Genomic DNA, 144,179 nt, shown 5'->3' with positions numbered 1-144,179 from the left:
GACCTCACCTTAAAGAATCCAGCTAGCAGCTCCTCCCACTTTTGAACCAAACCAGCCCTGGTCAGCCATGGAACATAGTCAGCATTCTGCCCAGTTGGGTTTCCAGTCAGTGGCCTGGTATGGCTATGGAGCCTAGTCTATTGGCTCATGGCATAATACAGCCTATAGTCCTACCCAACTGTAGAATCAATACCATAGAAAATAAAGTTCAGTCAGTGACACCACAGGGAGCCAGGGAGTACAACTTGTGGCCCCACTCAACCAAAGATGATTTTGGAGTTCAAATAGTGGCCCAACAAATCACAGAACCTAAGTAGAAACCCCAACCAGTTTTAGAGCATAGCCTGAAGCCATACCGAATTGGAGAACACAGACTGAAATTCTGTCTGAATGCAGAGTCCAATAAGGGCACCACTAGACCAGAGAGCACAGTCTGTAACCTCACTCAAATATTATGGAACCCAGTCAGTGGCCCCAACTGACCTCAGAGCCCAGAGAGAGATCCCACCCAAACAGGGAGCCCAGCTATCAGACCAGCCAATAGACCCACTCAGTTGCAACACTTAGGACATTAATATACATGGGCAGAGATACATATTAACCTACCTGCAGATGTTAGCAGCTGGCATTCTAGAACCCCAGGATAGGCTAATTGATAAAGGTTTTTCCAGCCAAAGCAAACATGTAAAGCTCAAGGATATCACTTCGTCAAATGTATAGATACCAGCACAAGAATACAAAAATCCTGAAGAATCAGAAACACATGATACCACCAAAGAAACTAATTAATGCTCCAATATCAGAGCCTGTAGAAATAAAGATCTATGAAATGACTGACAATGAAATATTATAGCAATGAAGTGAATTTTAAAAATAATGGATGTAAAATTCTCAAATCTTGAGAGAGAAATGGGCATCTAGATTCATGAATTCCAAATATCTCTGAATATATTGAAACCAAAGAGACATATTACAATTATATTTATAATTATATTATATTTATAATTATATTATATTATATTATAATTATTATAATTATAATTATAATTAAATTCTTAAGTATCAAAAAATAGAGTTTTGAAAGCATCACTTATCAAATACAAGGGAATCTCCAAAGTAGTATAAAAGGATCAGATGTCATTCAGATAAGGACAGTGAGATGATGTATTCAAAGTATTGAAGAAAAAAAAATCCTGCTAACAAAGAATATCACATCCAGCAAAGCTACCCTTCAGAAATGAAAGAGAAAGACTTCCCCCAAAAAAGAATAGCTGAAATAATTTTCATCACTACTAGGTCAGCATTACAGGAAATACTAAATGGAGTTCTTCAATCTGAATGGAAAAGATGTTAGTAACCAACTTAAAAGCATACAAATATATGAAACTCACTAATAATATACTTGAGTCCAGAATTTCTGAATATTGTAATGGTTATGTGCAAATCACTTTCAGCTCAAGTATAAAAATTAAAAGTAATTTAAAATAACTAAAACTGCAATAATTTGAATAGATACACAGTGTTAAAAAGATGTAAACCTGGCGGGGTGGTGCACACTTGTAATCCCAGTGGCTCAGATGCTGAGGCAGGAGGATCTTGAGTTCAAAGTCTCCCTCAGCAAAAGCAAGGCACTAAGCAACTCAGTGAGACCCTGTCTCTAAATAAAATACAAAACAGGGCTGGGGATGTGGCTCAGTGGTTGAGTGCCCCTGAGTTCAATTCCTGGTACCGCCTCCCTCCAAAAAAGATGTAAATTGTAACAATAGTAACCTAAAATGGGAGTGGGAGCAGGAAAAGTAGTGTTTGTATATGTAAAATTAAGTTTTTATCAACTTAAAATATGATATCTATAAAATATTTTATGTAAACCTCATGGTAAACACAAAAGAAAAACAAGTAATAGATACACAAAATATTAAGAGAAAGGAATCAAGAAATACCACCACAAAAGTCATCAAATCACAAAGGAATACAGCAAAAGAGGAAGAAGTAACAAAATAACTACAAAACAATACAAAATTAACAATATGGAAATAGTACATATTTAACTATCAGTAATTATTTAAAAGTAAATGGATTGAATATTCTAATAAACAACATGTTATTATAATGAATAAAATAACAAATACAAACTCTATGTTGCTCACTTTAGCTTTAAGGGCATCCATGAACTGAAAGAGAAGGATGAAAAAAGATATTACAGGCAAATGGTAACAAAAAGACAATGGGGTGGTTATGCTTAGAGAAAATAGACTTTAACTCAAAAACTGTTACAAGAGAGCAAGAAGGTAATTGCATAATGATAAAGGGCTAGATTCATCAAGAATATATAAAAATTGTAAATATTTATGCATACAACATCTGAGTATCTAATATATAAAGCAAATATGAACAGATCTGATGGAAAAAAGAAACAGAAATACAGCAATAATGAGAGTTTGATACCCCATTTTCAACAATGGATAGATCATTCAGAAAATCAGAAAGGAAATATCAGATTTAAACAATACCATAGAAGAAATGGACCTAACTTAATATACAAAATATTCTATCCAATAGTAGCAGAGTACACATTCTTTTCAAATGTACACAAGGTATTCTCCATCATAGCTAATCTGTTAGGCCACAAAACAAGTCTTGACAAATTTAAGAAGTTTAAAATCATATCAGGTATCTTTTCCAGCCACAATAATATGAAGTTAGACTTTATATGACAGGAGAAAAATGGAAAATTTAAAAATAGGTAGAAATTTTTATTTTTGGCAGTGCGGGAGATTGAACCCAGGGCCGTATGCATGCAAGGTAAACACTCTACCAACTGAGCTTTATATAGAAATTAAACAACACAACCATGAACGACCAATGGGTCAAAGAAAAAATCATACTAATACCAGAAATATGTTAAGCAAATGAAAATGGAAACACAACATACCAAAATCTGTGGGATGTAGCAAAAGCATCTGCAAGAGAAAAAAACTTATTGCAGTAAGTGCCTACGTTTAAAAAAATGAAAGGTGTCAAATAAACAACCTATATTTTCACTTCATGGAAATAGAAAAAAAATAACAACAAAAAAAAAAAACACCTAAATCTGCTAGAAAGAAGATAACATAGAACAGATAACATAGAATCCGTTAGAAAGAGATAACATAGAACAGAATGGAAATAAATAAAATAGAGTCTAGAAAATGAATAGGAACGATTAATGAAATAGAGAATTGGATTTTAGAAAAGAAAAAAAAAGACAGAATTTAATGAGCCTAATCAAGAAAGAAAAAAGAATAGTCATAGAAGTAAACTCATAAATGAAAGAAGAAATATTACAGCTATAGCCATAGAAATACAAAAAAATCATTTGAGACTACAATGAACTGTTATACACCAACAATTTGGTTAATCTAGAAGTAATAGATATAGTCTTAGGAACATGCAACTTACCAAGACAGAATAATGAAGAAATAGACTTTAGCAAAAAAAATAATGAGTAAGGGGATTGAAACAGTGATCATAAATCTCCCAACATGGAGAATCTCAGGTCCAGATCCATTTACTGGTGAATTCAAACAAATATTTCAGAACCAATTACATCAATCATTATTAAACTCTTCCAAACAACTGAAGAGTTGGAACACTTTCAAACTCATTTTATGAGGCTAGCATTGCCCTGATACCAAAGCCACACAAGAACACTAGAAGAAAAGGAAATTATATCTTTAATGGACATAGATGCAAAAATCTTCAACAAAATACTAGCAATCCAAATTCAGCAGCACATTAAAATGACTATGTACTATAATGAAGTGGCATTTATCCCTTTGACATATGATTTGACAAGCAAAAATTACTAAAATGATATACCATATTAATAGAATGAAGGATATAAATTATATGAACTTACATTAGATGCAGAAAAAACATTCATTGAAGTTTATGTTGCTTTCATGATGAACAATATGCTCCTCCAATTATGGGTAGAAGGAATATACCACAACACAATGAAGACAAGTTTACATCTAGCATTATACCCAATGGTGAAAATCTTAAATCTTTTTCTCTAAGATCAGAAACAAGACAAGAGTGCCTTCTGTTTACACTTGTCTTAACATAGTATTGGAAATCCTAGCTAGAACAATTTTTGGTAAGTTAAAAAAATTAAATAATGGTATCTAATTTAGAAAGGAAGAAATTAAATTGTGTCTGCATATAACATGATCTTACATATAGAAAAACCCTAAATATACCACCAAAAGAACAGTTAAAACTAATCAACAAATTCCATAAAATTGCAGAATACAAAATAAACATACAAACATCAGTTGCATTTCTATACGCTAACAATAACCTACCTGATTGCCATATGTAATAACATCAAAGACAACAAAATACTTGGGAGTAAATTAACCAATAAGGTGAAAGATCTGTACACTGAGAACTAAAATAGTGATGAAGGAAATGGAAGAAAACACAAATAAGAAGAAAACTAATGTGTTTAAGAGTTGTATTTCAGTCAACTTTTTGGCTGCTATGATCAAGACTTGAAAAGAGCAATTAGAAGAGGAAAAGTTTATTTTGGGATTACAATTTTAGAGGTCTCAGTTCAGAGGTGGCCAGCTTCATTGCTTTGGGCCCAAGATGAGGCAGAACATTATGGCAGAAGAGTGTGATGGAGGAAAGTAACTTAGGACATTGCACTGGGAAGCATAAAGAGAGCTCTACTCATCAGGGACAAAATATATACACCAAAGACTTGCCTAAAGGGACCCACTTCCTACAGCCATACTTTACCTGACTATAGTTACCATCTAGTTAATCCTAGCCAGGGGATTAAGGCACTGATTAGGTTTGTGCTCTCATAACCCAATCATTCACCTCTAAGCTTTCTTGCATTGCATTCACACATGAGCTTTTTAGGGACACCTCATATCTAAAATATAGTAGATTGGATGAATTAATATTATTAAAATGTTTAAACTACCTATTCAAGTAGTATGAACTCTGCATTGATCTGCAGATTCAACGCAATACCCATCAAAATACCAATGGCATTTTTCACAAAAATAGAGAAATTAGATTTCAAATTAAAATGGCAGATTAGAAGAAGGCTGTTTCCAGTTGCTCTGTAGCTAAGAATTCAAGGAGGAGTACTGCTTCTCTATGAGGTGGGTGAAAGAGGGAATTCACTGAAACTCAGTATCTGACAGAGTCTCATCGAGACTCAGAAATTCAGAAGCATTTAATAAAAATCAAGAAAGAGTGCATTGGAGTCAAGCCAGTTGTGGTAGAGGCAGCAGCACTAATTCATCAAAGAGGGAAAAGGATAACACAGACAGAGGATGATGGATAATTTGGCACAGAAATGCCTGTACATCAGAAAAGCAGCCTGAATTTAGCTGATCCAGAGGCTGCACAGTAAACTGGTGTCTGAAAAGTGCTGTTTTTCAACTGGCAAGTGGAGAACTGAGGAAAGAGCCATCTGGAGGAGGCCACACTGCAGCTTACTGCTGTGGGATCTAGAAGATCACAGCAAACATTGCCATACTGCCTGGCAAGCCTCAAGCATGTGGCTTAGGGTGTATCTAGCAGAACATGAGTGAAACAGGTACAGGGGAATACGATTCCAAAATATGGAGAGTACAAGTCACTTTCCCTTTGAGTCTGGTGGCTCTTTTGACCAAACCAAGAGGGTTGAGAAACTGGACAGGCAAGCAGGAATGCACTCAGGAACTAAGCCTGAGAAGGAAGTATTCCTCAGCAGAATAATATGTGAGACCTGTGGAGGGTTGGTTTCTCTGCCCCATGAATAGAATTCTTGGGAGCCTCTTAAGACCCATACTCTTAGCAGAGACTGGCATCTGCCTGGCCTTAGGAGTGTGCTGATCTAATTGCTCAAGAGCAGATAAAACCCATCAGAGTCCCTAAGGCCTGATAGATCTAAGCCACAGCTGCTGGAACTTCCCTCTTAGAACTTGGTAGCAGCCTCAGTCTGAGAGCACATCAATCTGGTCTGTCCAGACAAAAGTTCAATCGATAGTACTGCAGAGTCAATCCTGCCTTATACTGGTGAGAAGGGAAGCTGAGAGCTATTTCAACAAGCTTCTCTCTTAGGTCATTTGGATTGGACACTCAGCGAGCAATACAAAAAAAGGAAGGGGTTAACAAGCCCCAGCTCTTGCTCTTTTTCTCTCCCAAGAAGAAACAGAAAGGACAGTCAGACAGAGGCAGCAATCATCCATCCTCATCAATGTTTTGACCACCTCAGTGGAGACAATTCCTTCATTAAGAATCTTATTTATTTGTTGTTCTTGCTATGCTGATTGTATTGTGGATGTATACACATATCTTTTTCTCATTTTTAGAAATTTTATAATGATAGTTATTTTTATCTGTCTTGTCTTTTGAGGGTTAAGATTATCTGTTTTGTTTATTTTCTTTTGTTTTTGTTTGCTTTTTCTCTTTCTGTTATTTCTTCTCCCACTAATAGTGAAATTCTTTTGTTCTCTATTATGTTCTGTTTTTCTCCTCCTTCTTTATAGCCAACACTTGCTACGACTTTTTAAAAATTTTCTCTGTTCACATTTTGAACATTATAAACTTTCTTTTGCTTTCCTATATCATTTACTTTTCTTTTAATGGAATGTATTTTTCCAGTTTCTATTGGTGCATCATAGTTGTAGATATTGGTGAGATTTTTTAAAAAATATTTTTAGTTGTTGATTAACCTTTATCTTTTATTTATTCATTTATATGCAGTGCTGAGAATTGAACCCAGTGCCTCACACATGCTAGGCAAGCGTTCTACCAGTGAGCCATAACCCCAGCCCTGATAGATTTTTTTGTAACATATTTTTACATGCACAACAAGATAACAATATATTTGGGTCAATATTATTCCCTAGCATTTCCCCCACTCCCTCCCTACCTTCTAACCCTTGGCACCTTTCCTCTACTGATCTCCCTTTGACATTTAGGAGATCCATCCCCACCTTTGTTTCCCTTTTTCTTCTCTAGCTTCCACATATGAGAGAAAAACAAACCACACTTAACCTTCTGAGTTTGACTTCTTTTGCTTAATATGATGGTCTCCAGTTCCATCCATTTTCCTGAAAATGCCATAATTTCATTTTTCTTTATGGCTGAATGAAACTCCATTGTGTATATGTATGTATGTATGTATGTATGTGTGTGTGTGTGTATATATATATTATCCATTCATCCATTGATGAAAATCTAGTCTGGTTCCATAGTTTGGCTATTGTGAATTGTGCTGCTATAAACATGGGTATGTATGTATCACTGTAGAAAAATGACTTTAATTCTTCAGAATAACTACCAAGGAGTGGTATAGCTGAGTCATATGTGGTTCCATATCTAGTCTTTTGAGGAGCCTCCATAATGATTTTCATAGCAGTTGTACTAATTCACAATCCCACCAACACTGTTAAGTTTTCCTTTTCCCCACATCCTCTCCAGCATTTATTATTATTTGTATTCTGGATGATTGTCATTCTGACTGGTGTAGTTTTGATTTGCATTTCCCTAAATGCTAATGATATTGAGCATTTTTTTCATGTTTACTTTTGGCTATAGTGGGGAAAAACTGAAAGCAATTCCTTCAAAATCTAGAACAAGATAAGGATGTCCACTCTTACCACTCCTATTCAATATGGTACTAGAAATTCTAGCTAGAGAATTTAAGCAAGAGAAAGAAATAAAGGGTATAAAGTAGGAAAGGAAGAAGTCAAATTATCACTGTTTGCAGGTGATATGATCCTATATTTAGAAGATACAAAAAGGTTCACCAGAAGACTGCTAGGGTTAATAAATTCAGAAAAATATCAGGCTACAAAATCAATATGCAAAAATCAATAGGTTTCATATATACCAATAATAAATTTGCTTAAAAAGAAATCAGAAAAACAATCACATGCTCAATAGTTTCAGGATATAAAATAAAATATCTAGGAAAATATATAACCAAGTAGGTGAAAGAGCTCTACAAGGAAAACTTTAGAACACTGAAGAAAATATAAGATGGAAAGACCTCTCATGTTCATTAATATGCAGAAATAAGATTGTGCCAAGAAGCTGAGGCAGGAGGATCATGAGTTCAACGCCAGTTTCAACAAAACCGAGGCACTAAGCAACTCATTGAAACCCTGTCTCTAAATAAAATACAAAATAGGGCTGGAGATGTGGCTCAGTGGTTGAGTGCCCCTGAGTTCAATCCCTGGTACCCCCCAACAAAAAAAGAAATAATATTGTTAGAATAGCTATACTAACAAAAGCAAACTACAAACGCAATTCCCTTCAAAACAACAATGACATTCTTCACAGAACTAGAAAAACTAGTTCTAAAATTTATTTGGAAGAATAAATGACCCAGAATAGCCAAAGAAATTCTGAGCCAAAAAAAAAAAAAAAGGCAATGCTGGAGGCATCACAATACTTGAATTTAAAATTTTGCTGTAGAGTTATAGTAACAAAAACTGTATGATACTGGCATAAAAACAAATGCATAGACCAATGGCACACAGTAGAAGACACAGAGAAAAAAACACAGGTATAATCATCTGATTCTTGACAAAGAAGGAATTAGACCATAAATTATGATTCCTAAAAGAAAACATAAGATCAATGCCAACATATAGGCACTAGCAAGAACTTTCTCAATAGGACACCTAAAGATCAAGAAATAATGCCAAGAGTTAATAAATAGAATGGCATCAATTTAAAAAGTTTCTGCACAGCAAAAGAAACAATTAAGAATTTAAAGAGAGAACATACATAATGGGAGAAAATCTTTGCTATCTACTCTTCTGAAAGAGGATTAATATCCAGAATACATAAGAACTCAAAAAATTAACACCAATAAAACCCCAAGTAACCCAACAAATAAATGGGCAAATGCATGAAAGGCATTCTCAAGAGAAGTACAAATATCCAACAAATATATGAAAAAAAATGTTTAAAATGTTTAGCAATTAGGAAATGCAAATCAAAACTGCACTGAGATTTTTATCTTACTCCAGTTAGAATGGCAGTCATCGAGAATACAAATAATAGGCTGGGGTTGTAGCTCAGTGGTAGAGCATTTGCCTAGCACATGTGAGGTACTGAGTTTGATTCTCAGCACTGCATGTAAATAAATAAATTAATTAAAGGTATTGGGTCCATCTACATTTAAAATTTTTCTAAAAGAATACAAATAATAACAAATGCTGGAGAGGATGTGGGTTAAAAGGAATATTTTTACACTGTTGGTGGGATTTTAAATTGGTACAGCCACAATGGAAATCAGTATGGAGGCTCTTTCAAAGACTAAGAATGGAACCACCATATGACCCAACTATACTACTCCTCAGTAGTTATCCTAAAGAATTAAAGTTAGTATACTATCATGCTATAGTAATACATGAATACCCATGTTTATAACACACAATTTACAATATCCAAACTTTGGAACCAGACTTGATGCCTGTCAATAGATGAATGGATAAAGAAAATGTGATATATATATACTGAATTTTATTCAGCCATGAAGAAGGATGAAATTATGTCATTTGCAGGAAAATGGATGAACTTGAGAACATTATGTTAAATAAAATAAGCCAAACCTAGAAAGTCAAGATTTATGTGTTTTTTCTCATATGTGGATGCTAGAGAGGAAAATAAAGGTTTGGGGAAAGTCTTATGAAAATCAAGGGAAATTAGTAGAAGAAAGGGACCAGGGAAAGAAAGGAGGGGAGGGAGGAGAAATACAGTAATAACATTAACCAAATTATACTGTTATATTGTGTCAATATGTGAATATGTATTAATGAATCCCACCACTACATACAATTGTAATGCATCAATAAAAATATGAGAAAAATAGAAAAAGCAATTCTAAAATTTACAGAACCACCAAAGATCACAAATAGTCAAAGTAATTTTGATATAGAAAAACAAAGCTTGAGGCCTCACTTCCCAATTTCATACTATTACAAATTTATAGTAATCAAAACAGTATGGTAGGGCTGGGGATGTGGCTCAAGCGGTAGCGCACTTGCCTGGCATGCGTGCGGCCCAGGTTCGATCCTCAGCATCACATACAAACAATGATGTTGTGTCGGCCGAAATAAATACATAAATAAATAAATATTTAACAACAAAAAAAATATGGTAAATGGTATTTAAAAAAAAAAGGTAGACCAATGGAACAGAACAAAGATCTCAGATACAAATACATGCATATTTGAACTATTAATCTTCTATAGAGACATCATGAATACACAATAGAGAAGGGACAATCTCTTCAATAAATTGTTGGAAAAACTGAATATCCACACGCAAAACAAGGAATTTTTTTTTCTATCTATACCAGCCACAAAAATTTACTGTAAATGGATTTTATATTTAAATGTAAGATCTAAAAATGTAAAACTGAAACCATAGATGGAAATGCAGAAGAAAGCTCCCTTGACCTTGGTTTTAGCAGTGACTTTTTTTATATGACACCAAAAGCACAGGCAACAAAAGTAAATTAGACAAATGGAACTATATCAAGATAAAAACTGCACAGCAAAGGAAATGATCACAAAATAAAAAGACAACCTACTGAATAGGAGAATATATTTCCAAGCCTTATATCTGATAAGAGGTTAATATTCAAAATATTTCTGGGACTCATGTTTTAGTCAGCTTTTTGTTGCTATGACCAAAATATCTGACAAAAACAACTTAAAAGTGGAAGGCTTTATTTTGAGTCATGGTTTCAGAAGTTTCTGACCATGGTAGGTTGGCTCCATAGGAGAACCATCATGGTGGCAGGGCATGATGGAGGAGAGCTGTTCAGCTTATGACAAGTGGGAAGGAGAGAGGAGTGGGGGAAGAGGAGCTGGAAACAAGATATTGTCCTTGAGTATACTCTCAAGGACCCAGTCCTTCAATAAGGTTCCAACTTCTACAGTTAACAATAAGGCCTTAATTTTTTTAATCTGCTACTGAGGACAAATCCCCCATGATATAATCACTTTCCAAAAGCCCCACCTCTGAACACTGCCACACTGTGGAGCAAACCTTGAACACATGATCCTTTGGGGGACATTCCAGATCCAAACCATAGCAACATACAAGTCAACACCAACAAAGTAAACAATCTGATTTTAATGTTGTGCAAAGGAACTGAAAAAAAAAAATTTTACCAAAAGGACATGTAAATGGTCAAAAAGTACACAAAAATGAGTGCAAAATCATGAAACATCAGCGAAATATAAATGAAAACCACAATGAGATCTCATCTAATACCTGTTAGGATGGCTTTTCTTTTAAAAGCCAAAAGATGGGCTGGGGATGTGGCTCAAGTGGTAATGCGCTCGCCTGGCATGCGCAGGGTTCAATCCTCAACACCACTTACAAATAAAATAAAGATGTTGTGTCCACCGAAAATTGAAAAATAAATATTAAAAAATTATCTCTCTCTCTCTTCTCTATCTTTAAAAAAAAGCCAAAAGATGACAAATGTTGGTGAGGATACGGAAAAAAAGAGAATCCTTGTGATGTGTTAGTGGGAATGTAAATTAGTACTGCCATTATGGATAAAAGTATGGAGAATACTGGAAAAATTTTAAATAGAACTACCATATGATTCAGCAATTCCAGTCTGTGTATACATCTAAAGGACATGAAATCAGTAACTTAAAGAGATGTCTGCATTCCCATGTACATTGCAGCACTTTTTGCAATATCCAAGACATGGAGATAGCTATTCATGAATGCATGCATAAAGATGTTATGTGTATATACAATTGAATGTTATTCAGCTACAAAAAGTAGGAACTCCTGCCATTGGTGACAGCATGAGAGAACCAAGAGCAAAATAAGTTGAGCAAAATAAGTGAATCAGAAAAAGATAAGTACAATATGATCTCACTTTTATGTGGAATCTAAAAACATGGAACTCATAGAAGTAGAATAGAAGAGTGGTTGTCAGGGGTTGAGGAATGAGGGAAGTTGGAAGTTGTTGGTCAAAGGGTACAAACTTTCTGTTAACGATGGATCAGTTCTAGGGATCTAATGTAGAGCTTAGTGACTACAGTTAGTAATACTGTATTATATACTGAAAATTTGCTAAAATACTAGAACTTAAGTGTTCTAGTGAAACTAAAAGTTAATTCTGTGATGTTATTCACATGTTAATTAAGTTGATAAGACAATGATGTCACACTTATATATATGTGTGTATATAAATACATATTAGTATAAACCTTAAATATATATGTAGTATAATTTGTCAGCTGCATCTCAATAAAATTGGAAAAATAAATAAGATACAATAATTGCTAATTGTATTAAAGGTGATAATGATTTTATATATGGTAAAATTTGTTAATGATTACTTATTATGCAATTTCTATTTATGAAATTAATGGAACAAATAAAATTATTATCCTTTTGAAAAAGCATAATCTGACATTCAAACTATGCTTTTTTCTATTACTTTGACAACCTGTTAAAATTCAGATTTATTTCTTATACTTTCACTGCTGCAATTTATATACTGCTTTGGCAGAATATATTGTGAACAGGAAATTCCAGAAAAATGTTACTTTCTGTATTAGAAAGAAGGAGAAAAATCTATTTTGAAAGGGCCTAAAATAACACTAGAGATAAAAGTTTGAAGCAAATAAAAAAGACCTAAGAAGAGCTGATGTTCTAAGCTTGAGTCCAAAGGCCAGGAAAAAAAAAAAAAACACCAATGTTCCATCTCACAATTAGATGGGCAGAATTCTCTTTCACTCCTGGAAGAGCATCTCAGTCATTTGTGCTGTTATAACAAAATAGCTCAAACTGGAAAATTTATAATGGACAAAAAATTTACTTTTTACAATTCTGGAGATTGGGAAGTTCGAGATAAGGATGTAAGCAGGTTCAGTGTTTGATGAGGGCTGCTTTTTTACTTCCAAGATCACACCTTGTTGCTGCATCCTCCAGAGGAAGTGAAGGCATGTCCTCACGTGGCAGAAAGGACAGAAATGTCTACCTTGTCCCCAGGCCCTTTTATAAGGCACTAACGCATTCATGAGGGTGGAGCTCTTGTGGACTAATCATATCCTAAGGACTAAGTACCCTGCCTCTTTTTAAAAACGTTTTTATTAGTGCATTCTAGTTATATATAACAGTGAGGTTTATTTTGATATAACTTTTTATGCATAGAATATAACCTGCTCCATTTCATTTCCCAGTAATTCCTCTTTCCCTCCCCTCCTTCCTCTTCCTTTTCCCCTTTCTCTATTCTAGTGGTCTTCCTTCTACTTATTTATTTATTTATTTTCAGTTGGTCCTTTCTGGATATACATAAAGGTGGAATATATATATATATATTATAATTCAGTCAATTTTACTAATAGTGTTGCATTGAGGATTAAGATGCAGCATGAATTTTGGAAGGGACACAAACTTTCAAACCACAGAAGGGCAGTCTTTTTGTTCTTGCTTTCAACTGTTTGGATGAGGGCTACCCACATTAGAAAGGACAATCCTCTTTACTCAGTATGCCAATTCAAGTGTTAATCTCCTTCCAAAACACCCTTGCAGACATTCTCTCAAATAATGTTTGACCAAATATCTTGACACTCACTGTTGCAGTCAAGTTGACACATAAAACATCACAGTATGTGTGGTATTATCTTATTTTTGTTAAAAGAAATATATATATTCACAAGAAGGAAATACTAACATATTAACAGTAGTTACTTCTGAGGGAGAGGACCTAAAGTTTGGAATGTGAATTGAGGATTTCATTCACTCTATACTCTTTTTCAGTTTAGTTTTTAGTATATATTTAAAATCCTATCTTGAATTCTTTATTTCTTTTATAATTAAAAATTGGGTAATAATAAAATATAAGGTATTTTAATCACCTTTCCATTACTATAACAAACATCTGAGATAATCAATTTATGCAGATAAAAAGCTTATTTTGACTCACAGTTTTAGAGATTTCAGTTCATGATCAATTTGTCATGTTGCTTTGATCAAGGCAGGAGCATGGGTTGGAGCACAACTGCAAAATTCATAGCTGAGAAGCAAAAGAGAGACCAAAAATACAAACTATGGCAGAAGATAATAGAAGTCCTTGAAGTTCAGATCAACTGAAGTTGTTGTAAGGAACAGGGGTGCAAGAGAAAAATTCCAAATCTGCTTGCTATTGACAGGTTGTAAAGATAGTGCACTCTCCCCCTTGCCCTTCCTTATTTCCAGTTTGTAAATCTTTCTTTCTTTTGTGCACCCATTACCCTTCCCACCTTATGTTTCACCTCTAAGTGCAAAAACAACTTTACCCATGACTTTTTCCTTGCAACCACTTTGGGTTCCAACGTTTTGTTTACCCTCCCTCTCTTAGCCTAGTGATCCCAAATGGGATCACTGAAATAAGCTGAAACTGTCATAATGGAATAGGCTTCCATATGGATCAACCAGTATATGCTACTAACTGGAAAGTACTTCATTTACTTTATTCAACAAGCATGTATAACATGTACTGAGTGTACAGTATGTGTGCCTCATTACACTAGAGAATAGATGGTTGTACCTGGGGAGAAGTGATAATTTGGGCTTAGGAAAAGCTTAATAGAGGTGGTATGAAAGGTGTGGCATGATATTCCAGGCAGAAGGAACAACCTCTGCCAAGATTCCTTCTTTGCACAGTTCTGAGCTGTAATTTTTCCACTATTGATTTATTTATTGGGGTTACAAATAATTGTACACACCTCTTTAGCTGCTAGCATCCATCCTTGAAGCTGTGGTTCCATTGTGAGTGTCACCTTTGAACCTTGGAGACCATTATATATGTCACAAGATAAAATCGATAGTTACTCTAACCCATGTAATAAAGGGAACTGTTCTATTCAGATAGGTAAGGTATTCCCCATGTGGGCCCTCTGTGTGACACTGAAATCCTTTTGTTATATATGTGTGTATATCGAAGCAGGGGGGTTCCTGTGAGCTCCCAGGGTACCCTTGAAGGCCATATTTCTGTCCATGATTTTTTTGTGCATCCTTAAGAATAGATATTGTTATGACCTAAAAATAGTTGTTCCTCATTTCCTCATCAGGCATTTTCTCTGTTGGAGGTCTGCAGCCAAGCAAAAATAAAACTATTTCCCAAGCTAGAGTTTAGGGGACTCTGTGAGTAAAAGACATGAGCCTAAAGAAATGTGGGCCTCACATAAATATTTCAGAGTTATTCACCCTGGCCATGTGCTCTGTGGGTCATAAGGAAGATACTTGAATCCCCAACTACTTTACCACTGAATTATGCTGTATGATCCATACATTTGTATTAAGCATGAGTGTCTCACTGTCTTAGGGTGTTGGGGGATATGCTCTTAGAAACATACATCTAAAATGAGAAGGGAGTAAGTGGGAGTGCTGGAAGCTTGGGAGACAGCCAGAAAATTTAAGTTAGGACTGATGAGGTCAAAATTCCAACTCTGGGAAGGACTGGCTCAGAGCTTTCTTCCTTGCTTGCTTGCTTTCTGTACTTTCTGAAGGCTTGGTCTAGGGATCATCTGTTAGACTCAGGAAGGCATAGATCCACAAGTGCCCTTATCCTTTCAGAATAAAACTGGATACTTGTGGAGCAGGAAGCAGCTTGGCACATAGAAAGAAGTGATTCGGGACTCTACTGAGGGAAGAAGATAAGCTCGGGTAAGCCATGGGCTTGTGCTGGCCTGAATTTAAAGTGTCTTTGGACTTTTAGCACTTTGAAAAGGAGGAGCTCCTACAAGGAGACTGAGGGAAGGGAGTCGAGATCATATGGTGTTAATTAGAAAAGAAGGAATGAGAAGAATGCTAAGCTTTAGCTTAAGCTCTCCTTGTAGGTTGATGACAAGCCACAAGTAAAGTTTAAGATGGGTATTTTGAACTCATCCTTCTGCCCCTCTGGAGCAGCTCCAGCTGTATGGTAAAGAAGCAGATGTGGCAAAAGAACAGGATGTTTCAGGCTTTGAGTTTCAAAGGGCCAAATGGAAGTGGAGATCTGGTCCTTTGGTCTCCCAATCACTGAAGATTGAAGGGTTTGTGACTCTCTGGGGCTATATTTCTCACCCAAAGTAGGGGCCCTGTTTGTTCAGGTGTGACTACAGGATGAAAAAAAAAAGAGCAGTCAGGTTGAGTAGGCCCCGTTAGAAGAGAATATGGCATTTCTCAGGTACAATAACAGAGATAAGTCACCACTTTGGTGTCACTAAGAATCCCTGGATATTTCACTGAAACTGTAACTCAAGGCTCCCAAATGGGACAATCTAAGTCTACAAACAGGGAGAAGGTGTCTTTCTTGCGTTGAAGGTTTCTAGACACCTAGATCTCCTCTGGATGGAAGGAAGAAGAGAGACGCTTGACTGGATATGCCTTCGCCTGGGGAGAATATAAGGAATTTTAATGATTTCCTGTGTAAAGTCTTGAGGGGCCTTGGGTAGCCAGTATAAACAGGAGGCATTTCAGTTGATTGGATTTATGTTCCTGAAATCAGGAAACAGGCCAACATGGGCCTCTGTTTAGCTCCGTTCCATGGGATTAGAAGTTGGAATGCAAGGAGATGCCGCCTCAGATTTCATCCTGTAATCAGTGGCCACTCTTTTTGGCTGTTGTCTCGGCTACTTAAATATGTGTGTGTGTGTGTGTGTGTGTGTGTGTGTGTGTGTGTGTGTGTGTGTGTGTGTAAAAGCTCCTCCATTCTCAGAGAGGTTGAGGGCTGAAAGAGGGTTTGGCTTCCATAGTGAGAATGAGTCACAAAAGAACTTCCTTCAATCCCAGGATAATATTTCTGTTAGATACAAGGATTGTATTACATGGTCTTAAACATCCATTTCAGAAGACCCCTTGTGTAAGAAGCACAAAAGGCATCCAGGAGTTTCCATTTTCCATTTGATGACCAAGCCTGTGGAGTCTAGATCATTCCATCTCATATTCAGGGTTACTATATCTTATGCAAAGGACTTGATGACTCTGGAATCTAGCTTGGACCTTAACACCAGCTACCTATGTAAGCTAAAATTCACCAAATCAGAGTGGCCTCCATTGATTGAATGCTTACTTATGATGGTCTATGCTCAGTGCCTTACATAGAGGATCACATTTCAACCTCATTCAACCATGGGAGATAGGAGCTACTATCATCCTCACTTGAGGATACTGTTCCTCAAACTAAAGTTTAGTAATTGACTCATGGTAAATGCTAATCAGTGGTAAAGTCCAAATTGGAATCCAGAACTGTCTCCAAAGCCCAAGGTCCTAAGAATTACACTGGACTGCCTCTATCATAAATCTGTACTCTTTGAATCCTGAGTACTTTTAAAATAGAAAAAACACCTTGAATAATATCTAGTCTGTTTTCTTTACCAGGAAATTTCAAGGATAAAGTGAGAGGATAGCTATTCCATTCCATGAACATTTATGGAATGTTATGGGTGAGGCATTATTCTAGAGTCTGGGTATTCAAAACTAAATAAGATGAGGTTCCTTCCTTCCAGGAGATTACTATCTGGATAATCTGCCTTGAAATCTTAGCATCTGTGAAACTGTCTTGGAAAACATAAAGCACTATACAAGTGCCTGTTTCCTATGATACCATTTTATTGCATGTACAGAGAAGAAGACTAACAGCCATAGGTATAAAACAAGCTTGGGGGAAAATCCCACATGGCTTTCAGCTGCTCCCTACAAAACTTGGCAACCAGCTGTTGCCAATCCCCAGTGAGAATGAAAGGAGAGGAAAGGCAATAATATGAAGTGTGACTATAATGTAATGTGACTGCTGCTTTTTCGCAATCATATTAGGACGTGCACATCCGAAGGAGTGGTGTCCCCTTCAGACTAGCACCTTGGGAGGCTAAATCCCTGTACATTTATTGCAATGATGTTGCCATTGCTCAAAACTTTTTTTGGAACTCCTCTTTAGTAATTGAATTCAGGGCCTATGGCATATTTTTTGAATATCCTCAGTGGTGATAAATCTTTGTCCTTTGAGGGTGGATTTGATTTTAGCAAACAGCCAAAAGTCAGTCAGAGCCAAGTCTAGAGAACAAGGTGAGTGATCAAGCACAGTAATAGAGTTTTTAATTTAAAAAAAAAAACTTCCACTCTTTTCCATTTCTTTCCCCACCCTAATTCACTCTACTTACCTCTCTCTCCCTTCTTTTTTCCAAGTATGACTGTAAGTCATTAAGACTACTTTTTTGTGTGTGTAGTTCATAACCCAGTGCAAACACAGATTAAATGATTACTGTCCAAAGTCATAAGACTAGGTAAGAGGTAAACTAGAATTAAACATTATGTTTTCTCTAAATCACAGCCTGGGAAACTTCATGAACAGAAACTTCATTATGACAAAGGTACCTAACTAACAAAAATAGAAGAGTAAACTACTATGGGTTCTTTATCAATAAAGGTCTTTCTATGTTCTTCACAGAGGACATAAGTATGGTGCTACTTAATGTTAGCAGGAATGCCCTATGACTTGGTACTTCTCTCCAGACAAATCCAACTGGGGATAGGCCAACATATCTGAAAACTGACTTTCCAAATAGGTTATAAGTAGGAGATAAGAACTCTCTACTTTTCTACTCACTCTGGAAACAAAACAATAATGAGATTGTAAGAATCAGGACTGTTCCTGAGCAAAATTGTAAAGGAAGGGAGATGTGTGTCTTTGTCAACCACCGTTAGAGATCTACCCTTCCACTCTCAACCTTCTCCCTACTTCTCCATTCACAAGCAAGAAGAGTGTCTTGTTTTGTGCATTCACATTAATTAGTTGTACAGACTTTCTGCATTTTAGAAGAGTTTAAGGCAAGGCAAAGGTATGCTAAATTACCTAAGAGGGGCAACATCCAGCACTTTTTTATATGAAGTTATCCCTAGGATGTCATAGATTGCTTTTCCTTAAATGCTGGCTTCTGTTTTAAGAACTGGAGTTGGGACCACAGAATTTTAGAACTTTCATAGAGCTCATATAGAAGGGACCACTCCCTCATTTTAAAACTGAGGTTTAGGGTAGGTGTGAAGGACAAGCAGGGTAGAGGGGAGAAGTCTGCTCCCAGATTACCCAGGGAATTAGTGGCCTTTCTGTGGTTAGAGCCCACATCCCTGACTTCCCACCACACTGGTTTCTTTTCCCTGGGCCAGCAGTTGTTTGCAGAAATGCCTATCCTCAACATTTTTTAAGTAGATTTCCATGCTAGTTTTCTTTTGCTACTGATAACAAGAAGCTCTTGTGTTTCTCAGGAGAAGAGGAAGTGAGAGAAATGTCAGAATCCTATACCATGTCCAGAGGCCCAGAATTTTCTCCCCTTTGAGGACAAATAATCCCCTTGGGAAGTCAGGAGTATTGCTTTTGAGCCCAGGTGGTCAGCATCTCTTCCATAGCAACTCAAGTTTGTATTTGTTATTGAATCCTCAAGATAAACTATTGGAGAAAGTATTCCACCAATTATTTTCCATGGGGCCCAGAGCACATGGTCTTGATTAGAATGAGCAAGAGCAAAGCAGATTTCCCCCTGTGAAGGTCTGAAAGCAACTTGAAATCCAGCCAATATTGTTCCAGCAGTCAATGCCTGGCTTCCAGCTGCTGCTTGGTTAAAATTCAAAGCTCAAGGAGATGACACCCAGAGTGGTAGGTAGAGGTATGTGAGGCCAATCTGGGAAAGAGAACCACAGGAGGTTGCATTTAAAAGAAAGCTAGGTTATGGCTGCATCCAGCTTCCCCCTGTCCCAACTCCAAACCTCAACACATCCAGGCAGAGGTGATTGCCATCCAATACCATTATGGGATTCCATGGTGAGACTCACTGGATCCTAGACCAACTCCTACCTCCTGTAGAAAGTCTTTCCAGATGACTTTAGCTCACCAGGATATGTCCATGGTCTCTCAGCATTTTCAACAAGAATATACTTGTTCACAATTGAGTATATCTCTTCACTATTATATCCAATTTCTCAGTCTCTTGTGGCTGTGTTAGTTTCTTCCTTCTCAGACATATTGTGAAATTCTTTAGATCTGAACATATGTCTTTCTTTGTGTATACCATAATGCCTCACTCAGTTAAGGACTTACAGGTGACTCACCACAGAGAAGAGTTTGGACTGGGAATGGAATCACAAATGGTGTCCTGTCACCTTTGCTGGCTTTCTCCATTCAGGTTGTTTATCTGACCTATACAGATATGCTGCATGGGAACAACTGCAAAGTGGCCAACCCCCAAAGAAACCATTAGAGATAAAGCAGGTTGAAGATAGATGAATGCTTTAGTCGGGTGTGGCAAGAAGGTCAGGCAAGGAAAAAGTAAGGGGAGGAACATAAGCTCTCTGTTCATTTTTTATCTAGTGATTGCCTTGCCTGGAGGAATATCTGTGGGAGAGAGGGCAGGTAAAAAAAAATCCAATTTCTTTCAACTTGGTTCAGGCTAATTCCAGAGCCCTATAGTTTTTACTTGGTTGTATCTAGAAGGCCAAGGTTTGCTGCTGTGACTGTTTATGTGATTGTGTGTATGGAAAGAAAGATTAGACGAGCCAAGAACCTTATAGATGTATGCTACTAGACAGACTAAATAAAGCCTCTATCACCCAATAAGATGGCATAAGAATAGACTGACTGTCACATACAAAGTGGAAACACATGACCTATGGATCAAATAGTAATCATTTTGGGAGGGGAGGGGAGGGAGGATAGTAGAGGATAGGAAAGGTAGCAGAATAAAACAGTTACTAATATGGCATTATATAAAAATGCGGATGTGTAACCGATGTGATTCTGCAATCTGTATTTGGGGTAAAAATGGGAGTTCATATCCCACTTGAATCTAATGTATGAAATATGATATGTCAAGAGCTTTGTAATGTTTTGAACAACCAATTAAGAAAAGAAAAAAAAATAGTAATCATTTTTTTCTCTCTCTCTAAGATGCAGAATATTCCAAGAAGCCTAAAGCTGATGTTGCATACAAGCTGGAGAAAGAAGCTGTTTTCTGGCTTATTTTTTGAATATTTGTTTGTTTGCTTTCTGACATGAACCTTTAAAGTATGCGGGGAATTAAGATGTGCTCTGATTCCTGAGAATTTCTGCAGAACTTTTGCTCAGAAACAGCTAGAGCAAAGATGGTTCTGGACATTTTCTAGACAAGTGTCACACACCTCTGTGGAATTACCTTGCTAAATTTTATTTTCCTGGCCTGTCTAGGCCAGCAACTTGTATTATGTCATTCCCTTGGGCTGGTCTCTGAGCTGTCCAAACTGCATTCGGGTTCTCTATAAAGCATTATTAGAGATCTTGGCAGCCTGAACCTGTCTTTTCCTCCTTTGTATACCCCATAATGCCTCACACAAGACTGCCCACTCATCACAACCTACATCTACTGCAAACCAAAATGTAATGGGCTTGTAACAGCAGAGTGAATAAAAGTCAGACAAAAGGGAGCACTTAGAAACAATATAATTATGGGAGTTTCTTAAGAAACTGTTTAAATGAGGGTGCTGTAGCATCTCTCTAGGGTTGTTTAAACTGTTTCTCAAAGTCCCTTCTTGCCCTGAGATGTTGTCATCTCAAAGTCCTCCCTCTCAGAGGGAAAACAACTCTAATTCGGGAAACATGAGCCCCGCCTGTCCTTGCCCTCTCCTCTTTCGCTTAAGCTCTTGTGCTACCTACTTATTTCAGATGTGTGTTTCAGTCCTGAGGGCTTTACAGAAATCTGCTACTGCTCATTGAAGGCAGAAGGCAATATTAGGAATAATGCCAAGTTTGGGTTGGGCTGGTAGGCACCCTGGTTGTCAGAAATCCCTTGAGTTTGAGCCTATTTTGGTGGCCAGGTTGAGATGGGCTGAGTGCAGGAGTGCCAAGACTCCTCTGGGATGAGTCTCTTTAGGTATGTTTTTTTAATTGGAAATAAACAGTCTCTTCTCTCTCTCTCTCTCTCTCTCTCTCTCTCTCTCTCTCTCTCTCTCTCTCTCTCTCTCCCCCTCCCCCATCAGACTAAGTGTTACAGAGAAGCTCAATGTCAAAAACTATAACCTTCTTGATGGCAAAAGGTCAATGGAGCAAAATTCAATGTTTTCTAAATAAAAAAAAATTTTAAATGACAGTTCTAATTATAGAATCTTATAGTCCTAAAATAAATGGAACTTATTTTTTTCTCAGTCCATTAAAGATATATCAGTGCCAGGTGTGGTGGTGCATCCCATAATCCCAGCATCTCAGGAGACTGAGACAGGAGGATTGCAAATTCAAAGCCAGCCTCAGCAACTTTTCAAGGCCTTAAGCAAATCAGCAAGACCATCTTTAAATAAAATGTGAAAAAGGGCTGGGGATGTGGCTCAGTGGTTAAGCACCTCTGGGTTTGAACCCCAATACCTCCCCCTCAAAAAGGAGTATCTGCTATATTCTTATATCATTTTGGTGACACAGGCAGCAGTATAGTTCCTTATATTGTCCTCAATGTTTTTCCTGTTGTATGGAATATAATGGGCACTTGGTTGCTAGTGTGTGGCATTTCACCCAAAACCCTAAAAAGTTATCAAAGTCCTAAAAAGCTTCTGTCAGAGGGAGTCTATAGCTGGCTCTGAAGTTGAGCCGATAGCAGTTTTTTCTAATAGGTAACACAGTAGGATTTAAGAATGTACAGTGTGGAGATTCCATAAAGTAAATTACCTAAGCACTTTTGTAAATCCACTTAAACTGTGTTATTTCAGGTCTGCTATACTTTCTTAGAATTGTCCTCAAGTCCTTTTGGATATGTTTAGAAATCAGGATAAAACATACCAGGGCTTTGAGGGACTCCTGGTTCTTATGTTCCTGGCATAATACCAGTGCTCTGAATTTATTAGGCACACACATTATGGCTATCTAAATAGATGCAAATATGATTGAAATATGGCTTACTGTCATGGCCCAGGAACACTCAGAGGTGAAGTTTGCTCCTTTTTATTACTCCTTCTTTCCTTCTTCCCTTCTTCCTTCGTCTCCCTGTTTCTTTCCTTCCTTCTTTAATCCTTTGTATTTCTTTTCAACACCTCTTTTAGGATTAGAACTAAAGGCAGTTATTGGAGATTTGTGCTGCATTCAGCATGGTTGGGTAGAAACAAGTGTGCTAACTTGGCTGCAAAGACTTCTGCATGGCATGGAGCTGACTGGCCTTGAGGCCTAGCCAGGCCTGACTTGTCAGGTCAGGGAAACCCTGTGGTTCTTGCACTCTGCCCTCCATTGCTCTGGCTCAGCTCAAGGCAGAGCACAGTGGCTGGCCCTGTGTACTTTGGCAAGGCAACACTGTTATAATAGGCCAGAATGAGGTTTTACTCAAGCCACTGTACAGTCCCCTGGGAGACTGTAGATGGCCCAATCTAGCTGAGAATTCACTTCCTCTTAAGACTTCATCAAGAAGTTGTAAAGTGCTCAGTGACTTCCTTAGAAATTGGAAGGAGTACAGCTGCTGTCAGGCCTGGAATACTCACCATGGGAGGCTTTCCAAAAAGGGAAGAGTTCCTAGGTTAATGAAAGGCAGTTAGCTCAGCAGCTTAGGGAAGAAGCTACGCTGGGTGGAAGCAGTTAGCCAGGATGGGAAGAGGCCTTCCCTGTTTCTATTGACAACAGCATAAGAGAAAGTGACCTTAAACTGCAGCACATGTGCTTTAGGGAAATGTTAGGGGACAGTCTGGGTTGCCAGCAGACATTGTTCCAGTCTTTGAGGAAGACATAGATGGTAGCTCCAAAGTGGATCTTTGGAAGGTTGGGGGCTAGATGTCCAATCCCTTGTATGGAAGAAAGAGACCACTCTCTAAAGTTGAATTTGGTACCACTGATCAAAAGGGAATCTGGATGGGCCAGGTCGTGGTGTCCAGCTAGAAGAGACTTCTATTTATCTCTTCTGAGAGTAGAAAACAGGAAAACTCCTTTCCACTAAGAAAGAATTGAGAAAAAACACACTTGTGATCCACAAAATTTCTTCTATCTAAAAGGATTTCTGCATATCAGCATCTGCTCAACCAGGGGACATTTAATACATGAGCTTGATATAACAAATTGGAACAATTCTCTCAGCATTGTTTTGCCCTTCTAGATGGTGGAGCCACTTCAGTGAGACTAAAGGTGAAGTTTCTTCTCACCTGAAATGGGAAGTATAGATTTCCAGGCATCTGCAGGTTGTTCCAATTTCAGAGGTAAATTAATTAATAGGTAGAAAGTTCCATCCCCCAAAACATAGTAGCATATGAAATTAATCTGTACTTCTTTCTCTAATGGAAAAAATGAGAACTTAATGATTCCCTTTCAGTGCTGTTAGGATTGGAAATACCATATGCCAGGAATGGATTAAAAAAAGAGAAATAATGGAGAAAGTCTTCACTTTGTCCCTTGAAGATTCATGGTCCCCGGGGTAGTCCTAGAAGCCTTCAGGATGGCTTCCCCAGGACATAATGAGCCCTAGAGCATATTACCTTCCCAAAAAGAGAGTGAGTGCTTCATTATACCCATAGAGAGCTCCACAAACCTATTTTTAAGGGATTGCAATAGTTATACTTACTGAAGGTCATTTGCTAATTAATTTATATGTAGTTATGTGTTTTGTATGCATTCTATGTGTAAATTTATACATATTTTACTTTATACTTATTTCATCTGCATAAAGCCCTCCCAACTTTATAAATGAGGAAACTGAAACTTGGAGAAGTTAAGAAAATTGCTCATGATGGTGCAGCTAATAAGTGGCAGAGCTAGGGCAAGAAGTCAGGTCTATGTGGCCTATGATGTCTCTGGGAGTATAGAATGAGAGGAAAGGAATATTTGAAAGAGAGGAACCTTTTACTTCAATTATTTTTTCCTTCCTCTGTTCCAGCCTTTCCTCTTTTGAACTCTCCTTTCTTTACACTCCTCTTGCCTTGATAACTCAGCTCCAGCAATATCTCATGGAAGACTGTAATTCAGTTTCAAAGCAGCCTGTATACCATGGAAACATCCACTCAGAGAGGGTTTCTGGACCAAAGGCAATCTTGTCTATAATAAATAGACAAACTGGTCTATTAGAACAATAGAAAATAGCTAGAGAGCCATGGACAATTAGTGAACTGACCTTGGGTTTTCAGCTAAAAGAACCCAGCATGAGGCACTCTTTTAGTGATTATAACACACTGATATAGGGAAATACAGTCCTAAGCTTATCTTGAGGGATTTAAGATGGAGTATATGAAGAGGAAAAATGTGGTGAGGAAGACTGGGTTGATAATCCAAAAGGGATCAAATAAGAAACATGCTAGTGAACAAGAAATGGGCTTCCCAGGAAAACTCCATAAGGGTTCAAATGAAACAGCAGCCAAGAATAAACAAAGGCCAACTTGAGAAAGGGGTTTGGTGATGTGGAAGTATGTCAGAGTTACATAACCCTGCAGATAAGTCTAGTCTAACTCCTTCATTTACTAATGAGGAAACTAAGTCTCATAGAGGGGAGGGAAATTGCCAGAAACCACACAGCTGACTAGTGTCTGAATAAAGACTGGAACCTGGGTATTTGGACTCTAGTAGAAGACCCCTTTTTGCTCTGTCAATATATAATGTGGGAAACCAATTTAGGGAAATTGGTCTTAAGTGTGCACGTTTGAAGGGGTGGGGAAAGGACCATACTGTGGGATGTCTTCTGATGCTACCTTGCTCTATCCAGAAGTTGAACCAGACTGTTACTGGGAAACTCTCTGTGCATTCATAGTACAGTTCTGATTTTAGATACCCTCATGCCTCAGAAGTATAATGGAAAGAACTATACTTTCACCTGACCTTTTTATTCTGGAATCTTCTGATACTATGTCTGATTTTTGGCTATTCTTGTGGAAAACTGACTAGTGTCACTTCAGACCAGCTTATAGGTGCCCCCATAAGGCTAAGATAGCCAGCTATCATGCAAATCAGAACTTTCAAAGCCCAGTATGTATTACTCTAGTTTAAGACCACATTTACACTGGTCTTATGTTGAAAAAGGTTAAGTAGGGCAATGTAGTAAATTTTTATATAAATTAAATTTACTCTAAACCTATTCTGTTATTTCTACCTTTTTGGAGTTAAAATATCACTTTTAAATTACATGATGGAAGCTTTCACTTGCAAAGGTTTTTTGTTTGTTTCACAAAATAAAAGCCTGCTATCTTATGCCAGTTCCAAATTAAGTGATTATTTTTACTCTTTGGAAAAACTGTAAACTCCAAGGAATATTGGAGTAGGCTTCCCATCCTGTTTCCAACAATATATCTGTCCCCTCTCTGGGCCTTATTATCTCTATTTTCTCAGCTTTGCTTCCTGCCCTGAAAACTAAATCTTCAGAAGCAAAGAACACAACCAGTGCCAGATTAATAGTGATGCTAATATTAATCACTGCTCTACCAAATACTTAATGGGGTGCCTAGAGGAAGGCACACACACCATGCATGTTTGTTAATGAAACTGTGGGTAGCCACAGTATTATTATTAATAAATTAATTGCCTCTTGATGTGAACTTCACATACCCCTCCTGCTCATCTGCTTAGCTACTGGAAAGATTAAAAGAAAGAATTTCTTCCATTGAGGATATCCCAAGGGAGTTTTAAAGTGATAAAATAGAAGTTAGAAAGTTTCTCAAGAGTATCAGAATATCATGCCTTATAATATATATGTGTATATATATATATATGCACATATACATACATATATACACAATTTCAATAATTTTCATTAATGCATTTCTACATACCAGTATGGGTCTCAAGGAGCCATGCCACCCAAACATCTCTTGACTTTACCAATTGTTGTGTGGTTTGTGGTATCTAGAATTATCAGGATTCAAAGTTGACTTCCTTGGAATTTTTAATGATTTGGTTAAATTGCCTGAACTTATAGTACATAGGAAGTTGTCTGTTACTTTGCATACCAAACCACATAAAGCATTAACCCTGGGGTGGAGATTTAGGGATCAGAGGAATCTTTCCTAGGTTTGTTTATACATATATTATTGAAGAACTGACAATATGTATGTCTTTTTTTAAAAGAGAGAGAGAGAGAGAGAGAGAGAGAGAGAGAGAGAGAATTTTAATATTTATTGTTTAGTTCTCGGCGGACACAACATCTTTGTTGGTATGTGGTGCTGAGGATCGAACCCGGGCCACACGCATGCCAGGCGAGCGCGCTACTGCTTGAGCCACATCCCCAGCCCAAGTATGTCTTTTGTAATTCAATCTTTATGTAGATTTGGTGCCATTTTAAATTTGTAGAAGAAGGAGGATAAGCTAAGGCCATAAGACACCTGAGAGGGAGTGGTGTCAAGAGTATTTAGATTCCTCAGCCAGAGATTGATGTGGTCATACTGATGCAAAGAAACGGTGGCTCCTTACAGGTTGGGCAGGGGCTAGGATCTGCAATTGACTCCCAGAATCACTAATGGATTTGTTACACCCTCTCTACCTCATCCCCAACACTCCCAGAAGCAAAAGATCAAAGTAGTGGATGGCCAAGGCAGAGTTGGAATGGAGTGTGTTGTAAGCAGGTACCTATATAAGGAAACTTATTTCCTGTTCCTTTTTACCCTCTCAGAACCTACTCTTAAGTTATCTTACTTAGATCTATACGCCTTAGGAGTCAGAGAACTCTATATGTACCTTTTTCTCTCCACTTTATTCACAGGTAGTTTTAACTTCTACCCCCCACCACCTTTAAAGTTCAGGATCCCTCTTGTGGCATGGAGTAAACTATCTTCCAGAGAAATACATTTGAAATTTTGGAAGAAAGCAGAATTATTTTCATATTTCATCACAGTAAACATGGCATTCTGCAGTCCCTACAGGCATGTCCAGGTGGTGAATGAAAATGAATAAGAATCTGCATTCAGACTATAGCACCTTTTATATAAATTTAATTCAGTGATTTTATCAACAGTTTGTTGTATAGCTATATTGGCTTTGGGCTTTAGGCAGGTAAACACTTGCCAGGACACCAAGATATCTTGTAACGTGTGATGATTTGTTCAGTATATGTCCTTAGGAAGCCAGATAAGAGTAGAACAGGATGCTGTGAAAGAGGTCAGCTTCTTGCTTCCAAGACTTTAATGGTCCTTGACCATTTAACAGGCTGACAATTAGCCAAATCCTGAATGACTAAGCATGGTTCATGAAATAGGAAAACTTAATGGGTCTGGGTCTCTGTCTCAAATGTGCAACTCAATCCCGGGACTAGTGCAAGTTTGGGCAAAGCAAATCAATAAAGATTCTGGCTTTTTTATTTTAAGCACATTATGCCAAGAGGTGAGATTGGCTAGGCCCATTAACTAATATTTTATTTGGTTTTGGTCTCTAGGGACTTATCTTAGTTTAGGAATATAAGAAGACAACATGAGGTTTACATAAGATTAAACCAATGGCGATGAATTCTATCAGAACACCTAACCTCAGTAGTCTGATAGAAAACACGAAAAAATCTAGTAACCTCTCTTCCAAAGACTTCTACTTATATTATTTCTTTTGAAGCTCACACATCTCCATGAGACAAGTAAAGAAGAAACAAATAGTCTCATTTGACCAGTAAAGAAACTGAACCCCAGAGAGGTAATATTATTTGTCCCACAAGAAGTTAATAACAGAACTTGCAGTCAAACAGAGGTCTCCTGACTCCCAGACCTATGTTCCTTGTCCTGTGCCATATTATCTTATATTATGCTTTCCTTTTTCTGAAATATTTATTGAGTACCTTCCCCATGGCAGAGATTATTCTAAGAACTGAGGGCAGTAAATAATAAAGTTTTTGCTCTCAGAGAACTTATATCCTTGTGTGGGGGTGGAGGAGAGACAGTCAATAAACAAATAAACATAACAGATAATTTGTCAAATGATGTTGGGTACTATAAAGAAAAAAAGTCCTTGGGTGCTGTTTTTTGATAAAGTAATTTATAGGAAGCATTCTCTAGTAAAGCAACATTTGAGTTGACACTTTAAATAAGGCAGTGAGCAAATAATGTGGAAGCAAAATATCTTAGGCAAAGAGAATGGCATATGTAAAGATGCACAGAGTACACATGGTGTGTTTAAGGATCAGAAAAGCAGCTGGTGCACATTTTATACAGCATGCACATCCATTCTATTGGATTTGGAAGCAGATATCACTCTTCCAATTTAGTACACTTGTTCTCATGCTTTCTCAAACATGGGTAGGTTTATGGCTAATAAGACCCAAGTATCTTCAGACAGTGTGACTGAGTTGCTCAGTCAAGATAGAGGTTAGATCTTTAAACACAGAGCAGGACTCTAACTTTGGAACCTCGGTAGCATAATTAATTAAAAAATGAATTTGACTGGACTACATGTATATCAATTCAATTCAGGTTCTCTACTAAGATTATTTTTTTAAAGAGAGAGAGAGAGAGAATTTCAATATTTATTTTTCAGTTTTCGGTGGACACAACATCTTTGTTTGTATGTGGTGCTGAGGATCGAACCTGGGCCGCATGCATGCCAGGCGAGCATGCTACTGCTTGAGCCACATCCCCAGCCCCTAAGATTATTTTGAAGTTATGTGTTAGTTTGGATTCAGTCACTTTAGAAAATACACAACATGAATTTCAGTTTGAATTACTTCACTGTATGTTAAGGAAAAAAAACAACAACAACAAACATTGGTTCAGGTCACAGTTTAGTGAGAATATTTGGCTTCATTTGGGCTGGGGTTTTGCAAATGAGTGTGGCTAGTTTTAGTGTTTGTTTCCTGATTCAGTTCCATTCAAATTTCAATATTCAATATCCATCAGAGGCACCCTCTGTAAGCAGAGGTAGAACTTCTTGAAGCACTGATGGTATCAGTGATGTGTAACTTTTTTTTTTACCTGATTCAGTAGATACTTTTTCCTGTTTCAAATGTTTTGAAACAAAACTTCTTTAAGAGGTTGAGACTTCAGTTAACAGCAATATGTTTTAATGTCTTATTTTTGCTTATTTTATTTTAAAATTTGAAGGAACTTAATTCTACCTACTGGGTCAGACAAAATACAGAGAACACAGACTCTGACTATGCTTCCCCCCTCAACCCTTCTGTGTCCCCCAGCTGCTACCTCATCTATCAAGTATCTATTGAACCAAGCCTCAATGCTAGGAAACTGTTCCCTCAAGTGGAAAATAAATTTTCAGAATTCAGAATTCCAAATAGACCAGTGCCTTACAAAGTCTGCAGTGAAAATGTTACTTGGTCTCCTTGGATAATTTTATATTGTGTGAGTATAGTTGAATGAGCATAGGTTTTGGAATAAAGATAGGTCTGGTCTAGATTCTAGTTGCCACTTACCACTTTTGTGGCCTTGAAAAATTTGCTTAACTAATATGATCCTCAGTTTCTTCATATATCATTTAGGGTTCATAATAGCACCTGCCTCTTATAATTGTTCTAAGGATCAGAAGAGATTCTTTGTATATAGTTTCTGCCACATATTGGGTATATAGTGATAACTTTAATGATAATGATGATATTTGCTGCTAAAGAGCAAAATCATGATTTTGGCAATTTCATGATTTGAAACTGACATGTTGTTAACTGACTCTTCAGAAAGCTAATGATGCCTGGAATTAATAGCCACAGCTGATGTTTACTCCAAGAATGACAAGCTTCAAAAGAAAAAAAAATAGATTTGGAAATTCCACAGCTACTTGATTTCTTATAGATCAATAATCCTGATCATTTTGGCACCCCTACTACAAACAAAAATTCACTTTGGAGATGTTTATCCTGGTTTGCCTGCTTTTGTGGATCTTATTAATAGGGTATTTACCAGATCTATTTGCCATATGTGTCAACCTTGCCTTGATTCCTTCACTCTGACATGAGATTGAAAGAGAGGCAGAAAATAAACTCCAAGTGTTGCTCATCTTGTATTACCTTTTTGAACTGTAATATTTTATTTTTATTTTTGATTTGTTCTAATTTGTTATACATGACAGCAGAACACATTTCAATTCATCACACACAAATGGAGCACAACATCTCAATTCTCTGGTTGTACATGAAGTAGAGTCATACCATTTGTACAATGGTATATACATGTAATTAGGGTAATGATGTCTGTTTCATTCCACCATCTTTCCTACCCCCATGCCCCCTCCCCTCCACTCTCTCACATTTGCGCAATCCGAAGTTCTTACATTTATCCCATGCCCCCCCCCATTATGAATCAGCTTCCACTTATCAGACAAAACATTTGGCCTTTGGTTTTTTGGGATTGGCTTACTTTGTTTAGCATGGCATTCTCTAACTCGATCCATTTACCTGCAAATGCCATAATTTTATTCTTGTTTAATGCTGAGTAACATTCCATTGTGTATATATAACACAGTTTCTTTATCCATTCATCTATTGAAGGGCATTTAGATTGGTTCCATTGACACTGTGAAAAATTCCATGCACATGCCAGGGATTACCAGGCTATATGAATACTCTACTGGTCTTACAGGATGCAGATTAAACAAGGATTAATCCAGTGCATAACACCTTGGACAGAATCTAGAAGACAGCCTATTACAAAATGTTTTACTGGAATTTGTCATAGGTATTGGTATAGTAGACTTTTGGTTAATTATCTGTTTCCATGGTTAACATTCAACATATTAAATTGTCCTTTTTGAAGCTAAGCTTAACTATATGTTACTGACCAGAGAGAGGGACAGAACAGGTCAGAACATTAACTCCTACTGAAGTTAATATTTCTATTTCCTACAACTGGCTTTGAATACATTAATTCTCTCTTCCCAAGATAGAGGACACCTCTCCAATGAGTGACACAATTGATTGAATTAGCACTCACAAAACACAAGGTGGAATTTTAAAATTTGTTAACCTAATATCATGAAGCATAATTTCAAGAAGATAATCTGAAAAGATGTTTTTTAGCAGATCTGGCAGTTCTTTGAAAAGTGTACACTTATGCTGGTTATAACTTTTCTGTCAGAAGATTTGGGTTAAAAGACTTGGGGGTCAATATGTGATCATGAATTGATCCATAGATTGACTATTTCAAGCATCTGTCCCATAGTAGAGGAGAAAGCTGAATAAATATATTATTCACATAAGCATGATTTACTTCCCTGTAAGGTCTAAAGACTAAGTCCATTTAGGAAAGTATAAGTCAGGAAATTCTTATGAGTGTAGACTAAATAATCAAAAGTTGAGGTCTTTCCTTTCTACTGATATGATATAACTAACCAACTGAGCTCTTCCAAAAAAAAAGTTTGTGTAACTTTTTCAATTGGTGCCAAAGAGGAAGAGAGAAAATGTAAGATCATAAAGCAGGCTAGAAATGATAGTGCCACAAGAATGCCTAATTAATCACTAATGATTCATCAATTTCATAATGGAAAGGGATCCGAACATATTGAATGGAATTGCAGAAGTTATTTAAGAACACTTGGTGCATTTTCAATGTGGATACTCTGCTCACAGTCAGTATTTGAATTTAACAGCAACCAGCATTTGAAACAGGGAGAAATGAAGTTCTAATCCCAGTTCTGCCACTAACCGGCTGTGCAAACTGTGAGAGGGTACTTTCTTTTCAGGAATTAGTTTCCCCGTGTGTGAAATAAGAAGTTGAACTAAATAATTATTTAGATCCCTCCCAGATTTTAAATTCTATGAATCCATTTATTTTGACCATAAAAAAGGGACAACAAAATACAAAAACTGAATAGATGGGGGCCTGTCAGTGGGACATTTGGGTAAATACCTAGGGATATATACCATTGTCCAACCACTAAGCTTCACGTGCTTTTTCAATTTACATGTCAGAGCCTTTGCTAATTGCTTAAAACATTGTGCCAACACTATGAATCATTTGCTGTGTTTATGCCAACTGTTATTCTTCGTATCTGGAATCAGATAGAATCAGAGAGTATGCTCCATCTGGTTTCAGCACCCTTAGTACCTGACAACCTCCCAAACACTTCACTTACATGAAGCAGTAACATTAAAATGACCACTAAATGATTTACTTTATTAGCCTGTGAGGAATCTTGAAGACACCTAAATTTAAAGCTATGATAGATACTTATTTACCTTTTCTGTGATGTATAGAAGCTGGCATTTCTTTAGTTCTACAGCTCATGTTATAAGTCCAAAATTGAGGGAATGAATATTATATTCCCACATATTTCAAGTGCTTTCAATTCAATTTTCTGTGTCTTTGCCATGATTCTTTTCAATAGGGAAGAATGGTATGATCAGTTACTGAAATGTTTACATTTGGCTTTGGAATTTGGGGTTGGATTTTTAGTTGATAATGTGTTCCTAATGCTTGAACACTTTACACCATAAACCAAATTTTGAGGTTGCACTGCAGAGGTCAAACTTAGGAAGCATTGGGAAGTTTAGGTAGTCACTCATTACTTCCTCTGCATGGTAACATGGCATCACTCAGAATAATATATAGGACCAGTCCAAGAGAAGTCCTAGATCTTCTATCAGGCTTGTTAACTTTTCTGACCACACTTACTAACAGGTTTTTTTATAATTAATTGTTTCCATAGGTCTTTACTTCCAATTATTATGGAAACATATTCTATAAATTGAATTAAAAAGAAGAGAAATTGAGTTAATAGCAAAAACAGTGAAATTGAGTGATTTAGGTAATCCATCTCTCTATAATGAAGAATTCACTAAACTTCTTTATCATAGTGTGATGATATGAAATTTACTGTGTATACATTAACAGTCTTCTTCTTTCTCCCAATGCATCAAAGATGCATTATTTTCTCAGATTGTCACCATCCTAATCTCTCCCTCCTATCTTTGGTAAAATTGATCTTTGACCTTTTGCAATGCAGAATGAAAAAGAGAGAGTTAGTAACCATGAGAGGCAGGGGAAAGAACAGGCTACAATCTAAGCCAATATACATAATACAGTGCTAAAAGAGAGGAGAATATTGAGAAAAGTGAATTATTTAGCCTGAAGATTTAGAAAAAGTTGAGGTGTGGGAATGAATTAAACAGAGAAGCACTGGAAGTCTGTGGACTATGATGCAAAAAAAAAAAAAAAAAAGCAGGAGGGGAAATCAGACTTTAATGAGTTGTTCCAAATCTCCTTCATGTCTTTTGATTAGTATAAGAACTTGAATTATTTTGAAATTACTTTTGATTGCTAGACCATGTCTTTGATCAAGACACTACTCTGACACTGGTCAAGGAGAGTCTTTACTCCATAAGAGTTTCATTAATTTCATAAAATCATCTTTCTGTGAGGTTGTATGTTGTGCCCCTGTAGATATTCAATGACATTTCATAGCAGATCTGACAAATTGGCCTTTCCCAGTAGCTAACCACCAAAGCCCTCCCTGAGGCATGTGTCCTGGTGAGATGCAGTCTGGTAAGCAATAGTACTATCCCTCATCCCTGACATTTGGTTAGAAATTGTAACTTTCCCAGTGCTTTGACATCAATTCTTTGCTTTTTCCATCTTTATGGCATTCTGATGAGGTAGGGAGGACCAAGATATATATTTCCATCATCCTATGCCAGCAAGTAATTGGAAGAGGTCACAGATCCTCAGTTCCTAATCTCAACCTTCCTTGAGACAACCCTCATAGAATTCAACAATGAATTGTCTATGACCCAGAGGATTACTTGATATAGAAGATACTTTGAGAGCAGATACAGGTCATGTTAACTGACCCTTCTTCTAGGTTCTCTGTGTCTGGTCCCAATATAATACTAGATCAACAGAAAGCAACTTAACTTACCTGAACAATAATACCTTAGCTTTCCAGGGGAAAAGGAGTTATATGCTCAAGATTTGACATTTCACAGCCTTTAGTGCCTTTTTGAAGATGAAGAAAATATATTTCCATTTGGAGATTACATCTGTAACTTTTGTAAAAACTACATAGTCTATTATCAAAAAGTGTTATCTATTATATAAGGATTTACATGATAAATTCTACCTGGAATCCAGAGAAAAGAAATCTGTCTAGACAGATGAACACACAATCACTTTTTTCTTTGTTTACTCAACAGAGAACCATACAACCCAAGTTTTTGTTTGTTTTCTTCCCTTTTTGCTTTAACTGCCAAGAAACTCAGAGTCAAATTTAGTGGTCAAATACGGTGACTTATCATGGGACTGTTTGAGACTTCTAGTTCTACTTCTTATAACATGTTTTCCTCTGTTTTGTTTGAACTGACCTGTTTTCATATGTTCTTAACATTTGAAAACCACTTAAGTGTGTTTTAAGAAGGTGTGTAAGGGAATCATAGAAGCAAAGACTATGAGTAGGAAGGAATCTTAAAAGGTCTCTTATGCCAATCCCACATGCAATATTTAAAATATCTACTATCTCCACATCATATGATCATTTAGCCTTTGTTTGAATACCCCTAATAACAGAGAATGCTCTCTCTGAGGTTCTAACATTTATTTTTTGTATAGTTCTGACTACTAACTAGCTTGTGTTAACCCTGTGTTCCCAGATTCTATCATTTGACCCAGATTCTATTTTCTGAATCCACATAAAACAAAGTGAAGCCTTGTTCCCATGGTATCCTATCCTATATATCAAGAAAGCTCGCATCCTCCCCTTTGTCTCTTGGTGTCCACTTCTCTTGGTATTACAATTCCTTAAATTGACCCCCCTTAATGCCACAAGTGAAAATCATAGTTAACAATAATTATTTTCAATGCATAAAAGGTGAACATTTTGCTATCAAAGATTAGTTATGTCAAGAAAAAAATGTTAACCAATTATGACATAATAAAAATGTGACCTTCTCCGGCTCTTGGAAATTTTATGAGGGGAGTATCAAAACACTACCACTGCACACGGTAGTTTTTTTCTTGACATAACTAATCTTTGATAGCAAAATGTTCTCCTTTTATCAAATCAGAGACTCTGCGTCTGATAGAAGAAAAAGTTGGTTCCGATCTACATATTGTGGGGTCGGGCTCCAAATTCCTCAATAGGACACCCATAGCACAAGAGTTAATAACAAGAATCAACAAATGGGACTTACTCAAACTAAAAAGTTTTTTTCTCAGCAAGAGAAACAATAAGAGAGGTAAATAGGGAGCCTACATCCTGGGAACAAATTTTTACTCCTCACACTTCAGATAGAGCCCTATTATCCAGAGTATACAAAGAACTCAAAAAATTAAACAATAAGATAACAAATAACCCAATCAACAAATGGGCCAAGGACCTGAACAGACACTTCTCAGAGGAGGACATACAGTCAATCAATAAGTACATGAAAAAATGCTCACCATCTCTAGCAGTCAGAGAAATGCAAATCAAAACCACCCTAAGACACCATCTCACTCCAGTAAGATTGGCAGCCATTAAGAAGTCAAACAACAACAAGTGCTGGCGAGGATGTGGGGAAAAGGGTACTTTTGTACATTGCTGGTGGGACTGCAAACTGGTGCAGCCAATTTGGAAAGCAGTATGGAGATTCCTGGGAAAGCTGGGAATGGAACCACCATTTGACCCAGCTATTGCCCTTCTTGGACTATTCCCTGAAGACCTTAAAAGAGCGTACTACAGGGATACTGTCACATCGATGTTCATAGCAGCACAATTCACAATAGCTAGACTGTGGAACCAACCCAGATGCCCTTCAATAGATGAATGGATAAAAAAAAATGTGGCATTTATACACCATGGAGTATTACGCAGCACTAAAAAATGACAAAATCATGAAATTTGCAGGGAAATGGATGGCACTAGAGCAGATTATGCTTAGTGAAGCTAGCCAATCCCTAAAAAACAAATACTAAATGTCTTCTTTGATATAATGAGAGCAACTAAGAACAGAGCAGGGAGGAGGAGCAGGAGGAAAAGATTAACATTAAACAGAGACTTGAGGTGGGAGGGAAAGGGAGAAAAAAGGGAAATTGCATGGAAATGGAGGGAGACCCTCATTGTTATACAAAATTACATATAAGAGCTTGTGAGGGGAATAGGAAAATAAACAAGGAGAGAAATGAGTTACAGTAGATGGGGTAGAGAGAGAAGATGGGAGGGGAGGGGAAGGGGGATAGAAGAGGATAGGAAAGGTAGCAGAATAAAACAGTTACTAATATGACATTATGTAAAAATGTGGATGTGTAACCGACATGATTCTGCAATCTGTATTTGGGGTAAAATTGGGAGTTCATAACTCACTTGAATCTAATGTATGAAATATGATATGTCAAGAGCTTTGTAATGTTTTGAACAACCAATAAAAAAAGAAAAAAAACACTACCTCTTTTCAGATAAAGAGGAAGGTATTTAATCTTCAATAAACACAACAAAAAATACTTTGTTTTCAAATATTATGATGGTGGTAAGAGAGGGGGTGATGACAGACACACAAATGAAAACAGGAAAAACTTTAAGTGAAATAGGAAAAGAGAAAATGTACAGAGAAAACATACATACACAGAGAGACAGAGAAATATTCATTTAATAATTTAATAATTATTTATTGAGTTCCTCTTAATATATCAGGCACTGTGTGGAATACAAAGATGAATCAAATATGTTTCTTGTCCTAAAGAAGATAGTAACATTTATATTTTCTCTAGATCAAAGTATAATAGGGACAACAAGACAAGTGTACAAACAACTAGAAAAACAAGTTAATATTATTATAAAGTACAGGTAAAATTATTATATGAATTCAGAAAAAAAGGATATATAATTAGAAGGACCAATGAAGGCTTTATGAAGGAAATGATACTTGACTAGACTTTGAAGAATAGGTAGAATTTGGACATGTGGTGATGGGAGGAAGAAAAAAAATGGGGGAAGAAGTAACAGCATGAATAAAGGCATGAAATTAGAAGAAAAGGCAGGGGAAGAGCAAGCAATAGGAATGGACTAGAGAATAAAATATAAGGAGAGTAGGAAAACCTAGATGTGAACCTAACTATGGAAATTATAAAAAAATAGAGGAACATTGAAGTTTTGGAAGTAGGAATATTACAATATCCAAAATGTAATCCCAGAGAAATTCACTAAAATATAGACAAAGACATATATGGAAAAAGTAAAAAGTACTTCTCTGGAGGAAGATGACCATCTCAACATGTTTTTGAATAGTACCACTAAAACCCATTAAAATAGTGTTGCACTTTCATATTAGAGGCATAAATCGGGATATTTCATGTTATTGTTTGTGCTCTGGGGTCATAAGTCAAATATGTCTAATGAGGCATTACAAAATTTATTCTAACTCTAGATTGATCCTGGACCAAGCCCCAAATATCAAGCTGGTCTTGACTTTGAACCACATCAAAGACTACAAATGAGCTTAAGATACTGACATTTATTTTTTAAAAAATAAATAAATTAAATAAAATAAAATAAAACCTAGATCCATCAGCCCATTCTCTAAATGGCATTTTTATTGCCAATGCTACTTGGTGCAATTGTTTTTCCTTTGATCTTTTATCCTGGGAAGCCATGATCATGAGCAGTTCATCTAAGAATACTTCCCACGATGGGTTCAAACAGCTCTGAAACACCTGGAGTCAGTTGGTAGTGAGGCAAAGTCCTTCTATGGCTAGTCTATACCCATTGGTTACGCAACTATATTAAAAACTCAGGAGACTTCATGGCTCTAGAGGAGAAAGTTTGATGTCAACAAGTAATAACCAGATTCAGGTTTTTTTTTTTCTTGCTGTGAAGTTTTTAGACTTGGTTCTCCTTTAGCTTCACTCACTACATACTGAAGACCTCATTTGGATGATGGACACATTCAAAATATCCCTGATGTTGTCTGAAATCAGCCATTGCCTCTGGTATTTCTTAGACTTCATTTATATAGGACTGAGGCCATGTTCTATAAACTACAAATGAATCCACAGGGCCAGACATAATTAGAGGTTTATTTTCCATCCATTTGAGCTAAATCAATGTAAGCACTTGCGTGACTATGGATATGATCATATCTGCATGGCAGAGGTGATTTAATGACAAGGAACTTGGAATCTTTTTTTTATGTCTTGGGTTAACAAGAACCTGTGATGTCAACACCATCACCTAGTTTAAAACACCCCCAAACAAGAGTATTTCTGTCAATCTTGTGCTCATGCATATAGCTAAGGATTTTACCCCCGGATCTCTAAGAATTTGTGTTCCTAAAGGTAAGGAATTGTCCTTGATAGCTCCTGTATCTTTTTTGACTTGGTAAAAATGGTTGTTCATCTAGCTAGATGGTGACATTAGGAATACCCCATATTATACTCAATACTATAGTTTGTAAAATGAAGGAGTTGATAGTATTTAAAGGTCCTCAATTCTATGATTATATATGCATGTTAATTTGCTTAAAATTAGTCATCTTTGAAAATTCTTCAGTAACATTTGGAGCCACTCTAATTCTCAGCCAAAATGAGTATATAGGTTAAGACACCTCTGCTCTTAGTCTTTAAAAGATAACCATTATTGGTTGGCCTACAGCTAATCCAAATTGGAAAATAGGTAAGGTGGCAAGTATTTCATAAACCACACTAGGAAAAAAAACCCTAATAACATAAAAAGAACAGACATGTTTCTGTGATCTACCTATCAATCATCTTAACCTGAGAAGAAAGCATGAACCAGAAATAGAGTGGGAGAGAATTCTATTGCAGAACTCATTAAGTAAATGGGCTATACTATCAACCAGCCAGATGGGAAATATCCTTGATTAGGTCATCCAGCTTTGGCTGATGAGGAGATTAAAGTAAAATGGTCAAACCATTGTGGCCTCTCTGCTAATTAATGCTTACTCGATTCAACTGAGTGTTTAAGTTACATTCAATTGTTTGATGTCACATAGATGTGACCACCCAGTGAATGAAGTATTACTATTTGGCTCTTTGCCACTTTCCACCCCTGCACTCTGATTCCATATGTATTTAGGAAAAGAACGTGATGAGATGAATAGTTTTGTAATAAAGTTATTTATACTAAAGTCTAAAACAAGGTAGGCAGAAAGGGAGTTCTTAGAACAATACTTCTTGATAGAGTAGCTTTATGTAGTAAACCAAGTTGTTGCAATGAAGTAGATAGCCATCTGCTATCTCCTTCTGCTTTTCTATGCCAAATGAAATAAAGAACAAGTGGATCAGTGAAAGCTGACCACAATCTAAACATATTCAACCTCTACCACCAAAAATATGAGCAACATTGCCAACAACAAAATAAAAGCAGACTGGATTAATTTAAGAATCAGTTGACTTAAAATATTCCTTGGCTGGGTAGATGATATAATAACAGATAATAATCGATGAAGTGAACACAAATAGAAAGGAAAAGAATAGAATAGAGAATATAAAGGGACTTTGAGCAATTCTAACATACTTTGTGCCTTTCTGTGTTTTCTAAATTTTATACAGTGAACATATATTGCTGTTGAGATCTGTAAGAAAAAGACAAATAATCCCTCATGGGCTTGCCACTTTGTTATGTTTGCAAAGTACGATAAAACCTCAAGCAAAATCTGACTTCTAGTTCATTAGCATTTGGCATTCTTTTCCAATAACCCATTTTAAGAAGAGGCAAATCATAAGAGAAAAAGCAGATACAAGGAATATGATGGAACTAACTCAAATCTCTGTTTGGAAACTTTAAGTTGTTTTCTAAATATTTTATCTTATACAAAGAATATAAGCCATTTAAGAAAACAACCATGAAGAAATTGGTTTGGTCCTTTTAACCACCAACTTTAGCCACCGTGTTGGGCACAACAGACTGAAAAAGAAAAATAAACAGTTGTATTCAAGAATCAAGCTATAAGGCTGGGGTTGTGGCTTAGTGGTAGAGTGCTTGCCTAGTACATGTGAGGCACTGGGTTCAATCCTCAGCACCACATAAAAATAAATAAATAGGGCCTGGGGATATAGCTCAATTGGTAAAGTTCTTGCTTCACATGCACAAGGTCCTGAGTTCAATCCCCATGAACCACCAGAGAGAGAGAGAGAGAGAATAAATAAAATAAAACTATTATGTATTATGTCTATCTACAAATAAAAAATATTTTTAAAAAAAATAACTATATACCACTAAGGAAATCCAAAGAGAATAGAGGGTGTTTTTATTCTCAAATACTTAAATAGAAAGGTTAACTGAAGAAAACTTCTTTTTTTTTTCAATGCAGAAGGCATTAATGAAAAAGAAAAACTCCAATAATGGATGGAGTGGTTTAACATAGGGGCTCAAGACAAAATTAAGCAAAAGAAGATGTGATCATGAAAGGATTAGTTGGTTAAACAAGAGAAATATCAAGGAGGGAAATAGCAAATAGGTTTAGATAGAGCTAGAAATAACTCTCGTTGCTTCTTATTGCTCAATAAAAGATTTTGACTGAGCAGTGTTTATTTTTTTGGAGGCCCAAACCTGGGGCTATAGTTCCTATGGTTAAAGAACTGGACTGTGTGAGAATCGTTATCTATGCAGCCCTGTAGCTACACCACCTAACCCCCTCCATTATCCCCAATGACCCTTCCATGTTCATAATAGTGGGTAGTGCTATATCCCCTTGGAGAAGTGAAGGCTGTATTTCTTTAAAATTTTGCACAAGGTCATGCCTCTCTCTAGAAGTTAAGTCTTAACAGGTCAGCTTTTGAATGAGACCTTGACACAAGCAGAGGATATTTTATCTCTCCTTCATCTCTATCAGATTTACCAAAAGAAATTAGAAACTTGGCTCAAGAAAGTTGAAAGGCAACATCAGCCTTTCTGCATCCTCTTGAACAGCTTTGGCATAGTAAATAAACCACCTGAGGTTGAGGGAAGTTAAGGGATAGTAGTACAAGGGTACTTTGAATAAGGGTAGAAGGAAAATTGCTGGTTAAAGCTTTTGACTTCAAGCTCAGATTCAGGTTGAGTTGATAATGGAAAAATTAAATATTAGTGAGAAAGGTATCAAATTATACCTTAGGCTTTTCTTTCTTTAAAAAGGATTGTTCTAAAAGAATTAACTGCTTTACTGGCTGATATGTTTGGGTTCAGCTGTTTTAATAAAGAGATTATTTTTATAATAAAAGGGAGAAAGAGCTTGCTTAACTATTTTAAACATGCCTGTGACTTAAACCTTATTGCTTTGGTCCATGTGACTATGGCAAGCCACTGCCAATAACCCCTTGAACGTGGAATCTGAAAAACTAAAAGCATAACGTAAAAACAAATGTTGAAAAGGATTTATTTTAGGGGTAAGGATAGGGGGTTGAAAGGCAGGGCAGGAAATAGAAGGAAGGAAAGGACAAGATTTAAAGGGAGTTGCTCAGTTGGTTCTATGACTTTTGCATCTTTAGCACTGAAAGTATCTCCTACATTCAATCCATTATGTTCAGATTTTGACCCTGAAATGCAGTGAGATATTCACCTATCAAAAACAATTCAATTTTGTTGCCTAGATTCTCTTTATTTAGATGGGAAAAGAGACTATGACAGTTTCGGAGGATTTTGAAGAATAAGCAGTAAGAAAACAAAGAAACGTATTCTTAGCCCTCAGTTATCCAAACAACACAATTAACTAGACTCTTTTCCTCCTCCCTATTCCCTATGCATTCCACCCAACTGAGGTCACAGTGGACAGGGATTCAGATGCATGTTTGCTGGAAGATTTTTTTCCTGGCACTAATCTCATAGTATCTGAGTTATAAATTATGCTCATTAAATACTTTCTAGAGATTCAAGCTAAATGTAAAAGAAAACAAAGTGCCTCCTACTTTTTTCTGTGAACACAGAGACCTTCTTATCTTAGCCCAAGTTAAGCCTGCTATTTTGGAATGACTGAACTTGGAGGTGGTTCTCTACCCTTCCTTAGGGTTCACATCCATTGCAGTTTACATTCAAATGGATTTCTTATTGATAGCTGGGTAATGAGCAAAGCTTATGAGCTATGTTACTTCCCAGGAGCCCCCTCACACTGGAATTAGGCTTGAACATCCCTGGAGATCGGTCATCCTTAAAAGTATAGTCATTCACTAATTTCTTGCCCAAGCAGAACAATTCATTGAACTGGAGTGAGCTTCGCCATAGCCTTGCCAAGAGGAAATTCAAATATTGGAGCCCTTTACTTCTAGGTGGAAGAAAGAGAAAACAGTGAGCATACCTTCTCCATGCCTTCCTTAGGATTTCAATATGAATGATTCCAAGCCCCTCACCATGACTCTACTGTAAGAACAGCTTGCAAATTGCCAAACCTTCCTGGATCTTTGAGCAAATAAACATTATTACATTTGTCAGGTTTGCATAATTAGGTGCTGCTATTTACAAGGGTTTCTACAAATTGAACAAAAAAGGAGGCATGTTAATATACAGGTGGTCCTCAACTTACTAATGAGGTGTGTCCTAAAGATTTATAAGTAAATGATTTGGAACTTGGAATGCTTTCTTCCATAGAAACTGCTATATATGTGGTGGTCGGGTTTCTAGCTAGTCCACAAAGGCTGATTTAACCCACATGGAACAGTTATATTAGAATTCTGGTGAGAGTCCTTGGTCCTGAGAACAAAATGACAAGTGTGCTTTCTTCTTGTTTTTTTACGTCTGAGGGAAATTCAAAGAAAATGTTTAAAAGAAGTGGAATCTAACTGACATATTCACCACTGTACTTATTTTTACTCTTCTCCCATATCCCAGGGATCCGTTGCTATTGGGTTCACCCAAGCACATACCACTCTAACCTTCTGCTCTTTAGAACCACCAACTTCCTCATTTCTTCCTGTCTTAATCCAAATGAAGCTTCCAAGTTCTCCTGAACAGCTAGTTTAGCTCACCATCATCAAGATATTGGTGATTAATCACTTTTTACACTCCAAAAGACATATCTATGATTAAAAGAGGTGGCTTGTCAGTCTTAAATTGACTTCAGTTGGTAAAATTTAGGGACAGTAAGAAAATAAAGTGAAAAGCAGGTTTGGAAAATGGTGACTATTTGGAGACATGATGTGTGAGCTACTGGGCCAATAGCAGAGCGCTGCCTAATCAGTTCACCAAAGCTGTGACTCCTTTCCAAGCAGATTTTCTTCCTCCATGTCTGACCCCACAGGGCTGCCCAAAGATTTTAGTTTTTTCCTCCAAAGGCTCCCATGATGGTGTCAGCAGCTCAGAGCCATTCACAGGTTTTGTGGGGCTTTGTAAGTTGAGTCTATCCCAATAATAGTTGGCTTATAAATTCACAGAAAGTTGGAAGCATTCTGGAATAGCTGATATTTCTGGATAACATTAACATAGGACATATAATGAGAGGTGTCTGAGAGCTCATGGATTTAGGCCAATCCCTCTGAAATTTGTCAAGGATGCTCTTTTGGGGAATTTTTGTGATTTGCACAGGCCACCAAGGCCATTGTGACCAATTAACATGCTGATTAAAGCACAAGTACTAATGAGGCCAAAATCAGAGGTTGAATCCCCTCTTGGGCCAGCAGCTTCAATGTTTCATATAAACACAGTCCACAGAAGCTGGCTCTCTGTCAAGGTGGTCCAGATGAATGAGTTTGTAAATGGCCTAAGCTACATCCATCTGCATGCCAGGAAAGTACTACCAGCCATAGAGCCAATGATGGTGACTCAGTTACAGCATCTCCTGTAGTAAACTCCAATGTATTCTTCTTTTAAAAAAATATAGTTATAGATAGACAGCATGCCTTTATTTGTTTAGTTTTCTTATGCAGTGCTAAGAATTGAACTCATGCTAGGCAAGCACTCTGCCACTGAACTACAGCCCCGACCCTCCAATACATTCTTAGGAATGGATGTGTTCATATACAGTATCTTCAATGCCTACACCATCCTGACAAAAGGAAAATCCTCTAAGAGCTTCCAAACTCTTCCATCACACACACACACACACACACACACACACACACACACACACTGTGTGGGTCTGTGACTGAAGGTGTCTCTGTGTTTTTCAACCCACAGGTAATAATGTTTCTAGAAGTTAGATGGTTGTGTGTCTCAGCTATTTATCTGCTTATGTTGGTCAACAGGAAAGAACAAAGCAAGATCCCAGGTGGCAGGGTGGCACAGAGCGGTGCCAGAAGCCTTTCTTCCTTTCTGTATACCTGTGATTGTTGCAGAAATGAAGATGTACAATGAAGTCACAGAGAGTTGACTAAGTCCACAGAGGCTAGTGAGAGAATAGGAAATGTGTGAATGCCTTTGGTAGTTGCTGCTAGTATTGTGATTATTCTGGACCATGATAGAGAACAAAGGAGTAGGAGGTGTGAAGATGTCTTGACATTTACCTTAGAATCCTATGATATGTGGATCAAGGATAAGTAGAGGAAGAAATGGACTTTAGGGTCAAAGTTTCCATGGAAGAGAGAATAAGCTACAAAGATAAATAATAGAGTAAATACTGAAAGGAATATCAGAGATGAATCCGCTGAAAGAGAAATTAGAAAAACTACCCCATTCACAATAGCCTGGAAAAAAAACTGGGAATAAGTCTAACAAAAGAGGTGAAATACCTCTACAATGAAAACTACAGAACACTAAAGAAAGAAATTGAAGAAAACCTCAGAAGATGAAAAGATCTCTCATGTTCCTAGATAGGCAGAATTAATATTGTCAAAATGGCCATACTACTAAAAGTGTTATACAGATTTAATGCAATTCCTATTAAAATCCCAATGACATTCTTCATAGGAATAGAAAAAGCAATCATGAAGTTTATTTGGAAAAATAATAGCCCCAGAATAGCTAAAACAATCCTCAGCAAGAAAAGTGAAGCAAGAGACATCACAATACCAGATCTTAAACTATACTACAGAGCTATAGTAACAAAAGTGGCAGGGTATTGGCACCAAAATAAACTTGCAGACCAATGGTACAGAAGAGGACACAAAGACAAACTCACATAAATACAGTTATCTCATACTAGACAAGGGTGCCAAAAACATTTACTGGAGAAAAGATAGCCTATTTAACAAATGGTGCTGGCAAAACTGGAAATCTATATGTACCAAATTGAAATTAAACCCTTATCTCTCAGCCTGCACAAAAAAACAACTCAAAGTGGATCAGAAGAGAAACACTGTGCCTCATAGAAGAAAAAATAGTCCCAAATCTTCACCACATTGGCCTAGGATCTGACTTCCCTAACAAGACTCCTAAAGTGCAAGAAGTAAAATTAAGAATCAATAAATGGGATGGATTCAAATTAAAAAGCTTCTTCTCAGCACAGGAAACAATTAATAATGAGAAGCAAGACCCTTTAGATTGGGAGAGAATCTTTACCACATGCACCTCCAATAAAGCATTGATCTCTAAGATATATAAAGTACTTTTAAAACACCAAAACAAACAAAACAAACAAACAAACACAAACAAATAATCCAATCAATAAATGGGCTAAGCAACTCAACAGACACTTCACAGAAGAAGAAATACAATTGATCAACAAATATATGAAAAAGTGTTCAACATCTCTAGCAATTAGAAAAATGCAAATCAAAACTACTCTAAGATTTCATCTCCTATTAGAATGGCAATCATCAAGAATATAGGCAGTAAATAAATTTTGGCGAGGATGTGGTGAAAAAGGTACACTCTTATGTTGTTGGTGAAACTGCAAATTGGTGCAACTATGGAAAGCAGTATGGAGATTCCACAGAAAATTGGGAATGGAACCACCATTAGACCAAGCTATCTCACTCCTTGGTTTATACACAAAGGACTTAAAATCAGCATACTACAGTGATGCAGCTACATCAATGTTTATAGTAGCTCAATTCACAATAGCTAGACTATGGAACCAACCTAGGCATCCCTCTATAGATGAATTGATAAAGAAAATGTTATATATATACACACACGTACACACACACACACACTCAATGGAATATTACTCAGCTTTAAAGAAGATTATGGCATTTGCCAGTAAATGGTTGGAGTTGGAAAATATCATGATAAGGGAAATCAGCCAATCCCACAAAACCAAAGGCTGAATATTTTCTCTAATATGCGGATGCTAATTCACAATAAGGTGGGGGGCACTAGGGAAGAATAGCATTACCTCAGATTAGGTAGAGGGAAGTGATGGGAGGGGAGGGGAGGGGATGTGGGGATAGGAAAGATAGTAGAATGAAACAGACATTATTACCGTATGTATATGTGACTTCATATTCTGCAACATATACACTCAGAAAAATGGGAAATTATATCCCATCTATGTATGATATATCAAAGTACATAAATGCATCCTACTGTCATGTATAACTAATTAAAACAAATTTGAAAAGTTTTAAAAATATGAGGAGGTGATACTACTTGATAATTAGATGATTATTGTTGTCTCAGAATCATCTCATCCTAGTATGGGAAGAGGGATGGGGAAAATCACCCTGAATCCAAGTCAGGCTGTCAAAGAATTGCCAGTCTTTATTTTGGTTGGCAGTACCAACCTTGGAAGGGATCAGACAGTGCCTCCAGAGGAAATGACATAAGCATCCCCTAAGATGGTCTTGCCAATAGATTGCAGGAAAAGGAGGTAGTCTCAGTACCATCGAGTTGCCTAGATAGATAGTAAGTCTCTGAAGACCTGACGTGGCTCACCATGTGGCCCAGATGCTCAGCAATGGGAAAAGCAGGTGCTCCTGCCTGAAAACTGGATAACAAGGCCAGTCTTGTTAGCATTCAAATGTGTTATCAGTGCAGAAGGCAAGGGTTTCTCTCTGACCAGGGCAGCCAACTTCCCTCAGGTGTAGCACACTCTGTAACAGGCCTCCCCAGAACAAGGGTTTTGCCCAACTCAGTGGAGCTTGGAAGTTCACCAGCTCCATCACATTCTGCCAAACAGAGTGAAGGTTGAGACTGGCACATGTGCCAAAGGGAGCCCCAGCTTTGAAAATTTGACAAGTTCCTGTGCTCTGTTTTCCTGCTGGCCATTACCTTATGGCTTGTTTCTCACCAACTGATTTCTGCTTTTCTTCTTTGGAAGGCTGCAATCTCTGATGGTTTCAGGCCATGGCCCACTTGCCTGCAGGGTGAAGAGAGTGTGGCAGACTAGGGAATAGGAATAGGAAAACTCTGATTAAGTGTGAACTCCACTTACCCATCTCTGCACACTGGTGGGGGCATAAGAAGAGGCTTCATGAAGCCTTTCTTTCCAACCAACCAGAAGGTCTCCTCTGTGCATTTGCCCTTATTATAGACAAAATGGGGGGGCATTATATTCAATTTTCCTAAAAAGCCCTTCTGATCAGTAGGGTACAGACATTCATGTTAGCTCAGAAAATGCCTGTGATTTTCCCTTGTCACCATTCCCTGGAGTCTTCTTTTCTACATATTTTTCTTACCTATTGCTCAGGAAAGCTATTGTCTACTCTATGTAAAGTATATGCCTTCAGAGTCTACTTTTCTCTGCATCCAGCCATCTGATGGTTTTCACAAAACATACAAAAGTAACAGAAATGGAAAATAGGCTATGCAAAAAACTTGTTTGGTTGCCTTGAGAAGTCTTTTCTTCCAACTTATGGGATTCTTATGGGTATGACAAGATCACAGGGAGGCTTTCATTAGATACTTATAAGGAATCATAGGTCTGAGGACAGAAAAGGAGAAAAAACCCAAGCTAATTCCCCCAGGCCTGCATGATGACATCAGAATAATCAAATTTTCTCTCTCTATTCTGCCCTCTCCTCTTTCTAGTACACTTTCCTCTTAATGTGCTTTTCTCTCCTCCTTTCAGTTCTCTTTTGATCGTACTCTCACTTCCTCTAGTCCATAAGAAAAAAAAATGTGTTTACTAAGACTGAGAAAAGTAATGGTATGTGTTTCCAAACCATTAATCTGAAATATGGTCTCACTCTCAGCAGCTCTCATTTGGAACAGTTCTAAATTGTTTAACTTAGCAATTTCAATTAGATTTGCCCCCTGCACACATCAAATCCACTGTTCCCTATTTTACATCACATGTATTCTTCCCTTAATAATAAAGATGATAGTCATAATAATAAGTGGCACATTTCACTGGAGAATCTCAAAGCATTTTGCAAATATTTGGTTCAAGATTTGGAACAAACCCTCTATTAGAAAACTAGAAAAGAATGTCACTGTAGCCCAATTCCCCTTAACTGGTAACCAACTCACCCTAAAACTCAGATAATAGGGTAAATATATTCAGGACTACTCTGTTTTTAGAAGAAGTGAAAAATCTTGAAAATATACTCCATCACTCATACTTGCATTTATTTTGCCCTTCCTGTACTAGTGCCGGGATTATAGAGATGACCCAGTCCTTAAGCAGCAAACAATTGCATTTAAAAAATAACTATTGGGCCATCTTTTGGATTCTAAATCCATTAAGTCCAACTCTAAAGCTCTTTCTTTACCTCACAGTACCTAGTAAAGTGTCTTGTACAGACAGTAGCTCAATAAATAATCAGAGTGTTCCATTAACTGGAAACCTCAACCCCTGAACACTTTGAATACTTAAGAATCATTGGACTTCATTTTGGTAAAACATACTATTAAAACTCAAATTCGAGTATCCTACCCCCATTCATATTTGACTGTTTGTCTTGAGATCCAGAGGCCACTAGAAAAACATGCCAATTTTCAAGCGAATTTTGTAGATTCCAGGATTATACAGAGACTTGGATGGGTCCTGGGACACACTAAGATGCCAAAACTGGTAGTTGCAAAAGATGGGAGTGTTATGGGCTCAGGCAAGCTTCCAAATCAAAGTATTCAGGGGAGCTCTGGGGGTACTCTGAGGTTTTGGAACTCAACCAGGAGAATTCTTAGAATCCTACCTCTCTGTTTACCCACTCCACTTCCATAATTCTTCAGAAGACAGGGAAGAAGGGAAACAAGTGTGGCAACAACTGAAGCCTAAAGCAAACTCTTTGACCCAATATCAGTCCCTGGGCAGTCCCAGAGACCTCCCAAATAATAACAGTTTGTTTTGGCACAACGATTTTAAAAGATTTTGGCTCCTCCTGTCCTATTTAATCCTCAGAAAAATTCTGGAAGGTAGTTTTATTATTAAATTCATTTTACAAATGGAGGCACTGAGGTTCATGGAGATTAAAAGACTTGTCAATCCACAGGCATAGCTGGAACTTGAATCCAAGCCTACTAGTCTTCAAATTTTAAATGTTCTTCCATCCACACCACATAGCTTCCCCAACACACTGGGGTCAAGGGGCAGGTCTAGATGCCAAAAAACAACTGTTGGGAATTTTAAAGGTCATGAGATTAATGGGTTTCCTGATAATCACAGGTCAGAAGAGGCCTCTATGTAGACAAACAGAAGCACAGAGAGGATAAAGTTACTTGTCCAATGTCACACACTGAGTCATTGATAGGGCAAGAATTAGAGACCAGACCTTATGACCTTCATGAATCTGTCAATACAACCTCTTTATTTCTTAGCTCAATTGCTGGTGTGTGTTTGTGTGTGTGTGTGTGTGTGTGTGTGTGCGCGCGCACGAGTGTGCACGGATGTGCAAGCATGAGGGGGTTGAATAAGGGTGGGGTGGAAGAGAGAGGGAAAAGAAGAAAAATCACAAAATAGTACCAATACTTACAGAACAGAAATGCAAATACTTTTTGTTTTCTAAAGTACTGATGATTGAACTGAAGGGTGTTCTACCACTAACGTACATCCTCAGCCCTTTTTGAGACATGGTCTTGTTAAATTGCCTAGGCTGGCCTCAAACTTGTGATCCTCCTGTGTCAGCTATCGTTAAAAGGCTTCACTGTGGTGACGTAAATGGTACCGATACAGAAATGGTCTCCTGTCCTCTGCCTTCTTTTCTTTGGGTCTTCTCTTCCTTCCTCTCATTTCCTCTAGTGTCTATTCTCCTCTTTCAGTATCTTCCTCTCAATCTCTCTTCCCTCTGAGGCCCCTGCTGCCCCAATAACCAATGCCTAATGTGGCAATGAAGAAATGATTCTCCCTCCAACTTGCTGTAGAATGTTCCCAAATTCCCTGGGATGAGGGAAACAGTGAAGCTGCAAAGGATCTTTCTGAAGTAGATCCTGCTTTTGTACTCAAAACTCCCCCAAATGCAAGTACTTATAACTAGAATTTGTGGAGTAATAAAAATCACGGGGGTGGGGTCACATCTTTCCTTTTTCAGCTTCGAAAGTGGCGTTTCTTCAGTTTTTAAATGAAATTTCTGTGTCAAGAAATATAGAGGAAAGTACTTCAGGAAACCAAGCTATCTTTGTCCTCCTCTGCTAAGAAATGACAGGATGTATAGAGGGATCACTAAAGACTCAGGCAATTTGATTTACTGCCCAAGTAATATCCCTACCCCCATAACCTCACTGTGTGAGTTCTCTGCAGAGATTGTGGGGTGGGGGAGGTTCTGTTCCTTTGTGATTTATTCCACCTGCTGGAATATATTAAGAAACTATTAGAAAAGACAAACTAAGACTAGACATAAAAAGGAAGTGATCAACCAGAATCAGGTCTTCCAATATTTAACTTCTGAAATCTAGTTATGTGTAAATTACCACCATTAGCGGAAACAAATCGCATATCACCCAGTTCCTTGCATTTGCTTTTCCCAAGAATAATCACTAAGAAAATCATCTATATGTCATGTGATTTCATGGAAGCAAATCAGACTTTCTGAATTTAGGCCTGATTCTGCTATCAATTGACTGTGTGACCCTGCTCAAATTGCTTCTCCTCTCTGGGTCTTGATTCTTCATCTGAAAATGAGAGAGTTAGATTATCATATCACTGTGGTCTCTTACAACCAGGTCACCAGGGACCATCCAGAAATAGATTAGAAGAATTCAGTGGAAAAGGAAAAAGGAAAGTTATTCCAATCCTGAATCCCAGGTCAAGTGTAGCTCCCAAAGAGACAAAAGATGCTCCAAAATGTTGGTCTTTCATAGGAACTGATTTTGTTCCTCCTGGCCCTTGGAGAAAGACATAAACCCTCTCTGTAAATAGCCAATGGTGTAAATGAAAAGTCAGAAAGTGCTGACACTGAGTAGGTGAACAGAGTACTCAAACTCTCCAATAGTATTGCTTATTGAACAATGTCCAACACTTCCAAAGAGTAAACAAAATGGGAGTTAGAAAATGAAAATAACAATACAGTTTGTTCAGAAAGCTGAATTCTGAACAGTTTGGAAGAGAAGAAAGTTGCAAATTAGAGTCTGAAAAAAGCAAAGTAGTCTCAATGACCCCTCCCCCAACCATTTAAGCCATATTTTTTTACCTATTTCATATAATTTTTATTTATTTATTTATTTATTTATTCATTCATTCATTAATTCATTGTTTTTTTTAGTTATACATGACAGTAGAATCTATTTTCACATAATTATAAAAGCATGGAATATATCTTGTTCTAATTCAGTCCCTACTACCTCTTCCTCACCACCCCCTACTCTTTTCCCTCTACTGATCTTTCTGCCATTTACCATAATTTTTCTGTAGATGTACACAATGGTGAGATTCACTGTGATATATTCATGTAGGTACATAGGAAAGTTAAGTCAGATTCATTTCACTTTCTTTTCCCCAACTTCCCTCCCTTCCCTTCATTCCTCTTTGTCTAACCCACTCAACTTCTATCTGCTCCCCATTGTATGTTAGCATCTGTATATCAGTGAAAACATTCAACCTTTGTTTTGAGGCAACTGTTTAACTGTATACGTTTTTACATATTTTTAGTTGTAGATGGATACAATATCTTTGTTATATTTATTTATTTATGTATGTGGTGCTGAGGATCAAACTTGATGCCTCACCCATGTGAGGTGAGCGCTCAACCACTGAGCTACAACCCCAGCCCTGTTTAGCCATATTTTACAGAGGAAAAAAACTGAGGCAGATGGAGCTGGAGATTCTGGCCAAATTATAGCTCTGAGTCTCAGACTCTCAGGTAAGCCCTTTCAGCAGACCATGACCTCTCTAGAAGCAGGTGTATCCAAGTGGTTTGGTTCCCAAAACAAAAGAACATTATACCTTGAGCTCTGTTCTTCCCTGAAACTCAACTTCATAGCCCTCACTCAGAGGTTGAAGAATTGAAACAATACTGAGACTGACATGAATATGGTAAGCCAGAAAAGAAAGAGAGGCATGACTTTGGCTGCTTTCTCATTGATAAAATCACTGATAAATTCTTGATTTAATAAATGACCCCACTTCAAAGTGTACTAGATCCTAAGCAAAGTCCTGAGAGAGAGCTTTTGTTAAGGTTGCACAGGAGGAGGAGGTGGAATGATGGCCTTCTCCCCAGGCCCAAATAAGGCGTTAGCTGTAGCACCTATCAACCTCCTAGACACCATTTCAGATGAAAGGCCATGCAATAGAAAGGTGTTAATTTAACTTGAAGATGGAAAGACCAGCAACCACCACTGTGCTCTCAACTGAAACGTGACCTCCTCTGAGGGAATTTTGTCTTCAGTAGGTTCTCTCATATGCTGCTCCTAGAGCTGAACTTCCAAACTTTATATACTAATGTAATACTACTTAAGAGACAAAAAACTGTACAAAGAGACAAAAACTCATGCATATTTACAATTATATCTCAATTTTGCTGTACTTAAACATCAATGAGATATATCCCCAGACCTCTGTCAACAAAAATTTTATGGATACTGGACATTAATGTCTGCTCTTTAGGTGGGTGTCTCTAGCTGTGTACCCACAAGAATGTATTATTTTCCAATAAACATGGGATAAGAACTTTACCTGGGGAACTACCACTTTAAAATAAATTTAGAACCTAAGTGCATAAGTCTAATTCTTTAACGAACAATAATGAACTATAACTATTTCCTTATTTTTTTTCTGTTTTCTGGTGCTGGGTATTGAACTCAGATGCTCTTAATCCCTGAGCCACATCCCCAGCCCTATTTTTTATTTTATTTAGAGACAAGTGTTCACTGAGTTGCTTAGCACCTCACTATTGCTGAGGCTGGTTTTGAACTGGTGATCTTCCTGTCTCAGCCTCTCGAGCCGCTGGGATTACAGGTGTGTGCCATCATGCCTGTCTGAATAATCTCCTTCTTAACTGGGGTAAGATCCTTAGTCTTCCTGAAAACTGTCACATTATTGAGGTTGGGTCTTAAATAATCCAAAACTTGCTCTCACACATGCTTCAGAACCATTCTTTCAGAAGCTGATTACAATCTGAATGGGAAGGCATGACTGAAAGAACTGCAAGAAATTTTTACCATGTATGTTCATGATGATTTTCCTTCTCTTAACAGCCTAGTACTGTTGTTTACATGTTCCTCATTGACTAATGATGACCCAATGCCTCTGCTCAAAAGAGGTTGTCCTATTTCTGAAAACCACATGCCTGGCCAGTCTATCTCAGACCAAACTGTGCCATCACGCTAATATTCCATCTTCAGGGAGCTTTTAGCAGGGTGATCCTGCTGGTGGGGAAAAAGGGATGGCCAATTCTAACTACCAGTCAGTGATGTGGTAAGGAGAGTCATTCCAGGGCTAGGTGACTAGTCACTTCCACCCCAGAATCTCAGTGGATGCAACTGGATAAAAATGAAATATTGGTAAAATTGATTTTCTGTTAATCGACCTGTTACATGTCTTGGTTTCATATTCAATGTGAGGCTTGAGGTTACCTCTTTACAGATGTTCAGTCACTTGTGGAGCTTAATGCCGTATTCAGCTCACAGTCATTAGCTTTCAGAAAAGCACACTAAACAGCTCCTGTAGTGCAGAGATCACATGTGTACGTTTCTTTGTATCCCTCACAATACCTTCTTTGCATAGTCAGTACTTAATAAACACCTGCTGTGAGTGATTCGCTTCATTTTCTTCTTGCCTGTTCACTGGACAAGGTGCTGCTTAAATCTCAAAATTCAATTTCTGCTTTCAACTCTTTATTGGCAATGTGAAATGTGTGGAGTTTTCTGTAGTGCAGACCAGAATATGACTTCAGCCTTCTACAAGCTTACATCAGTCCAGCATACTGTGCCAAATCTGCATTGCGGTTCCATGATCAATTTCATTTCATCTTGGGTTGCACTGCAAGAGCAAAGTCATACGCAAAGTCATATTCACACAGTGGTTCCTGGATGACTACTTCCATGGCCTCTGCCATATCTGTAGAGTTTGAAGACTTTCCCAGATGTCAGAAAATTTATTCTGACAACAGCTTCTAAGTTCCGTGCTGCCTCCTTAATCATGGCTACACAGGATAGATTGACTAAGACTGGACCCATTGTGTAAGCCTGTTTCTGAACATGAGTGATGGGGAGTGGGGTCAGACAGGGCACCACCCACTGTGATATAGGCCACCATATCATCAGGGACTAGTTTGAGTATACTGCCAAAGTTGGGGAAGAGCTTATCTTGCCTAGTAGCTGCCAGAGCCAGGGCTCCTATGGGCTTAAATGGTTTCTTTCTTTTTAACATAAAATCCATGAAAACTGTATATAAAATTTAATGTTGTTCTCTATGCTTTTCCTATAACAGCATGAAAAATTACTTTGCTCAACCATGATATAGGTAAAAGGTACATTGTGTTTCTGACATTATCTCAGTAGTGGCAGTAAATAAACAAGAAAGGGTAGAGCCAGTATCTTGTCAGCAACAGACAAGTGAGATCATGGTTTACATAGTTTTATTCTCAAAGAAGGGAAGAAGACATGGAATCTTTGATATTATGCTTGTTTTGAAGAAGCTAAAGATTTTTACACAATATAGTTGGAATTAATTATTTCAGAATTCCAAGCTCCTTAGATTAAGGGATTATTGTTAGCTAAATTCTAGGGGTTATTTGATGAAGCCAGAACTCCTGGGGTCCTAACCAGTTCAAAAAGAGGACTAGAGCAGTGAATAGCAGCCAGCTGGGAGGCAGCTGGTTCCAGTGCGTCTTCACAAACTAGCTGAAAAACTGAAAATGTCACTCTCTTACCTAGTTCTTTTCTCAACATGACTCCCCCACACCCACTAGGCTGGCCAATTCTTTCCTTTACCCAAAAGACTTTTTTAAGTTGTTTTGATCAAATTGACTGGCTGTTTCAGTGCCACTTAGCTACAGCTTTATTTCTAGAACAAGAAAGGTACATGTTCAGGCCAACATCACCCCCTACTGGTTTGCTATTAGAGACCAGGAAAATGTGTGATAAATCTTCATCTTCTCAAATTATCTTTTATTTTTCTTTAAAACATTACAAAATCAAGTGCCCTGTTCTTCTTATCCTCTCCTGAAAAAGAATAATTTCCCAAAAGTAGATGCTACTATTCCACCCATCCATCCATAGATACTCACATAACCCTGTTGATTCCATCTGAGAAGCTGTGTTCATGGTGTCTCCAAACAAGCAGTATCTGGGAAGAGTGAGACCCGTCACTCCATCAACAACCGGCCTTAAAGAGTAGCAGGAGGGATTACAGTCAAAAGAATGCACTTGATGCTAATGGAAGGGTGAGGAATGTAGTTTTGTGAAAGAACGAAAGTTGCTATCAAATAGCTCTGGGAAACTGAAGAAAGACTTATAATTGAATAAAAAAACCTCTTTGCTCTACGAGAGAGCAAGTTTATAATGATGCATACATGACTACCTTTCTGATTTATACCTGTAACAGTTGCACCCAAGATGCTTATATCTGTCAACAGGACAAATATGCTTCAACACCAAACCAGAAAAGACTGCACAGGGACTCAAGATCCAAACGTGTTTATTGCAAAAAAAAAAAAGTGACTCTTTCTTGTGCCTTAGGGTTAGAAGTATCTCATAGATCTACCTGTGCCTAAAACTCTACTAGGAGAAATATTGTTAACAGAGTTGGAAAATTTGAAAACAAGTAGAACTGACTTTCAATTATCGGTGTTAGGGTATAGAAGAGCACTATGTATAGATAATCCAAGGATATTTTCTATTTGCTCTTTGAAAGATTTTTCTTCTCACATTTTAATATGGCTATAGTAGCTATTCAGGGTAACTGAAAGAACTTAGCAGCTATACTGAAAAGTCAGTTCATTAGTATCTAGAAATTTCCCAACCTTTACCTTTCTGGTCTCTGCTATTTCTATTTAAATTTTTCAGCATTATATTTTTGATGTTTCCTGAGTTAGAAAATAATTATGTGTTTTGCTTCAAAAGTTTCTTTTCTCTGAGAATAAAAATAAGAAATATTTTTTAAATTCCCATTTTAATTCACTTCTTACTCAATCAGAAACATCCACTGTGCATTGAGCTAGGCATCAAAGGGGAGTACAAAAATGTAATACATAGTCTCAGTTCTCTAGGAGTATTAAATCTAACTGAAGGAATGAAACTATCAAACAGGAAGCAATTAAGCAACAACACAAGACATGTATGGTTGAAGCAAGATAAATAGTACAGATAGAAGGCTATAACAATTTAGAAAATGTGGGGAGGTGCTTATTAGGACCTGACTCAATCAAGAAGGAGTCAATGGAGAAGGTAAGATTTGATTTGGGTCTTGATGGTGGGTAGAATTTTGAATAGGCAAAAAGGGACATAAATCAAAGGCTTGAGGTTGGGATTGAGCATGTATGTAATTTGGGGAAGCAGTCTACCAGTTCATGCAGCTGGGGAGAAATTGGAGATAAGATTGTATTAAGGTTGTACAAGATGGAGGACCTTCAATCACTAGAGAATTTTGAACAAGAATTTATATAATAAAAATTATTTTTCCTTTTTTATCTCTCAAATCAGTGTATAGAATGCATTGTAAAAGGAAAACCTATTAAATGGCTATTGTAGTAATCCAAGAAGGTGGTACTGGAAAGGTGATGATGGGAAGTAGATGGTCAAAAGGGGTGAGAAAAGAAAGACATTATGAAAGAACAATCAGCAGACTTGTTGGCTGTCCAATTGATGATCAACAGAAAATTGGCAAGGGCTTATGGGTTAATGTTGGCTTGAGGAAAAGATGATTTGGAGTTAAATTTGGAATTAAGTATGTTAAATTTGAAATAATGGCAAATTATCCAAACAGAGGTATACTGAAGTGGGGGGTAGAGATAGGAAACTGGAATACAAATGAGAGATGAGAGGTAGTCTTTGAAAGAAAAATCCTGAATGCCTCCTATATACTAAGCACTCATGACACACACATGAATAAGATACAGTTCTTACCTCCAAAAACTTAAAGTCTAAAAAAAAAAAGACAAAAAACAGATTATGCTGATTAATATGAGAAGGATGGATGGAAAGAGGCAAACTTGGAAGAAAAACGATGTTATTGCAGTAATCCAGACAAAATATGCTGGTGGCCTATATTTGGAAACTGAGAGTCAAGGAGAGGAAAGATAGACCCAATAAATTTTTAAAAGGTAAAATGTTCAAAATTTAGCAATTGGTTAAATGTCAAAGGTCAGAGTAAGGGAGGAGTTATTATGATATTAAAAATCAACTGGAGTAATTGAGTCAATAGTGGTAACACCAACTGAAATAGAGAATACAGAAAAAGGAAGAAGTTTGTAGAGAAAGGGAATATTTCTGTATTAGACATGTTGAGTCAAATTTCCACCTGAATATTCCATGTGGAATATTCAGGTGGAAACCTCAGCAGAAAGCTTGATATACAAAGGCTGAAACTCAAGGGAGAAGATTGTCCTGAAGATGTGTAATTAAATGCCATCTGCCTACAAGTGGTAGTTAAAACATAGACAAGAATGAAATAACCCAGAGTAGTATGGAGAGGGAAAAATAGCGGATCAGGACAGAATCCTGGGGAACATTATTATTTAAGAGACAGTTAGAGACAAGAGGAATTATCAGACAGTGGTAGAAAATGAAAGCCAGGTTGGAATGGTAGAATATGAAAGCCTGGCTCCCTGGTTGGACCAGGTTGAGAAATAAATTAGGTGAGAACATGCAATAAAGCTTCTGCAGAAAATGGTTAAAAAAGAAAAGAAAAGAAAAGGAAAAGAAAAGAAAAGAAAAGAAAAGCTAAGAAAACCAGTATACCAAGTGGAAAAGCAACTGTTGGACAGTGGGGAGCAAATCATGATAGCCAATTGAAAGAAGTTTTAGGGTGGATTGTCATGAATGCCAAATGCTACAGACAGGTAAGAGCAGACAAAGATTGGGGAAAATGGTGAGGGCTGAAGCCAGATTGCAAAAGGGTTAAGGGGGAGTGGATAGCCTCTTCACTATGGCATTGTGTCATTCATTCTTTCAAGAAGTTTGATACAAAAGAGATGAAAAGGATGAGGGAAGAAAAGGAGCCTAGAAGAGCAGATCAAAGAGAAAGAGGTGAGGAATGCGGAGGCTACCAGGAGGGGCTAGTAGGTGAGATATCTGTGACATCAAGTGAGATGTCTCTCAATATACCGGAATGTGTGAAGTGAAACAGGAAGGATACAGTAAAGGGGGAGAACTTGAAAATGTCCAAGCAAGAAGGAATGAGTGTGGGGGAAAATACTTCAGGAGTTGAGATATCTGTCAATTAAACAAATTATCCTAAATACAGTATACTTGGTGATCTTGTAGCACAGTCAAACAAGAAACCATTGGTTCTAACTCAGAAAGGCAGACTTAAATAGTTTAATAGCTAAAAGAGGGCTGCTGTTCACTGTGGTGCAGGAGCTGGGAAGAAGGTACACTTGGGTACGCATAAAGGAATTTTGCAGCCCTGGACACCTCAATAATTCAGCCACCAGGAATGAGGGAAGAACTACCTTTTTACCTTCCTTTTCTAGTCTTTCTTAAGGTACATGGGGAATGTTTCATCTTACTTAAACTGGTTATTGTTACCTGAGTGCAGGCCCATTGAATTTGAACTGGTACTTCTGGCACAGGCTGCATCTTGAAGGTGCCCATGTAGCTCAGGATATGCAGGGACATATTTTCAATCTCAGCTGCATGCCTGCTGCCATTCCTTTTTGGGAAGCCTGACTGAGACCACCATCTAAACACTTCCAATGGTCTCTACCTGGGAATCAGGGAAAGTAGAATTAGCAATTAACCTCTTTGTGTTTCTTTTTTTGTTTTGTTTTGTTTTCACTGTGTCAGGGATAGGATGGCGGTCACATGATCTTCTTCTATAGTGAGAAAGTCAGAGGAAGGCTATCAGCAGTTTATGGGTCTGATTGTACATTAGAATCCCTTAAGGATTTTTCTTTAAAAACTACAGATGTCTGGGCACCCCACCCAGAGATTCTGAAATAAGTGTAGTTATTTCACAGGCTCCTGAATGACCTTAAAGAAATATCAGGCTGCAAGGAATTTGGAGAGAAGGGAAAGGGGATATTTCTAGGACTTTCTGTAGGATGTCCCAGGGGGAGCACCCAAGGAGAAGCTGCCTAAGATACTCCCCCAGCAGGCATATCTATAGATAACTTTGGGTAAATGAACTAGAGCAGGCTAGGGAAAGGGAGGACAAGGAAGAATCTATTCCCTCTGGTTTCTGTATTACTTCTAAAATATGATGAAATTAGTTTTTCATACTAATTGAGAATAAGAACTGGTCCTTTTCCCACCAGTCACCTCCTTCTTTCCTACTGCTACCTCCATGAGGGGCAGCAATACTGGCCCACAACTGATCCATATGGGCCAGTTAAGGATGAACATTTACAAATAAAAGCAAATTTGTGCTCCTCATCTTCTCCATAGAAGTGTGCTCATTCTTTTGGACAACCAGTAAATTGAAGCTTTTCAGGTAATTCAAAAGGTGAGTAAGCTGAAAGGCCAGTTGGGCTGGGCTACTATGGGACTGGATCTAGTTACAATCTGTTTTCCTAGAGGACTACACTTACAGGATGCAATAGTTAAGAGCATGAAACTCTCATACTGCCTTGACTAGAATCCCAGATTCACCACTTACAAACCTGAGGCAAGTCACTTAATCTGTGAGCTTCAGTATCCTCATCTGTAAAATAGGAATAATGATAACACTGGCCTCATAGTGTTTTCTAAGGACTAAATAGTATGTCAAAACACTTAATGTAAGCTATCACCATCATCATCATCATCACCAAAAGTCATGTCTCGAAACCAGCCTATGATTAGGCTGCAGAGAAAGTTTAGTAATCAGCAATGGGCTCTCATCATGACTTTCTATATAGCCAATAACAATGATCCTTTTCACATCTAGGGCTTTGTCTCTCAGCATGCTTCCATCCAGGGTCTCCATAACCTGGTATGGTTTGAGGAAAGGATTCCTGTCCCCAAATAGGCATGATTGCCTGCACAGAGTTGCATAAATGCTATATGGGATTGGAAACTCAGCGGTTGGCCATTACCAGAGCCTGATAGTTGACCCTTTAGCTTTGATAAGTCAGTTACCAGGAAGCCCCAAGGATATTTATGAGGGGTCTAGAAGAGCAGGGAGCCTGGGCACTGCTGGGCCTTGGCATGTCGATTTGTATGAGGAATTACAGATTGCATCAGCTAGCATAAGGACACTGAAAGGGAAGGGAAGGTATAGAAAAGGGTCTGATTCAGATGGAGGTGGTGGCAGGAGAACTGAAAGTGAAAACAAATCACCAATGCCATAATTCTGATGTAGCCTTCTCACTTCCCTTTCAGATTATCAAGTGCCAGGGGAGGTGATTCCAATTTTACAGGTAAGGAAAATGAAAATACAAACGGGTTTGGTGATTCACTGCTGGTTCAATTTTTATTTCCTTTGCACAGTGTTGTTTTTAATAAACAGGACTGAAAAATTAGATTCCATTTTTGGATTCATATAGCCCTGCTCTGTCCTGGGAGCAGCCCACTAATTCCCTACTGCAGCCAAGTCCAAAAATAATTAATGGTCTCATCTCAAAGACCCCCAACAATTGTCTGAACAGAATCAGCTGGATTGATTAAACTAGTGGCTGTGTTACTGCCCACGCTGAATCATCTTTGATTTTAGTTTCAACTGAATTAGCTTTCAGTGATTTGTTTTTCTCTTCAGGCTGCTTGAGTTCAACAAGTTAAGACAGGTAGTCTGATTCCATGGATTTTTTTTCCACCGTGGTTTCCATGTGTGCTTCTTGATTAGCTTGCAGCTCCTGTTGATTGACAGGTATGATGTCTATTTCTGAGCCCTATTTAGGTGGTTTGGCCTAGCCCTGAGGCTTTCTACCTGACCTGAAAGGGCCCTGTCTAATCTGAGATAAACACACTGCCCTGTGATTTGAGAGCTGGAACATTTCAGACTACTGTGAAGGATCCAATGAATGGAGCTACTCATTCTCCAGCTCTACCTTGGTTCCTGGGACAGGGGAGCTGTCTAAATTCTGGGAAGCCTGGGGCATCTCTCTCCATCAATAAGACAAGTATCCATGTTGCAGACAACATAGAAATATCCCTGCACAGCTATGATACCTTTAGTCATTTTTTGCCTAGAACAAAACAACATATAAAAACAAGGGTAAGGAAACTGCACCAAAATGAATGAATGTTCTGCAACCTTTGACAGAGAAAGTGGAAACTTATAGGCTAGGGGAGTAGGAGAAGATAGAATCAGAGGCTTACAACCTTACAATTAGTCACTTCCCCAGACTTCAGACCAATAGGTAGGCTTTGGGTTACTCTGTAGCAATCCCAAAGTCTTGGGTCTAATAGCTCCCTGGTGTAATGCCAAGTTCCTTCCTGTTTAAAAACAGTACCTAAAGGAAGAGACCAGATTTTCATAGCATGTATTAGAAGTGCACAAATGTTACCAGGATGAACTGTTGCAGCCATTACTACGGGCAAAACAACAGTATTTCTGTGTCCTCTTCAGTGCCCAGAATAACATTGACTGCACTATGGGAACTCAGCCACTGAAGCGCAGTAGCTCTCAGCCTTAACCTCTTCTTAGTCCCAGTTCTAGAAAACAGATAAAAAGGAATCTGTCCAGCAATGTCTCTTTTTATTCTTTTTTTTTTTTAGTTGTAGATGGACACAAAACCTTTACTTTTTTATTTATTAATTTATTTTTATGTGGTGCTGAGCCTCACGTGTGCTAGGCAGATGGTGCTACCACTTGAGCTACAGCCCCAGCCCTGTCTGGCAATCTCTTTCTGGATTGATAGTTGTTATTTTGTGAAGTGGGAAATGACATGTATTATGTTTGACCTCCATTTCCAAAGGAAAACCAATAGAAGTGGTGTACCACTTAACTTTTTATTCTTAAAGAACAACATCCTGTGAAAAATGCATCCTTCAAATCTGAATACACACAGATGAGTTTCATATAAAAATCTTGTTCTCTATGTTAATTAATGTACCTATAGACATCATGACTGCCAATGACCATGTTGAAAAGTGTATACAGGTTGTTCAGAAGATCCACCATGTCAATGGGCTCACTCATGGCTGAGATGGTGGTGAAGCCCACAATGTCACTGAAGTACAAGTGACCAACTCAAAGGCATCAGGTTTGCCTGTGAAGGATTTTTTGAGGGATTCAGAGACTGATCTGAAAAGCAGACATAGCTATTCCTAAGAAGACATCAGCCTTCTTCTATACCATACACACCTGCTCAAACATGATTTCTCCAAAACTCACTGCCAAGTAAATGATAAGAAAGGAACTGTCACCTGAGTAAAAACACTAATTCCTTCACTTATTCTACAAATACATATCAAGTGCTTCTGATGTGCCAGGCACTGTGCAGGTGCTAGAGTATAGCACTGAACAGACAGACCTGCTCCAACTTGCCTTCATGGAATTTTTTTTCAGTTCTCAATACTGCTGCTTCAACTCCCCCATCCCAGGGAATGTTCCCAGGTGGTTGCCTTTCCATGAGACTAATTTCCCCAATTATCTCTAGAAGATCACGTTACAACATGATAAGATGCTTGGGAAATTTGGGAAATTGTAACAAAAAATGTTTTCAACTAAGGAAGAGAAAAACCCTGGAAAAAACAACCCTGCTACCTTCCTGTAGGAGCTCAAGGGAGCTTTCTTCTTTTAATTGGTCAACATCCTGGCAAAGTCACGAAGTGACATATAGAAAAACTGAGGCACCAAAAACTTAAATGACCAGTATGATCCACAGGTAGTGGAAAATTAGGATGTGTGCTCTGCTCCCTTGGTTTCCAATTCTACTTTGATTTAAAGGTGTGACTCAAACCCACTGGGAGTAGAGGGGGTGCAGGATAGGGGAGGGAGCAGTTAGTTGATGGGTAATTTCTTCTTCTTTTTTTAATAGAACACACTGTTATAAGGATTCACACTCCTCAGGTGTTCACACATACAGTGGTAGCATCTGTGTTAGAAGCTTTTCCGTTTTCTGGTTTTCAATTTCCAGGTCTCCAGTACATTCTTGGAATCTTCCAAGTTGCTAGAATATTGCTCCAATATCCAAAGGATTGAATCGATGATATTGGTTTTCTTCCCTCCATTGAAAATATTAAACTCAAAGTAAAAAAAGAAAGAGGAGTCAAGGAATGCTTATTCCCTAAACTCAGAGATGACGGAGCAGGCCCCCTTATCACAAATCCTTTCCTCTAAAATACCAGGGCAGGAGAGATGAGCCCTGATATAAATAGGAAAAGTCACTACCCACCTTCATTGTCACCCTTGCACATTCACAGGACTCTTTTCCCCCCAAGTCGTTTTCTCTACCCTTCTGGGTCTTTCAAGTCTAAATGAATGTGCTCTAGCCAGGCTCCTTCAGTTCTGAGATGCTATCACTAGAACAGTAGTCACTTTAAAGGCAACAGAATTTGGTCTTTGGCCCAGGCCAGTTGTGGATAAAGTAGGGGAAAGGAGGCAGAAGTGACCATTTACCCTTATAGATCATCCGCCTACTAAATTATACTTATCCTCAAATGCTTCTGTGTTGCCAGTGAATAGTGGAAGTTTCCCTGACCACTTAAAGAGTGTTTGAGTTCTACATGGTCATATCTACCCCTATTTCTTACCATGGGGTACAAGAACAATGGTGTCCCCTAATATCTGCCCTTCAGTTCTGTCAGAGTCATGTAGAAATTCAACTGCTCTTGCCTATCCTAGGCCCTGTGGCTACATGCCATAGATGTTCAATATACTGTCCTGGGTCTTTGTCCATCTCAAGAAACTTGGCCTAGCATTAAGATCAAGAGGGGTAGCTCCCTTGCTGTTATATTTAGCATGTACATAGCTCTGTTCACAACAATTAAAAAAAAAAAACTGGTGGCAGTTTTGCTGAGCAAACTTCTAGGTCTCTGTTCCAATGAGTGTTGTTATAGATCTGGACTAAATGTGCTCCATGGCACACCCAATGCCTCAAGGTGAACACTAGGGATTTTCTTCCCTTCTATTTGTCCACCAAGGTCCTGGGGGTAACCTCAGCAGCCGCTTCAGATCCTTTGGGTTCTCCCTATTGCCTAACTTAGAGAAATGCTTCTCTTCTTAGAATTTTATTAACTGCAGAAAGTTGGGAGGCTAGTCTTATAGTCAGATAGACTAAATTTCCACTGAAGCATTTTAGTGAGGGTAGCTCCAGCAATGTCTTGTTTGAAAGTTGCATGATGCATACTCCTATCTATCACCAGCTTTTCTGTTGCCTTCTGAAATAACATCTCTAGCATCAACACAGGGCAAATGCTTTATCTCCTGCCTCATGGTAAGTTTTTAGAAATTTGACCTTAATGGTCCTTTGTTTTTTCCATACTATTGAACACCTGTTTGAGTGTCCTCAAGAAAGCCAGCCAGACTAATGGAGGCATTGTTAGCTGGGGACACGGATGACTTCATAAGCAGGGCCCCTCAGGCTTTCAATCCAACTCTTTCTCTTTTCCGCCTCAGATACCTGCCACTCATAAAGCATCTCAGTGCTGTACTCTAGCCAGGCTCAAAAACCTCTCTGTCAGAGCTGACAAGGCACTCTGGAGAGCACCCTCACTTTTGGTATCTTGTAATTTCAACAAAATTCTACACCGCATGCATCAACAGAAGATCCACACCCTAGATTCCTTAGTAGGGCTCATTCTGTTCGTTCCCCATCTTCCCTTCTGATTTTCAGTTTTAGAGAAAGAATTAACCTCTTTAGAAATTCAGTATCCAAAGGAAAGGGGTTATCACTTTTCATGTACCTATTGCCTTAAGTAGTTCTCTGGGAGACTAAGGAATCTCCTAATTTTGCATTCTCCATCTGCACATTCTCCCCTCTTGAACACCCTATCAAATTTTGCATATTCTTCCTGATCCTCCAAAACCAATTTGCCATGATATAAATGATATACTATCAGAGTTCCCTGAGATCTCCAAAGCAAACTCAGCTCTATGAAGAGCCCCATGCATTCTATCATATCAACTTCTGACAGTCTCAATGTCAATCTTTGCAAATGCCTGCTAGTTCAATTCCATTGTAGAAAGATTGGTTAGGCCAGATTGTGGATGACCTGAAAAAATATTCAGATACAGAAGTACACCAAAATCAGTCCATGGGCTCTTGGAGGATACAGTGGTGATGCCCTAGCACCAAGGACCTCAAAGTAGCCACTCTCAGGTTGCCAAGAGAAGTATCCTTTTCCCTTGCAAGTTTATTCCACAATGTGCTAAACACCCAATTGTTGCACTTGAGTAGGGTGGCTTTAAGACGGCTTGTGGGCAGTGGTGAGATTTAGAGAATCTTTTCTTGGTTAAATAGTTCATCAAAAGTTGGTCATTGTTCTACTACCTCAGCCCAGCACTGCTTCATGAAAGGCAAACATTCTGGAGGGGCATGCTCAGAAACTACTGGTCTGTACACAGAAGGAGGCTTGTTAAGCCTGTCTATGATTTCTGTCCAGATACAGGAAGAGAGAGGTTTACACATCATGGAAAAATTACCCAACAATCAACAGAGATAACTGAGCTTTAGGCAAGAAAGGGGTTTATCAGGAAAAAACACAGGATCATTTTCTTTGTTTTCTCCTTAGGGGACTTGAATATCAATTGTATCTGAGCAGAAGTCTGTATCAGACCTTTGGAAAGGGGTAAGAAATTAATCAATTGAATTATTGGTATCATTTAGACACAACTTTATCCTACTTCTACTAGGTTTTCTATGCAGCTTACCTGATGTCAATTCCAATGCTTTGATAACCTGGTTTCCTTCATTCACACCCAAATCATCTAAAGCTTACCCACAAGAGACCCAGATAATTCTCCCTGCAAGCTCAGGTCTACCACAAGTCTGGGCTTTGGGATCTGACTGGCCTCTAGGCAAAGGGAACTAAGAATAGCAGTAAACAGCTGAGGGCTTTATCAAGCCCCTCCTGGTTGATGATCAATGAAGGCCACTTCCAACAGAATATTTACTATATATCAGACTATGGGTTGAAGACTTTGCATGCATTATTCTTTGGCTTCTCACTACAAACAGATGTGGCAATTTCCCCAAAGTCACATGACTAGTAAGTGACAGATTCAAATATGAACATAGGCAATCTCAATCTACCACACTGTTCTGCGTCCAGACACTTAGGGCCTCAATTGGGTCCCTATTCAAACCCAAAAGCCATTGGTGACCAAAGGTCTGGATCACCCAGACTGACCTTTATACAAAAGGAAAAAGCTCACTCCCTGGAAGCAGGAGAAAATCCTTAGCTCTTAATGTCCCCATCAAGCCACACTGGGCTTCGTTGACTTCAGTTTACAGCCTAGACACTTCCAAACCATTCCTAAAACATGAATCTGGCAATATCACTGTCTCATTATCTGCAAAATAAAAATCCAGGCTCTTTAACATGGCCCCTGACTACATCTTTGGGCTCATTTCTCATCCTCAGTCCCCTCCCCACCCACAAACTCTTAACCTTTGCTTCATGAACCAAACCTTGCTTGGCCCACCAGTGTGCCCTTCCCACTCCTACATAGGCTATAACAAAATCAAACCCTGATAAGTGCCCCTTGTCTCCATGAAAAAAGTTCAACTCTTACCTCTAATTTCTCATCTCCTTATGACATCACACCTTCTCTTTCTCCTAGAGTAGCCCGTGTTGCATCTTGTGGTCAATGCAATAGAGTCATGGGAACAAACCCCTTGGAATGCTTATTCCCCATCTACTCTCTGTTAGAGGGAGTCCTAGTCCCTGTCTCAGAACACGATCCAGTTGAATGGGTCACCTATCTCCTTAGGCCCAGTGTGATTCATGCCCTCGAGGATCTCATAGTCCAATTGAGTTAAACAAAGACAAAGAAAACAAAGATGTAGCAGAGAGATGTACAGGTAAACACAGAGGGGGTTCCGGATCCACAGTGAAGAAGTCAAGGAAGCCTTCCCAGAGGAGTTGGCACAAGTTGGAGAAAGCAAGATGGGGGCAGGGGGAGATGAAGGAATTCCAAGTACTGTAAACAGCATGTATAAAGGCACAGAGGTAGGAGAGACCATGAGATTTTCAGGGCACTGCCAGGCATGTGGTTTAGTTGGAATGGGGGAAATAACAGAAGATAAGCCTAGAGAAGTAGAAAATGGATGGTATTAGAGGCTTCTGTATGTTGCATGAGGAACCAAGGTTTCATTTAATAAGTTATGAGTAACATTTGGGGTACTTTAAGTACACGACTGATGTGAGACCCTGAGAGTAGCAAAAGATAGCTAAGTGACTTTTTTTCCTTTTTAAAATCTTTTATTTTAAGAATAAATTTAGACTTTTTAAAAAGTTGCAAAAATAATACAGTTGCCTGCATACCCTTCACTTAGTTTACCCAAATGTTAGTAACTTATATAACCATAGTACAAAGGAAATTAGCATGTGTCCAACACCTTATAGGGTCCTTATTTGAATTTCATCAGTGTTCCCTAATGTCCTTTTTTTAAAATTTCAAAATTCCAGACCTCATGCTGTATGTAATTGCTCTTTCTTGGTTTTCTCCACTTTGTGACCTTTCCTCATTTTTTTTCCCTATCTTAGACACTTTTGATGAGTTCTGGACAGTTATTTTGTAAAATGTATCTCAATTGGAGTTTGTCTGAAATTATCTCATGATTAAATTGAGGTTATGAAATTTTTTTTGGCAAGAAAAATTCTCCCTCAGAGGTAATGTTTGTGCCCTTCGTAGAGCATCATGCCCGGTCTACGTGTTATTGATGTGTCTTATTTCTGGTGATAGCAACTGAGAACACCTGGGTAAGGTGGTGTCTGCAGGATCCTGCATTTGTAAACTTACTATTTTTCCATTTGTAATGAGTATTTATCTTGTGGGTTCATGCTTTGAGAATATACAGATATCCTGTTTCTCTTCAAATTTTCACCCACTGATTTTACTATCCACTGATGGATTTTGCCTCATAGCCATGTGTTTTAAATGGGTGATGAGAATGAAAACCTGTGTTATGTCACAGTGAAAGATCAACATCCAGAGGCATCATGAGTAGTGCTGAAACCTTGGCAAGAAGTGATTCAAAGGAGTAGAGGGGACTGGAAAAGAGGACAAACGTATTGACATAGGTCCTGTAGGCCCTTGGCTTATGTCACAATTTGAAAAAAGAGTAGTTGCCTGGATGCCCCCATGGTTAGTGCAGATGCTTAAAGCCTTTTGGCTCTAAGTCCCACCTGCATACAACATGGGTTGCTTGCAGACTAACAGTCTGTCAGCACAAACGCTCTTCTGGCAAATCACAACAGCCTGGGTTGGCTTGATGATCGGGACACAGTGGGCCTATGGTACCTTTTTGTCACCTCCCACTTACCTTCAGCAGGCAGTTCCATCATGCAGAATGCGGTTCCCCTAATCATCACTTCTTGCATGATAATGACAAAGCTACAGACATCTCCTGTAAATCTGCTGCCACTCAGAGCTCTCAACAGTTCAGGGGCAGTCCACAGCAACTCTGCAAAGAAAGAATTGTGCAATGAATGTACGGAGGACTAACTGACACCTACAAGGCTCTCAAGGGCTGAGGGTGCTGTTTTATTGACTGCTCTATATTTTTATTATACAGACTGGCATGCAACCCCCCCAGTCTGAATCTATTAATCTAAGGAATTATGCACAGAGAAAACATACTACTCTCTCCACCCCAGGACTATGCAGAGAGACAGCAGAGGTGTGGGGAAGGGCAAGAAGCTTGCAGTAGACATTATCTGGTGCTTGCTTTCTTGCTCTCTTGAGCCTGCAAGTAGCAGTTGGCAGGTTTCCAGGGAAAGGCAAGTGCACTGCCAGACTGGTTGCCATGGATTTGCTGTTTGCTAAGATCTATATGTGTCTGGTAATTTGATTGTGCCAGGGCTCAGGGATTCACAAGTTGCTTTCTCCAGATCTTCTCTAAAAGGATTAGAGGATGCCCAGGCCTCCTCTGTTTCTTGCAGAGCAAAAAAGTACAACAGTTACTTTAACTCAGTTCTACAAATATTTATTGAGGGTCTAATATGTACCAGGCATTATGAGAAGTGAAGGGGCAGTACTAAAGATGAATCAGACCTTGTATTTGCCCTCGAGGTATTGAAAAACCAGTGGGCAAGACAGCCATGGGTGCCCCTAAATGTAATATGAGAGAGATAGTGATGACAACCACTATATCATACATGGTAATGATTCTATTAAAAGCAAAATTTGAATACCCACTGTATGCTCTGATGTATTTCAGGCCCCATGGGGGACAAAATATTATCTAAGGTTTCAGTGTCTATGACAATCAGAATGTCAGAAATTTTTATAGGGGGCAACGTAGGCAATATATACAGAAATATATTTTGATAATATAAACAGTAGTCAAATATTGTGAGGCTAAGTTTTGAGTTGAACCCTATAGAATTTTCACGTCTGTGGGTTGAAAATGGCTGAATATCAGCAATTTCATCAGGTTCAAACTAATAAAAAATCGAGCAGACCAAATTAATCCAGGAAGGCTTCCTGGAAAAGTTAAGTCTTCTGTGCACTCATTAAGAAGGTCAAGGATGCAGCTTTCTGGAGCTGAGAGGGTAAGGGCTTTGCAGGGAGAAAGAACAGTATGTGCAAAAGAACAAGAGGCAGAAAGGAGCAAATTGTGGGTGGTAGGAGGGTGGTAAGCAGATTAGTTTGGCTGAAGAGAAGGGCTCTGTTAAGGAATAATGAGAAAGGAGAAATGGGGTTGATGAAGTGGGGGAGGGAGGGTGGCTTGAAGAATGGGGGCAGAAGGTGAGAGGCCCTGAGAGCCAAATGAAGGCATTTGGAATGAATACAAAAGGCAGTAGGGGTGCTGGAGCTGGAGAGGGATTTGATGAAAGCCTTGTTGGGAAGATTAATCTGGCAACCTGCACAAGTTGGATTGAAGGAGAGGCTGGAGTCAGGGAGACTAGCTAGGAAGTTATTGCAGTAGCTGAGGTGAAAGGGGCCTGAATGGGGGGTGGGGCAGCATTAGTAGGATGAGGAACCAAATATATTAGAAGGCTACAATGGCGAAGGAAGTGACAGGACTGGGGATGGGCTCACTGTGCTTTGTGAAGGGGAGGGAATTGAAGTAAACAGGTTGACATTCAGTTAGGGAGGCAGGAGAAGAATGGCTGCAAAGGGTGGGGGTGTCAGAGGGAAAGTGATGGCTAACTTTTCATCTTGTTAAATTTGTGATATAAGAAGGGAGCCCAGGGGGCAAGTTGCTATGAAGCAAGAAGGAGGATGAAAGGTCAGAGATGACTGTGGTTTGATAGTGAAATCCAGGAAAGAGAAATGCACCCTGGAAATTCTTATTTTCAGCCAACCCTCATCAAAATGATGGAACAAGAAATTCTAGCCTCATTCCTAATCATGTACCCATATTCTCTCTTTGCTCTCCAGGTGTCCCCAGCCTTTGTCCTTGTACCAGGCCCTATGGAAAGTCTCTGATTCACTCACCATGTTGGTTTTGTCCTGATGTCTCCCTGTCTCAGAGGACAGATATTTACAAGTGAAACCAAAAGATTGAATGATATGTTAGCCAAAGAAATACATTTCTGACTGTGGGATTTCAAGCATGATGGTTTTGGAAGGGAGGGCAGGGGTGGACATTTGAGAGCATGGAAAATGGTATATGGCTGCTTCTTCCTGGCATCCACTCTCTCTGCACATTTAAAAGCACAAGAAGGGAAAAGAGGGCAAAACTCTTTGGTAAAAAGCTAGGTGATTAAATACAATCATTACCAAACAGTATTTTCAGAGAGCACTGACATGTATGTTGTTAATGGCTAAAATGAGGCTTTATCTGCACTATACTTACATAGTCGAGAGTGGGTAATAATGAATACACTTACAACCCAACCCCATTTCCTCATCCCCACTCCAGAAACAAGTAAGAGCCACTAGCCACCATTAAACTTGAACCCTTAGGAAAACTAGAAAAATCACTTTGGATTTTTTTGTTTGTTTGTTTGGTTTTTGCACTAGCTGGAACCGGTACTATCTCTGAGTCTTGCTATGGTGATTAAATCACTCTGGAGAACCAGTGTGGTACAGTACAAAATAACACAGAACTGGGAGTAAGGAGACTTGGGTTCAAAACCTTAGCTTGGCCACTAATTATCTTACATTGCTGAACCTCAATTCTCCCATCTGCAAAATGGAAGTTGAGCCAGATGACCTGACATGTATGTTGTTCCAATTGAAGATTCTATTAGCCTTGTCACCTAAGGCAGGGAAGCAGTTCCTTTAGTTCATTTTATTTCGTTAATCCATAAATATTTATTCTGCCAGGTGCCATAAGTCACTCAGGAGGAGTCCCTCAGGAGGAAAACTTGTTTCTTGTTATCACATAGCTTATAGTTTGGGTGGGGGATGAGACGGCTAATTAAATGAGTAATACTAACAAACTATGGTATTACAACAAACTTCAGGATTCTAAAGATCACAAAGAAGACCAACTTAGCTGAGCAGAGGGAGTCATGGAAAACTTCTCAATGCAGTGGTATTTCAGCCCTATAGAAGTAGAATTTATTCAGACCCAGCTGGGTATATGACAGAGTGGGAAGGGAAGAATAGGCAGAGGGTATATCATGTGTAAAGAACTAGAAGTAAGGGAGAGCCTGGTATAAATAAACATCTGGAAGGAGTTCAGCGTGGCTGGAGCAAAGAGATGAAACAGGAGTAGCTAAGCAAGGCCCAGGCCAGGCAGGACCCATAAGGCATTTATGAACTTTATCCTAAGAGCAATGAGAAGCCATTCAATGGAGGTCAGCATAGCTGTAACATGATCAGATTTGCAGTTTATCAAGCTCCCTCTGACTGCAGTGTGAAGAACAGACTGCAATTTGGAGAGTGAAGTGAAATGAAAAGAGTGAGAGACAGTACACACACACACACACACACACACACACACACACACACACACACGAGAGAGAGAGAGAGAGAGAGAGAGAGAGAGAGAGAGAGAGAGAGAGAGAGAGAGAGAGCGCGCAGGTATTCTTTACTTATTCTAAGACTGAATGTCCTTAAGCATGGAAGTTGCCAGGCTTGGATTAAATGGAACTCTAGGAAGCTAAGGATTGTGTTTTACCTTTATACATGACAAAATTTGACAGAAAGTTAAGTACTTGCTATCAACTACGTCAGAAACAGGAACATGTCCACAGAAAGAAACAGAGAGTGGCAAGATCACATGCCTTTCACTGTGATTATCAGGAGCATCAATCCTTCCAAAGCATGAATGGGCAGAAGAAAGAAAATTTAAGTTTTCATTTGACTGGATATAGGGGCTAGGATTCAGAAAGCCTGAATGGAAGTCCTAGAATGCTGCTAAGTAGCTGCATGATATGGGCAAATCACAAGCCTCCACTATCTCATCTAAAAAATTGAGATAGTTGAAATAGGAGTAGCTAAGCAAGGCCTAGACCAGGCAGGACCCATAACTTCCTGAACTTGTAAAGATGATTCCACCGAGAACTGGACTGTCCATCTCTATTTGTGCATGTGTTTCCCTTTGTGTCTTTTATTCTTTTTTCCTTTGTGCAGTACAGTCAGCAGTTTTAAAATTTATAATGCCATCTATTTATTTATTTTAATTGATGCATTATACCTAAAGTACAATTTGAATACATTATGGTATATTCATACATTCACCCAGTATAATTCTGTTAACTTTATTGCCCAGGTTTTTCCCTTTCCCTCTCTTCCTCCCTCTGCCTTGGTTCCTAAGAACAATATAGTACAGTAAGGGGATGGATCAGGGAGAAAGGGAGGGAATGGGGTAATACTGGGGATTCAAATAAAGAAAACTGTGTTGTATGCATTTACAAATATGTCAAAATGAACCCCATTATTATGTAAAACTATAATGCACTAATAAAATAAAACAAATTTATAATGCCAAAGAACATCTTATATGGTTTTATATTGTAATTTTGGAAATCCTCCTCTGTCTTCTTGAGTTTTCTGTTTCTATGCATTTCTGTGTCGTTCCCTCTCTTCTTCACCCTCACAATATAAGTTAAAACTTTTAATGTTCAAGTTTCCTATATGTATTTAACTGTTTTCATTTTCTCTTTTTCCTTTTCTTTCTCTCTCCCTCTTTTCTATCAGTTTGTTCCCTCCTCCCCTTCTCACCCCCACATCTTAGATTTCTCCTATTTCATTGATCTGTTGTGACCCCTACAGGCATTTCTTAGTGCTACCACTGGTGCAATGGACAGAAGACAAAACACAAAATGGACTACAGGCATACTTACTTAGTAGGCCATAATTCTATCTGAAGCCATCTCACATAACCCATGAAACATTTATTTGCTGGCGCCCCTCCTTGTTTCTTCCTCTGACAGACACAATACTGGTGTATTCTAGTGACATCCCATTCTAGAATGTACTCTGTAGGGGTCCAGCTTCCAAATTACCCTCCATTCAATCTGACAAGTATTTATTGAGCACCTACTGTGTGCTTAGCATTCAGCAAGATTCTCCAGGGACTGCTGGGGTCTCTGAACAATACAGCCTAATCCTGCCACAGCAGGAACTGAACATTATTGCACTGGCTTTGTTTGGAAGGCTAGGCCGGGCTGAGGTTACAGCATGCAGACTTCATTCAAGTCCTTTGGTTTGGAAATGAGGCTGGATTTTCAACAAAAGTGGGGAGTTGAAATGAGCCTGAGGCTTTAATTCAGTGCATATTTTCATTTGAGCTTTGTGGTTACTTTGTGTGCATCAGAAGGGTACAAATTCATTGCTTATCTTCTGCAGAAGGTTCCTCTTCAGAGAGTCTCAGCATTTCTAAGATGTCATTAAAGCCGTAATCTGTCACTTTTAACACAAACTGCCCATCTACCACACAGTTCTAAGACTTTAGCCTCCCATGAACAAACTCACTGTGGTGTAAGTACTTCATGCCCTGCAAATGATACAACAGAATTTATTTAGCAACTTATTTAACTATTTTGTGCTTTTAGAGCCACTTTCTGATATTGTTAATGGCATGAGCTATTATGATCCAGAATTCAGCTTGTTCTCTTAAATGCAGGCAAAACAAACCCTGACAAGGTGTTTAGGACCCTTCTAGCTCTAAAATGATAGGCTTTGATGAAGAATTATATTACGTGTATATGGAGAATTATGTGTTACTTGGAGATTTATTGACATTTCAGAAACAGGATGGAAACATAATTGCCAAGAATTTGGTGATTGTGATTTTCTCCAACAGGTCTAATGTAAGTCTCATCCATTATTGGCAACAGTGAAAACTGGTACAGCTTTTTGGGTGGACAATTTAGCAATAGCTATAAAATTTTAAACATACAAACCCTGTACTCCACAGTTTCTACTTCTCCTCCAGAGAAATTGTTGCATATATGCACAAAGGGACAGAGAGAAGAATGTTCATTCCACATTTGTTTTTATAATATTATATAATTAGAAATACACTAAATATCAATAAGGGATGGGCTACATTTATGTTACAATATTCTGCATTGCTTAAAACTGGCTGGGGTTGTGGCTCAGTGGTAGAGCTCTTTCCTAGTATGTGTGAGGCACTGGTTTCGATCCTCAGCACCACATATAAATAAGTAAAATAAAGGTCCATCAATGACTAAAAGAATATTTTAAAATAATTAAAATGAATAAGATAGATCTGTATGTGCTGACAGAACTCTACACCAAAGTGTAAGTGAAAAATAGTAATTTGCAGAAGTAAGTGGTAGCATACATATTTAAAAAAAACAAACAAAAATATCATCTGCAATGTAGGTAAATATATATAAAATGAATTACAAGTCCATTCACAAAATTGTTAGCAATAGCTAAATTTGGTGGGGGATATGAAGAAAAATGGTTGGGTAAATGTCAGTATTTTGTCATATATACTTATGCCATTTGATTTTGTGTTAATTTAATGTCACTTTGCAGTTAAAAATAGACAATAAAAAAGAAAATGAAAGCTTTGAATATCACTGATCTCTGTTCTTGCCTGGCAGCCTTTACATGACATTCAAATGGGATCTTTCAGGACTCTATCATATGGGTTTAACCATTCTGCATATAAATATATCCATATTCTACTTCATTCATTTCAGAACCATTTATGCTGAGAGTACTTTTAAGTATCTGGCTCTGTTTTTCAGCCTAACATCCCTTTGTATTTGAATGCTTCACATCTTTTGCTCTAAAAAAGTTTGCACTTTTCAGTACTTCCAAGTAGAGTCTACAATCAAAAGATATCCCTCAGGTTTCCTAAAGCTTGGGTTTCATTCATCACTGGCCTGAGAACACGGTCATTTAAAGGCCTCTCCCTTAAGCTACTTGGTTTTGCTTATAGAGTGAGTAAAAAGAATACTAGAATAGGTATTAGGAGATTTGGATTCTATTATCAGTTCTGCCATTTCATAGTTAACTGATACATATTTATTTAGTACCTACTATGTGTCTCAGACACTACATAGTAAAGCGTAGCTCATTTAGTTTTTCTTAGCCTCTATAAAAGAAGAATAATCACCCTATCTTAAAGAGAATGGAAGTGAGGTAATGTCTTCCCTTTCCATGCCCCCTTGAAAAGGTTTAGGCCATGATACAGAAATCAAGACTGTGATCAATATGCAGAAAGTTTGACAAGTAATTGATTATCCAGATCAACCCCACAAAATGCACATACACCCAATTTGCCTATCATTTCATTTAGTTAATGGATTCCAAAGAAGCCCATCTATGGTAAGCAAAGACTGAGTCACCGTTTGGAAGGTAAAAGCTAGAAGGTGATGCTAAGTAGCACCAAAGATTCTGGGAATGAGCACTTTCCCACATCCACAGAGAAAAGAGAAGTGGTATACATATAAAGTATATATATATATAAATATATATATATTATATATATATTATATATAATTTATATATATATAAATATATATATATATATTATATATATATTATATATAATTTATATATATATATAAACTTCCTATATGTCATCAAATATTCTTCTGCCATATATATAAAAAATGGTATACATATAAATTATATATACATATATAAATATATATATTTATATATGTATATATAATTTATATATATGTATGGTTTATATATAATTTATATGTATGTCATATATAAATTATATATATAATTTATATGTATACCATTTCTTTATATATATGGCAGAAGAGTACTTGATGACAAATAGGAAATAAAAAAAAATAGTTGGTCCTCAAATTAAGGAGTGGGGCAGGTAAATATTGGCTGTATCAGTACCTTGTAACAAATATAAACAAGAGGACTGTGAAAAGACAGGAAGGAAGGTAAAAGAGTGGAATGATCACAGTGATCTGAGGAAAATAAAACAGCTCAAAATTTTTAAGTTTTAATCTATAAGAGAAATCCAAGATTTCATCAGTCTTTTAATTAACCTTGATGAGATCCAGTAGGAGTTTCACAATCTCATTTGTCAGTATGTCTTCTAAGCTCCTTTGGGGACAGAATTCACTAATAATGGCAAACATTCCCAAATCATGGAAGAAGCCCAATAAAGGGTTAATGTTCTCATGATGAAGAAACAGGAGGGAAAGAGAAGAGTCACAGCTGTCTTGTCTCATTTGGGGAACAGAATTATGGGCACATAACATTTTCTTCCTCATCCTGGTTGGTGGCTGTGGTAAGCAGAATTTTCACCCCATGAACTCTAACCCCTAGCCCTATTATGTGATTGTGTTATGCCATCTGGGCATAAAGTAGATTAACAGAGTGAAACTAACCGAATCACAATGAGCCCTTAAAAGGAGAAGAAGGGCTGGGGTTGTGGCTCAGTCGTATAGCACCTGCCTTGTACATGTTAGGCCCTGGGTTCAAACCTCAGCACCACATAAAAATAAATAAATAAAGATATTGTGTCCATCTGCAACTTAAAAAAAGAAAGATATTTTAAAAAGGAAAAGAGAAAGACCAAAGGAGCCAGAGGGATTCAACCTATTGGCACTCAGCCTGCCAATATTGACTTTAAGATGGAGAAAGGAGGCTATGAGCAAAGCAATTTGTACAGCCTCTACAAGATGGGAACAGGACTCAGCTGATGGTCAGTGAGAAAATGGGGACCTCAGTTCCAAAACTCTATTGAACTAAATTCTGCTGACAAGCTAACAAGCCTGGAGATGGGTTTTCCCTTCAAGCATCTAGATAAGAACCCAGTGTAATTGACCCCTCAACTTCAAACTTGTAAGATGCTGAGCAAAATACCCAGCTGAGTCTGGCTACACTTCTGATCTACACAACTATGAGATAATAAATTGATGTTTTAAGCCACTAAGTTTGTGTTAACTTGTTACAGCAGCAATAGAAAAATGAATGCAATAGAGGGAAATTTCAGGCAGGAATTTCATTCAGCATACTTACTGGTAAATGCTGGAGCTGGGCCTCTCATCATGATTCCTCTGGGACTCTCTGAAATGGAGCTCGTGGATCCGAGAAAACTAAAGAGAGGTAGTGCAGTAAAAAGTATAATAAGTTGTCTTTCTATGAATACTTATCTACTCAGCACCTATTAAAATAATTTCCCTACATAAACATAAGTTTAGACCTTACAAAATTGTATCAGAAAAAAATCCCTCTAGAATTCTGTCTACATTTTCCCTTCATATTCATTTTCCCCCACTAATATAAGAAACATTTAGTGTGTGCTCACCATGTTGAAGACACAGAATGACATGCCAGACAAACAGAAATAAACAAAATGCAATCACTATCCTGAAAAAGCTGGCATTCAATGAGAGGTGACAGACAAATTATCTGACAATTGTATTTTACCATGAAATGTGTTCTGAAAGAAGAGGACATGGGATGCTGAGAGAGTTTAGATGTTCAATATCTAATTCAGCCTTGTGGGTCAGAGAAAGCTTCCCAGAGGAGGTAGAATCTTGACTAGACTGAAGGACAAGAAAAAAATTGACCATGTGAGAGTCACTTGATGAAGGGGTTAAGAGTGACAGCATGTTGTGTTGAAGAAACTGCAACAGGCCTAGCATGCCCACAAGAATGTGCAGAGGAGAGACCATGAAATAACTAGCTTCAGAAATGGATCTGAGCCACATCCCTTGGGACTTTGAGAACCATGCTATAAATTTTTTTATATATTTATATATTGAAATTATATTATAGGAACTCAGTGAGTGATTGTCATCTATTATTATTTCTATTAAAAGGCATATGAGAAAGAGAAAAATAAACTCCATAATCATATTCAGATTTCTACTTGGATTCGTGGGTAGTTGGTGGTGCTGTACATTAATACAAGGGATTCCAGGATAGTGTAGTAGTGGATGTTTGGTGCACTACCCATATCCCTTTTACTGTGCACTCCCTATGAGTTTTGGTTGATAACTCAGTTATCCCACTCTCAGAAAAAAAAAAAAAAAAACTGAGGGCCGAAACCAAAGGTAAGTCACTTTACCTTGGAGGTTAAGCCCATCCATAGATCTCAGGCAATGATTGGTTGTGGATAGTCCAAATGTCTAGTTATCTGGTTTCAAGGTGGGACTCATGATATAACGTGTGCTCCAGCATTTTCCCATGAGATCATACTGTCTGTAGTCTCCAGCTGAGATCAAATACTTACTTAGCTTTTACCTCTGCCATATCCTGCTTTCCTCACTCTTTTCCTATGAGAGTATTCTCTCAATAAGTAATCTGAACAAGAGTTTCCATCTTAAGCTCAGCTTTTAGGTAATCCAACCTAAGACAGATAGAAAAGCAAATTTCATGACGTGGAAGGCTATAGATTCAGTTTGGGACATTGAAAATGAGGTATCTGTCATAGCCTGTGAAATTGCTGATAATAAATAAACATAGACAAATTTAAAAAAAGAAAATGAGGTACCTGTAAAATATCAAGATGGATCTATTTGAGACAGTTGTATATTCAGGGTTTGGAATTCAAGAAAGAGGTCTGATCTGGATAAACAGACTTAGGAATTGTGAGAATATAAATGATATGTTAAATCAATGGGAATGAATGAAGTTATGCAAGGAAAGCATTTAGGAAAAAATAGAAAAGAAAAATGTATCAATATTTAAATGATAGAAAATTGAAAAGCAGCCTACATAAAAACCAAGAAGGGAGGCCAAAAGAAGTGGAGAAAAGTTTATTTACAGCAACAACCTTAACACTACAGGACAACTTTCAGTAAAGTGAGATAAATGCCAGAAAGAATTTCAGAAAAGTGTGACGAATACCAGAGAGGTCAGGTAATGTGAAGAAATGTATTTAGTGAATTGAATCATTGGGAAATTATTAATTGCTGAAACTCACTATGCAAATATGTTTACACACACACACTTCATACATGTATTGGCTCTCTGTATCCATGGGTTCTGCATCTGCATATTCAGTCAAGCACAGATCAAAAATGTTATAAAAATCTTTTTCTTGCAATTATAACCTAAATAATAAAGTGTAACTACTATTCACATAGTATTTTTTAATATTTTATTTTTTAGTTATAGGTGAACACAAAATCTTCATCTTATTTTTATGTGGTGCTGAGGATCAAACCCAGTGCCTCACGTATGCTAGGTGAGCGCTCTATCTCTGAGCCACAAGCCCAGACCACATAGTATTTACATTGTATTAGGTATTATAAATAGTTTAGAGATAATATAATATATGTGGGAGGATATGCATAGGTTGTATGAAAGATATCCCACTTTATATAAGGAATTTGAACATCCATGGGTTTTGTTACCTGAGGGGGTGTCCTGGAATCACTCCCCCATAGACACTGAGAGACAACTGTGTGTGTGTGTATGTGTGTGTGTGTATATGTGTGTATACCATCATGCAAGTGTGCATGTACACACACACACAGACTTAGAATAGTAGTAGTGTGAGTAAACAGAAAAAAAGCAGATATATTTTAGAGTTCTAAATCACATTACCTATTGTTGTGGGGAGTAAAGGAAAGAATTAAATCAAATATTATTCTATTTTGAGCATTGAGAGGATAGTGGGTCATTTATTGAGATAGTGTGCACCTGGGGACTTAAAACATGGGCTTGTTTTTTCCAACAAGATGACCCAAGTCAAGGTTAAATTACCCCTGGTGGAAATGGCAGCTAAAGATCAACAAAACTCCCTACTAAACACAAAAGTCTGACACCTATGACAATTCTCTTAGTCTACTATAACCTAAATTAATTAGGCAGACATGAAAACTCAGCCTACAGGTTGAAAATTGGTCACCTTCTTCTGACTTCATTCTCATTTGAACAAAGCAGCCAAAACTACTGGGTTCTGGACCTCCATCAGAAGCAAGAGTACAAAGTGGTTATGTCAGAGACTGCTAGCTACTCAGAACACATCTGCTTCTCTTTCTTGTTGGGCAAAGACAATCCACATTTACCAGCCTCTCTTGGAGCTAAGGATAGCCATATGACTGAATTCTAAGCAATGGAATCTAAGAGGAGGTAATATGTGACATTTCTAGGCTAAGGCTTTTAAGCAGCAAATACATTCCCTTCCACTTCTATGGCTAAATGCAGATTTTGACGAGGCCCTAAGATGGTCATAGACTCAGTTCCTGAATCACCATATTGGAGGAGAGTCTCCTGCCAACCAAGAATACCATTGTGTTATTATTTGAGTGAGAATTAAGCTTCTATTGTGTTTAAGACATTAAGGAGGTGGGAGTATAACTCAGTGGTAGAGCATGTGCTTAGCATTCACAAAAAGCCTTGGGTTAGATACGCTGCACCACACACACACACAAAATATTTGGGGAGTATGTTACAGCATCTATCATTACACCATCAGCCCAAATTTGGAAAATTGCAGGCCTAGGACCTTGCAAGATCTTTACAATCATCTTTCCTCAGCTATATCCATTAGAGAAAATCCTTCATAGGAAATAGGTAGATACTTCTATGCAAATATATCCCTACTAAGACTCTGGACAACCCTAGGATGCAGAAGATATTTGGAACACTTATTTGAGCAAGATAACCATTTATTGGGTAGACATGTAATTTACCACTTCCATAATACATACCATCAATGTGGCCACCATCAATGTTCAAAAAATAAAATCCTGTCTCCCAGGATTTTTGTTAGCCTCAAAATTGACATAAAACCTTTAAGCATACAAGCGTTGACACCTGCTCCTGATTCAAACATGGGCCTAGATTATCTTTAAGATTCCTTCGCCCCATTAAAAATGTTCCTGGAAGTCGGGCATGGTGGCATACATCTGTAATCCCAGTAGCTTAAGAGGCTGAGGCAGGAGGACCACAAGTTTGAGGCCAACCTCAGAAATTTAGCAAGGCTATAAGCAACTTAGCAAGACCCTGTCTCAAAATGAAAACATGTAAAGTACGGGGATGTAGTTCAGTGGTAAAGTGACTGTTTTAGTCAGCTTTTTTCACTGCTGTGACTAAAGGACCTAGACTGAACAAGTGTAGATAAGGAAAAGTTTATTTGGAGGCTTACAGTTTCAGAGGTTTCAATCCATAGACAGCCCTACTCCATTCCTCAGGGCTCAAAGTGAGGCTGAACATCATAGCAAGAGAAGGTGAGAAAGGAAAGCAGCTCACATGATGATCAGGAAGCAGAGAGAGAAAAAAGAGAATCTCCGCTTGCCAAATACAAATGTATACCCAAAGCCAGGCCCCCAATGTCCCACCTCCTCCAGCCACACCCCACCTGCCCACCACTCAATTAGTCCCATCAAGGGATTAATTTACTGATTGGGCTGATTCTCACAATCCAATCACTTCTCTTCTGAGCCTTCTTGCATTGTCTCACACATGAACTTTTGGGGGACACCTCACATCCAAACCATAACAACACTCTTGGGTTAAATCCCCAGTACATCATGGCAAATGGCAAATGGACATCATAACACCAGAAATGATTTCTGTTTGCCATTTTCCACAGCGGCTACAATGTCATCCTAGAGGTAGGTTTAGATAGTCTTAAAAAAATATTCTCAACTTCAGCACCCACCACAATTACATCAGCCATTGACACCTATTTTTGGCAGCAATATTTACTATCTCCATGAACTAATGGTTGTGTCTAGCACCTTAAATTATCTTGTTTTGTGGTAGAAAACTATTGATCAAGACTTCTTATCCCTGTATCTATTCCATTGCCTACAACCCAGGAATCAGTGATCATTTAGAATATAATAACTAGGCACAAGTGGAAGACTTCTGCTGCTGAATTTTCCATGAACAATACTTTATTAATTTATTAAGCATTTATTGACTATGTACTAGATGTCAGGCTGGATTTCTATTATGGCAGATTTTGTGAGTTTGGGGACTAGACTCCTTCTCTAAGATGGACTGAGGTCTCCTGTAGTTTCCCAATATTTAGAAGACAAGGCTTTACTGGAGGAATGGTTGAGCTCTTTCTTAAGGTATCTACCAAATTTTGAAGTGCCACCATGTGTTGAGAATAGAAACAAAAGAATGAAGACCAAAGCCTCTGAAGTGCAGTCCAAATATTCCAATATTTTGATTGAAACTTACATACTGTTAGAGGGATACCCCTGAGAGAGTCGAAGTAGAGGTGGAATGAAACTAACTAAAGCTGAAATGTAACTTCAATATTGCTCAATCTCTGATTAGATTAATGTGATTATCCTTTATCCTGCACACCTAACAGATGGAAAGAGAAAATTCTCACTGATAGAATATGTTAATTTGACCCTCTACAGTTTTGTAGTATAAAATATCTACCATATAATAAAAATTAAAAATCAAAGGCTGGAGTTGTGGCTCACTGGTAGAGCTCTCACCTGGCATGTGCGAGGCCCTAGGTTTGATCCTCAGCACCACATAAAAATAAATAAATAAATAAATAAATAAATAAAATAAAGATATTGTGTCCAACTACAACTAAAAAGAAAATATTTTAAAAACTAGATATTTGAAAAGGCAGAGACAGAGGAGGCAATGGAGCAATGTCTTTAAGTTACTAATAAACAAAAAAACAGTAACATGTAGACTTTATACAACCACAAGCCTGAGATCCCAATTAGAATAAGACATGTTCCATGTTTCTATAAATATTTCACAATGTACTCTACAGTCATGTGTATCTAGAAAGAATAAATAAAAGATGAAAGCAAAAAATATTGGAAGACCATGAGAAGTAGAGGTAAAGCTATACTTGAAACTAAAATGGGTAAAATGTGAGTTTTCCTTCAAAGACAAAAAATAATTCTTCAATCAGCATAACAGAATTCAGACTAATAATGCTCAATAACAAACCAAAAACCTTTAGGTGTACAAAGAAACAAAAAAAATGTGACCCAGAGTCAAGGGTAAAAAAATGACCAGTAGATATCAACTCTATGGAGACACAAATGTTGCAATTAGAAAAAAAAAAGACTTTCACACTGATATTATAAATACATTTGAGAACTTAATAGACAATTAAGTTTTCATATATGAAAAACAAATATACAGGTATGGAATATCAGCACAGAAATATATACCAATACATTAATGTATATCTACTTAAAATCAGAGCTTCAAATTACAGGAAGAAAAATTCACAGAATTAGATAATAGGGAAATTTTAACAGTAATTGATAAAAAAAGTATTAATAAAAAGCAGTAAGGATATAGAAGATTTGAATTACACTATCAACTGTCATGATCTAATTGATGTTAATAGAACTCTACAACCAACAATATTCACTAATTCACAGTGCATGTGGAATGTTGACTAAGATAGATAACATATTTAACTGTAAAAATTTATAAATTTTAAAGGATTGAATTTTCAGATGATATACTCTATTTGACTCATACTCACAAGAGCTAAATAAGGAATGCATTAAATGTGATATCTACAAGAGCACCAAATACCTGGTAATTAAGCAATATGTTTTTACAATAATACATGGATCAAAAATGAAATAAAAATGGGAATCATAATTATTTCAAACTAAAGACAATAAAATACAACATTAGAATTGATGTTACACATCTACAACAGAGCTTAAAGAGAAATATGTAGGTTAAAAATAAAGAGTGATTAAAATAATATTCTCTGTTTCTAAAAACACAAAAGGATGAAGAAATTAAACCAAATATATGTAGAAAGAAGGAAATAATGACAATAAGAGCAGGAGTCATTCAAATAGAAAACAGGCAAAAAATAAATAAAGTGAAAACCTTTTACTTAAAAAAATAATACGTTTGATAAATCTCTAATACGACTGTTACGAAAAAATATATATATATAAATTATCAATATCATGAATGAAAGTGACGGCACTACTACAGACCTCACAAATATTAGTGAAAAAAGGAATTTTAAATAATTTTAAATATTAATGCTAATAAAAACAACTTATAAATTTATTGAACAACACAGTTTATTAAACCTGGAAAAATAGAAAATAATAATCCTAATAGCCTTATACTTGTCAAAGAAATTGAATTTGTTTTTTAAAACATCCCCACAAACAAAATACTAGGGCCAGATTATTTTACTGATAAAATTTATTGTTATGATTTAGATATGAGGAACCCCCAAAAACTCATGTGTAAGACAACAAAGGAAAATTCACAGGCAATATGATTGGATAATGAGATCTTTAACCTAATAACTGCATTAATCCACTGATATGGATTAACTGGGTGATAACTGCAGGCGGGTATGGGGAGGTTGGAGGAATTGGGTCACTAGGGGCATGACTTTGGGGTTTATATTTTGTCCCTGGTGATCAGAGCTCCCTCTCTGCTTCCTTGTTGTCATGTCCTGAGCTGCTTTCCTCCACCGTACCCTTCCACCATGATGTTCTGCCTCACTTCTGGCACAGAGCTATAGAGTTGAGGGGGTATATGGATGAAGACCTCTGGAACTCTGAGCCAAAATAAACTTATCCTCCTCTAATTGTTGTTGTCAGTTCTTTTGGTCCCAGTGGTTAAAATGTTGACTAAAATGCTTATGAAAATTTTAATAATACAAATTTTCTACCAATTCTTTCAGAAAATAAAGACACCCAAACTGTTTTATAAAGCCAAAAATAACCCTGATACGTAAAACTGATGAACATTAAAAGAAAATTATAGATCATTCTCTTCATAAACATAGATGCAAAAATCCTTAAAAATGTTAGCAAATATTATCTAGCAATATATAAAAATTATAATAAAAAGAATATCATGAACAGGTGAATTTTATCCCAGAGATTTTAAGTAAGGTTTTTTAGTGTTTCTTTTTTAAAAAGGCAATGTACTATATTAACAGAAAAAAGGCATAAAAACATGAAATCATTGCAACAAGTAGCAAAAAAATGTCTTGAAAAAATACAAAATTTATTTAACATAAAAACGAATTCATAGAAAATTAGGAATATAAGGAAAATGATATGTATGAAAAATCTTCAGGTAACATTAGATCTCAGAGTAAAATTCTGGATCATTTTCTTCTTCAGCCTAAACATGGCAAAGATGTCACCATTTCTATCAACACTATGTAACATGCATCAAAACATTCATAAAAAAATTTGAAGAAAACTGAAGTAAATGTAAATATATACCACATTAATAGACTGGAATATTCAATATTGCTCCAATGTTTATTTTACTTAGATTTATTTGTTAATTAATTGAAATCCTCATCAAAAATCCAGAAGTCTTTATTGGAGTCATGGGTAAGCTGATTCTAAAATTTATTGATAAATTTTATCAAAGACTTTTTTTAGATAGATAGAAAGAGAGAGAGAGAGAGAGAGAGAGAGAGAGAGAGAGAGAGAGAATTTTAATATTTATTTTTTAGTTTTCGGCAGACACAACATCTTTGTTTGTATGTGGTGCTGAGGATCGAACCCGGGCCCGCACGCATGCCAGGTGAGCGTGCCACCGCTTGAGCCACATCCCCAGCCCCAAAGATTTTTTTAAGTCTTTGATAATGGGGCTGGGGTTATGGCTCAGAAATGGGGAAAAAGAAGAAACAATATTTGTGCAATGAATTCATAGTTTCATTAAGTATGGCAGGCATCTCAACCATTCAGGCCTGGCCTGGGACTGGGATTTGAAGGGATGCCCAGAAGCATTTGCTGTAAAAAGAAAGCCAGAAACCTCTTACATACCTGTTGTTTTTCCTAAGGGATGGTCCTGTTTCAATTTTACATTTCCCCATTTCTGTTTCCACCCTCTTAGTTACCACACCCCATACCAGGCTTCTGTAAATTAGCAATTTCTTTTCTCTATGGAAATGTTTATTTTCGTGGAATTGAAGTAATCATGTCTGTGTTCATTAAAACATTATTGTTAATAGAGAAAAACCTGGAAATAACATAAATCTTACAATAAGGGCTAATTTAAATAGATGGTAGCAGATCTAATAGTCTGAAATACTGTGTAGAAAATGAAATGCTGTTATAGAAAAATCGTACATGGTGTGGGAAAAATTCATAAGTGAGAAAGATAAGCAACGCAACAAGTCTCTGTGTATATGTGTGTGTGTGAGTGTGTGTGTGCAAGTGCACACACATGCATGTGGGAGACATGCATGCACACTATTGGAGAGTTTTTTCTTGGTGCTCTTCCAGATTTCTGCATTGGATGCAATGTGTGTAAAGGAAGAGCCGTGAGAGGCACCTTGTGAAGAACCTGAGAGCACAGACCAGAGGCCTGCAGCAAGGTTTCCTTCAGGTAATGAAATAATGAAATTGGTTTTTGTTTGTTTGTTTGTTTTGGTACTGAACCCAAGGGCACTTTAGCACTGAGCTACATCTTTAGCCCTTATTATTATTTTTTTTAAAATTTTGAGACAAGGGTCTTGCTAAGTTGCTGGGACTGGTCTCAAACTTGCAATCCTCCTGCCTCAGCCTCCCCCAAAGTGCTGGGATTACAGATGTGTGGCACCACCCCCAGCCAGACAGTGAATTTGGAAAAAGGCACAGAGTATTAAAAATGAACTCCAGGGGCTGGAGTTGTGGCTCAGTGGTAGAGTGCTTGCCTAGCATATGTGAGGCACTGAGTTTGATTCTCATACCACATATAAATAAATAAATAAAATAAAGGTCCATCAAAAACTAAAAACTAAAAAAAAAAAAATCTTTGATAAAATTTTTAAAAAGACTTTCAATATCCAAAACAAAACTGAAAAAGAACAAGTTGGAGGGGTTTATACCACTTGACTTTAGGACTTACTCTCTAGATCTATGGTAATCATGAAGATGTGGTATTGGCATTAGGGTATACTGATGAGTGAATGAACCAGAGGAGGAATTCAAAAATACCTGCACACATATATAGTCATTAAATTTTTCACCAAGTTGCAAAGTTAATTCAACAGAGAAAAGAAAACTATTTGTTAAACAATTGTTACTAGAACACTGAATGTCTATGGAAAAAATGAATCTTCATCACTGTCTCAGTCTATACATAAAAACTAATTCAAAATGGATTATAAAACTAAATCCAGATTCTTGGAATAGGCAAGAATTTGGGGAGAAGAGTCTACTAAAAAGAAAGAAAGACAGTGTAAGACAAAGGAGTGAGAGAGAAATGAAGAAAGAAGAAGGGAAGAAAATAATTGATGAATTCGGCAACCTGTCTTTATTGAACCTAAAAATTTTACTGATAAAAATACATCATTAAGAAAATTTATAGAAACAAAACAGAATGTTGGTTACCAAAGTCTGGGAAGAAGGGGAAAAGGTGATTTTTTTTTGCTTAGTGGATATAGCATTTCAGATGTGCAAGACAAAAAGATTTAGAGCTCTATTTCATAATAATATTAATACATTTAACACTACTGAACTGTACAATTATAATGGTTAAGTTTATGTTTTCTTATTACATTAAAAATATTTATTTTGGCATTATTCCTAATGCTGGAAAACTTAAAACAAATGTTCATCAAAAGGAAATGGTAAATAAATTGCAAAATATTCATAAAATAAAGTGACAGTAGACAATTTTAAAATGTATTTCTGATACATGAAAAATCATGGATTAATTTTAAAATGCACCTCTGTTGAGAGAAATAAATGAGGCACAAAAATACTGACTCATTCTATCTATATGAAATCCAAGAACGGAAAAAAATATAAAAAATATATATATATATATAGTCGGGAATTACGGCACACTCCTACAGAAGGATCATGAATTCAAAGCCAGCCTCAGCAAAACCAAGGTGCTAAGCAACTCAGTGAGATCCTGCCTTTAGATAAAATACAAAATAGGGATGGGGGTTTGGCTCAGTGTTCAAGTCCCCCTGAGTCCAATCCCCTGTACCAAACAAACAAAAATATATTAATTTATGGTGATGTAAATGAGAACTATGGTTGCCTCTGGAATGGGAGAATCACTGAAAAGTGGGGGAAGGAAAGTTTTAGGGTAATGGACATAATATATATTATGCAGATCTATGCAATTATCAAAATTCACTGAATGGAATGCCTAAGATGTGTAAATTTTATTTCATGTAATTATATCAATAAAGACATTTTATTACCCTATATGCATATATGATTACATGACCAGTGTGACCTACCAAAATAAGAAAGAGAAGTTATACTCATTTATGTATAATGTGTCAAAATGATATTCTACTGTCATGTATAACTAATTAGAACAAATTAAAAAAAGACAATGTGACATCATTCTATGTGAAATAAACTAGTCACAAAATCACAAACAGGTCCCTTACCCATTCATTGATTGGGTTATTTATTTATTTATTTATTTATTTATTTATTTATTTATTTATGGTGCTTGGCTTTTTGAGTTCTTTATATACTCTAGAGATTAGTGCTCTATCTGATGTATGAGGGGTAAAAATTTGCTCCCAGGATGTAGGCTCTCTGTTCACCTCACAGATTGTTTCTTTTGCTGAGAAGAAACTTTTTAGTTTGATTCTTGGTTTTAATTCCTGTGCTATAGGAGTCTTATTAAGGAAGTTGGGGCCTTATCCAACATGATGAAGATTAGGGCCTACTTTTTCTTTTATTAGATCCAGAGTCTCTGGTATAAGTGAGGTGACTCTAAATGGGATAGGGAGGAAGAGCATGAGAAGAAGACTGCCACTAAATAGGGAAGAGAGGTGGGAGGGAATGGGAGAGAGAAGGGGAATTGCATGGAAGATGGAAGGAGACCCTCATCGTTATACAAAATGCATGTATGATTATGTGAGGGAAAAAAATGTGTCACATTAGATTGGGTAGAGAGAGGTGATGGGAGGGAAGGGGAGGGGAAGGGGGCATAGGAAGGGCAGCAGAATAAAATAGACACTAGTATTGCTGTATGTATAAAAGTGGCTGTATAACCAGTGTGATTCTGCAACCTGTACACTTGGAAAAATGTGAAATTATACCCCATTTGATTCAAATGTATGATGTGTCAAGATCATAGTATTATCATGAGCAACTAATAAAAAAAGTTAAAATAAATGAAAAAATGTTAAAAAAAAAAATAAAGACAGGCTGAGAGTACAGTTCAATTGTAGAGTGATTGCCTAGCATGAAGTCCTAGGTTCAATACCCAGTATTGAAAAAAAGAAAAAGACCAACAATATCAAATATTGCCAATAATTTAAAGCACAGGAAGCTCTCCTAACTTACATTCAGGAAAGTAAAAGAGGGAAAATTTTGATGGTGTTTTAAAGTTAAATGTATACTATCCCTTAGCCTAGAATTTCTACTTCTAGTAACTTACCCAAAAGAAATTTAAATATGTGTTCATTAAACAATTTGTATAAAAATATCCACATCACCTTTATTTCAAATAGCCAAACTTGGAATCAGCCCAAATTCCCATCAGCAGGAAAGTGAATAATTAAATTGTGCTATATTCATTCAGTGGAATACAACTCAATGAAAAGGAACAACATATACATGCAATTATATGGATGGATACCATAGTCTTTATGTTGTAGGATTCCACTTACATGAGATTTTAGAACAAGCAAAATTTATTTAAGGTAAACAAACAGAAAAACAGAAATTGCCTGTGGTTGGGGGAGGCACAAATTTACTAAGGTACTTTTATGGAAAGAAGAAATTGTTTTATATCAGGAGTCAGCCATGTTTGTCTGTAAAGGTACAAACAGTTAATATTTTAGGCATTGCGGGTCATATGTGGTTTCTGTTACAAAATGTTTCTTTTTTTAATAATGTAAAATATACCATGGGCCACAGTTCTGTAATCTCTATTCTTTATCAAGAGAGAAATCTAGATTATATTGTTGTGCTTCTTTACCATAATGTTAGAGAAATTATATGGGCATTTCAACAAAGTAATAATAATAACCAATGAATTAGGAATGAGTAGAGGTATAAATGAAATAATAATGATAGAATGTTGATAATTGTTCAAGGTTGGTTGTGGGCACATAGATATTGTTGTATTATTCTCTTTATTTTCTGCATATTTTTAATTTTAAATAATAAAAAGCTTTAAAAGCATGATTGAAAGAGCCCTTAATGGGAATTTTGTAGTTACAGGTGACTATATAAATAAAGAAGTTTAATGTCAAAGCTTCCAATTAAAAAAAAAACAGAAAAAGAGCAACAAATTAAACACAAAAAAGTAGAAAGGAGGAAATAATAAGAATACAACACAATCAAACAGGAATCGGGGATACAACAAAGAAAAATCACCAAAGTCAAAAGCTGAATTTTAGAAAAGATTAATAAAATTGACTATCCACTAAAAAAATTGACCAAGAAACAAAAGAGAAAACATAAATTGTCAGTATTAGGAATGAAAGGCTGAATAATGCTGAAGACCCTAAAGATACTTATTTTCTAAAACTTTATGTCAGTAAATTTGACAACTTATATGAAATGGAAATATTCCTTTAAAGTCATAAGATGAAAGAGAAATTTTGAATAGTCAATTTTTAATAGTAAATGCATTCAATCTGTAACATAAAGTCTCTACACAAAGAAGACAACAATTGGAATCTATTGAAGAGAGTTAAGTAAAGGAATGACATGATCAAATTCCATTTTGAAAAGAGCACTCTGCAATGTGCAGAAGGGGTTTGAGAGTGATAAAAGTGAATGTGGAGAGAATAATTAAAAAACAATTTCCAGTGGTTGCCAGGGGTTGTGGGGAGAGAGGTATGAATAGACAGAGCACAGAGGATTTTTAAGGCAGTAAAACTAGTTTATATGATGCTATAATGGTGAATACATATCATTATATCTTTCAAAATCCACAGAACATACATCACCAAAAGTGAATCTTGTTGTAAACTATGGACTTTGAGTGATAATGATATTATGATGAATTGATTGTAACAAACATACCACTCTGTTGATAATGGGGGAAACTGAATATGTGGGGACAGGAGATATGTATGGACTCTCTGTATTTTCTACTTAATTTTGCTGTGAAATTTTTTTTATTGTTGGTCGTTCAAAACATTACATAGTTCTTAATATATCATATTTCACAGTTTGATTCAAGTGGGTTATGAACTCCCGACTTTACCCCGTATACAGATTGCTGTATCACATCAGTTACACTTCCATTGATTTACATATTGCCGTTCTAGTGTCTGATGTATTCTGCTGTCAGTTCTATTCTCTACTATCCCCCCTCCCCTCCCTTCCCCTCCCCTTTTCTCTCTCTACCCCTTCTACTGTAAATCATTTCTTCCATTTGTATTATTCTTCTCTTACCCCTCATTTCCTCTTATATGTAATTTTGTATAACCCTGAGGATCACCTTCCATTTCCATGCGAACTTAAAACTAAAGAATAAAGTCTATTAAAAGAAAATGTAATGGTTGTGGTAGCTGGAAGAAGATAGTTGCTTAGACTCAGGACAATAGTAAAAAAAAAAAAGTAGAGAAAAGAGAAGAACATTGGAGGTTTAAGAAGAAAGAAATAGCTTTGGAGTATGGGTTACAGAAAGTGAATTATTCAGTGAAGTATAATGTACTTATCAGACAGTATTAAGGGCCATTTTAATTAAGAAGTATGACATTGGCAACAAAGTAGACATGCAGACCAATGGAATAGAATGAAAGACACAAAGACAAGCCCACGTATTTACAACCCTTTGATACCTGACAAAAGTGCCAAAAGTATATGTTGGAGCAAATATATATTTGGAGAAAATGGTGCTGGGAAAACTGTATCCATATGTAGACAAATGAAATTAGATATCTATCCCTCACCCTGCACAAAAGTCAAATCAAAATGTGTATTAGATGAGAAACCTTTCAACTGCTAGAAGAAAACATAAGATCAGCACTCCATCGTATAGGTGCAGGCATTGACTTCCTCAACAAGATCCCTAAAGATCAAGACATAAAACCAAGAATCAATAGTGGGATGCCATCAAATTAAAAAGCTTCTGTATAGCAAAGGAAATGATTAAGAGAACAAAGAGAAAGCCTACAGAATGGGGGAGAATCTTTGCCAGCTGCTTCTCTGACAGGGAATTAATATCCTGAATATATAAAGAATTCAATAAACTTAAGGTAAAAAAAAAACACCCACAAATAACCCAATCAATTAAGTAGGCAAAGGAACTAAACAGACATTTCTCAAAAGAAGAAACACAAATGGCCATCAAATATTGAATATCTCTAGAAATCAGGAAAATGCAGATCAAAACTACATGGATTTTGTTTTGGTTTGTTTTTTACACACACACCCCCCCCGCCTTTAATTTTGTTCAGATGACAGCAGAACCTGGAGAAGCTGTTGCTGCTACTGATGCACAACATACTGCTATTATTGATTTATACACACACACACACACACACACACACACACACATATATAATTTTGAATTTTTGGAAACTTTATGCTGTCAACTTTGGAAAAAGTATCCCAGTTTACTGTGTTGAGTTGGTATTGTACAGAATTTAACAATCATATTGATCTAAAAATGTTAAACTTATTTTTTCCCATTCATACAAGGGTAATGCACTGTATCAAATATGTAAGGTCTTATCATATTATATGGGTTTGATTACAGAAACTAACAAAGTATTCTCTAAATAATGAAAAAAAAAACTACATGGAAATTTCATCTCCCTCCAGTCAGAATGGCAATTATCAAGTATACAAATAATAATATATGCTAGTGAGGATGTGTGGAAAAGGTATAATCATACATTGTTGGTGGGAATGCAAATTAGTATTACTGCTCTGGAATGTAGTGTGGAGGGTCTTCAAAAGACTAGTAATGGAACCACCATATGACCCAGCTAACTCACTCCTTGGTATTTATCCAAAAGAAGTAAATTTAGTATATTAAAGTATACACCTATGTTTGCATACAAGCAAGAGTATAACTAGAGAATTGAGTTCTTGAAGTGCAAATGTTGGGTTACAGTACAAATGTACAAATGCACTTTTTTAAAAATTGTAGTTGTAGATGGACAGTATGCCTTATCTATCTATCTATCTATTTATTTATTTTTATGCATACTAAGGATCAAACCCAGTGCCCCAAATGTGCTAGGCAAGTGCTCTGCCACTGATTGACAGCCCCAGCCCACAAATGCACCTTTAATTTTGATCAAAATTATCAAGTTTCCCTCCAAATAGGCTTTACCAATTCTTAGTCTTGCAAAATGCATATGCACACTCTTTATCCCATACCTGTATTCACACTGGACATTATTAATTTTAAAAGATTTGCCAAACTCATGAGTGAAAAATATAATGTTTTTGTTTGTATTTTTTCAGTTGCTAGGAAACGTGATCATTCTAAAATTTATGCCTCAACTCATGATCTCAAAACTTGTATTCAATATCAAGTGTCTATTAAAATATATAATGTACAAAGTTAAGTCAATTTAACACATCTAAAATAAAATCCAAATTTGGAAAATCTTTTTAAAAAATGAATTAAAATATGGACAACAATATCAACTGAAATATGAGGGAGTTAAGATGACCAAACTGAACCAATCTTATGCTCAAACCTGGTTTGAAATCTACTGCCTACAGCTTTCTCAGATTTGGCCCCATTTTGGTTCCAAATTTTGTATATAGCTTTCTGTTGGACATCCTGAGTCATCAAACCACTATGAAATTGCATATTTTAGCTAACTTTGGTCTCTCTTCAGGGCCTATGTCTCATTATTTCCCCTTCAGCTCCAGGCACCAAAATCACATGTAAGTGAAATACCAAATCACAAGATCTCATCCTAATCCCTAGGGTACACCCTGTCCTCCATGAGTCACCTATCTTCTGTTTCCTTTGTTTTCTCACATGTACAGTGCTCTAGATGTAGCAGGTGCCTCATGGACTCAAAGTTTAAGGGGCAGTCAAGATTTTAAATTATTTAGAAGGGATCATCCTTGTCTTATCTACAGGTTGCTTCCTTAAGTAAATTAACCAAGGGCTCTTTGAATATAAAATGTGGAATTAGGGAAATAGCCATTTATAAGAGGAAGTTAGCAGTTAATTTTCCCAGTTCTGAATTATGGTATATTTAATTTATAATAATCATAAAAGATATTATTTTACAAAGAAGCTATGTGCCAGGAAATGTGCAAGAAGTTTTATATGAATTGTCTTGTTTCATACTCATCTGAACCTAGGAAGTAGGAAGTAAGCATTAATATGCTTTTTTTACAAATAAGTAAATTAAGGCTCAGGGGCTTTAGGTGACTTGCCCAAGTTAATATATAGCTCTTACACAGTAGAGCTGGAATTTGATTCTTTCATGTTTCTTTGGTTCCAGAGCCTATAATTTTGCCATTGCATCTCATGATCACACCAAGCCAGTAATAGCCCTAGTTTCCCTGCATGGATTTCTTAAAGAATGTTCCTAAACAGCTGGTGTAAGTTACTTTGGAGAAAGGACTGATTGTAGGATATAAATGAGGGTTTCTCATATCTTTTCAAATGCATCACTTGCATTTGATTTAATGGACTTAATGTCTCCAAAATCTCCAAGAGAGTACTTTTCAGCCTCACATCCAGTCACCCTAGAAAGAAAAAAGGAAGAGAGTAGTGATAATAATTGCCAGCAGTTTTAGAGTAATGTCCCTTCCCAATAATGGTTTACAGTAATACTATTAATACAAACACATTTTTCTCCTTTCTCACCCTCCACCCCAAGGGAATTCTGTATTCTGAGCTAGATTGAGATTGTGAAGAGAAATTAAAGTTAAAAATGCAAGCTAACTCAAGACAAGGGAACAAATGCAGGTATGCAGATCCCAGAAAAGGAATGATACCACTCTATGCAATACCTCATGTAACTGGAAAATGCTAGGTTATTTCACTTACTCAGAGCTAAGTGATGTAGCACCAGGTTTTCTGTGATTAATAGTGGTGGTCAGTGGTTGCAATTCCCACTGCCTTGAGGCATCTGTAGTGGGAGACATAGGGCCGGAGATGTAATGCAGCAAATGATTCCTGCATTTACCTTGATGTATTTTTCTCTTGTGGGACAGGCCATTTTAAGGGGCTCATATGCTTTAATCACAAACTGATTGGTTTAAATGTAAACTAAACATTTTTTATTCCAAGGCACAAATGTATTATCATAGTAATATATGCAATGTGGACTCTTTTGAAAGTATATTTTTGCTTTTTCATTCAAAATTATTTTGCTTTTTAAATTTTACATATCTATGGACTATAGTGTGATGATGCACATGATGTATAATGATCATAGCATTTATTATTGTTTGTTCTTTTTAGATACACATAACAGTATAGTGTATTTTGGCACATTATACCTACATGGAGTATAACTTATTCTAATTAGGATCCCATTCTTGTGATTGTACATTTATTCTTGACTCTTAATGTACAAACTGCTATTTCTAAGGCAGTAACACCAGTGTTTGATAGATAATTTTCTTTCCATGCATAGTCTCAAGGATGCTTCAGTCATCAAACCCTATTTAGTTCTGTCCAACCCGAATTTTTTAAAAAAGCAATACAAATAGAGATTCCCATTTCTCTATAATAATAATGTCTTACATTTGCACAATGCTCTTTAAACTTCCAAGTGCTTTCACATCTATTACCTATAGCCTGGAGATTCCATTTCTGGCTGCACCAACTTGTTATCAAGTAGAGATAATAAACCAGTGAGCTCTGTGCAATCAAATCTTGAGAATAAAAGAGTGTAACCACTCTCTTATTAAGGAATATATCCAGCTGTAGCAGTGCATCTGGAAACCTGCCAGAGGCAAAGGCTAATGGGAGCTGCAGGCATCTGAGTACTCGCCTGCACTTTGTGTTAGAAAGCATCTTTTAGCCAAGGAGCTCAAAGCCCTTTAACTAAGGGAATGGCTCCAGTAGACCTTGAGCAGCTGGAGAAAACTACACCAGCCAAACTTAGTGCTCATAGAGTTTAGAATGGTATTCCAGGATCAGTGCCTATCTGTAGCAGAATAGTCAAAACATTTGATCAAGCAATTCTCCAAATGCGACCTTGGATCAGCTCCATCAGCATCACCTGGGAACTGGTAAGAAAGGCCAATAATTAAGTTCTACCCATTTTTGGCATCAGAAATTGTGTGTGGGGGTGGGGGGGAGTCTATCAATCTTTGTTTTCTCAAGCCCTCCATGTAATTCTGATACACAATAAAGTTTGTGATTTACCATCCTAGCCTGTTTTGAACCTCATTCTCTGTTGTACTCACTTCACCTCCCCATTTACCTCTAAGTTTTTCTCATCATCATCTCTCTCAACCGGAGATCAAAAATTCGCTCACAGGAGTCAGGAGGGCCTGACATAAACTCGAAATTTTACCCTTCAGAGGACTTTAGTGGGATCAAAGGTTAAATATTAAGCTGAAAAAAATAAACCTCTAACTGGGATTTTTACAAAATCAGTCAATGTATGGTATATAACTGGTAGACTAAAACCTCAGTACATTCACATTTATGTCATTCAACCTATTGTCACTATTAAATAATATGGAACCTTTATGTGCATTTTCTCTCAAGTACAAACAATTAATTATGTGAGTACAAAAATAGTGTATATTTAAGTACACATGTTTTTTTCAGTTACCGTGTATATTCATACTTGAGTACACCGGTATAGACTTAGATTTCAGAAGGCTCTGCACCTCACCCCATTCCAGGACTAAGCTAGGAAGCCAGAATCTCTGGGACTACTCCTACAGCACTCTCATATAAGTTAGTGTATACTGTCACTGGAAATAGAATGCTCTTAGATGTGGTGCCCATTATGCAGTGCACAACCTGAACAGCAGTACTGGCAGCCCTGATTCTGCCTTATAGCTGGCACCTGATACCTTTCCCCTGGCATCAACCGTACTGCAGATATAAGTTGTAATTCTATCCAGATTGTTAACTACCACAAGTAACTAAGCATAGCATTTCCCCGCCAAATCACTAAATTTGAGAGCTGGAAATGTTCTTAGGTATCCCTAACTCAATTTCTTCATAGTTGATAAAGAAACTGAAGGCTGAAGAGACTAATAGGTCTAAGTTCAAAAGACTAGGCAATAACATATTCAGAACTGAACCAAGGTCTTCTGTCTTTCACTTTGTTGCTCTTTCCCCTTATGTGGCTTCCTTTTGCTTGGAGGAATTGTGTGTATTTAAGATTTCAGTAAGTCTCACAAACTTTATAAGCCAATTTTTACTGAGTCTGTGTGCATGCTACTTCATGAATAATGAGGAAAAGGGAGTAAATGGGCAGGTTTTATCTTCACCATACATGCACTATTTGTTTTGTTTTGTTCTTTAAAAAGAGAGAATGATAAAATACTTCACTCATCACTCACTTTTTAATTAAGAGCAATAAACGTGAAACTCTATTCACTAAAGTTTTTAGAAGTAATTTAAAGTCCATCAGTTTTTCACTAAGGCCATGGCGTATTAACTAAGAAACAGAGAACAAGGTCCTAGATCTGGCTCTGCTTCAAACTCAAGGGTGGCCTTAGCACAGCCACTTAATCAACCTGAGCTTCAGTTTCCCCACCTATAGAGCTGGACTTATTCAGTGATTTCTTAGGTCCTTTTGAGCTTTGATGATCTAAGACTCTGTGAGGAGAAAGAGAAAATGATTGGTGGAAGGGAGAGGGGTAGAGACAGATCTAAAAGGCAGAAAGTGAGGACACAGAAAAAGGCTCTGGGTAAGAGAGATGAATGGGAAGAAACAGTAAGGTGAAACAGAAAAATGTAGGGAGAAGCTGAAAAGTAGAGAGGCAGAAAGAATCAGAAAACGAAGACAGAAGATAAATTCAGTGGGTTCTTCCTGAGTGTCAGGATTGTATTCCTTCTCTACTCACCTGACACTCTCCTGTCTATGGCTATTAGAGCAGATCATAACATGTCCCCACCACCTCTGTTATTCACAACTTCTTCTGCCCAGAAGTCATATCATCTGGCTTTCCTTTCCACATTTCAAACAGTATCTGTGAAATCAAGGTCAAGGCTACTGTGCAATTCTGAAAGTTCTGCATCTGTATATACCAGGAAATTGTGAATTTATGTCAGTATAGTATCCTGCCATAGTACATCCTAGAGAAGCCTGTCCTTTATTATTACACATCTGCTACTCATAACATTAACTGGTACATTATCTGGAAATTTCAGAACTTCCAATAAAAATTCTTATGGAAATTTGATGTTTTAAAGCAGAACTAAATGATTTGTCTTATTTGAAGCACTCCTAATGAGGGAAAATTTCAGAAGACACACTGGACTTCTTTGTTTGATCTGTTGATTCATTTGACCTATGCTCCCTCCTAGAGACTTCTTTAGCCCTAGCAGGCAGTTTTCTAGTCTTGGCTGTTTTCCTTCACACCCTGCCTTCACCCTAATCTTGATTTCACTATGTGATGTTATTTTCACCAACTCTCCATTGTAAAGATAACCCCCCACACACTCATGATCTGACTGACCAACAGTCATTCCAGGAAATAACTCAGCTCCTTGCCTCCTTCCAAAACAAGGAAATATCTGACAGATTCTTAAATGTAGGTTATATACAAAAGTTTATTTTTCCCTTCTCAATTCTACATTGTAACCTTCCAACCCCAACAAATAAAACATACCACAATTGAACACATAAAATTTTCCAGAGAATCATAGCATATCCATGCCAGAAGAGGCCTTAGAGGTCTTCTAATCCAGCAATTATCAAGCCTAGCTGCACATATCAAGAACTTTAAAAACATAACAATTCCTGGGCCCTTCTCCATACCAAATGAATCAGAATTGCTAGGAGTGGGAACCGAGGCATAAATATTTTTTAAGTTACCCAAGGACATTGTAATAAGTAGTCAGAATTAAGAACTCAGTTTAACCCCTCATTTTGCAGATGAAAAAGCAAAGTTATTGAGATTGACTTCAGAATCATAGAAGTGTCAATACATTTATAAAGCCACCAACCCATTCCATTTGACATTCAAAAGCTTACATTATGCATAGTCTTTGATAGAGTAGAGCTGCCAATTCCAATAATTCAAGTTTACAATTAAGGCAAATCTCCTCTTTGATTGAATTAACTTAACTCCCTGTTAGGATCCAGAGGCTTCCTGCTATGAATTTAAGTCAAAGCTCTCAGGTATATTGAAAAAGCATATGCCATGTCATTTTGGTGTTGTGGGCCTGTCTTAGTCCATTTGGGAGACTGGATAATATATAAAGAACAGAAATTTATTCCTCACATTGCTGGAGGCTGGAATGTCCAAAATAAAATTATGGCATGTTTGATTATCTAGTGAGGACTTTTTCTTCACTTCCAAGATGGCATCTCATTGCTGCATCCTCTAAAGTGGAGGAACATGGTGTCCTCACATGGCAGAAGGTAGCAGGAAAAGCTAACCAAATGCTACACAAAGTCTCTTTTATAAAAACTTTAATATCATTCATAAAAGAGGAGCCCTCATGGGCTCATCAATTTTTGAAAAAGCCATCTATTAATATCATCTCATTTAGCCATTAAATTTCAACATTTAAATTTTAGAGGTAACACATTCGAACCCTAGCAAGGCCCTGTGAATTATGGAGAACATTCTCTTGAAGAATCCAATGTGGACAACAACTGAAAAATCATCATTTCTTGTTATGAACTTTCTTTGCAGTTACTGTTGAAGTTGGGGGTGTTTGCTGCTCTTGGGAGTATCTTCAAATAAAACAAGGAAACCACACTGGAAAGGCCTCAGTTAGGAAGGACAGAAGGACAGTCTCATTTCCCTTTACCACCTACTTAACTCTCTCCTGCTGAGAAGAAATACTTAATCTCTTCAACTGATGAATGATTTGTTATGATTGCCAAATTCTAGTATTTTAGAACTTGGGAGAGGGAGGAGGCTCTTAAATTTTGAAAGAGAGAAACTCCAGTGAAATAAAAACGATTTATATTTTATCCAACAGAAGATAACCTATTACTCAAAGAGGCAACATAGTCTAAGAAAAAGAAATAAATGTATATTTTCAAAGTTTTAGTAATATCAGAGGATAAGAAGTGCAGGAAGATCAACTAGAATTTGAAGAAAAGTAGTAGAATAGGTTCTGCTCTGCACAAACATGTCTCTAGACAATGCATCCCAAAGAGTTAGCATAGGAAGTCATTTCTTCTATTATTATTCTATTATTAGTCTTTGATTTATTATTGTCTTGTTGTCCCCGATGTCTAGACAAAACATTGAAATAGGGTCTCAAGTACTTTTTTCCACATGTACATTAAATGCAAGAGTTAAAGTGTAAATAAAGTTATAAGTAAGGAGATTAGTTGCTGAGGAAAATCATTGTCAAAAATGTTAACCAATGGGGCTGGGGCTGTAATTCAGTGGTAGAGCACTTGCTTCACACATTTGAGGCCCTGGGTTCAATCCTAAGTACCACATAAAATAAATTAATAAAGATATTGTATCCATCTGCACTAAAAAATATATTAAAAAATGTTAACCAATCAAGTCTATAAGTGGACACAGGCAAAAAAAAAAAAATGAAACAAATTGCCAAAGCCTCAATATTCTTACTCAAAGACTAACAACTAAATCACTACCCCATTTAAAAACTCCAGAAGGCAGCAGATTAGATAGCTGTTGGGTGTCCTACTTCATAAATTGCTACTTTGGAGTCTTTATAGGTACCTGTAGCTAGACTCCCTGAAGAAAATGAGAGCTTTGGGGACCTCCCACTTTGAACCTCTGAGATGATCTGGAAGCTTACACTGGCACGACTTCCTCTTTGTGAAAACATTAGGAAAGAAAGGTTATGAACAAAATTCTTATGATTTTTAATACAGAACACTGAGCTATGGTATAGATACTCTGCTTATTTGTTTTTCTTTTCTTTTTTATTCATAAGAAAGAAACCATATGAATTAAAACCTGTAGATATGGGATTGATTAATATTCCCTAACATTCAAAACTTTTTTTAGTTCATCATTGGCACCTTACATAAACTTCATATATCACCCCCCCAAAAAATGGTTTTCATGCACTTCTTTCTCCCAGAGAGAATTTGAATCATAGACAGGAGGGACAATAAGTAATACCAGTCAGAATTTAATCCAGGACCCTAATTTTATAGACAAGAAACTGAAACCAAATTAAAGTTGAAGTGAGTTATTATATATAGTCCATAATTAAGTTAGAAAAGTGTTTTTTTATAAAAATCTAACATTTGAAGAATAAAAAACACCAGAACTAGAATAGTATCCCACCCTTATGACCCTCAGGACTGCCTCTTTGTTTTACATTATACTGAATCACATCAGTTTGTCAGCTTTTTTGCCACTGTGACTAAAAGACCCAACCAGAAAATTGTAGAGGAGGAAAAGTTTATTTGAGGGCTCACAGTTTCAGAGGACTTTGTCCACAGAAGGATGGCTCCATTCCTTGGGGCTCAAGGTAAGGCTGAACATTGTGGAGGAAGAATGTGGCAGAGGAAAGAGGCTCACATGATGATCAGATAGCAGAGAGAGAGAAACTCCACTCTCCAGATACAAATACATACCAGCAAGCCAAGCCCCAATTCGAACCTCCTCCAATCACACCCTACTACTTCAGTTACCACTCAGTTAATCCTTATCAGGGGATTAATTCACTGATTGGGTTAAGACTCTCAACTCAATCATTTCTCCTCTGAACCTTCTTGCATTATGTCACACCTGAGCTTTTGGGGGATACTTCACATCCAAATCATAACAGCATCCTTCTTTGTGTATTTAAGATTAATGACAGAAGGAATCCCTGGAAGGAGTAAAATGGTAGAGAGTGAGTAGACTCATGACTTATGGGTTTGAATCTTAAATAGGCCAGATTCTCCACTCCTTGACTTGTTAAGTTTTACAATTAAGTCTGGTAAAAGAGGGCTGGGAACTTCACAGTTGAATGACAAGATAAAGAGGTATCTACAATCTGTGTTAACCTTTAAAATTGAAATTCTATATCTTCACCAAAGCAGTAGACTTATTTCACATTTCGAAGGCATAATAAATCAACAGATTTCTCAATATTTTCTTCATATCTTCAAATGCATCTTTCTTAAAATTATAGCAATCCAGAATTAGCAGTTCTATTTAATATTATTTATGCCAGTCCCACTTCCAACTCCAACACCCTCATTTTTAGAATGAAAAAAATAGAGATCTAGAAAGGGCTATAGTGGGTGAAACAGGATTCTTCCTGTTATATTTCCTAATCTTGTGTTTTTCTACAACATCATCGTTTTTATCACTCTTGTTTGCCAATAATAATCAATCTTAAGTACTTTCTAACACTCTGCCATTAATGGTCTTTGATCAAGTGAAGATCACTAGTTGACTCAGTCTTGAGTTAAGCTCCTTCTGTACAAGATTATCACATTCAAAGTTCCAAGACAATGAATGGTAAACTATACTCAATCCCTACAAGATGTAAAACTTGACTCTTCACATAACCCTTGCATTAACCTGAACTCTCCCCAACAGAGCAAGCCCAGGGAGGAATCTGCATCCCTTTCTTTCTTTATTTTCATATCTCAGCAGGAACACCTAGATTTGTATATGGAGACATAGACCTCTTCATGGAGGGCAAAGGAGAAAGTGCTATCAAATCTGCCAAAATCCACATACATTTGGACTTCAACTTCACTTTTTCCCCTAAAAAACTTCCTTTTCTAACCTGATTTCTCCCAACCTGCCAATTTTTCTAGACTGAATTAATTTTATATTCTCCAAGAGTTTACACTTTCAGACATTCCTTTTGGATGGAATTCTTGGCTTGGCTTCTTGACTGATTAGACACAGCCAGCTGCAAGTTTGTGACTACACAGCAATTAAGGAAAATGTATGCTTCCCCTATCTTTTCCCATCAGAATCCCTGATACAAGCCAAATGCCAAAAGGGATCTGGAAGCCAAGAGCTATGTTCTTCTAGGGTAATGCCATCCTTTTCCACCTGTGCCAAAATAATAAAACAAGCAAATAAACAAAAACATTCCCTGTAAGGCTATCAATCCTCCTTGCTATTCATTTTTTTCCTCACTTGTATAGAGAAAAGTGGTGATGAATTTTTTTATTCTCATTATGTCAAAGTTGATACATAGGTGAAAAAGAAAAGATCTATCAACATAAGCAAGATTTTAAAACCCTAGGCACTCTGTTCATCTGAAGGTAACACTACTTGGCTACTTATGGTAATTTAGCAAGAACAGGTATACTTTAGTCACCCAAATATAGTTTATGTGTTAGTGCAAAAGAGAAGATACAGATGGAGGTTTTATAGATTTCACTAAACTATTGAAAGGGCTGTACAAGGAAAAAGGCTAAGTCAGACCAAAATTTTTGAGCTGTGTTTATTGTTTTGACACCTTACAGTCAAATATCTAGGCAATTGACGTGAACTATCATTTTGTTGTGAATAACCCCAAAGAAGTAGGGATTTTAAAAATAGGTTTATTTCTTTTGACCAAAACTTAACTATATTTTGCTACATTTGGACAATGACTTATACTGCTGATCATCCATTTCTGGATAAAATATCTTGCCATGAAATCAGAAAGTTTTTTCTTAGTATACTGAGTTATACATCACAATTGTTTCCAAGCTTGTACTTCAGCATCTACACTTTCTACCAGTTGAGATAGATAGGGAATTTCATATAAGACAATTTCATACAAACCCATATTCCACCACTCTGAGTCCTAGTGTCCTCTGGTAGGTTTAGAAAGGGAGCCTAATATCAATGAGATTTTATGGCATAAGGGTGAAATGTAGCTTTCCGCCACAGAGATAGTTTGGGCTTTCAGCAATACATTTTAAGGAACACAATATCAACCTTACAAAAGCATCTGATGATTTAAACAAGCAAGAGTTAGGGTTGTAAATGAGAACTAAATCAAATAGCTAAACAATTCGTTTGACTCCAACTTCACAGGATATTATTGTATAATCCATTCTCACACACAACTGATTAAATATACCTTTCAGTGTCACATTTAAGTGAATGACCAGTTTGGAAACTGAGATAAATTAATTCTGAAATATGGTACTGTGCTGTAGGAATAGTAAATGGCACATGGAGACAATTTGATGTGTTCACACCCTCTCCCTACATCCTGCTACCACCATACTAGAATTTATAAAGACTAGTGCAGCCACATAGACTGTCATAAAGAGACAACACTAGCAATCTTTAGCAAAACCCCTCCCCACATATTTTTTCTTTAAGCTTTTGTTTTCTCTTTGTAAGATACCTATAGAAGCCAGGAAGATTAAAAAAAAAATCGGTGAAAGTAGATTTTGTATAGACAATATTGACTGATTTTTGAAAACTATCAACTACTACCACATTTCAGGCAGTTGTCATGAGACACAAGGTTGACAGATCTTTCAACTTTAAAAAAATTATTGACAGACAATAATTGTATATCTTTATGGGGTACAGTGTGTTGTCTTGGTACACTTATACATTGTATAATGATCAACTCAGGATACCTAACGTATCTCAAACATTGATCATTTCTTTCTAATGAGAACATTCAAAATCCACTCTTATAGCTATTTTGGATTACATGCTTCAATGTTGTTATTTATCATCACCCTTGTTCAATAGAGCACCAATATTTACAACCCAAGTTTTAAAGAAAACCCAGAGATACAGATTTTTTATGTGTAATTTCACAATTTTAAAATTCTGGATGCTTTTTAAAAATAATCATGAGGGTCAAACAAAAGTAAAATCCAGTTTGTAATCTGTTACCTGGACAAATTCTATCCTTTCTTCACTACTCAGCCTTGGTTTTGGGCTTCTGAAAAGCCTCCCTTCACTGATTTGCCTCCCCTTGAGTCCTTCTGCCTTTTTGGATTTCTTTTTTGCAATATGGGGCCTATTAACTTTCTTCTGTACTATAATTTGTCTCTCTAACTTAAGTGTAATTCCCTTGAAGACAAGGATTACATGTTATCTCTCATAAAGCCTAGCCCAGGGCTAGGACATAGTAGCAGACCCTTAATAAAGATCACCTATTACAACATAATCACAACTAGAAATCTTGGTGAAATTCAGTCCTTTTTTTACTAGTTGATTCATTCACCAAACTTTTACAAGTGCCTGATACATTATAAGCACCATGTCATGTGCTATAGGCTATCATTTGAAATACCACTGCTCTTGAGGAACTAAAATTCAAATGTTGAATCCAAAGATACAAAAAATTTTCTATATGAAGTCAAAGCTAATCTATTGACCAAAGTGCACTGCATTTATTTCCACCACACTGTTCACACTGTTCTTTCAGCACTGTCCAATTGAAATGTAATATGACGGACAATAGTAATTTTTAATGGACATTGATTATATACATCTATGTAATACAGTGTGATCATTTGATGTATGTATACAATGTGAAATGACAAAACTAAGGTAATTAGTATTTCCATATCCTTAGACATCTACCATTTCCTTATATTGGGAAACTTCAAACTCCTTTCTTGTGATTCTTTATAAAATATATAATAAGAAGTTGTTGTAAATTATAGCCACCCCACTATGCTGTAGAATGCTTGAACTTATTCCTCCTACCTATTCCTCTTCCCCCCTACCCTTCCTAGCTTCTAGTGATCACTCTTCTACTCACTACTTCTATGAAGTAAACTTTTTTCACATTCCACATATGAGTGAGACCATGCAGTATTTGCCTTGCTGTGACCGGTTTATTCACTTAACATAATGTCCTCTAGTTCTGTTCATTTTGCTACACATGATAGAATTTAATTCTTTTTGTGGCTGCATAGTATTCCATGCCACATTTGTAAGTTTGTGTATTTTATCAATCACATTAAAAACTATAAGAAGAAGCAGGTGAGCTTAATTTTAACAATGTACTTTAACCCAATATATTTAAAATATTATTTCAATATCTAATCATTTTAATTTAATGAGATATTTCACATTTTTATAACAAGTCTTCTAAATCCAGGGTGTATTTTATTCTTAAAGAACATCACAAGCCATACTAGGCATATGTCAAGTGCTTAAAGTGGGGATTAATAAATGTTACATCCTCCAGAGTCAGTAGTATTCTGCTGGGACCTTTAATCAACTGAATTTTATTGATATGATGCCTAAAACAAACATGAAATCAGAGAGTCACAGGGGAATGGATGCTTTTGCAAAGCCAGGGTTGATTTTCCCTAAGATGCCAGTTAAATGTTGTACAAGATAATTGGAAAGAAAACCACACATGGATCTTTACCGTAATACCCCTAGCAAAGGGAGGCAATAACCCCAGCCCTCACAACTCACAGAGTAACAAAGACCAAAAGAGAAAAATTAAAATGCTCTTGAAGGGCGTCAAAAGAGAAGGGTGAGGGGACTACTTAGGGATTGTATCTCAAACTGTTAAAATGGTGACCCACATCAAGAGCACATTCAAAACAACACCACTGAATACTTTTTAAAAACCTTGACACACTTTCTCATTGTATTTATCTTAATAATATCAGGGCCAAGAATCATTAATCTCCATTTTATACACAAAAACACATTAAGGAAACAAAACAAAATTAAGCAAATTGTGTGAGATCCCCTAGCCTTAGGCAGAGCTGGAACGTGAATCCTTGGTCCCTGGCTGTGGGCCCAGAATTCTGCCCATAAGACCACTTGTCTTGCAAAGTTGCATCAATGCGTTGCCAAAGCAACAGGTTGAAAAGTAGAAAAATTCAATCATTTGTTTGCTTTGTCTACATGATTCCAAACAAGTAGGCTGACTGGAGTTTTTTTTCCCCCCTCTTACTGAATTGGTCTCTTGTCTGAGCATTACATAGACACAGTTTAAACATGATTCTCTCCAAACATGCCCATTAATTTGCAGTGAATGTAATTATTTTCTACAAATCAATTACCAGACACATAGAGTTTATGATGTCTATCCACACAGTCAGGTAGGTCTGACCAGGACCTGGAGGGAACGCTGGATTATTTGGTGTGGTTGTTTTGTTCTGTTTTGTGTTGGGGACTCTGACAGCCTCATTTTGGCTTCGTTTTTTCCATAACCTCATAATGGTCACTCTGTGCAATTTATTAAAGCCAGAGTGGGGAAAACAACCACTGAATCAGAACGTTTGGTCAAGTTGCTCTAAAAGTCTGTGATGTCACTGTAGCTTTAAGTACTGGCAACCTAGTCGGGTTTTGGTTTTTCTCAGTGACTTCACTGGTTTGTAAACAAACAATTAATGTGTTTCTAATTGTCTGCCAACAAATATGTTCCTTATCACGGTGGGAGCTGCTGTCCTGTGGAGAAAATTAAAAGAGCCCTGTAGTGAATTCTTGGGTAGAGCACATGAATCTTTTGGCAAAGTAAAACATCACTCTCTAACTTTTCTGTTTCATATGCATAGTGAATTGTCTCAAAGCGGGCACACCTGTAAAAATAATCACGCTACAGAATACACTCTCATATAAAGTGAATTGGACTCCCAATCCAGAGACCTGGGGGTGGGGTGGGGGGCAGTGCAGATTCTGTCATTAATTAGCCAGGTGCAGGTCACCTTGGATAAATAATTTAACCTCTTCATGCCTCAGTGTCTCCTATCTGGCAGGATAATAGTCCTTGCATTACACGCTTTATAGAGTTGTTTTGAAAATCAAATGAGATAATGTATGTGAAAGTGCTCTGAAAAGCGTGAAGCACTATGAAAGTATAAGGGCTCATTATTATCATTATCATCATTAGTATTACAAAGCATGGAAGAGCTTTATAGAAAAGCAATGCAATCTGCTTTGGAGGAGTAAAGGGAAAAAGAGGAGTTCAAAGAACCCTTTGTTTTGGGGTGGCTGGGTTCTTTGCACGTCTTTCTTTCTGAAAAAAAACTTAAACAATCAAAACACACAGAAAAGGAAGGAACAGAGAGTCACTCTCCTGCAAGTAATCACCGTCTATTACAGAAACTCATCAGTCGCTCAGCTCTTCTGATTGCAGCCGTGGTGGGCAGAGAGAGAGAGAGGAAGGCAGCAAAGAGGGGGCATCTTTTGTGCTTTGTTAGCTGAAGAACCAAGGACCAAGTGACTCTGGGAAATGATGTGCCTCTCTCCCATCTCTGAGTTTTCTGTGACCACTTGAAGTACCAATTGTCTCTAACTCATTTTCCTCTCCAATCATTTTTCTCTCTAATCATGTCCCTCTCCAATCATTTTCCTCTCCAGTCTTCTTTGCCCTTCAGCCCCCAAGCTCCAAACAAACCCCCCACCCCTGTGGTTTATTTCTTTTTCTTTTTTTCCTTCCATTCCCAAGAATTGCAGGCTGGGCTCACTCAAAGCCCAAAGAACCAGACCATTCAGTGGGAAACACCAACGAAAAGTATCATTTAGGGGATTGACAAGTAATATAGGCAGCTGAGTGTGACTCCATTTTCCACCTTGCCATGGGATGTTTTGGCATTGGGCAGACAGAGTCTGTTACTCCTCAAATCTCTCTAGAGGGGGAGGCTTTTTGAATGGATGCCATTTATTTTTGCTAAGTATCCAAGGATGTTAATTAAATACTTTATTCTTTGGCAGCAGCTAAATTAAAGATATTAAATTTCTCTTCTTAGCAGGGATATATCACAGTCACAGAAATTAGAAGAAAAACTTCCTTTGAACTAATGTCTTTATCAAGTGCATTTCAACAATCCATAAGCATCCTTTATTCCTATCAATTTTCTAATACTAGGAAGATTGGACAATAATAGTTTTCATAGTGATAACATTAAACACTAAGAGTAACACCTGCTATCTTTTTAATCCAGGATTTTACAGACTCATTAAAATATCAGAGCTTGAAAGGCTCTTAAACATCATCTAATCAAATTCCTTCACAGTGCAAATTTGAGAAAATTCTGGCCAAGTGAGGTTAAGTGGCTTGTCCAAGGTCATACAGCTATTTAATACATTCTAGACATTTTTTTCTTGGAACTCGACAAAACACCTCCACTCCATTCCCTACTAGTCCATATAATAGTTTTGTCAGGTCTATCCTTATAAAGAGATGATAAATGTATGGTTTGCAGGGTGGAAGGGGTAAAGTGGGGGGGGTTTGTGATTGATTTCATTTTTCACTTTCCCCAAAATATCATAGTATGGAGAGGGTCCAACTGTTAAAAATGCAAGTATCAGAAGAAAGGGGTACCATGTTAAGCAATCTTCAGCCACTTATCCTTGATCTTGAAATAGTACATCGGATTAGTTGGTCACCTACTAAGGACCTGAGGGAGGCAGACAAGGACTTGATAAAGATGATATTGGTGATTAGACTGGATAGCTCTTGCTCCAGGGAAACAGAGAACAGAAATCTGGATTGCCTGGGCAAAAAGCATGGATATCAAAGTGAGACACCTAGGCTTCCAACAATTAGCAAGAGAGTCCTGTGTCCCTGGGAAGGGGTCTAAACTTGTCATTTTTTTAGGCACCTACTATAAGCCAGTTACTTTTCTAAGTGTTTAACTTACTTAATTTTATTTAATCCCCACTACAATCCATGATTCCTAAAGCTTGAATTGTAGCCAACTTCTGTCTAATTCTTGGAACACAATAAAATGTCCCAACTGCATTTCCTACTATACCATTCAGGGAAGGAGATACTTATAGGAAACACTGCTGAGGGGAAAGGAGGATAGATAGAGAGTAGACAGGCCCTAAAGTACTAGTTGTTTTTTTTTTTTTTTCATTTCACCATTGTGTTCAGAGCCAGATCTACTCGCAGTCAACAACACTGACAACACAGCTGAGGAAGTTATTCTTGGCATCATGAAAACACTTCACTCCAAATGGGGCTGCTAGGGATGGTAAATCACTATGGAAAAAAGAAAATCAGTGGGTCATGTAATGAGGCAATTGTACTGAAACATGACTTCCTGGAAATCAATATTAACAAGGCTATTATGGGCTTGTGTTTTGTGTATACAAAAAGAACAAAAAATGTACCTTATAAAGAAAGCACATCCATTAATAGACAGCAGGGCTATAAGCAAAGTAATGTAGACCATCATGGCAAAGGTAGGGTCAATGCCTGCAGAGAATGAGAGGAAGAGGAAGAATGACATTACCAGAAAAGGGCAGTAAATAAAGAGTACTGCAGAGTGACTCCACATGCTTTCTGGTGACTCTAAAATCAAGCCACATCTACCTAACCTAATTCCATTTTTCTACAGCACAGTCTGTCTTGTTGACTTTATGGACACAGAAAGCAATTTCACTGTTCTGAAGCAAAACCACTCACCACTCTGACAATAACAAATCACATGAATTAAGACTGACCAGAGTGTTTCTTTGGAGGAAAAAGTCCACGAATGGAAAACTTTGAGTACCTTAATTTAAGTTGGACTGAAATAGAGTTCTTGAGAATAAATATGCTATCTCACCTGTGAAGGGTAAGCATTACGTTGCTTCATAAAATAAAAGACCTTTTTAATTCAACTGATCCCACAGACCTCATAGGTTACAGATGAAAAATGTAATACTCATCTTTCAAGGGTGAGAGTGAGTCTGGTTTTGATGATTAGTGCATTTATCAGGATGTAAACTGGTCTCTGTAAAATCTAAGCATTTGAACAAATTTTGGGATTTCAGAGGGAAATACATGATGATGTGAGTGAAGAGGTCGTTTGGTATGTCATGCTAAAGCAAAATAGGAATCAAAGCCCATTTGAAATAGATGTGTTTGGTTTTGGAAGGGTGTAAAGAACACTTGTCTAAGAGTAATATGGGTCCTTTCAAAGTTCCCCTCTGGCTGTCAGAGATTTGATGATGTTTCACCTTCCACAAACAAGAGGAATCCTACCAGTCAATCAAACTGCAAGTATTAACTGGATGCCTACTGTGTTGGCCAGTTGCAGGGGGGAATAAGGATTATTAACTATGGTCCCTGCCCTCAAGGTACAGTATATTTGGGAAGTGGGGAAACCATCATACACAAGAAACAATTGAAAAGTAATTTTCTACTAAGATGTAAGGTGGAAACTTTTAGTGTAATCAGAGTTCAGAGAAGAGGGCGTGTATTTCTGTGGTAGGACCTAATTGGCAAGACTTGAATATATCAAGGGAGAGAGAGAGGTGATCTTTCAGCTGAAGAAGCAATCACAGGTCACAGACTATCAAAGACCAATGAGAAGTAAAATGTCTTCCTCTTATTAGAATAACCTCTTTGGGAAAGAGTGAGAACCTTTTAAAAATGAATGGTGGGGAGGCATTTAAATCATGGATAATTTTTCAAGTCTGGGAAGTACCTCCTCTAGTTCTTATTATTTTAAATTAGATCAAATGCCAAGACATTGATGTTACCCAAATGAAAATGACTGACTTTGTTTGTTTCAATATTAAAATATGTCGTGTCCTAAAGAGGTTCCCTGGTAAACCAAGCTGAATTAAATCGACTACTAGTGATTTGCCATTCCTTATTTCCTCAGCAGATCTTCCCTTCCGCAAACCAGCATTCTGCATCTGCTCTAGGGGACCTGCCACCAGGGAAGTGAATAGGTGTCCCTCTGAACTGTAGCAGCTCCATTTCCATGTCCATAGTGTAGGTACCATGGAGCTCTCACTCTTTCCAGCTTGGATCCAGGATTACATATTCTGAAATTCCGTTTCCACTTGAATCTCTCCTTATCAATTGGTTGAATCCATAGAACTGCATGTTTTTGGAATGCTGAGCCGGGCTAGCAGCACTAGCCCGTCCATTTTCTTTCATAGCATTATTCATGGCTTGTGCGATAAAGTAAATTGAATTGTACATGGTTCCAAACAACAGTGAAACCTATTTTAAAAAATTACAATTATCTTGAGCCCTAGTCGCCCTAGAGCGATCTCAGTGTATATTCCAAGCCTGTGTTCATTATTATGTGCTGCACGTCTGAGTGGAGTAGAGCTATGAAGACCCAGAGGGAAAAAAATTGTTTCTGAGGACTTGCTTGCTTTCTCCCCTGAATTTTTCTGTTTTTCTCCCCCAGGCCTTCATATCTTTAAATATATCAAATATGACAATTTTATGAGCAAACTAAGTCATACACAATATATTTTTATACTTCTAAACTAAGAAAGTGATTTAGGGTTATAAAGGGCACTAAAAAAACAAGCATGAAATAGACAAGGGGAGTTCAAAGGAAATTTACCAGGTTAATTACTGGTGCATTATGCATGAAAAAATCATTGTGCTGGTGCCGCTACACTGATAGGTGTGTGTGTGGAAAGACTGTAAATAATGTGTCTCCACAGTCCATGCCTGTGCCCCATCTTAGTTTAAACTAGCTGATCTCCTAGACACATGCTCCCCAGAGAAAGTGAACTTGGAATCCAGGTTTTTGTTTGGTTTGGTTTGGTTTTGTGGTACTGGGGATCGAATGGAATCCAGTTTTAAACATATATCTACATACAGAGTCACAGGGCCAAATGTATAGAAAATGCTGATTTTAGTCAAGAAACCTTATATTCTATTGGTTTGCAAAGTGGCAAAGTCTTGGTAAGAAGCCATGTAAAAGTGGTAAGGGTGCTATAGTATATTGTATGAATTTATCTGCTAAATAAATATGGTAAAAGCCATAATATTCATGTACAATGCCTGATGTACTGCTTTTTAACCTTGTTAAGTTCATTTTTGGAATAAACCTTGTACCTTTTTTCCCAAAGTATATGACAGAAAAGACATACAAGCCCTCCCATTTCTGTCCTCTCTCCTCCTCCACCACATAGGACCATGGCTTTGTGGTTTTCCATAACATTTCTCTTCTAAGTGGAGATCAAGAAAGTTATGGTCATGTCATCTCACCAAGCATCAGAGAAAACTGATACTTGCTACTTCTGTTTTGAAAGGCCTAGAAAGCAAACCTCCTGTAACAAACTTCATTTGGAAAAAAAAAATGAGGGTATTTAAAGTTGAAGAAATAATTTTTATGTTGGAAATGCAATCAAAACACAGAGAGGTATAGAGGCTAGCAAGACAGTGCCACAACTTGTTAATGTGGAACAGAGGGTTTTCAACTCTGGCTTCAAATTAAAATTACCCAACAGTATTAAAAATACCAATACCAAACCCACCACAGGCCAACAAAATGAGATACTTTAAGTTTGAGGTCCAGTAGTCATTGTTATTAAAATCTTCCTACACATTCTAACATATAAATGGGGTTTAAAACCAGCAAATAGAAGATGACACACTGGCTTTTGGTCTGTTTCTAATGTCAGGATCTTTGAGAAAGACAGAATAGTCAAGAACTCCTGTCAGACAGATGACCTTATTGACATAACAGTCCAGAATGGTAAGACCATGGATGATTCAATCTATTGTTTTTGCCTACTAGATAGACCTGAACTTGAATAAATGAATGAAAAATAAAATATTTCATTGATTTTTATTTAATGACTTTAGGTAACTCTATCCTAGGCTTTTAGAGCTTTCAACCATGAGAGCAAGGTCTAGGTTAGAAGTAGTGATATTTGAATTTGTTCAGTTTAATTGTCCATGCTGTTGTTGACTATCATCAGTTTAAATTTACTCTGCTTAACATGTAACACTGGCTTCCAAGGAACTTTGTCCTCAGAAGTGCACATAAAAACATGCCTGACTTGGAATGCCATCATTTAAAAGAGAAAATGGCAACACCATTTTTGAATAAAAAGCTAGACACATGTAGAGATCAAGAAACCAAAGAGTAATTGAATTTGTTATTAAAAATGGTCTCAAACCTTGTACTTGCAAAATTTGGATAATAGATCAATCTTTTTGATGTGATGCTCATGAACACAATACCCTTATTTTGTATAGAGTGGGGTAGAAAAGATGATCAGTGCTTTTGGGAGCTTTTGGCAACATTTTCTGATGACCTGCCTGGTGGTCTACTTCCTGGAATGTTCCAGTCCTAACTACATCCCCTTCAGCCTAGCACCCAGTACAAGATATGTATACTTAGGGTAATGGAAAACAATAGGTGGAGCTTAAGCTCCCCTAAGCTTGCTTAGAAACCCAGAAGATATTTTTTGCTTAACTAACAAAGGCCACATTTGGATAAAATATTCAAAATGTGTATTCCAGAAATATGCACTTGTAGCCACTAGAATGTCATTGAAAACAAGCATTGGGACTACAATCAACAGGAAGAAAATCTAATTTCAGAAGTCTATCTTATGCCAAAGTATAAAGGTACCATTTATTTATCCTTGCCCAATCATCCTGAGACCAAATTAAGAAGTTTATCACTAGCTTCCTATCTCCAAATCTATTTTGATTTATTTGTTATATTTGCACAGGTCATCATAAAATCCTAGTATCTCTTACATCAGAGAAAAGCAATCCAAAAAACCTATTCAAATCAAAGTATTAGACACTTAGTAATGTTACTTTGCTTGAGTAAAGCATTAGCATTAGATATTATTAGTAGAGTGTAATAAAACACAAGAGAGCAAGTCGATTGTATGGTTAAATGGTCAGGTTCTGGTATCAGACATGAGTGAAATCCCAGGGCTGCCACTTGCCATCTGTATGACCTTAGGCAAGATACCTTGATTTTCAGTTTCTTTCATGAAATGTATTAATAACTAATTTGTAGGGTTTTTCTGAGGATTCTATTGGCTCATTTCTGTCAGGTACCTGGTGCAGAGTGAACACTGAATATTCAATATCCGCTATTATTTGCATTTCAGAAAAACATAGGTAACATCACCCTGGAAGTATTGTGTTCAAGTTCGTTGTCCCAATATTGAATTTGTGATCAATAAGTAGTAGAGTCCCAGTTTTAGACCCAATGTCCTAAATGGCAAAACTGTTCTTCATTTGGACAAAGATCTCCTTTCTGTTTTGTTCTCCATTATATCTGCTGAACAGAGCTGATTCACAGTAATAATAAAAACTTTAATACTAGCTAGCACTTATTGAAGGATTATTAGGTGCCAGGCAAGTTCATTAGTGTGTTAACTCCTTTAATCCTCACAACAACCCTGTGAGGTAGGTACAATTATTATTCCCAAATTAAAAATGAGGAAAAGAAGAAATACTGAGCTTAAGTAAACATGGGTAGTCTGTCTCCAAAGCCCCTGCTCTTAACCAATGTGCTCTATCTGACTGCAATGAATACTTGCTAAGTTAATTATTAGGCTGTGGTAAACTCACCAATAAAAGAAAATTCTTCTTTTCCTTTTTTACTTTACATTGACTTCTTGATTAAAGATAGCTAAATCAAGATTTTTTCCTTCACTCTCATCCTCCTCTCAAATGCCAATCTCTAATCTGTAAACCTGAACCACAGAATATAAAGATAGAAAACCGCTATAGAAGTGGTGACCAATTTAACAGAGTAAAGATAAATCAAACCTAATAATCAATAAGCAGATTTTCCCCTGGGAATTCTAGAATGGCTTAATAATTAGTGATACCAAGTATCATAGAAGTAGGGGTGAGGTTGAACACTAAAAGGGAGAGAAAGCACTTTGAGCAGCTGTATAAGGAGCAGTAAGACATCCCCCATCTCCAGCTCTGCTGAGGAGAGCCAAACCTCTGCAGGAAACAGGATAAATTCATTCACCAAAGCTCTGGGATATTAGACACAGAGAAGTTGGAAGTGAAGTGGGGCACAAAAGCCAGTGATGAAGTCAAAGGCTTCATGATTAATAGTGAGAATTCCAGTTTCTTTTACCCAACATTGCTCCTGGAATACTGGTCACCAGTATTATGATTCCCGATGAGGAGACTGGATGACTCATATCTGTAGAAAGCCCAAGATCCAAGACCTACATATAATGACCAAAAACAAACAAACAAACAAACAAAAAATAGCAGTTGGTAGACAATTGCTTTATACTGAAATCCAGTGTTCAATATAACCACCATGCATATAAACCTTAAAATCTGCCTTTTAGAACTTTTGTCTTAAATATGAACAACAGTCATGGTCACCAGATATCCAAAGAAAACAACATAAAATATAAAGATTAAAAGAAAGAAACATGAACAATTAGGAACTGAGAAAAAACAAAGAGAGAAGAAGAAAACTCCAAAGACACTATAATGCTTATCTACAGTGCAATAAGAGAAAATATACTTGTCCCTCTGTGTCCACATGTTCAACAAACTGCAGAACAAAATTATTTGGAAATAAAACTGCATCTATTCTGAACCTGTACAGATTTTTTTGCCATTATTCCCAGAACAATACAGTATAATAATTATTTACATAGCTTTTACATTGTATTAGGTATTATAAGTCATCTAGAGATGAGTTAAAGATTATGGTAAAACATGCATAGGTTATGTGCAAATACACCATTTTCTGTAAAGGATTTAAGCATCCTTGGATTTTGGTATATGCAGGGGTTCCTAGAAGAAATGCCCCACAAATACCAAGGGACAAGTGTACTATATTTATGAAACAAAAGCAGGGACCATTAAAATAGAATGGACTCTTGGAAATTAAAAATATGATAGCTAAATATTTTACATGTTAAAAGATTTAGAGCACAAAGTTGGGAAGCTCAGGAAGAAAAATTAAAACTAAAGAAATGAACCATATACGAGAAATAATAAGACAATTAAAAGAACAACCCACAAAATCTTACATCTAACTAATACTATTTCCAGAAAAAAACAAAGTATTATTGAAGAAATTATCAAATAAATAATATAAGAACATTTCCCTGTTAAAATGAGCTTGTAGATCAAAAGGCCCCACCAAATGCATAGCATAATATGTATCAAAGACTCAGACAACATCGTGATATCTCATAGCATCAGAAAAAGAAGAGAAAACCTTAGAAGCTTCTGGGGAGATAGAGAGGAATGAAAACATGTTGCACTAAAGGATCAGAAATAAGAATCACATTGATGTTCTCAGTACCAATATTGGAAACTAGAAGCCATGTCTCCAAAGCACTGAGGGAAAATGATTTTTTTTACCTAGATTTGTATACTCGGCCAAACTATCAATCAAAATAAAGATAGAATAATGACTTTTCAGACATGCAAAATCTCAAAAATTTACCTCCTATGTACCTTTCTCAGAAGCTATTACAGGATGTGCTCTACAAAACTGACAGGAAAAAAAAAAGAAATGGGACCCATGAGCCTCATGAAATAGAGGATCTAGCACAAAAGAAAAAGAAATGGAATTTCTAGGATGATGAAAATGGAAATCCCACCATAATAGTTGTTCATCCAACTTATGGAGAATAATCTTAGATTGAACTAGAACTGTAGAGAGCATCAATGAAAACAAATCAAATTGATAAAGGATTTAACAGATTTTACCATGTAAAAAATTGTTTTGAGGGGATTTTACCACCTTATCAGAAAGTGTGGGCAGACTTAGAAATTCCAATTAGTGTAAGTAAATTTTTAACTTTAGTTTAAAAATAAAAAGTTATATGTGACATGAATTATAACCCATAGAATGTTACATGGATTCCACACTGAATAATATTTAGATAGTAGATACTATGTAAAAAATAGTAGCTGGGCACAGTGGCATACACCTCAGATCACAGCCACTTGGTTGGCTGAGACAAGAAGATTGCAAATTGAAAGCCAGCCTCAGCAATTTAGCAAGGCCCCAGGCAATGAGTGACACCCTGTCTCAAAAAAAATAAAAAAATAAAAAAATGGCTGGGGATGTGGCTCAGTAGTTAAGCACACCTTTGTTCAATCCTCAAAAACAACAACAACAACAAAATAAATAAATAAATAATAAAAACCTAAACATGAGACAGGTCTGGTGCTACACACTTGTTATCCCAACAACTCAGATGCTGAGGCAGTATGCCAAATTCAAGGCCAGCCTACATGGGCTCCGTGGCTCATACCCTTAATCCCAGGCGCTTGGGAGGCTGAAGCAAGAGCACTGCAAGTTTAAAGCCACCTTCAGTAAAAGCAAGGCACTAGGCAACTCACTGAGACCCTGTCTCTAAGGAAAATGCAAAATAGGGCTGGGGATGTGGCTCAGTGGTCCAGTGCCCCTGAGCTCAATCCCCAGTACCAAAAAAAGGGGGGGGGCAGGGGTTGAGGGTGTAGCTCAGTTGTAGAGGGCCTCTGAGTTTGATTTCCAGTACCACAAAACACACAAATACACACACACACACACACACACTTTGAATTTAACTAAATTGTAACATAATCATATTTAGGGTTTGAGGGAAAGTAAGGAAGTAAAAAAGGACTAAGGATTCCTCCCCCTGCCCACTTTGCTAGAAATACAACGAATGTTCAAAGTTGACTAATCAAGGGATACTAGTAGTGGTATAGTATTTAGAAACATACATGTAAAACCCAGAATAAAGAGAGAAAAGATATGAAATTTGTTACTTTTGATGAAGGATAGGAGGGAGACCTAAGAACCATTTTGTTTTTGACATAAGCCTTTCAGCATTTCTTGACTTTTAAAACTATGTGTATGTATCCATGCATCCCTTTGATAATTTGTTTGGTTTTTTTTAACCTCTTAAAGAATCAAAGATATAAATTAAGAGAGGTTGCAAACCACTGCTATGGGCAATGTAACCTATATAGAGAAATTTCTATTACAATGAAAGTTTATGGGCAAGAGCATAATACATTCATCTTCTTAATGCATTTGCTTATTCATTTATTGTCTCACTAGAATTTAAGCTTCATATGGGCAGGGATGTGAAAGTAAATGTTTAATATGGTTTTATGACAGGAAAAATGCTCCTATTTGTAGCATTTACCAAATTTTGTAATGCAAATATTCCTACCATGCCTGATTTTAAGCTACCAAGGTGATGTCACTGAATGGAGCTGATAAAACATGCACTCAGTTGACTTTTATGAACGGAATCCAATTGCCTGCTAACAGAAACCTTGTCTGTCTTCTTAACTATTGTCTCTGGAGTTCAGCATAGTGCTTAGTGCATGGTTCAATAGTTGTTTACCTGTTTCCTCAATAGGAGGAAAAAACAGCAGTTCAGGGATCAGCAAACATTGGATGACATAATTTTACCTGAGAAAATACCATTTAAAATTCTGAAAGCAAAATAATTTTGAAATTTAGAAGTATCAAAAGACCCTCTACTAGTAATCAAAAACTTAAAAGAGTATAGAAAGCTGAAATCAGAGTATAACTTAGATGCTGGGTCATGATCCACCAGCAAGGTCTTCCTTGCCTCAAAGGCAAAAAAGTGAAAAAGAAGGTAGCTGTGAGCCAGACATTCTGCTAGTCATTTTATACATTTTACTTCATTTAATTGTCACAATAATTCTAGGAGATACAGCACCCCGACTTACAGATAGGGGAATGGAAAAATAAAAAACTCCAAGGAATTTGTCCAAGCTGGTAAGACTGAGAGTTGGGATTTATTTTTTATTTTTTAAATATTTTACTTATAGATAAAAAATGTACATGTTAATGAGGTACCATGTGATGTTTGACACATGTATACATTGTATAATGTTTGTATCCATTTCTATCTCCTCAATCATTATCATTTCTTAATGGGAAAAACATTCAAAATCCTTTCCTTTAGCTTTTTTGAAATATGCAACACATTTTCATTTTCTGTAGTTCACCCTACAAGTTCAATAGCACACCAGAACTTCTTCCATACTCCTATCTAACTGTAACTTAGCATCATTGATTAACCTTTCCCCTGGAGCTGCGATTTAAACCCAAATTTGCCTAACTCCTTATCATATGCTTTTTCTCCTATACCAGCTGCCTTCAAAAATACCTTTGAGCAGAATAATTAAGAAAAATGGGGGGTTTGTTTATCAGAGACATGAAGATAATTGTCTCACTTTCCATCATTCTTTGGTTATGAAGGTCTAGCCTAGACACCTGCAAAGTGGGGGTAGAATGCATTCGATCTGGCTTTTTAAAAATAAGCTCTGGATTCTTTGTTGCAGCTCTATTTCCTTGTCTAAAGCAGAGTGCAGGCTGCCTAGCAACCAAGCTAATGGCGTCTTTTTTTTTTTTTGCCTTAATTACCTTATGTTCCACAAGCTCAAAGGGATTGAATCAAATATCAAGAGTACAAGGTCTGACTTTTTTATATCAATATATCTGTTCATACACATGTACAATACACACACACACACACACACACACACACACACACACACACACACACACTCACCATCTTCTTCCCTGCATCTTATGATTAAAGTAGAAAGATGACTTAGACTGTATTTATGTGATGCTTTATCGTTGGGATGGGATATAAATACAATGCCATACAACTGATTGTGCTTGCCTATAAATACAATGCCATACAACTGGTTTGACCAACCATCCTTAGCAATATGAGGGATTATTGTAACTGCTGTAAGCAGTTGTTTTCTATTCTATATGAAAAAAGATAGACTTATTATAGACATATCAGTAGTAATAAAGTTCAAAGCCAGCACAATTAATATCACTGCCAGTCACATTTCTTATGAGAACGAGAATCAGGAATGTCTTTGATATCAAGGTAGGAAGAAACATGTACACCTGTTTCATCTGAATTACTTATTGGGGGGGCAGGGAGAAATAGGAGGCCACTAGATAAAGAAAGGGTGGATAAAAAGGAGAACATCTTGGAGAATGTGAATATTTGACCCAATCCTCTGACTACCTAATAGCCTTCTCCTTGCTAACAGCATCTTAATTTTGTTCGCACTTTTCTGGAAGTTATAGGATTAACCACATTGGTCTCATTCCTCTTTCCAGATTATTGGTTTAGGACTGGATATGGGACACAATCTGGGAGAAGTCTGTTTGAGGAACTTCTGGGAACAATTTACTCACTCTTGAACAGAAACACATGAGTCCATTTTCACCTCTGGACATTTCTACCTGTACTTAATGTCTGGAACTGTGGCAGCCATCTTGTGACCATAAAAAGTGGCTCATAAGGGCTATCTAGCATGCTATAGCTTGTAAAGTGTAAAGATGAAAAGAACCTAGTTCTCTGATGACATCATTAAGCTACTGAATTAACCAACCATGGAATAGTTCCTGTTTTGAAAGAGAAATGTTTTTTTAGGCCAATTTGTGTTGAACTGCCTATTACTTACAGCCAGAATTAATACTAAAGAATGCTAGCACATACTTGAACTTTTGAACTTCTTTATATGGCATTCTAAATGGTTCTGAAGATGCCTGTTGTCTACATCTGACCTCCAACATATAGAAACCTGCATATGTATTCTAATCTAAGTGGTGTCTTTGCCTCCCCAATATTCTCTCATTTTCCTGGTCTTCTTTGTACTCATTCTCATTGTTTTTGTCTTTGCTCTTCTTTCTTTTCTCTGCTTTCTTCCCCTCCATACTCCTTTTTCTTCCTCTATGCCCTATGTGACTGTGATTTAAATCTTAAGTATGTCTATATAGACATGCATGTAAATGTATAAATAGTATTTCTTATATATTAGAAAGGAGGACTTCTTGCCCATTTCAAATGATTCATTTAATATAAAGATAGCTCTGCCAGCAAAACACTCCTTGCCTCTCCTCACCTACTTATTCTTTTCTTCCTACAAAGGAGGAGTGACTTAATCTGATGTGTTAGTTTTGAAGACCTATATTTGGGTACCTCTTCCCTTCCCATCTTCTTTGTCTTGTGTGTGGGCTCATGCTCTGCTATGTTCCTCCAGATTGTATATTTTACAAAAGGCCTGCCCTTGTGGAGCAGGATTCTAGTGGCCCAGCAAGCCTAGTGACTAGTTGAAGTCTGCTTAATCCTAATGTTCAGTATTCAGAAGCTCAAATGCCTACAGAAATAGTCCACATCCTCCAAATATTAGCATTATCAACACTAAAGTTTATGGGTTTTTTTCTATATAAGCTCTTTAGTCTGGTTGCTGAACTGGTTCAAAATTCCAGTCACAAATAAAAATTCTATTTTATTAGGTCCCCTTGAACAGCATTTGTATATGTTAAAGTTTTATTTTTCTGTTCTTAAATATATTTTGTTTATTCTTCATTGACTGTGCTATCATTGTGGGTTGCTTGAAATATTTCCAAGAATGTATGTTTGTTCTTCAAGTGTTTCTACAAACAAAAGGTGTTTTAATTTGTGTGTGATTGCCTGCTGTTGATTGGGTTTCCTATTGATTGGAAAAGATGGTTACTTTCCAGATTTTTTAAGTTCTCAACTCATAATAACTGTGAGTCTGCGCTTACTTGATCTTATTCCAGCATATAATGAATTTCACCCCTAATACTGCTGCTTCTGTATAGGCTTCATGGAAGGTCTTTCCTTGGGACTCCACTGAAATGGTCAATACAGCATCATATGCTTTGGGTTGTTCCTGAGGACCTGGTAGGGGATGTGCTTATAAGGTAAACTGTAGAGCAGAGTATCATAAGAAACAAAGGCAAAAGTTCCATAGAACATTTTCAGATCATTAGTCCATTCCAAGAAGTGTGTTGGGGTCTCTCCCCCAATCAAGGTGGAATGCATACACATTATGATTACTGAAACCAACAAAGCAAAGAGGTTAAGATAGCAATATGTTAGTGAAATATAGTGCCAAAACACTATAAACTGGAGAAATAAATAAATGAATAAATGTGTTCTAACCAAATTGTAAATTATTTCTTTCTTATGTTTATGGGTAAGAAATTGAGGTCTGAAATTTGGGTATATACCCAGGGACTCTGTTTTGGGTAATGGAGCAAGAGCTTAACACTCATAGGAACAATTACTGGTAAAATAAATGTGAGATACCATAACAAAGAGGCTTTAGGGTTGGGAGGGATAGTTTCATATCATAACACCAAGTAATAGCTGTATAACCTTTGGTACATTACTTAACTTTTCTCTGCATTATCTGTGAATAGATAGAGGTAACAGTATGTACTTCATGGAGAGGTAGTGATGATTGAAGATGATTCATATAATGGGTTTAGTACATAGTACTCAATAAATAGCAACTACACTCATACCTAAGAATAAGAAGACTAGAAGGAGAGGATCTCATAATCACTATTGCTTTTGTTGTTGTTGTTGAGGGTTTTTATTTGTTTTTTAATTAATTAATTTATTTTAATTAGGACAATATGACAGCAGAATGCATTTTGAATCATTGTACACAATTTTAGCACAACTTTTCATTTCTCTGATTGTACATGATGTAGTGTCTCACCATATGTGCAGTCATACATGTACCTAAGGTAATGATGTCCATCTCATTCTACCATCTTTCCTGCCCCCATGCACTCTCCCTACCTTCCCTCCCCTTGCTTTTCTTTGTTCACCTCCTACAAACATGTACTCGAGTACATTTTGGCCACCTGTTCTCACCCTTATCAAGACCATTATAGACATTGAATGGCACTAACACACGTTCATCTATAAATGCTACTAATATTATGAGTGATGTGCTCAACCTTTTAAATCGAACTTCCCTGTAATTGGAATTACTTTGCACTCAGTTTAATTCTTCCTAGACTTATGAAACTATGTTGTTTGGCAAGGCTATGCTAGAATAGAGTGGATTAGAGGGGGCCACGGTTGAAGAATGGCAGCTAGATCATGAGACTGAAAGTCTTATATCCAATTTCGTCCTTGGCATGCTAAATGAGTTTAGTTTAAGCCCACTTGTGCTTCAGTGCCCACATCTTTAAAATGTAGATTCCAATGCATTTCACAGGTACATTGAGTAGTTTAATTAGATAATGCCTGGCAAGTATTCTGAGCTCCTTGAAGGAAGGCAGAAGTCTTATTGCCACTGGTAAATATTAATTATACACACTTACAGGGAACCTTTAATCTCAGGAACTAAGTGTGCTTAACTATGTTCAATGACTGGTCTTTGGCATTTATATATTACTTCATCTATTTAAAAAAAGCTTCTTTACACTTGTTAAATACTCCCAGAAAATTTGCCTCTCATACTACAGATGATATACTTCATTTTTAAAAAATGTAACTAGTAAATTATGAAGATGATTTAGACAAAACACACAAAAAACACAGTATAACTTGAATTCTCAAATGACCACTAGCTCCTTCTAAATAAATACCCTAAGTTTCCACAAGTATTTTAATGTTCAGACCTTCCTTACAATTCTCTAAAGATATCTTTGGCGCTACTTCATGAGCCACAGGAGGTATTCAGCCTCAGTTTTTCATAATCACACATTGCAAAATGGGAAGATGTAGTGCCATAGAGGTTTGAAAAGGTAAAGAGTTGGATTTAGAAAGAAAAAGTAGAACTGAAGACATCACCCTCTATATTTGGCTACACCATTAAACATGAATCTGTTTGGTCAAGTTAGTTTAGTCACAAATCTATTGAAGGGAAAAAATTAGCTAAGTTGTGTGCTTCAGTTAGTTGGCCAGCTCATTCAACAGTATTCTTGGCAGTTAAGTAAGTATGCTAATATCTTTCTTCTAGAAAGCCAGAAATTAAATGACCTGATCAAGGTTACCCAATACAATTCCATTTAATTTCCTTAAGGGATATTAAAATTACTTTGCTGCATAGAAAATGTTAAATAGAACTAAGTGCTTTGTGCTGGTTGAAATACAGCAAATACTTAAGCAGATGTAGTGGGTGCTATTATGATGTACCATCCAGATACACACTTCAGAACTGAAGCACTCATCCCCCTAGCTGCTGGGAATGTTAGCAACTAATATCTCACTGAGAACTGCCCTCAGGAAGGAGAACCACCTTTCTCAAGGTCACATCTCTTCAGTTGTGTGCTAATGCTACCTTGGGCTGATTCACAAGGGTCTGTAGTTAAATTATTAGGGATTCTATAAGCCAGTTAACATAATATTGGTAGCCTGAAATTGGCCATGGTGGGAGTGATCACAGTGAAAATCATCAAACACTAACACATCAGGGCTTCCCCACACCACAACCCCCAGAGATGGTTATTAAGTATTATCACAACATGTGCCTTTCTCTGGGCTATCCTGCACCTAATAACTGGGAAGGGAGGATGGGAGATATTTCCATAATCACTATTGCTGTTTTTGTTGTTGTTGAGGGTTTTTGTTTGTTTTTTAATTAATTTATTTATTTAAATTAGGTCTATATGACAGCAGAATGCATTTTGATTCATTGTACACAATTGTAGCACAACTTTTCATTTCTCTGGTTGTGCATGATGTAGCATCACACCATATGTGCAGTCATATATATGTACCTAAGGTAATGATGTCCATCTCATTCCACCATCATGGAACTAGAAATGCCCAGACTCCTCAACTCAGTTCTGGACAACACTGAAGGGTCATCCTCCATTTAGGTCAGAATGAGGGCTTCATTGTGACTGTATGGAAGTTCAGTTCTCTCTGCCCAATCCAATTCTCCCTCACAGTTGTTATCCTCAAAAGCATTCACCCAATAATCTTCCTTCATTACTCAAAACTCCATCATCAGACTGTTTTCCAGGGAAACTGACTTGTAATGCTGAATTAGACCCTCACCATACCCTGAGCTGACTTCTATCATGGTTCTTAAAGATTTATCAGCCTTTTTAATTTATATCAGTTTCTACTATGAAACTATGAGCTTCTTGGGGTCAAAAGACATTTTTAAAACTTTTCATATCCTGTTACATATTATGCACACATTGAATGTTGTTTAAATGAATATTTAAATACTAAAGATTCTTCAGGAGGAGAGGTGTGAACTTGTATGATTTGTACAGGTCTCTTGAGAAGTGAGATATGGGCATATTTGGATTGTTAAGATGGAGGAAGTAATAACTTGTTGGGCAATTAGAGACCAAACTTGTCTTTAATGCCTAGTGTCATTAATTTATCCAAGACTCTACTCCCTCAACCTGAATACTTCTCTATTTTTCTTTCCTTGGCTCACATTATTAACATTTCAGATAAAGGCATTTATCTGAATCTTATGTAAAATTTATCCATATTTTTATAATTAGAAATGCTCTCTGAGACCATCTAGTCCAATCTGTTCCCTTCACATTTTAGATGAAGAAATGGAAGCCTCAAGAGGGAATGATCACAGGCTTCTTGATTTTTTTTTAACATGGAAAGTCCTTGCCATTGAACACAATTAAAGTAGAAATCATAAATACTGAATTCAAACAACAGCATCTTAATTTAATAGATTGAGTGCTTTGTGAACAGGGATTTATAGATGCATCTGTTCTACAAGATGGTTTTACTAAATAGCTTTATTATCTCAAAATTACATTCATTAAAATGGTGTTTGACCCATAAGTTGTTGTCAGGAAAGGATTAGTATGCAGAAACCTTAAAATCTAGACAAGACTTGGGTCAACAGCTGGTCAACAAATAATACTAACTCATAATTTTCCATCCTAATTGTTAACAGTCAAGCCACTCTATAGCCAAAACATGGACCAGGAAATGCACACTCCTTAGATCACATCTTACCAGGATATAGTAACACTTTCTCTGGGCTACCTGAGTCCCACTCAAGCTGTCTGGCAGCTATGTGTTTATACTGTGGGGCTGACTATGGCTGGCTATGTAGGATCCTCTCTCACCTGCAATGCTACCAGCAGAAAAAGTCATAAAACTCCAAGAAAAGCCAATTCCCAAGTCACTCTTTTTATCTTCCTCTATTGAAATATTCTATCCATTATTTCTCTGAGATAGAGGACCCGATGTTTCTCAAAAGGCAAGCTTGCTTCATGTCTCATGGATTACTGGCATGGAGGTCTCCACAGAGGAAACTCAGCCTCATCTTGCACCTTGTTGAGATGAAAATAGTTCCACTAACTAATGCTGAAGAAGTCCTTAGGAATGATATTCACACTTGTGAGCCCTCAGCATTGACCCCAATGCAAAGAAACCCCCATTATACAGTCTTCATTCTTCATATGAATCCTTCTGTGATATTTCCTGACATTAATTTCAATCTATTTTAACAGTTGCTGAGGAACAGGGAGAGCAGATCAGAGGAGGAGGGACTTATGCAGATTTATCTTAAGTCTCTCATTTCCCTATCTGACCATATTGTGAATGAAAGAGGTTCAAAGTCTCTTCCTCTCCACCTTTTTTTTCCATCCACTTTAAAAAATGGCTGAATAAGAAGAGGGTGGGAGGCTCTGGAATCTGAATGTTTCCCAGCACTATCCCCCAAGAGTGATTCGGTACAGGTGGCCTCATTTCCCAATGTGACTCAGTACACTTTAAGAACACTACACTAAGCGAGGTGCAGCTTTCCCCATCACTTGACAAGACCTCACATGTATTCTGCCTTAATTCCTGAGGCCACCATTTAACTGCCACCAGTGTTGAACTGATCCAAATAGCTCAGCATGATGGAAGACATATATACATTCATTGAGTAGTCTATCTGCATCGGACCATGGTTATATTCTTTTTCATGACTGATTAAACTAGTATTGCAACTGAATTTATTGCTTTAACATTGCTTCCCAGCTTGAGACAAGTTTATAATATTTCTCCCCTTTTTGCAACATATGTCTTCTCCAGCTTTTCCTAAACTGCTATATATTGGTAAGCCTCTGAAATGCAGGAAGCCTAGATGTTTAGATATTTCCCCTTATCCTGGGTCTTTAATAATTTGATCATTACTGATAGTGGATCCATTCATAAAAGCAAGTTGTCCTTTTACCATTTATATTTGCTTATATTAATCTACAAAAGATACCAAACCAAGTTTCCTATTAACACTAAGGCCTTTGGCCTTGTATTATGAATATCACTATTATTATTACTATTACTGACACTAGAGTAAAACAGTACTGGCACCTGGTACCCTTTGAGGCACTTAAAAGAATTTCATTGGTAGACCCAAAAGTTAAGATAGGAAAATAGAAGGGATACATTATATGTCATATACAGAACTCAGCATCACAAGTGAGTATGCTTTAGAAGCATACCTCAAGTGGACAGGAGGCAGTAGAGCATGTGTCTTTCATTAAACCAGTTCTCAAAGTGTGGTCCCTGAATTATCAGCATCAATATCACTTTGGAACTTGCTAGAAATGAAAATTCTCAAACTTCACCTCACCCTTCCTGAATCAGAACCTGTGGGAGACACTCTGAAATCTATGCTGTAGTCCTCCAGGGATTCTGGTGCACACTTATATTTGAGAATATGTGCTTTAGACCAACCTGAATGCATATTTCCCATACACTAGCTCTGTGACATTGGCAAGTTGGCCTCAGAAGTCTTATCCATAAAGTTGGTAAACAATAATTGGCTTTCCTTTACAGGGGCATTGCAAGAATTAAATGAAATGCTTCATATAAAGCCTTTGCAAAATGACTAGCACATAATAAACCGTCAATAAATATTAGCTATCATCACTGTTGTTTTGTTGTTATTTTATTGTTTTATGCACAAGAGTCTTTGACAGATGGAAAGAAGCTAGCCAGGTTCTTGGCAATAAAGATAGCAATAAGGTTTCTAATTTTGGAAGAACAAGAGATGGCAGTTCTATGTCATATTGTAAGGAAGTGTTCTCAATTTGGAAGGATTTAAAGGGAGCTCAAAATGGTCCAACAGCTGGGTAAGCTCAAATTGAAAGGATTTCACAATCAGCCAAGCATAGGGATGGTAGGCAAGAAGGTGAGGAGAAAGCAGGAGGGCTTGAAATAGCCAATTGAAAAGTTCTCTAAAGAGCTAAAGGTAGGGTCTCCTGCTACCTTTGTAGAAATGAGAAAAAGAACCCCTCCTGGGTGAATGCAATCCCACAGGTGTTCTGCTTGGTGAGTGAATGCTCTTTTGTGCCATCAGACAAAAACCTCCAGCAGGGCTCATGGTTTGAGGAGCAGAGAATGGACTGGATTTGGGCCCTCATGCCCACTCAGCTAAGTTCTCTTGTAAAGGACACAACCTATATAATCCCACTTTGTATCCCTGACTACAAATTGAGGTTTTTGTCTTTGATCAATATCTCTTTTATTTGACTTTGTTAAAAATAAAGATAATTGCAATCACTCCCATGGCTTACGGGAAATAAGTTGAGACTCTGAAAGAGGCTGAATTCCCCTTCTCTTAGACTTTACCCCATTCTTTGATGTTAATAATGCCTATTCCTCTCTACTTGTTCTTGTGAGACTCACAAGTGTTGTAAAACTTGAGAGAAAATTCCTATCTCCTGTATAATTTTGAGAGATAAATAATGAAATGGTCTATGTGCCAAGCATTATAAGCTGTAGAGTGTTGTTTGCATGTAGTGTCATGGTTGCTTTAATTGTCTCTATGGAAACATGTCGTTTCCCTTTCTAAGTGCCTAAAACTATTATTATTGTTACTATTACTTTACAATTAAGATTATCATTGCCTTGGTACTGTGTAAACATGATTTAGGCCTGTTTCTGAGAAAGAACGTCCTCTAACCCCAATAAGGTGCCAGCTATATTTCCTAACCGCTAATATTATAAGAAACAGAAGTGGCATACCAGCTAGTAATAGCCCACTACTCTCTCCCCTCCTTCCCCATCACCACTGACCTGCTGCCTACTTCTATTATCCTAGATATTTCCAAGCCCCTCCAAATGAAAAGGCCCCTTTCCACTGAATTTTGTATGCCACAAAGAGTCCTTCTCTGAAGGTTAACTTGGAGGTCCACAGTATTAAGAAGTTGCCTCATAGCCAGCAAAATATGGAAGAAAGTAGATCCTACCTTTCTTGGCCTATCTCAGCTGAGGTCACACAAAAATCCCAGTGTTGTTTTTTTTTGTTTGTTTGTTTTTTTTGTTCTTGTTTGAGATAGATAACAGCCAGGGATACTTGGCAGCTTCTGTCCCACTAGTTGAGAAGAGATGGAAAATTCACTAGAGATTTGGGCTGGTGTGGGCTATACTTGGTGTGTTGTCATGTTCCTCACTGTGATGTTGGCCTGATCCATACTCACTGGCTGTTTCTCACTTGATTTCCAGTTTTCTAATAGGTCTACAAATGTGCCCTAAATTTTAGGCCACCTGACTAGAGCTGTAATACTCTATTTTTGTTCATTCTCTGGATCCTGCATCCATGCTCCCAGTGGCCTACAATGCTAAGGTGTATTTTACTCTAACACTTCTCTTCCACAACTCCCACTACCACATCTCACCCACCAGTTGGCATGCCCTCAGATACCAACACCCAGCTGTACCAGTTGTGGGTATCATATACTCCCCTTTGAACACTGAACTTTGTGCTGCCTGAGGTCACCCCATACTCAGTCCGCAACCCAAATGACAACTCAGTTTCTCTTTCCCCACCCCTACTCATATTCTGACTCAAGTCACTGAGGTCCCCCATATGCCTCATCTGAATCTGCCTGTTTTGTCAGAAACCAGAGGAAAAACATCCTAAGTGCAGAACTTGATCTTTTCTCCCTTTTATCACACTTTCTGATTTCTTCCTCCATGTTCTGTTGTTCTTACTACTCAGAGTCTTTCTTTTCTCCATAATCATTTTTCTAGGTTTTTTTCCTCTTAATCTCCAGATTTCCATTCCTTAGTGGGCTGATCCAAACTGTTACAAAGAAAAAAATCTGTGAAACAAAGTCATATTAAGACAAAAATGACTGGCCACTTCAAGTAAGGAACATCCATTTGCATTTTCATTAACGAATTAATTAAAACGGTGGTTCTGGACTCTGAATACACTTTAGAAACACCCGGGAAGCTGTTTAAAAGGCCTTTTCTGGGGCCCCACCACAGACCAATTTAATCAGAATCTCTAGAGGTGGCACTCTGGCAACAGTCATTTTGGAAAGTCCACACAATTCTAGCATGCAGTCAGAGTGAGAACCCTTGACCTAAAGGAATGGATCTCTAATGGTAGGGCAATAATATATACATTTGCTTCCTCCCTCCCTCCCTCAAAGGGGTTGTGGGTGGTGAGCACTCAATCCTAATTCCTCTCAGTCTGACAGCCTAAAGAGCCTCAGGGCCTGGATTTATTTAACATTTCATGGTAGAGGCCAAAATGTCATTTCAAAGTATACTATTTAGAATGGGTGGGATGTGAAACACTCATGGAATGTAAACTTGCAAGAGACACTGGGCTTCATGAAGCTTTGTAACATATTATAAAGTTACGATACTAAATATGTTAGCCTATTTCTGGCATGATTCCTCTCTGGAAATGGTTTTATATCTTTAAAAATAATTCTGCACTCTGCATTGGAAATATCAAGCTCTATTATGAAGTAATCAGAGCCACACTGATTGCTTAATATTATAGGATCTTGTAGAGGGGAGCTGGAAGCAGACTACTGTAGTTCCTAGAACTAAAATCTCTTGCCCTCATCCTCTCATAATGATCATAATTAAGGTCCTATACTGGAGACACTTGAAACTTAAAATGGGCTTCTGGTTATAAGCCAGCCCTAAGCTGGACCATACTCTATCTAACAAGCCTATTGTTATGTTGAGGAAATGACTGGGACCAGGACTAATCCTAGAAGTAATCAGTTTGACAAGGAGTTTCTGAGCTATCCTTCCTAAAGTGGTGGAATGGCTGCAATGGGTGAATGAACAGTGTTCCCACAAATCACTGTCGCTTCCAGAAAAAGTAAAGTGGAGACTAAAAAAAAACTAGAATAGAAAAAGATCAAAATCAAGTGTCACAAGGGCTTGTGGTAAGTGTAAGTAAAAGAGGTCTGACTCCAGAGGACCAGGAAGCCTCCCCACCCTCAAATTCTACTCAATTTGCCTTGGTGACTGTAGCTTCGATGGGTCAAGTTCTTTGCCTCACAATGTGCCATTGTTTCTGCAAGAATTATCTTTTTTATAGTCCATGAAAAACATTTTATTAGTTCTTTTTAGTTATACCTAACATTAGGATTCATTTTGACATAATTATAAAAGCATGGAATATAATTTGCTCTAATTCCCTACCCAGTATTTTCAAGAATCATCTTTGAACATTAAACTTTCCATGTAAGGGAAAACATGTTAATATTTTGGCAGTCTTCTCAATTTTATATGCTTTCATTTATAACTTAGATGCTTCTGTATCAATTAGCTGTATGCTGCAGGGAGACAAGCCCGTTTGGGGGGATAGGGAATCATAGGAAGTGTGGAGAAAGACAGGATCTGAGTGAGATGTGATAACACAAGGGCACTGGGTACCTAGGAAGGAAAATGCCTAGAAGGGACTCAAAGAAAAATCTCCCCTGAGTTAAAGTAGACCAAAATGAAGCCATAAGAACATCTTCTTTTGGATACTCTAAAACTACCAGGGTTCTAAGGACAGAGGGAATGTGTGGCTACAGGACTCTTGATACCATTCTTGTCCACCCAGGTGCTGAGAGCAGGCAATGACCCCCAAGGCATTTGAGTCGGAGTTATTTGTACCTCTATTAAATCTATCAGATAGGTTTTGTGGAAACAGGAGACTTGGGGTCTAAGTGTGAGTGAAAGAGGGCAAACATGTAAAGAACTAGGGAAGAATGTGCTAGCCTATGGTGTAAGGGCAGAAAACCTTGTGGAGGTTTTGATATCTTTTACTGAAACCACGTTTAAACCTCAGTTGAGAGAAAGCACTCACTGTGAATTCTGTCTGCCTGGAGAATCCACTGAAGAGCTTTTTGAATGCTTCGGTTGTCTTGTCCTGTGGTCAGGACGACCCCTACAGGTGGGCTGTGGCTCCGAGGAGCACTTGCGACTTGATTACTGTGTGCAACTAAATGTCTTCATCTGAGGAAATTACTCCAGCATGAGCCCACTGGAAATATTTCATGACAGTTAAAAGCACCCAGATGGGAGAAGGGAGTGTCCAAGAAAAGGCCAGGTAGCTCTTTATATTGTCTAGTTCATGATTCACACAAGCCCAAGAGAAAATCCCTTTGTCCCAGCTGTTTCCCAGGAGCCACGCTCCTTCCCAGTAGCCAGGGTTGGCAGGGCCAATAAATCCTGAGGCCATCTGGTGGTAGGAAATGAAACTGGAGAGGGCCCTTGAAGTCTGGCAGTCTTCATCGAGAGTCACATATTCAAAAGAGTAACCAGGGTCTAATGATGGGTCCTGGTTGATTCGCTTAATTGCTAATTGAACAGCAACCTCAGGCAGGGCCTTTGAGAACAAGGGATCTCAAGCACAAGGGCCCACCACTACTACCTCTACAGAGAATGCCCACACCTGCTGCAGGAGAGACATATGGGCCAGGAGGCACAAGCACCACTTGAGCTTAAAAGATGCAAGGCCATGGTTTCTTGACAGTGCTGGGAACTGCAAACCAAAGCATAAGGAAAATAAATGGCCAGGGTCCCAGGAATATATCCTTCCTGATTCCAGCAAGCTAATGACAAAATAACAGAGGGTATTTTGAGATGGACAGTGGTGCTTCCAATGCCTGTCATTCAGACAAAAATGTTGTAACTTATATGATTTCTGAAACTTCCGGAAATATCAACTATAAAAGAATGGCAGTGTCCCAAATTGAAAGATCCTGTCCCCCATTCCAACCAAAAATCCTCCTCTTCCTGTATTCCTTATCTCATCCATTGTTCACCCAAGTGTTTCCATCACAAATTCTTGGAATTACCAAAACTCCTTCTCCTATACCTCACCTTAAATCCATCATCAAGTCCTGTTGATTCAACTAAAGTAATATCTGTCTACCTGGCAATGTGTTTTGATGATAACCTGGATTAATATATAACAAGTGCTTATAAAAAAGCCTGGCACTTCATTAGCACTATATTGGTCATATTATTGTCATCACTGCAGTTTTATATATGTCCATTTCTCCCCCAAATACCTTCCTGGAGAGAGAGGAGTATAAACAGATAATGGTGATACAGAGTAGAATGTGGTTGAGACAGTGCACATAAAAGAAGACAAGGAGGATTACCTAAACCCAGATTAGAAGGAAAGAGAGGAGGGAAGAGAAGGGAGGCCTCTCTAGATTGAGTACTGAAAAATCAAGTTAGCTAAGAGGCTTTCAGGCAAGAGGAACAATATACAGAAACACTCAGAGGTTCAAATATGTTTATGGTGTTATATTCTCAGAATTCCAAAGCATTTGTTCTATTTGGGTCTGTGATATCAGCCAAGGCAATGGTCAGATCACTAAAAGTCCCTTATGCCATGATTCAACCCTGTAGACAATGGTTTTAAGTAAAGAAATGGTATTATCATATTTCCGTTTTAAAGGTTCACTCTAGCAGCAGTATGGAGAATGGGTTCGAAGGGGGTAAGATAACAGGGGCAGGGAGACCAATTTGGAGGTGATATAGTAATCCACATGAGAAATGATGCTAGACCAAGAGAGTAGTAGTGAAGACTTAGAGGAATGAAGATGAATTCCTCCAAGATTAAAAATATCAAGGACAAGGGGCTAGGGCTGTAGCTCAGAGGTAGAACACTTGCCTGGCATGTGTGAGGCACTGGGTTAAATCCTCACTACAGCATATAAATAGATAAACAAAGTAAAGGTTTTATGTACATCTACAACTAAAAAAAAAATTTAAAAATCAAGGACAAAACTGTGAGAACCCACAACACTTAGGATCAGTTAGAGAGAAAAGAGGTCATAATGAAAACTTAAAAGCCCAGAAAAGCAGCAAAATCCAGAAGATAATGGTAGTTTCCAGTGCAAGGAAGATGAAACTCTGAGGATGGAAAGTGTTTATGAACATCAAATTCTGCCAAGAAGTCAAGTAAGCTAAAGATAGAAAGGTATCCATTGGATTTGGACCCAGAGAGTAAGGATGCAAGTTGACAGGCCACGATGAATACAAAATACATGGGAATTAATGAAGTAGAGTCAGCAAACATACAGAACTCTTTCAGGATGACATATGCAAAGTCTCTGGCCTTTGTCTTTCCCCACAACCCATCTCCCTCATTCTTTCTTCATGCTATAGTAATTATCACGTAGTTCTTCAGACATGTGTTCCATCAGCTGTCAAGCCTAGGATTCAGAAAATGCCACTCACTCTTCCTGGAATCCCCTCTTCCTTCTTCCCATTCTCCCCTTTCAGGTTCTCCTGATGAACTCTGCCTTTCAGATCATACTGAAGTGTTCCTGCTTTGTGAAGTTTTAGTTAACATCCCCAGATCGAGTTCATTGTATTTCCATCAGTGCCTCATACTTGTACCCATTAGAGAGGTATCAGTCTAATTATAAACTGTCTCTATTTTTGATCTGTGTTGCAGCAAGAATACAGAACTGTCTGACATCTCTATACTTGCAGGACCTCATAGTTCTAACCATATGGAATGAAGGACAATGACAGCAACTATCAATGGAGAACAGAGCCCACTAAACACTGCAAGTTCCTAGAGAGTCCATTTACAGCCATAATGCCTAGCAAGTGCCCAGCACCTAGTAGGCATCAGATAAATGTTTGTGAAATGAATTAATAACACATCCAAGTTGATCCAAGATCAGGAATAACCTCAGTAGACATAATAAGAAAAATTAATTGCTTGGGAGAGATGTTAATGAGGAAAAGTCTTAGTAAATTCTTAATTCTAATCACATATCAAAATAATGACATGACCCTCTTCAGTGACAATCAGCACTGGTATGCGCTGGTCAAGTTCACTTGGTTATGTATTGCTAGCAACAGTTCTGCCTGTACTACCCATTTAATTGTTACCTCGACTCTCATCCCTAATTTTGTGAGAAACCCTGACTACTCAAGACACAAATCTGGGACACACCTGTGAACCTTTTATTATTATTATTACTATTATTATTATTATTTGCCATACTATGGATTGAGCCCAGGGATGCTTCACCACTGAGCTCCATCCCCAGTTCTTTTGACTTTTTATTTTGAGGCAGGGTCTTACTAAGGTGCTGAGGCTGGCTTCAAACTTGCCATCCTCCTGCCTCAGTCTCCTAAATCACTGGTATAACAGGCATGTACCTCTACATCCAGCTTACATTTGATAAATCTTAAAGACCCACCATAATGCTATGCCCAACTTCATACACAGGTGAAGTCGAGTTTAAATAATGGTCAAGAAAGACTTGAGGAAGGAGCTATCACAAACTAGCATGAGCCAGAGGCTGAGTGGTGTGTAAGATGCAAGGGAGGAACTTCAACTATGCTTTGGAGGTAGTAGAACAGCAGTTCTGAGATGGTTATGTGCGTAATACCTCAAATTTATTCCTAGAACCCCAAAGATAATATAGTCCAACCTCTTCCCCTCTTCCAATAGATCTATTTGGTGTGCTATGTTGAAGCACAATGAAGTATAAGTTGTAGATTACAAGCCAGGCTCTATTCAAGAGCCACATGCTTCTCTTCCCACCTTCCTCCAGCCCCAGTCTTTTCTGTGTCTTGGCAAAATTTGGGAGCCAGGGTACTCTAGAAGCAACTGCTCCTCTGGAGTAGCATTGAAGGGTCCCCTGTTTATGGTCTGTATTATAATAAGGATACTGAACTGTATGTCCCTGTCCTTATAGGCTCTCACTCTTTCAACCACTAGGAGGGAGCAAAAAGGAAGGCAACTCTATATAGGGAGTTGAACCCTATTCACAGCAATAAAGCAAGGGAGTTGCAATGGTTTGGATGTGGCTTGGGCCTGCCAAAACTTATGTGGAAGGGTGATCTCCAATGTAATGGCAAGAGGCAGTGAGACCTTCAAGGGGTGATTAGGCTGATAAAAGGGATTAGGGTTTTTGTTGTTGTTATTGTTGTTGTTTTGTTTTTAGCGAGTGAGTTCTCACTATCACAGGAATGGATTAGATATCAAAAGAGTGTGTTCTTACAAAGTGAGCCTGACACCTCTCCTCAGTCTCTTGCCATGTGGCCTCTCTTTCACATGCACTCACTCATTACTCTTTCATGCATGCCTGCCATGCTATGCCATCTACCATGTTATAATGGAGTATGAGGACCTCACCAGATATAACTGCCTGATTTGGAACTTCCCTGTCTCCAGAACAGCAATCTAAATTAGCCTCTTCCTTCATAAAGTATCCAGCATCAGTTACTTTGTTATAGCAACACAAAATGGACTAAGAAGATAATTGACTGCCTCTTCTCCCCCAATACACCAGTCTGACAGGTTCTTCCCCAGAATTTGTACATTTAAGTTAGAAATTAGCATATGGAATAACAAAGATAAAATTTACTGAGTTCTTGCTAAGGGTCAAACTCTGGGCTACATTCTTTTCATGTATAATCTTAATTTAAAAACAAAAAAAACCCTCATCACAGAACATAGAGGTAGGCATAATCATCATTTAAAATTTTTTTTCTTATTAGAGCTTTATGGTTATATATAGTAGTGGCATTCTTTTATAGATGAGGAATCCAATACTCAGAGAGAGTAAGTAACTTGCCTAAGGCACAGCATTTTAGAAGGGGAATTTGCACACCAGTTGATGGAGCACTGTACTATGCTTGCAGACAGCCCCTATTCTATAAAGTCATTGAGCTACCAGTATAATGCCTTCTATGCCACTCAAATCGAGTTTCAATGACTCACTTGTGATCTTAAAAATATTCCTTAGTCCCTCATGAAAATTAAATTAGATAAAGAAGGGGAGGGACAGAATAAATTAGAAAGAGCCATCAGAAATTCAATATTCAACTAGAAGAAATCTGCCACTGGTGTTTAAGCCCAGATCTGGGATGGCACACTTGCCCATGACTCAAGGCCTAATGTTTGCATATCTTGGGATTGGGGCCACTAGTTACACTGCGTTCTATGTAAAGCCAATGCTTGTCTTTAAGAATGGAAGTCTGGGGAGTATATCCTTTAGAATAATAGCTTCAATTCTCAATTTCTTCATCTGCAAAATAGGGGTAGATTTAATTTCATTCTTGTGAGATAAAGAGCTAAAGAAGTTAGAATGATAATGGCAATGATAAGCATGTAATTATCTTTCAATAAATACAACTGTAAAAGAGGAGTATACTGGGGCTGGGCTTGGTGGCACATGCCTTTAATCCCTGCAGCTTGGGAGGCTGAGGTAGGAGGATCACGAGTTCAAAGCCAGCCTCAGCAAAAGTGAGGCACTTAGCAACTGAGACTCTGTCTCTTAATAAAATACAAAATTGGGCTGGGGATGTGGCTTAGTGGTCAAATGCCCCTGAGTTCAATCCCTGTTGCTCCCACACCCAAAATAAATAAGTATGCTGGGAATCAGAAGACTAGGGTCCAGGATCCACCTCTACCACTGACCCATCATTTGACATTAGACAAATTGTTCCCCTCCTCTATGTCTCTCTTTTGTTCCCTCTAAAATGGACTATAGGACCTGCCATGTCTATGTCTTCTCTGACATACATTAATCCTGGGATTCTGTACTTCTCCAGGCAGTTACTTTCCCAAACCTCTGCAATTGTTAAGCTGCATTCTGAGTTTATCACCTTCCCTTTGGTGCTCCAATAAGTTTCTTACTAGAGTTGGATATCCCCACATGGTTTCTACTTACTTCTATGTGGAAAATCCAGTTCCTGATTGGTTTGGGCCTAAAATCCTCTATCATGTACCTATGATGTGAAGGCCCCTCTTTCGTTCTATGCTACAGTTATGCTAGGACTGTAACTACAAAAAAAAAAGGGTGGGGAGTATAGAGACCTGGCCAAGAAGTCTCATCAGGAAAAGCAATCAAGTATATTAGGGGGGAGAAAACAATAATCTATGCTTGATTGTAAGTCCTCCACTTACATTTGTTCATTTTTGTATCTCCAGTGCCTTGTATGATGCATGACACATAGTAAATATTCAACAAATATTTGTTGAATAAACAATGAAGAGGAGATATGTAGCACAAATGAAATGTTTTATATTACTATGTTTTTGAAAAGGCTCTATTTAAAGCCTTGATCAGGATCCATCTTTGGCAAAATTATCCAATAGGCAAAGTTTGCCTTCAAATTTCTAGCCCAGCTCTCTTTGTCCCCCCATTAATGGGGACAAAAACAATTCTGAGGGCTGGGGATGTGGCTCAAGCAGTAGCACACTCGCCTGGCATGCATGCGGCCCGGGGTTCGATCCTCAGCACCACATACAAACAAAGATGTTGTGTCTGCCGAGAACTAAAAAATAAATATTTTTTTAAATTCTTAAAAAAAACTCCGAGGAAAATAATCTACTTAAATAATTTGCACAGACAGGTAAATAAATGATAATATTTGACACTTTACCCTACTCCTTGCCACGAATGGTGTTCATTTCTAATAAGGGTGGGACATCTTTGTACCAAAATAGTTAATCTTGATTATTAGAATAATATCAAATGTAAGTTGCCAGTAGGCAAAGAGAGATGGACCACTTTTAGAAATCCTCACATCAAAGAGATCAACTATCTGTTCTAGGTATAAGCTTGGTATTTTAATGTTATAATCCAGGTCATTCATCCTAAACACAATGCCTCCCCTATCCCAAATTCTAAAAATCATGCTTTTTCATTTTAAGTATTTCCCAAGTCTATCCATTTATGATATAGGACCTTCCTCAAGCCATATGTCAAATAGTACTCCTAGGCATTCATTCTCAGTTTTTACTGCTCTTTTTCTTTGTAAACTGCAAGGTAAACAATCCCCAAGCTGAAAGTTTGTTCTTACACTCTTTCTAATATCCATGCCATGCAGAATTTCTAATTCTTCTAGGACTCCCTGCAGAATCGGAAATCTCTATTGCTGTAGGATTTAGTCTGGATCCCTCAACCCAAGATTTTACAGAAGAAAACTTACTCATAAAAAGGTGGGGCGGGAGGTAGGGAGGGAGAGAAAACCTGGAAGGGAAGGGGGAGGGAAGGATGGAGGAAGAAGGAAAGAAGGATGCCCTAAGGCTTCACCTACTGGTTTGGATTTAAAGACAAAATTATAGAGCTCTTGTGCAAAAGACATTGTCTATTGCCTCAAAACAAGTCAGCTGAAGACTTCCCTGGGGTTAACGAGAAATGTGGACATAACTAAGATAAAAGCTGAAGGTATGAAATTTTGGAAATAGAATACTGTTGACCCACAGTTATTCAAGGGCCGTTGCCTAGGTAACCCAGGTATGAATACCTGCGTGGGATCAGATTCCGTGGAAAGTGGCTAGAGTATAGAGATGCATCATTTTATTTCAGGTAGCTTTCACAATCTGGTGGGAAGCCTGGTTTCACAAGGAAAACACTGTTCTTTAAACATATACAAAGAAAGACTATGACAAATAGCTCTGAGGGAAATCGCTCCTCATCCTAACTTGTCAAGCCGAGGACTTCTATGGATGATTGATCTTTGCAGTTACAGCCTGAATCAAGTTAACAGCTTGTATAAGACAACATCAGGAAGAAATAAAAAAGACTCATGAGAGAAACCAAATGAAAGCTTGGAGGAAAGCCTATAAACCCAAACCTTGATTTAAAAGTGTCTCTAAGGCTTTTCCCCCATGTCATTCTTTCTTTCCTTTCCGTCTTTCATTCTTTAATTTTCCTACTACATACTGCAGCAAAACTAACATATCTCAGTCAGAGTCTGAGCTCATAAGTGGGCTGTGTTTTTCCCTCATTACAATCTTTCTTATAAACAAGAGCTGTCAACTACTCACCATGAAATTCACCGCTCAAATGTCTTTAATTTGCCGCCTGCATATGCAAATCTCTGGCATAGCTAGCTCAATATGTCCATTTCTGTGCATCCTGTAGGCAGTCATAATCCTGCCAAGGACTCCAGTCTATTGATAAATCCCACTAATAGGGTAAATAATTGAGAGGGCTAGTAAACATTTTTAAAATCATGCTTCAGCATCCCTAAACCAAGACTGGATTAGGATTTAGAGTGACACTGCTAATCCTTTAAATTGATCCCACCTGTAGACGAGTTAGGGCTGAGCTACATGCATTGACCCAGAGATTAGCAAATAATTAGATATCTCTGGATAAATGCATCCTCTATAGATTACTGCCTCCTTCTACCTTTCAAAGTCAGACTCACATAACCTTGGATTTTGCCTCTATGTTCTTCCTTTTTCCCTTCTAATAACTACAAATTGCCTTTTCTCCAGGACAGCTCTAAATGCCAGAACATTCATCAGCTGTGATTCCAGCCCACGATATGAAAGATGATTCAGGCTCTCTCCCTGAAAAATTCAAAGTAGGTGAAGTTTGTTTCCCTCTTCTATTCCCATTAAGGACCTGCACTTCTTTCTTTCTGAGACCCCCAACTTTCCCCACACCCTTGTAGGCACACACACACTTCCATTCCCAGACCTTACACCTATTTTTTCCTTATCAGCATCTGTGTTCTGAACATCACTCATTAAGAACCCTGTTCTAGATTCCTGAGGTTAAGACTGAGATGTTAATGGCTAAAAATGACTTTTACTAAATGAAGGATGCTAATATGACACCCATTACTATAACATCTTAACTGAGATATAATTCATCATTTTAAAGTATACAGAGGTTTTATTTTTTAGTATACTCACAAGATTGTATAACCATTACCACTTTCCAATTCCAGAGCATTTTTATTATCCCCACAAAGAAAGCCTGTGTCTGCTTAAAAATCACTCTGTACCCCTCCTCCTCCTAGTCCCACACAACCACCAGTCTATTTTCTGTCTCTATGCCTTTTATGTATATTTAATTTAAGTGGAATCATACAACATGTGGTCTTTTTTGACTGGCTTCTTTCATTTAGAGAGCTATTTTCAAGATTCACACATGTCCCATCACACATCAGTACTTCATTCTTTTTGGTGACCAAATAACATTTCACTTCATTGGATATACCACTCTTGTTTATAAGTTGATAGACTTTTGGGATGTAAGTGGTGGAACCACATCATGAAAATAAGTGGCTTAGTTTTGAAGTCAAGCCTTTTAGCCTCTTGAAGAAATCACAGATTTGAGCCCATTAGATTTATCCATATGCTCAAAAAATTCTCATTGAATCTCTACATGTTAATTATAATATAACTTAATCATTAATCATTAGTTTAGAACAGAAATTCAAAACCATTGGGAGTCATTGTGAGTTTAAAAATATATGGATGTATCAAATCCTTTTTAGATTACAAACTTAGAACCTCAGCTATACTGTCTTGTAAAATATTGCCATCAGTGTTCTCGTAGATCTGTAGCATCACAACATCCCTGTGATTCCTACTAGATTTTGCTGAAACTCATATAGGTTCATGTTCTATGTTCCTAATGAAAAAGCCTATGAAGTAAAAGAATTCAAGGATCTCTGGATGATTGTTACTTCCTAAGGAACCATGGAATGAAATGATCCAAAATAGCACTCTCTTCCTCCACAAAACTCTGAAGGCAGACACATCACTCTAGCTTCCCCTTAAAGCTCATTGCAAAGACAAAAACACAGTCCCTTTACATTTAATTATTTTTTACTACAAAACACTACAGAGAACCCCCAATTACATACATCATGGGAAAGTGGCAATGGCCTTACATGACATTAGCCCAGGATCTTTGTGTACCTTTTGAGACAGATTCAGGGCTGCTGCATGGCTATAAAAATAGGCTCTGGATGGTGTAGTCCTGGTTAATCATCCAGAACAAGGCTCAGGACAAGTAGTTCCTTGACGTCAGGCAGTCACGTGAAAACCTGGGGAGCTAAGGCAGGAAGACAAGTGAGAGTGAAAGAGGAAAACTACAAGAAAATATATTAGACAAATCTCCTCATCTTACCTCCAGGAAGGGCTCTGACCTGCAATTCTCAACCTTGTTTTTAAATTATCCTATACTCCTATCTCACTGAAAGCTGTTTTGCCAGTTCCGTAGTAGTAGTTCTCTCTGTGTGTACAGTGCTTATTGTGTTCAACTTTGTATTCCTTCAGGACAACAGGAAATATAATAATTAC

General features: G+C 37.4%; 1 protein-coding gene across 1 annotated transcript; it reads right to left on the bottom strand.

Moving 5' to 3' along the window:
- Positions 1-47,884: 47,884 nt before the first annotated feature.
- Gucy2f (guanylate cyclase 2F, retinal) lies at positions 47,885-137,014 on the bottom strand. The gene is given in 27 exon segments (XM_078033927.1): positions 47,885-47,957; positions 48,033-48,121; positions 52,917-53,034; positions 56,205-56,337; positions 59,668-59,833; positions 60,733-60,773; positions 60,862-60,914; positions 63,106-63,232; positions 63,235-63,296; positions 64,079-64,151; positions 64,154-64,240; positions 66,447-66,590; positions 69,484-69,624; positions 74,886-75,057; positions 77,561-77,705; positions 95,978-96,063; positions 96,065-96,076; positions 102,153-102,291; positions 107,557-107,646; positions 111,485-111,571; positions 112,960-113,312; positions 123,655-123,690; positions 123,693-123,769; positions 123,772-123,948; positions 133,947-134,069; positions 134,072-134,624; positions 137,003-137,014. Coding segments are annotated over 27 exon segments (3,369 nt in total).
- Positions 137,015-144,179: the final 7,165 nt, after the last annotated feature.

Source organism: Ictidomys tridecemlineatus, chromosome X, assembly GCF_052094955.1.
Source record: "Ictidomys tridecemlineatus isolate mIctTri1 chromosome X, mIctTri1.hap1, whole genome shotgun sequence".
Classification (NCBI taxonomy): Eukaryota; Metazoa; Chordata; class Mammalia; order Rodentia; family Sciuridae; genus Ictidomys; species Ictidomys tridecemlineatus.
The sequence above is the reverse complement of the archived record's forward strand: the minus strand, read 5'-3'. Positions and strand labels throughout refer to the sequence as shown.